The sequence below is a fragment of the Opisthorchis viverrini genome (genome assembly GCF_000715545.1).
Source record: "Opisthorchis viverrini unplaced genomic scaffold opera_v5_288, whole genome shotgun sequence".
NCBI lineage: Eukaryota > Metazoa > Platyhelminthes > Trematoda > Opisthorchiida > Opisthorchiidae > Opisthorchis > Opisthorchis viverrini.
Genome location: NW_008751946.1, coordinates 427,300 through 555,266, shown reverse-complemented (window position 1 = coordinate 555,266; position 127,967 = coordinate 427,300). Strand labels below are relative to the sequence as shown.

Below are 127,967 nucleotides of genomic sequence, written 5' to 3'. Positions count from 1 at the left end.
TGCAGCGTATATATATATATATATATATATATATATGCATGCTGAGCATAGCACAAAACAGGTTAGGTAGCCTTTCGGAAGATTCAGACCTTGGCCTTCAGACCAATTTCTTCTTGTGCCGCAGTGTGTGCTTTAGCGCCAGAAGCACTCAATGGGAAATACATAACTGTGACTTCATCTTTGGCTTAATCTTTCCACAGGAGGGTTAATGTGAGGCATATAAAATCGCTCACTCTCCAGCATCACTTCGCTTACCGAGGTGGTGAAAATTACCAACCATTACAGCGTGAATAGAATCGAGGGCGTGGAACTGGCGAGTGTATGGAAAGCTGTCTTAGATAAGGCAAGCTGACGCGTGATTATGTGGTTGTCAACGCATGTAGAACCATTAACAAAAACAGGAGTAGAAATTCAAACCCGACCAAAGTTCACATAATCTTCCTTACACAACTATCGTAACACTAGCTCATCCACACAGACGATCTGAAAGTGCGAATGACGTTCGAGAGGGATCATCACATGAACCGAACTGGAGGAACTAGACCCCAGGCTTGACCCAAATCCATGTAAGTTTCCCCATCGGACTCATACTTGGTGACCCACCCTAACACACAAATCCCTCGGCCGGCACCTAACAGAGATTTAGCCTGACTTAGCTGATTGGTTCTCTCGCTTTAAATCTCGCCTAGCCTCGTAATCTGGTCATTTGGCCTGACGAAGCTTTTGTGCCAAGAGCGAAAGGTCACCCAACAATAAATCTACCGATTTTTATCAAACTTTTCCGAAAAATATGTTCGCACTCCATTTCCTCATATGAAGTTTTATAATGCAATGCATGCAAACAGATTAACGAGAGTGCGCGGTATAGGCCTGTATATTAGTGTTTCAGTTAAACTGAAAAGATTTATATGAGAAGATTGACTTTGGTACCGGCACTAACCTCATTGAATTGTCTTCAACGGTGTGAACTTGGCATTTGATGGTTTTCTATTATCTCACTGCATGTTGAGAGGATTCGGGCTTGCACTGGATTTCCTACGTCGTTGGATACGATGATCCCATGCAAACAAGACTCATTTACCATTACAGACTGGTGTATCAGTTCGTACCTCAGTCTAGTTAGAAGCAGTTCGTTTGAGTGACCTATTCTCTTCTACGTTAACCACTGGCGACACCCAACGGGATTCCTAACTCTGCCGTTTGCATGGCGATTGTGGTACGCCTTTTAACTCACTTGTTTCACATTAGTAAATTCCTGGGTTGTTTTAAGTTTTCCAACTAGCTTCGGCGTGCCATATATAAGCTACCAGTGACTGTTACCAGCCGCACTACTGGCACATAGCAGTCGATTTCACCACATAATCTGATCGTATTCGACGGTGATCTACCACTCGTGGCCCTCGTGTTAGTGTTCCGTACCGCACAATACATATACACCACTGTCGCTTTTGTGAGCGGACTTTTGAGTTCTGGTTCTGCTATTTCTCTCTGGAATGGTGTTAACACTAGTACACGAAAACATACGTTCCGTTGTCAGTCTGGGTTGTAACTGAACTTGCGGCAGGTGCATTGCGTGGGCTGTGATTCTCTCATTTGTGCGATTGTGAACGTCCATGCACTCCTGGTAGATACTATAGTAACACGCGTTATTTATCGTTCCTGTGTAGTTTCATTAATTTTTCCTAACTATAGTATACTAACCATTGCCGACTATCATCAGCAGGTCAATGGAGTGAGACTTAGAGTCGGTCTTGTCTGCTGACCACATCCTGTTCATTTGATTCAACCTTGATTTTCTTGTGTATCCCAGTCTACTAAAGTGTAGTTTACGAATGAAATGGAACAGTAATTTCTGGTCAGTCGTATCTGAAACATTGTATGACTAATGTGTTACTAGACTATTAGCTGTTCCGTGCGAATAAGTTTGTGCATCCACATCTAAATTATCGATAATTACGTCGGACTCAATCAACCAGTTCAAGTTGTCAGCTATAAACCGTGGGCTATAAGCACATTGGTTCCAGCTGCTACAGTTTCGATCGCCGAAAAACGGGAAAGTGGAACATACAACCAAGCCTTGGAGGCAAAGGCGTGTTCAGTTTGTTCGGAAATTGTGTAGCTACGCATTGAAGGCGATAGCTTTGATGCAAGATCGTCACTGACTGCTCGATTGGGCCATTTCCGCCAATGTCATTAACCGCTGGTGATTTGAGTTCCAAAATCCCCATCCAGGGAGACGGCACTTGCCCACCCGACTCAGTTTACTGGTTAGTGTTTTCGTACCTCGTTGCCAGGTCATACACTGTCTACCTCTCGGTCTCTTCCGCTTAGCACAGGGCTGTGAGAGAAATAGCTCTGAGGCAGATGGTCTTCCTGCATGCGGAGTACATCTCTCAACCAGCGCAACCTATGAAGCATGAGTAATTCATCTACCACGGGAGAGTTCCTTCTTCCTAAGACCATCTGGCGTACCTCAGCATTACTAATCCGATTTTCTCACCGGACCTGACCAATGCTGCGGAGACACTGATGATCAAACACTGACATTTTCCGTATGTCATCTGCTCGTAGAAGCCACGTCTCTGATCCATAAAGCAGTATGGATCACACCACCTCCGTGTAAACTCTTCCCTTGACAAGCTCACGTCACGGCGCTATAGGTGTCGGAGGTTGGAAAAAGCTGCCATGGCCTTTCCGATTCGAGAAATAATCTCATCTTGATTCGCCAGAAAACAGGAAGTTAGTTCATTTGGATTAGGGTACATTAGAATGATTCTGGAAACTGCAGCACGAATTTCGGTTGACAGATTTGTGTTAGACTTTCCAAGTGGTCTTTTCCTTGATATGAACAGCCGGTCACGCAGCATAGGGGTTCAACTTTCTCGTTCGTCGTGTTGCTCAGTCATGCAAGGCTCGAAGAAAATATATCATCATCATCATCATTATTATCATCATCATCATCAATCATCGACAGCATGCCATCAGCATTCAACACTGATGCTTCGCTGTCTCACGAGGGACCAACATACCGTTCATCACGACGCTGAGTGAAAGCTATCTAATTGTGGGGGTGTTGGTGAAACCCGTTAGCCTTGTTTGTAACCAGGTCGGGTCCAACTAATTTTCATCACCATTTTTTCTTTCATCAAAAATAACGCATTTTGTGTGAGTGGTATATTTCCATATTCACGTCAGTGTTGCTATCAACCTTGTGCACGTGACCGTAACTTGTTTTGTTTGTGCTTGGACGGGGCATTCTCGTCCTGGTTCCAGATTAGCTGCATAGACTGAACTGTTCTGCTACACCTGGCACTCTCTGCACAGCATTTCCCGGCATCACCTCCGACGGAGCACTGATTAACAATCAAGAAGGATATGATTTTTAACCGAAAAACCTTTGGCTGCTCACTAGCAACTGGTGTATTTTTTAAGAGGGAAAACTGCTCTGGCTTGACTTACATTAGGCAGCTCCCCTGATTCGGAGTATTTTTCTGCGTGGTTGTCAGCACTATGCATTTTTTGTTTTTGCTTGTGATCAGTTTGGCTGAAAATATGGACTTTTCGAACCACCTCAGAATTGATCGCTTTAAGTTTCAATTCACTGTAAGGTTTGGTTGAACGTTTGGAGCTCGGTTGTAGGTCCTGAATAGCAAAATTAAGAATGATCTGAACCAAGCTTGTGCCCACCCATATTCGACACCACAGGTAACCGGGTTATCTCTTTTTTAAGCGGTGTGAGCTTTTCATTTATAAACTTCTAGATTACTGAAAGGTATAATTTGGTGACTTACTGCCTCTTGCGTTTGAAATTTCACTTTGTTTCACAGTCATAACAGCTCCGGTTACAGGCACACAAGTTAGTGTTATGAACTGTGCATACGTACCTTCTCGCTTACTTTAAGCTACATTACTGTCGAATGTTATCTTTCCGACATCGTGCACTGACCATCACTGTTACATTCCAGTCGGTGTCCTTATTTTGTATGTTATGGAATCGCGTTGCATATTTGTGATAAATAGTTGGTTGGATTTTATGTGGCGAAATTCAGTGGTGCTTGTTGTTAAACCTTGGAGGAACAAACATGCAGTGTAGGTGGACGCGTATTCATCCTTTTCCTCTTCCTCTGAAGGTTATTGTGGTTAGCGTACCAAGTTATGCCCCTGGCCTACCTGCGGCGTTTTCACACTTGGTTGCTTCCGACCCTACAGTTCATTGTGAAACTGACGAAACTTTACTTACATCTACTACTCTTTTCCGGAGATTCACCTGTTGTCTTCTGATTGAGTGGTGGTTGTTGGCACCGACTTATTATTTGATTTTGAGGTCAGTTTATATGCTTTTGATGTTTTTTTCAGCTTGTTTGAAGCGGTTCTCCAACCCGCTGCTTTACAATCAGCTCAATCGGCCTAATTCAATGGACTATACCACTCAAGAGGAGCCGGCTGAAGACCTATCACCGCTTCAGATTTTTGTTAGCATTTGCCCGGAGCAGGATCTAAATCACCGCTTTGGAACCGGTTAAGCCCACTTTAGAATCCCCATCCTTGATTTTGGGACTTAGTTGACCAATAAGCTACCGATCATGGGGCTAGGACGTCACACAGCCACGAACCTTTTTAAGGGGAAATCTGAAGACTCTCATAGCTCCTCTTCCGGTTCTTCGTCTTCTTCCTCTTCTGATTCATCGGAACTGCCGGTAAGAACGGTTTGAACATTGCATTTTTGGGTTGCTTTAGCTACACAGCTGAACATGCAGACCACTGCAGATCACTTGTGTTCCCCGTAATTGGTGTCTGAAGCTGTGTTCGGTTGTGTGATCCATAAAGCTGTCTCATTATTGTATTCGAATGCTAGTACCTAGAACCTAATACCTTATGTTTCATAATACGTTTCATACGCTCCAGTGCCTATTGCCCGAAAAAGATCCACGGATGTGGAACACAACAGGTTTATTGCCAACAAGCGAGTGGGTGAGTGCAACACTTACAAAGGACCTCACGCTACTTGGATTTTACTTTCATCGAGCCGGGTTGTTGCTGAATGGATTGAATGCTTGATTGCCGGCTTTCCTATTGAGGATTTGGTGTAGTGTTAGGGTCTCAGTAGGTTCTGAGCATTCTGGATTGCTTTCAGGGATCTGATCTTCCTGATATCTTCGTATACCGATGTAGGGCAGCAAGCAGCCTCTAAGCATATACTATGCCAGCTATTAGGGTTCACATGAAATGTTATCTTCCTTTGTATCCTTTGAACTTGCTTCCACGACCCCGCTGATCTTGGCCTCATTAGCAGGCGGAAGAAGACTCATTCACTTACTGTTCTAGCTTCTCAGTACACGTCTGTTTCATCTGAAGTTCAAGTGCTCGGTTCTTTGCTCTAAAACCAATGTGGACATCCCAGACATACGTACTCTCATGGCTGTGGGACCTAAAAATCGATCTCATGCATCAAAATGCTTGCTGTAGAACACCACCTAGGATTTGGACAGCTTAGCTCTCGAAGCCATCGACCGATTGGGGCCATTGCTGTACACATATAGCCACCCAAAGCCACCAGTAAGGCACGATGACCCCATTAGCCTGGGGTGCCACTGTAACATAGAAAGAATAGATATTCGCTTTTAGGTTTTTTCATCTCTGGAACCATTAGAAATAACATCGGCGAGTCGTACTGAAAGTATACAATAGACAGCAAACCGAGAATGGACCCGCAACAACGTTTGCACTTTCGTTTAGAGTGTTTAGAACTATAAGTGTTCTTCTCCACATCAGAATAACTTTTTGGGTGACTTCGTTCAGTCTTGCAAACCATGTTATCAGTAGTTAATTTGTCTACTGAAGTTGCGCTTTTGACAAAACTTCGTCGGGCAAGTTCCTAAATCGCTCCCTGAAAAGCTGCGTAAATGTGATAATGAAGACTAAAACTAAATTGCTTTGATATTAGGTGAACTTCGCGAATTGCGTACAATTTGGGTCCATGTTGAACACATGGTTGAGGAGTATTGCGCCTGCCTGATGAGCCCTCAAAAAACGAAACCGTTCTTCGGCCATCAAAAAGTTTTAAGCAATCTTATTGGTATTGTGTTACGAGTAGACATTAAATATTTCATTCTGCCTGACGCCCTACAATTGTTTGTCAAGAGCTAAGCGAAAAGAATCCTGCTGACAAAGAGAGCTGGTATATGTCCTGGTGAGGTCAACATTCAAGGCAGTTACAATTGAATGGGATTTGTACACGGTCGTGTGCTTCGTGTGTTTCAACGTGTCAGTGTTGTGGCTCATCCTACTCACCCAATGAGTCCGGGACTGAATCACCTCGCTGGATGTGACAGTGACTGTCATCCATGAATAGAGCCCCTACTTCGCATTTTGCCAGATCTTTATGTTCTCGGGAGCGATGCAGCTCACTGTGGTCCTCCTGTATACCGGAATTCCCCTCTGATACAGATATTTTTCTGCATTTGCTGGTGTCCTGAAAGAACATGAAGTGATGGGGTTGGAACATGAGGTTTCTTCAAAATACGTACAACCATGTTAGCAAGGTAAAACATGGCCGTACTGTGACCAAACCATCCCAGTTTTGTAGTGAAAGCTTGGTGAACTTGGTTGAGTGAGTGAGCAGCAGGAAATCCAAAGTCACAGTGACTTGCAGTTTCAGGCTTCTTCCTACAAGTTCACACCCGCCACACGGTCCGCACAATGGGAAGTCCGAATTAGGGGTGAAACGCGATCCCAACCGGATTTTAATTTGCCCATATTACTAGCTCATCCTTAACGGTAGCGGAGAACCTTCGCTGGAACCACTAAATTTATGCTTAAATGCGAATAGGAGACGTATAAGGCGGGATGGTGACATTTACTGTTCTCAGCCGCAAGACTTAAAACTATGGATTATATGTTTAAAGGTGATAGGAAAGGGTGAAATGGTATACGCGTTTTAGCCGAAGTTTTGTCCTTAACCTTTTGAAGACAGTTGCGTAGTTGCTTGAAGACATACTGTAGGCATGCTTTCTCCCCCACGTTCCCACAAACGCCGATCTGTTCTCGCGGTGTATCTCAGTGGCTGCAATAATGCTGACAGGTCACGTGGATGGGAAGTATTGTTCCCCTGCTACTTTGGATAAGCCATGTTTGTTCAGCACTGTATACTCTAGGTGCTGAATCCAATTTGTTTCATGCCGTTTGCGGAACGGCAAACTAAAACTATACTATCCTTGCATTGCATTCACGTGAGGCTCTACAGCACTATAACTTTCAACGACACGTTCGAAAAAGCCACTAAAACTTAGAGTTGGTATTCCTCAGAGGGAGTCCTGTTCACTTCGGAGCTTCGAACGTCGTAGAAGCTAATCTTACCACTGTGACGTGTTGTTCTGAACTTCGAGCTTGATCACGCACAACAAAATGACAACTTTTTTTGACGATTCCTAGCTGTCGCAACTAAGTGCTAGACAAAAAAAAACTAAGAAACAGCAGAGTTGTCGAAGTTGGCAAAATTTACATCCTGAGCTACTTTCTCACGCTAAGTTTAACCGGATTCATGACTCTCACCCTCGCGACTAATCATTTCTGAGTAAGTTTACGGTTAGACTTGTTAAGTTTAACGTTAAACTCAAAAACGATCTCCGATAAACAGTCACGATGTCACACAAAAAGTTGGAATCAGTTGACGTTGAAGGGAATAATAACAATAATTCTATCATAGCTGATTTTTTATCAACAAGCTTATTCTGAACCTGCTTCTTTTTCGATGCCAATCTCCGATACCTACGACAGTGGAATGACGTCAGTTTACCCGTTGGTTAGAATATACCCTGCAGTGGCCCGATCCACACCGACCTTGCGTTCAGAGGTTTTCCGAAATGTTGGCCGGGTCTGGTGGGAGCATGGGATTAGCAACATTGAGGTACGCCAGATGGTTTTAGGAAGGAGGTGCTCTCGTGAGGTGGTTGAGCTACTCACATTTTATGCATTGTGCTGTAGGAAGTACACTTCGCATGTCGGAGGACAGAGCTCTTTTTGCCCAGCCCTGTGCCAAGTGGGAATGGTCGAGAGGTAGCGAAGAATGGAAGCGCTAACTAGTAAACTTAGTCGGGTCGGTGACTACCGTCTTCTTGCCTGGGGACTCTGGGTTTCAATTTGCCAATGATTGACGATGCTGGTAGACGTGGTTCAGTCATCCCTCAGTGACACTCTTGCATCAATGCTCTCGCCTTCAATAAGCCTCCCGCTTTTTTCAAATGGCTAGATTGATTAAATATCAGCAACTGATTTCGCCATTGCCTCCAGTGCCTGGTTGCATCTCTCCTGCTCTCTTGTTTTCCTTTTACCAAAACTGCAGCAGGTGGAATCAGTGTACCCTTGGCACATGGTTTTTAGCTGATACTGAACCGAGCTTCCTTTTCATAACGTTTCAATATCGACCACTCAGAACCAATGGTCATGGTGTTGGATACGTGGTTTGGAGTTTTCACCTCAGTAAAGATTCTCCGAAAAGAGTTCAAGTTAAGAGCCACTCTTAAAGCTCAGGAGACTGATCTTCGCGGAGGAGGGTTCTTCCAGACAGGTTACTTCACCCGGATGCGTCTGTCTGTCCAAGTTCCACTTATCCACGTAGATAAGGACAAGTGAAAACATGCCTAATCCAGTGCCTCATTTCGACCGATAGATCAACTTGACCAATCACTTGCAGTCTTTATATGCCATCGGACCTTTTCGATTACATTGTCTTGCACTTGACAAAGGTTACAGAGAGCGATTGAAGTATGCATGCATGGATATTTACACAACTTAGATTCACTCTATGGTAGTAGCAGATGATAGTAATGATCTATTTGATTACAGGTCTCTCTGCTTTGGATTTATCAGACTGTGTCGAACGCGTGACTGCGGAGACAGCGGCTAACCCTACAATCCTCTAGGCTGCGGGTCCACCGGCTATGTACAATAGTACATTAGATTTGTAAAGTCGGTTACATGTGAATTCTTGTCATCTTTGGGTGCATTCCATGGTCGATGGAGTCATCTATCAGTAGCTCGCTATCCCGTTGATTGCTTTTCACCTGAGCCCAGTCCTGTATTTTTTTAGGCCACATTAGGGCGGATACGAGCGATCAATCTGGGTTTTAATTCACCCAAATTTGATAAATCAGTGGCTATCCCTACCTTGCCTGTCAAGTGTGAAGACAATTGAACTCATCAATAGGGGTTGTATACAATAAATTATCAAAGATGGTGGTATGGTGTCGGTAGTGTCAGACACGTTTGAATTCACTAGTAAGAAAGGTAGCATTGGGTTCGCAAGCCTCGATGAAGCAGGTAACCAAGGTGCCAAACCACAACTGGACTAATTTGGTTGCATTCAAAATGCCAAACATAGCCATGTGCTCTAACACCTTCAGTTGCATTTGGACGTATTTTTCAAAACAGTAGGAATACTTTTCCACGAACACAGACTTTTAAGGAGGATTAGTTGAATGGTTCGCGCTGTCATACTGGTGCACAAACTACATATCAAGTTGCATGTTGCCTACCCAATGTTATGTAGGATACCAAAAAGCAGCATAACAGTTCGCACCCATGATCTGTTGAAAGCTAGAGTCTGAGAATCTCATCCAACCAATTTCAACTGGTTACCACTAGCTGCTAGCTAGCTTGCCGATACTTTTACCTGACATTCCTGGAATATTTTGAGATAACAACAATTGCTCGTCGATTTTGCAGGAACCATGGATCGAGGAAAACATCACAATGCTGGAATGTGCCAAGTACATTCCTTCGAGACGTTCCATGGTCAAGTGAGTGTCAGATGTTAGCGGCGTAGTAGTACCAGTGTCTTTTCAGAGCTTTTAATTTATGTGAAACTGGTGTGCACGTTTTACTGGCGAAACTGTTTCCTTGTGCAGGCGTAAACCTTCGCATGCGTTCTGTACTGAGTTTATGAAATTTCATTTGTATCTTGCTTCTCTCATGCGGTGTACATAAGGATTGGACAGATTTCTCCGCTTCGTCTGGAACAAATGCCCCAAACATGCGGTACTCGTTCATATCCCTCATCCATGCATCCTAACGCAACATGGTGAACGTGTATAATGGTGTTTCGCCTCCACCATTTCGGTTGATTAAGAGCTACTGTTTCAAGTGAGCTAAGCTCGAATGATAGCCATGATAAAATATCACTGTACACGAATATGTATTCGATTACAGCGAAACTGATGCTGGCTATTAGGAGTTCGAAAAAAGGTATATTGCTTCATTGCTACGTTGCTTCAGTCTATTCTTCAAGTGTAATAGTTCCAGTAAGCATTTCAATTGTGAAGTGAATGAAGGCGTGTGCACATAGAATACCAGGTTATCGGTTAGGTCAGGTCAAACACAGGCAACAGGAGTTCACTGTTAGCCTGTTTTCAGCCACCCAACTCGGTTGTTACCTTTCTGTTTCGACGGCATACTCATAACTGGAACAGAGCTGAAAGTTTGATTATTGAGAATAAATGATCATGCACATTTCTCCTGAACAACGTATTAGGTACGGTTCAATGCAGTTACGCTTGTTTTAAGGTGTCTAACGAACTGGTTGACCTGCAGTGAAAAAAAAACGCCTACTTGGTCCAAAGGCTAAATTACCTTTCACACTGCCTTTCACACTGGAGCATAGATATATCGAACCGCCACCTGAGCATTATCGGACTGAATCAGTCACCGAGTCTTTTCAGATCATTGGTTCGAAACACTTATGCCAACCAACCAATGGTCAACAGGTTTGAGGTAGCTCAGGAGTGAGGGCGCGAGCTCCTGGCGAGATGCCAATTGTTCGAACGGCCGAACGATTTGGTTAGATGAAATTACCTCACTGGAACTGGTGTTACGACTTTGCACAGTAACATGACTATATGGAACTGCCGCCTAAATGCTGTCTTGCCGTACCGTCACCGGGTCTAGCCATGTCACTCGTTCCGAGCGTTTCTGCGAAGCTAACCAACACTGATCACGTAACCTGTATTTTGTGCCTCCTGATACGATACTCCTATTCTCACTGCCATCGTCATAGGCGTTATCACCATGGACAGAAATGCACCATTGTTGAATGCTGATACTTAACTGGGATCGATCGTGGAGGAGGATAGGTTCAACTGGGCGAGAACAAATAAAAGAGGCGTGGACCTAATCTTCAATTCAGCTAGGACCCGGACAAAAAATTTAGACAGTACTGAACCAGATGCGTTTGGGGATCATGTCACATTAAAACGCCACCAGTGGAGTTTACTCTGTTACTTTTGCAAAACCCATCCAACGTAAGCCCAGCATACAGTGACAAACTCTGGCTAGCTAATCTGGCCAACGAACTCCGGCATGCTCGCCAGGCCAGTTGGCTTGCTTATGTACCGTATTCTGTGGGGTTTCCAAACGTGTGTGGCGAGAATCACAGCCAGGAAGACGCAAATATCTAAAGACTGCAGACGGCCATAAATTTAGCATGCCTTTACAGCCATTTTGCTACCCCTAAGGCAGAGTGAACTGCGTTTCTAACACTGAAAGCGACGAATACTGCATTCGCCTTGGTGATGCTTGCATTGATGTCATCCGTTTGATGAGTGGAGCTGCCAAGGTACGTGAAGAGATAATTATGTTCGAGCCCCTCATCCTGAATTTTCAATCAGACGTTGATAGAATGAAAATCATGCAGTAAAATCTTGCTGGAAATATTCTTCCTGTATATTCAACTTCCAACGGTGCCTCTGATCACCACAGCTAAAGACCGGTTCCTTGAGTCCTGTTTTGTCACTGGGGTGAAATAGTTTCTTTAGATTCCAAGCTTCACCGGCCCCCTCCATTTTCATCCGGTTTCCAGGCTACACTTGAGCTAACGTCTGACAGGTCATGCTGAACTATTTCAGTTGTTATGGGACTCAATCTTCAGTTGATGAGCATTCAAAAACACCATATACGAAATTCTCTGCTGTAAGCATGTCGTTTATTATCTCGTCCTAAGTACATTTGGCCTATTTTAAAGATGTAACTTTTGAGGTTCCGCACAAGCTAATTTAGTAAATTTGTTTCACTTGTCGGTCAGACAGCTTTCTACGGCTCAGCGAGAATCTTGTTCCTCTGGTTGTACCAGTCTAAAGTACTATCCGAATCGACGAGGTGCTTCAGAGCGACCGCCATTGGTAGCTACTAGATGTATGACCAATCGTGCTCCATGTCTACTTATCAATAGGAAACATCAAGTAGCGCAACGGAACCCACTGGGCCTTCACTTAGTACTAAAGAACAGTACGTTTCCATTGTGAGGCTAAAAAAGATATTAGCCATTATCACGAAGTCTTGGTTCCAAGCCGTGATGGTCACCAAGTCGCGTCTGCTACGCCCAATTTCTACATTGAGATTTCCGGTCACTTGGACCGTAACAGAGCCCTCAACGATGGAGAAATAGACAACATTTGCTCCACGGAGTCGGTTATTGCCAGCTCCGATGAGTGCAGAGTCCATTTTGAACAAATTTCAGGTGTTTCCAACGAAAACAATGACCACGGAAAGCAACTATTTCATTAGCAATCAAGTCACGAGAAAATAGTTGTTACTCATTCTTTCATAGCTGTCACTCCCAGTAGGAGTGCGTATTATTTAGTCCAAAGAAAACTTCACAGGAACTGTCAGTTGTCCACCCAATTTCCGGTTTTGAGAAGCACTGAATTTCAGGTTTCTTTTGGAGTACATCGTGACATACAACCCTTTTATCTTTATGAGGATGACCGAATTAGAATCCCTGTCCAAGAGGTAGTCCTTTTCACCCAGCTACGGATTGTGATTCTCGCATCGAGTCTATCTCATTCTAGGTATCGTGAAAAACAAATTTGTGCGATTTTGTTACATTCCGAATCGACCGCAAGAATAAACAGAAGTTGTGCCACATACTAACCAATGTGTGAATGTTTGTGAATGTATGTGTGTTGGATTTTTGGAGCCTACCCATGTCAAAAAATGTGCATCTTACCTTTCTGATGACGTTATCTTCGAAGGTCTCCTTTATCTGATTCTGAATCTGGCGACTGCATTGATTAGCACATAAGATTGCAAATCAGGAACCGGGCACTTGTGCACTTACCACAAGCGTGGACATTTAAGTCAACTGTGTTGATCAGGGAACACATCTGTGATGGTTAACCTAGGCCAGTTAACATTCAGATGTGGGTCTAAGATTTCCACTTGAATAGCACCCTTGACTAGAATGGCCTTGAATTTCAGTGTACGTTGCTTTATCGTGGCTAATCCGAGTTCACGCTTGGTTTTCTACTAGTGTAAATCAGAGCAGTGTTATTCGATTATTGACGTGTGCGCCTCACAGTTTCCTGGTTAAACTACTGGATGCCTGTGTGAGAGATCCGCACAAAGCTGTTTCAAGCCACTGCTACCGCGGCAAACTCGAAGCAGTAAGGCTTGCGCGTATGTATGTGAAGTTCTTTTGAGTGCCGTCAGTCGGTGTAAGCAAAATTGGATAACAGTTATCATTAGTGCTTAACACTCTGTGCGGTATTAGTGTCACCTCTCAGTCATGTGAATTTTTGACGTTGTTTTACACTCCTAATAGTACAGTATTACTCCAAACCATATATCATTGGGGTTGTCTACCCGGATAGTTAGATTACGATGAATATTCAGCTGACGTCTCCTGAAGAAAAATTCGAATGTGGTTTGAAGAAAGAACAGTACACCTTATCAGAAATATTTGATGGGTAGGATAGAGTGAACGCTATTTATTGTCCTGAGACGCACCCGCTTTTTGTGCAAATCCAGATCGCAGAAGAATTTAAGCTGAAAGAGGAGACGTCTTCAAACGTCGTTCGCAGGCAGGAGAAAACCAATACTCCGAGTTCAAAACCTGCACACTTGTGAAGGATGACCCTCATGAAGAGTTCACCGTCGTCTATAACTAGCTCCTCGATTACACCAACATTAAGCTTACAATCGTTCGGACGTCTTCGAGGCTATCAGAGTAACGTTTGTCGCCTAAATGTAACTTGGCCTTTTCCAGCATTAGCCATAAACAACCTTTTTGATGTGCATCTGTCCGGTATGCCAGTTTAGCTGGCTTCGTACCAGGATACTTGCAGTTCCATTTAGTTCGGATAACAGTAGAGTAGTCACAGTTTGAGCTACAGTTATTTATCAGTGAAGCATTATCACTCAAACCTCTTCAGTCAGTCCTATACATTTCACTTCACAAGATCTTACTCATTGATAATTTCTTTACCACTTTGCGCGTTCGCTTTCAAGCTGCTAACTCGTCCTCATCACATGCGGTATTTATCCTTGCTTGATCATGCAAGGAAATCGGACCTTATTGTGCTGTGACTCTGTCTACCTTTATGGCCCATTAAGGGGGGGGGTTACTTTGACCCCTGCAAAGCTTCTCATACCAGGTTGGTCAGTGGACATAGTCCTGACGAACACAGTTCCCTGTTCCACCAGATTAGGGGTTAAAATAGTAAGGCTTGCGCGTATGTATGTGAAGTTCTTTTGAGTGCCGTCAGTCGGTGTAAGCAAAATTGGATAACAGTTATCATTAGTGCTTAACACTCTGTGCGGTATTAGTGTCACCTCTCAGTCATGTGAATTTTTGACGTTGTTTTACACTCCTAATAGTACAGTATTACTCCAAACCATATATCATTGGGGTTGTCTACCCGGATAGTTAGATTACGATGAATATTCAGCTGACGTCTCCTGAAGAAAAATTCGAATGTGGTTTGAAGAAAGAACAGTACACCTTATCAGAAATATTTGATGGGTAGGATAGAGTGAACGCTATTTATTGTCCTGAGACGCACCCGCTTTTTGTGCAAATCCAGATCGCAGAAGAATTTAAGCTGAAAGAGGAGACGTCTTCAAACGTCGTTCGCAGGCAGGAGAAAACCAATACTCCGAGTTCAAAACCTGCACACTTGTGAAGGATGACCCTCATGAAGAGTTCACCGTCGTCTATAACTAGCTCCTCGATTACACCAACATTAAGCTTACAATCGTTCGGACGTCTTCGAGGCTATCAGAGTAACGTTTGTCGCCTAAATGTAACTTGGCCTTTTCCAGCATTAGCCATAAACAACCTTTTTGATGTGCATCTGTCCGGTATGCCAGTTTAGCTGGCTTCGTACCAGGATACTTGCAGTTCCATTTAGTTCGGATAACAGTAGAGTAGTCACAGTTTGAGCTACAGTTATTTATCAGTGAAGCATTATCACTCAAACCTCTTCAGTCAGTCCTATACATTTCACTTCACAAGATCTTACTCATTGATAATTTCTTTACCACTTTGCGCGTTCGCTTTCAAGCTGCTAACTCGTCCTCATCACATGCGGTATTTATCCTTGCTTGATCATGCAAGGAAATCGGACCTTATTGTGCTGTGACTCTGTCTACCTTTATGGCCCATTAAGGGGGGGGGGTTACTTTGACCCCTGCAAAGCTTCTCATACCAGGTTGGTCAGTGGACATAGTCCTGACGAACACAGTTCCCTGTTCCACCAGATTAGGGGTTAAAATATGCACGGTTACTTGTTCTTTCAAAAAAAAGCATACCACTGTGGTAGTGTACCGGCCCCTGCTGCCCTTCGGTTGGGATTTTGAACCAATGGTTTCGGTTATATGTTCTTTTGTCTAGGCTTGGGCACCCCGACAGTATCCCAGCCTGCGTACAAATATGAACTTCACAACTAAGCAGACTGTACTCCCATACCGGCTGTCGCGTTTTGATATCAGCCGAGTCTCCTTGGTTGCGGATGATCGAAAGCATGCTACTGCTGACGTCTCACCTTACACCTTCACTTGTTACTTCTCTAACAACACCACATCAATGGGTACCCTCTCTGCAAATCCCAGCACTAGGACTGGCCTTTTTTTTGCCTTGCATCACGCCCGGTTGCAGGTTCTACGCGTCCATCTTTAGTAGCAACCCGGCGCACTTCGAAGTTAGTTTTCAAAACCCGAAAGCGGGTCTACTTATTTGTCTTTAATGTCCGAACATGGAAGCAAACAAGACAATAAGTGGCTCTTGCTCGTGCTCTGGGTTTCCTCTGTATTGATTTATGCTATTTCTCACAAACAAGGGTGCACTACGCAGATACAGAAATGGAAATGACAGTCCCTACCATGTCTACCCTAACCATACCAGCAGCCAAATGCTGACAGAGAAACGCACGATTGTAAGCACATAATGGTAGCGAAAGCTTGGAACGTGAGAAATTTTGAGACAGAGCCTACAACAGGGATTAATTTTTAAGCTTTTTTTGCCTTGAACTTAGAAAGTGAACCTTAATTCCACTTTCTCCTGGGGTTACTACTGTGTTTTCGATGGTATCGAATTCATGACTAATCAAGATGCCAGGTTAAACCTAATTCCGGCAAGTGAACTCATCCACCGTTGTACAACGTCCCATTCGTTTATGTCGAAACCACATATAGTATGAGTGGGAAAATGATGTGGTCGTCGCAACTTGTAAATGAAGAAATAATTTGGTGATGCACGCTCAGGTGCCACAAGACTTTCGGTTTCGATGTCTGTTATGTGACATTGATGTGAATAATTATGCTAGCAAACAACTTTGGTTTATTCATAGTCACACAACTCTCGTTTGAACGGTCGTGTTACTGTTCTGGCTTAATTATTCTGGTGAGTCCACACCAAAGGGAAACACTGGACTCGGTTTTCGCTCTTATTAGAGCTCATCAGCAGTGCTTATTCAATGGACGTGCCGGGATTTGAAACCCAGACATCTGACATGCGAGGCGAGCGTGTAACCACTACCCCACCACTACCACCACTACACCACTATCAAATCTCTCTGGTGTGGACTCACCGGAACATTTACACCAGAACAGGAACACGACCGTTCAAACGAGAGCGGTGTGACTATGAACAAAATACCTATCTTGCAAAAGCCCAAAATTACAACTTTGGTTTAGTTTTCATAAACGAAACTACTCACAAGGTTGCTGAAAGCTCTTTGATAGCTAACGACCGGTTTCGCTCTTCTTGGGGCTCATCAAGTAGGTGCAGCCCCCGAGTTTCCGTCAACCTTATGTTCTACTTGAGCCCAAATTGGACCGTTTTCGAGAGATATATTCATTTGCAAATCAATTTGGTTTAGGGTTTTCAATGATGGCAACAGGTCAGAATCCCGTTCACTTCTTTAGTCCCTCCGGTTGAGTAGTATGGAAAGTTTGTCGACATCTGGTCCTTTCCTGTTTGTTTGGGGATCAGCTTGAACGAGAGGAATTCTCGTTCTGACCTGAGGATAAATAAACGACTCGGTTCCCAAGTAAGGCGAGTCTTTTTAAATTTGAAAAGTGTGCCTACTTGTTGTGCTTGACACAGGATGGAATCTGTAGCGAATTATCGGCAAGTTTTTATCGGCATTGAGTGCAAAGGAAAAAGCTGATTTCATATCCTAAATGTCGGCTCAACTGGGCTGGGCGGTTCATCCGAGGAAAGTCTGTCTCACCCAACACCTTTTCGATAGGCTGATTTTTCATCAACCTTGGTTTTTCGTTCAACAGCTCAAGCTGGCAACGTCTTTTTACCGTAAAAGTTTGCCTCAACATCCATGTGTCATCACTTCCAGCGTGCTTATGTATTCTGTTGTCTTTTATCACAGTTCACGATGTTATTGTGGTTTGAGCGTCAAGAATCATGCACCAAATGTGAGGTTGGATGCAGTAACACAACTGGGCGCCGAATGTTTCCGTTCTCTGCTGCTTAAAAATGGTAGTCGAAAAACTGCATCTCAGACCGAACGATGGCACGTCAAAACACACACACGCGAAATGCCCACCAACGCCTACGGTACGGTGGAGTTTCAGGGCGGGCCACATCCTACCAGAGCTCGGGTGAGTGACCGGTTGATTTTCAAATCCAGTTTCGCTCTTCGTGTACGTCGGTTGTTTGAAATCGATTTCTTTTCCTCTATTATACAGTACGTTAGGCTTCACTACGATACAAGTCCGGAGACATTGATGCATCTACTACTACATGAATGGCGCATCCGTGTTCCAAATTTAGTCATATCGATGCTCGGTGGCTTGGCCAACGCACCGTTGCAAAACAAAATTCAACGCGTTGTACAAAGTGGTCTTTTGAGAGCTGCGAAAACAACCGGTGCTTGGGTCATCACGAATGGTCTTGATATTGGCAAGTGTTTTGTTTTATGTCAACATGCTTACATTACAATCGACTTTTTCGAGTCACAGTCACGTGAACCAACACCACGACTACTCAGGACCGATTTTCAGGTTCTGGTTAGTAATCGCTACTCTTGCATCACTGTTGGCTTACGTGTAGTACCAAGCGATAACAATAGTTCGATTGAGATAAAGCAGATCCGGGTAAATTTTTTCACACGTCCATCCGGGTTGAAGCGTGCTTAGTGACTGACCACTGTTTTCACTAGTTATTAAAGTGGTTAGCGTCCAGATTTGTCTACATATGGCCTTTCATAATGTCCTATAAAGGGTAATTTACTCCGAAGCTGGACAAATGCACTCATTTGGATACCAGTTTGGTTTTCGCGGAAGGGTCATCTGGATCCCAGCTGAAGCTCTCATCTTCAGGATGTTCTCCAACTGAATGTGCTGCACCAGGCCGCCTCATATTTCACTAAACGTTCGACATTCGCCTGGTACTCTCGGACTGGCGTCTTACATATCGAGGCCTAACGTAGTAACATAAGGGAAGCCAGCAGCATAAAACGACAGGCGTGAGATATACATTTATGGTTGGCACGATCGGTTTGGATACTTGCTTTGAACATGGATACCATAACCGATTGATCCCGATTTAAGGAACGCCATCGTTTCCGAATACGTACGAACAACGCAGTTGTTGCGAAACACAGATTCTCATGTATTTTTGAATGACTCTTGGGCGAACTCATCTGGCCTAGCAGCCCGATGGCGTTTCAAGGTGGAGGCGCATAGTAGTGTTTCAGAAACTGATGAGGGAGTCTAAACTCACAAACCTTGGCTCAACTGAGTGAGTCCAATGGAAGACTTAGTTACAGAGATAGAGGACTGACTAAACGGTTGCAAGCGACACTTGCCTTTACAGTATATTAGATTTCCAAAACTAAAGCGGCAAACGTGTTGATGCACCTCTCAATGTCTTCGAGAAATACGCCCATTTGCAAATCAATTTGGTTTTCACGGGAGACTCAAGCGAATCTCTTGTTTATGATGTTCTTCAACTGAATGTGCTGCACATAGACTGCCTCATGTTTCAGTTGGTACGATATTCGAGATATCGAGAGATTCACTTGAGTCTCCCGTGAAAACCAAATTGATTTACAAATGAGTGTATTTGTCGAAATCAATCCAAGTTGGGTACAAGTAGAACGTAAGGTTGACGGTAACTCAGGGACTGCGCCTGCTTGATGAGCCCCAAGGAGAGCGAAACCGGTCTCATTGTCTTATTTTTGCACTTATGTAGGGGATCCAGTGATTTTTCACCTGGTTCTAAGAAGAAGAATTGCAATCGGTTTATTAGGGATGGTCAATATAATATCTAAGATCACTACCAAATAGGGTGAACCTCACTAGGCCGAAATACCGACGCCCGTAGCAAGGTGGTCTTATACTTGGAAACATCAATCAATACAGACATGCCCCACATACTTTGTTCATACTTTGTTCTCTATCTGAAATAGTCGTATTATGTGCGTCACTCCGGTTTAATTTCCTGTCTACGAAGCTCTCACCTATTATATGTGGATCGCCTCTGGTGCAACAAATTTATCTCAACTTAATCCAGCAGGGGTAAAAAATGACCTAGTCGCTGAAGAATGATGTCTTTGCTGTAAGTAATGATACTTCCTAAGATAATCACTCATTTGACACAGTCCCCTTGCCATGATATGGCTCCTAGATCTAATACATACTCATTCCAGTTCTGCTCGTCTGTGCACGTCTAATGACAAACGGATATACTTGTTTACTTGCCTCACAGGTGTAACACGGCACATTGGTGAAGCACTGGGCGATGAAGTGCATATTCGGGGATCGAACATTGTCGCCTTGGGCATTGCTCCTTGGGGTTACGTGCAACACCGCGAAACACTGATTGGTCTGAACGTAAGTCCGACAGGTGGTTGTCATATGGCTCGCACATCTGCGCCACGTTTCCACACGAGCTAATCGGATTATTGATTATTTATGTTTTTTACTCTTAAATTATGGATATGGGCTATCTCAATCAGCTGATCTTCAGACCCATGTTGAAGAATAAGCGTATTCATCAAACTTTAGGGATACCATTTATACGAGCATATAGTGTTGCGAAGTTACGTGACGGGTTTCTCGTAAGTTGCTGGAAAAGAAGGTGACATATAAAAAAGTTCACAAATTATATCGACGTAACCAGACTATCGCATAATTTTCTAACAGATTTTGCTATAGGTTTGTGAGGTGAATTCTGACCTGACGGGTATTGTCGTGCTTTGGTATATTTCCGCTGCGGGCATCGCTAGACATCTTCCCGCCATAATCGTGTAAGCGTCTTTACGGCTGCAGAACTTTTAAGCCACGTGACAGGCCGGGAGACCAGGCAGTCTGGACAACAACTGTCAAATCAGAGGACAACTCGCAATTTGGATTGATCGTTTCTGATATTGTTCAAATGCTCTCCACTTCTCGCTCGCTGGGTAACTTTTCCAGGTTTTTATGTATATGCACATTATCGCAGTGATATTACCGGAGACAAATTAGACAAGGTTCGCAAAGACTACATGACTGGAACAGTATAATCAGTGCGAATCTCGTGGATCAGAACCACAGTATGAGTTTTCAAACAGCACTTCAAATAAATTACCGGTTTCCTTGTAACCCGCTAACACTGACCAGACTGCATCTATTGGCGGTTGGTGGGATCCGTAACCCTAAACTGTATGCACATAGGCGGTCCGTACGAATGGTCAACTTCCATTGGCTCTAAAAAAACGACTAAATCACGTAACCACTAACATCTATCCAATCACTTCTTTTCAACGGCCTACTCATGCTTATCATAGGCAGACCGTTCTCGTTAACTCAGACTTTAGCTTGGTTACCGCCTTGACATTTATAAAGACACCCAAGAGAAAGAAAACTCACTAGAAAATCTTTAATTAATCTTAATTTGGCAGATGGTATCTTTCGGGGGGAACCATTCCAGCCGATCATAAACGCAAATACCATCAGACGTTTCGCATTTTCTACAGTAACACGAACAGTGAAGCTGTTAAGGTGTTCTCGTCCCCGTTCTCTTAGATCTTCGAAACAAAAATCATCTTGAGAAGAAGATCGCCGTCTACATCTGTGGTAATTGCCAAAGAAGAGAGATTCGACTGCATGGTTTGAAAGTTCGCTAGTTTACAAACGCTACCTCAAAGGACACTGCATAACCGATTTTTAATACAATGGCGTGCTCAGTATACTTAATCAATCGTGGTTATTTTAGCCGTCGGGAAGCCCTATTAAAATTACAGTTTAGTCATCCTGAGAGACTATTTGCTCCATAGTGGCGAGGGTTTTGCTGGATCTCTTGTAGGTAAAATCAATCTTTTGTTTTCAGTTTCCATGTCGGATATCAAGATATTAACTTTCCTTCATTCACCCACGTGACTTCATCTCCAAATCCAGTTTCTCAATACACATTTATATTTTGACGTATCCTGTGCTGACCAAACCATTTTTTAATAAGTATCAGGAAATTGGAACTCCGCGTGAAGTTTTCAAATTACAGTGAAATCCGGCATGCCAATCAACGATTCTGTGTTTTAGGAAGTGGGTCAAAACCCCACCACTCTCGGAATGAACGAACACAAGGTGGTTCGATCTACTATCTACTTCCTCTTCACATTTTATTGACCTACAATGGTCACGTACGAATTTATGTGAATTCGCCATAGGTTTTCCGAGAGCTGAATCCAGCTGTAAACCGTTGTCCTCGCGCCTTGTGTCCTCGAAAGACCTGAAACTTTTAATTTACTGGCTGCCCGTTTTCATCTCTGTAACCAAATTTAGATTGACCGAAATGTCTACTACATTAGTGTTCACGATGTCGGAAATAGCTTCTAATCGCTTGCTGAACGTGGTTTGTGTTGCAGAGATTTCCAGTTGATATAATTACAGTCACACGAAACTTCGAAACATGAAACCGGCACCTGCAGATTTTCGTAACCTGTTAACTGATTACCACGCTAAAATTTGGACCAAAGACCTTAATCATTTTATCCCCCTGCTGTTTCGAAGTGCGTAGGTGGCTGCTGACACGCAGATGCATCATAGTTCGGCTAAGGTGATTTTTCCAGGCTAGTCCAAAACTACTTTACTCTTGTCGTAATTTATTATTCGATACGTTACTGGGTTACCGAGATAAGCGAGTGAAGATAGTGGAACGGCAGCGTTTCCAAGGCGACATCAGTAAACCGGGGAGGGAAAGAATCTTGGTGTTAGACTCCTCACCGGTTGCTTCTGAATGCAGCGTATCGTTAGTTTCCCCAAACATCGAGTCGTTTGAAAGGAACCACGCCCTGATTTAGGTATTTGGAGCTCCAAAACTCGTTAGTCTATGTGTAAAAGTGACCTGTGGCAGCCATAATGGGTTTTTGTGTTTTTTTCCATATCCCAGCTAACCTAGCCTATCCTGTTTGCATCACACGGAGTTTGCAGTCAAGTTGTGTGAAATTTAATCATACGAATGATTTTAGGTCCTTGGTAAAAGATCCACTCGATGTCAGAACTATTTCTTAGGTTAGCTCCGCATGCAGATGATATTTTACAGACAGGGTTGTGCAAAACCTGGGCTCAATGTGATCACCTCCAGCCATTGCATTGGATTAGAATATGCGTCTTCTGAACACATTCTGATAAGGGATTGACTTCAACGTAGTTGGTGCTGGTAGTCGCTGATAGACTTGGAATTACGTGTCAGTTATTTTATAGAGTCTATTTGGAATAAACCACTGGGTCTGAATGTGGATAGCTTATTTGTTTCATCTTGGCTCATATTATCTGCATGCCTCTTCAATATTGGCTCAGGTGATCCTCTCCAGCTGCTCTCAGGACATTTCTTACAAACCATTCTGAAAACAAAGGGCCGTTAGTCAGTTCATCCGAGTTTGGTTTTTCCAACATGACCAATAGTCAACGTAGAATGTATATTTCAGTAGCATTCGGTTTCCTTGGCGAGCAATCCACACGTTTCTTGGGGTCTCACAATTTCGTTTCGCCAAAACTTACTCCTCAAATCCAATATTCTGCGTAAAGAAGCAAACTTCCGTGTACTCCCCTTCTATTTTGACCCAACTCTATCCGTTGTTTGCCGTTATTCCGCTCCAATTTACATTCATATTGAACTGTGTGTCACGTCGGGTGAGGGGGGGGGGGCGAAAGGAAGAGGAATAATGGATTGGCCTCAGTCTACAACTGGAATATTTAATTTACATCTGCAGGGTCACTGGCATCAACTTCTGGTCTTTCCGAATGTAAATGAACTCATTATTATTCGTTGCTTTTATGAGATCACTAGCTAAGAGACCTGTACTATGCGCCCATCCAGATTTCTCGGCGTTTTAGTTTGTCATATCGAGCGTATTATTATCATCAGCGCACCAGTCAATTTCATATCCAACGTATTCTGGGAAATGGTCGGACTCGAGCGCTGTCGCAATAAAGCTGTTTCCTAAATAAACCCGATTCCGGATTTGGAAAATGTAAGCGGTCAAAGTGTCTTCGAAGGCCAGCTAACATACGACGCCAATAAATCTGAAGTTAATGGCCTTTATGGGACGAACAAAAGGCTCGTTTAGGGTCAATCTTGTGTGCACCACAAGTCAGATAGATGAATCACTAGGCGGCTAGACGGTTGTTTTTTTGGATGCAGGCCCCTTTGCCAGACTTTGGCTCGTGTATTCGAATATTGTAAATCGTGGATACATGTGCTCATAGACAGGTAGTGCAACCTAGGTGTGGAACGGAGTTCATCTCGTGTGGGACGATACTGCTCTGTAATGGCTTCCTGGGCTTATTTTTCATGGCCTCGTCACCTGTTGTGCCTGTATTTTGAGCGATTGTAACCGATTCATATGGCAGTTTTCACTCATTACGTTTCTATATGTTAGTGTTGCTCTTTGCGACGACAGTTACTGTATCGATTGATTTTGGCTAGGATGGTATTAGAGATTCAGTCGTGTATCCGACTAGGTATCCCATCATCTCTCTCTGTATAGACCTATTTGCTGTCCACGGAGGCCGTACAGTTTACTAAGCATTGTTTGGAATTATGCCCATTGTCCGAAAAGCCATATACATGCTAGCAGGTTCACGAACACACATATAATTTATACAGAAATGGCAATTTTGAGAACTCAACGGCCCGGTTTTTCGTTAAATCACCAGTGGTGTCAGAACGATTTCACTGACTCGTTTTTCATTGCATTCAGTAAATGTGGTACAGTACTCCAACAGGGAAATACCTTCGACGATTATCAAACTATCGCATTGGCCCATCATGACCATGACAGCAATACCAGAAGCTCAACTGGCGTACAACTATATAAAATTATTTGAGTAAAGCCTTATGATGGGCAGAGAGAGGAACCTACGGCTAGCCTACAACAAACATCGGAGGTGCTTACGGCTCCAGTGCTGAGTCAGACGATCTTGAGAGAAACTGCAAGCATGAATGTCACTGGCATTGGTTAGCCGGCATATCGTTTGGTGTCTCCAGCCAAGCGCAGAGAGGATCATATGGACCTCATCCTGGAAGGCGAACAGCGTCAACAGCGCCAAAACTTTTCCTAACACCATTCATTGCTTTCTGTCATGTCAAATTCGATCCAAATTTAGGTTTTCTCGACGTTTAATTAGACTTGGATGTTTTCCTTCGAGTGAACGGCAAAAATTCGACAAAACTCGAATGTGTTTATGCTTCCAGCAGCTTTCGCTTAGCATAATAAACGTTTCACTTCGAACAGCGTGGGTGCTTCATATAGAAAAATCGATTCACGCTTTTTACTGATCCCCGAAAGCTTGCTCAACTGTGCAAAAAGCTGCAATACTTATTATATTAATGTTGGCTTTGTGGGTATGCTTACGTACCTTTTACTCTGACAACGTTAGACGGCCGCGCTGGAATGTCACCTCGCCCATCCACGTCGTAGGCAAGCAGATTAGTTGAACCGTCCGTTGGTTCGATCAATCAGTAAAGTAAGGAGATTGGTGCACCTCTAGTTACCTCCCATTTACCTGCTAGTCAGAGTGCACTGGCAGATTGGCCAAAGTTAGTCCACGCATTCTGACAGGCGTTGTTATGCGAATAGGCTACTGAATCAAAAACGATTCGATCGACCCGATTGATTAGTAAGCCCTCACTTTCTGTGACAAGGTCATGCTTATCTTAGCCTCATTGTCCAGTTGCTCGCTTGCTTATTCAGCTGCTACTCTGTCAGGTTTGACTACTTCATTCAATACTCGATGATAGTACCTCACCAAGAGAACAAAGTAATACCAGTTTGTATGACATGCTGAAATTACCATCCATTCCATAGGAGAACCGTCGTACAGACGCGGTGATCTCCATTTGGAGAGAATAACCCGCACACGAGAATGTTGAACAAAAAATCGGTTGATATAATTGGTTCATCCTGTGACCGGTTCCCAGCACGACACAGCCCGTCCTGACCACTTTAGTTAAGAAACAACAAGGGGGAACTATTACGTTAAATTGATTGGACAGCCACGGCGACGTAAGTTTCACGTGGTAACTGCTAAGTGAAGAGGACATCACATTTTGATTTAGATAGGCCGTGTTTTGTGACAACTAAGCACTCCGACTGATCTCAGATGCCCACTATTTGGACAGGTTGGGTAAAACCCGGTAGAAGTGAGCAAGATAGCGTAGCACACACTTGTGGCGTCAAGTGGACATTCATGATCTAATTTACTGTGGTTCAGTGATGAGCGGTTTTCGTGTGCTTGGCTAGTCAGTGTATGTTCCGCTGAGAATAATCTAAACAAACTCAGTGAAATGAAACCATCTTTATCTTGGGTTGGAAACATTGTGTAAAAAACGGATGGAACAAATTGAAGAAAGGATCTGGAAATGTGAATGCCAGTGAAAAGTGTGGACAGTTTAAAAGTCAGAAATATTGGTCGATACAGTGGCTTCAAACTAAAGGATATTTTTGATCAGGTTTTAGATAAAAAGATTCAAATGCAATGCCATTCATTGAGATTAATGACCTCCATCCAGATTGTTTTGACAGGTCATAGAGGTTTAAATAACTCAGGAAATGATGACGAATTCCAATATTGGTCAGAAATTGCGCCTGCGGCTATAAACAATGGTGTCACCTAACTGGGACGTATAGTTCAAGCTGAAAAATTTTTTAGGGGCTTTCAATTTCTCGTCCTTGCAACAGAGGTTTCATTTGGCGAATATACACTCATTTGAAAACTAATTTGGTTTTTCGATGGACTCACCTGGAACCCAGCTGAATCTCTCGTTTGTGATGTTTTCAGGTTTCATTTGCCTCCTCTTATATCTAGCTGTTTGTGACAAGTATGTCCCAGACTCGCATTTCCGCATTTGTTTGTATCGTATCAATTCTGATCTGCCACGCGACCTCAATTAACCAAATAGTGTGCAGTGAGGCGAAAGCCTTGACAAACAATCATGTCCTTTAGGATACTTATTTGAATCGAAGCACAGCACAAACGGAATTGACGACCGCTTCTTGATAAAAGTTGTCCTTTTAAAGAAGTCACCCTCAATAGTTGAACTTCTGTGGGTTTTTACCTGTCAAAATAATGCAGCTTCGACGACACTGAAGGCATCTTTTAAGGCACTGGGTAAATTTGTTCCGTTAACAGCCCGTGCATGTCTAACTCATCGTGCAACATACGCTCGTGATGCGACATTTAACAACCATGTCTTCTTTTTTAGCAGTTCTCGTGAACTAAGCATGCATGTAGACCAGCCTTGTAAAAGTTATCCTCTCACCTAGTAATTCCGTTTGTTTCCCATCGGCTTTCTGCAACGTATGATATGTCTCCTTAGTTCCCGTCTGCGTTCGTATCTCCAGTTTTGCTACCACTCAAATGCAGTCGCCCTCTATGCGGAAACCACCTAGAAGGATCTACAAACGTCTCTCCTCGCATGGAATTTTATAAAAGACGAATTGAAAAGTAGTTGCAGAGTAATTCTGGGAATCGACCGTGTTTGCTGTACTCATTCGAATTGCGAGCACTGTGATACCAGGTGAAGTGCGGCGGAAACAAAGCTTTTGACTGTATATGGACGTGGTCGACGAAGTTTGCTACAGAGTGACAGTGAAAAGCTGAAAAATACGGGCATCAACGTGATCTACTTCCGCAGTATTTCGAATTAATTGGTATGAACCTGAGTATGTTCATGAGTTCCAATTACCATAACACCAATGTCACAAACTGAATGAATCGAGGTGAGAATGGAAAGGACAAGGTACCCACTTCAGGTAGCAGTTGCGCATGCTGCTCTCTCGTTCCCATAACGCATGCATGCGTTCTTGTGAAAAAAATTAACTCACATTTATAGGCTTTTGTTCTGACAAATTTGTAACTTGCACTCTACAGGAAAACAAGATTTTATTCTAGAAAATCGAGGAGACTGTTTCTCTTGAGAGGGATTCTGACTAAAATATTCCTTGAATTGTGGTCCATGGTGACCTCTAAAACACGAATTGCTGTCAAAAACGCCATACCGTTTGATGTACCCACAAAGGTGAGAGATAAATAAAAAAAGCTTTCGGTTTAAGGATCATCAAAGTAGTCTGCCAACAGAGGACCTAGTCAGTATCAGCAGAAATATGGGAAACAGAACTTCATCAGCTGTTGTTGACTATTTTTCACTCCCACTGGACTTATTGTGACCTTGAAGGACTAACCAAGGCCTACAACGAGTAATGAATTCCGCCTAAAGAACCAGCATAGACAACAAAAGATGTGGTTGTATAAACCGAAACAATTATAGTCGAACGGGTGTATATGATAACAGCATCGATGATGAAGTCATTGGTGACGAAACATTTGCTAGCCAATTGCTGGGTTCGGCAAATAGACTAACAGCCAACGGTCCAACACTCGAGCTAACAATATTTTGGCACACTGGTTCAACCTCACCATCGTCTCTATCATGATTTATGTACACATCAGTTTTGATGGCCGGTGCGTCACGGCCACCGAACCCATGTTGCTTTAGTTTAAGAAATTCCTATTGTGAAAGGATGGACAAATTAGGTAATCAAAGGTTTGAATCATAGTTTACTCAAATATCCAGTGGTTCATATACCTCGTTGCACTCATTCTGTACTCTGGACGGAAACTGGCAGCGAGAACGCTATCGTGATCAGCTGACAGCCAAGCGCTTTCAGAGGCACGTATATCTTTTCGTAGAAGAATAGCCTATCCGCAGTAGTTCGTCCGGCAACAGCTGTCTCGGTGTTTTCTGAGAAACTTTATGACTTTTCCCTTAACTTTGCTACCGCCCCATCAAGTGAAATCCTGGCAATTCTCCTGTTCCACGCAAACTTTGCGGATGGACGAAATCCGGCAGCCGACCACAACAACATATGGGATAATCAACAGTGAAGTTGAGTAGACGAAATAGTAGGTGAGATTTTAATGTAGAGCTGTGTGGGCGAATGAACCATGATTCGCGGAAAATTTCTCCGTTCCGTTTTCCGAAGAAAGAGTAATAACTTCGTTGGATATGAAGGACGTCTCAGAAATCAGTCGTGTGCAGTCCGTGCAATGGTCGAAGGGGTTCCACTGAACTTCAATAGCCGTGCAAAAGCGTGACGAGGTGAAGCTATGTCACGCACCCGAAAAATATCTTTACTGAACATGCTTCTCTCGCGACTGATTAGGACTCTTCGAAAAATTTACAGCGAGCTTTTGGGCTCGCGAAATGAGAGGCTTACTCTTATCCTGAGGAATCATACTTCGAACATGCTTCGTCGCTAGCCTGACCATTGAACTAAACAGCTGTTATCCTCGAAACTGGTGCTGCACCCTTCTCCATCTTCACTGCTTGAATTGGGTTAATCGTGCAAGGCCGGCCACACTGGGATTAAGGTTGAGCTACGCAAGTCTTCGCAAATCCAGTTGGTTCTTTAAATAATAACACCCGTCTTCTGTTTCACTAGACTGTATACCTCCGTAATTGTCATTTTGGTGGTACCTACTCGAGTCCAGTTGGATAACATATCAAGTGCTAATTCATAGTGAACCAGTTCCAGGTTCATTGTGCTGATGCGTCAGTAGCTGATGGCCTTAGTCATTGAGTATTCGCTCCATTCCACATCGAAATTTCATCAAGTTATCAAAAAGCTATGGAAGAACGTTTTATCCATAAATGGAGAAATCGTGAGACTCGATTAGTGTAGGTTGTCCATGCAAGATTTATCCCCACTATTCATAAGATACGGCTCTTCACAACTTATCACCATTTTCACAGAAATCATTCGTACGAGGGCGCTTGTGCTTCTCAATAAAGCCGGACTCATTTTTTCTCTTGTTAGCGCTAAAAAAGCCTGTAATAAAGCTTGTTCATACAAGTGTGATGTGGCTTCTGTCCGTGCCATTTCACAGGTGCACTCATCCGCATTCCATCCAGTGGTGGTCAGTGACCATATGTAAAATGTGATAAACATGGTCACTGTAAACTTGTGGATTCGTCAACCGGTATAACCGTGACCGGCATCAAGAAATGTGATAAACCAAGTTGTCAGATTTATAGTGTGTATCACTCGCGTACATTCTTTTCGTGTGGAATGTTATTCCCCACAGTCATAAGGGCGCTGTTCTTAACTTCCGAGGAACCCGCAAACAATTGTACTGGTGTTCACGTACTTCATTTGTCCCCTTTGTTGCTTTTCAACTATCTAAACTGCCTCTACCAAAGGAATATTTCGTCTGTTTGGGTTGTCTCGGCCGTATGTTGTATCATCTTCGGGTGCGTTACCAATGCGTTGAACGTGTAAATATAATTGCGTGGAGTTTTTCCCACGTTGCCAAATTACAAAATCAAAGGGACTAAGTTTCTCTGTTTACGCTGCTCATTTAGTGGCTTTCCTAAGCATGCCTTCCTCCACAAAAGGAAAGATTTGTTTGACTACATTCCAAATGAGTACTCGGAATAATGGAATAAGTCTGTTAGATTTTATAACGAATCGGACCGCACAATAGCCGTAGGATGCTGGCGACGTCACGTGTTCGACCTCCTCATCCAGGAGACGTTTCCTTTTGGGAAAGAATCCCACTGACAGCTTCATAAATAAATAGTAGTGCAATATGATCTCATCTGTTTGAATGGGCGTACGAACAAAACTGTGCACTTTTGCTTGTCCCTCAAAAATGCAATGTGAGGGCTTTCGAACCACTGTAGCTAATAAATGAGGGTCGCTGTAACTTCGAAAGATAATCAGCGTCGAAAAAGGTGGAGACAAGAACACTGCTGCGACATTGAAAATGGAGCATACTGCACACAGCTGTCTGTCAGGGAGTTGAGCGGAACATTCCAAAATTCCAGCACGCTCACACTATTATTCCTAATGACCTAAACGTGCATGTTACAGATCCCAAAGCCTTGCTTATCACGCCAAGCAAAATTACATGAACCCACCAAGAAGTGGAATTTGGTGACTTGAAACGTCTCTGGTTTTCTCAAGCTGCTGATTTACGCGTTGGGTGTTCCAGTCTGCTTTATTTTGAACGAGGGATAACATCCAAAGCTGTGAAAATCTGAGGTATGACCTGTAGCTGCAAAGTTCCATAGCTATGGATTCCCGCTTATTCTAGTCTTCGTGGTAAACACCACATTTGACTGGCGTCTTTCAAGAGCACATTGGGAAGGTTGCCATCAGTGAGATTTTTCATAGCCTTTCCGAATACACCTTAAGCGCACGTTTTTGTGGAGGGTTAGGGATCATATAAACGACCGTTGAGTGCACTGCCAGCATCCGAAGAAAGGCTCGCTGAGTAGGTGGGGGATTATCGAGATTCATGCAGGATTGCATCTTGTAGCTCGATCGCTGCTACATCATTGTGGTTTGAGAGGGGTTGTAACACTCGTGAATACTCCGGCGTTAAATCCTGAACTGAAAGCCCCATTGTGGAATCTGGGTGTGCAAACAGACGCGTGTAGACATCACATCTTTGTTAGGATTTGAAAATTTTGTATTTCGTTTGAGTCGTTGGTGATTCGGATGGTCCGAAGAAGCTTGCATGCCGTACTGGAGTTGATTTGTTTGAAGGCAGATAATGATCCAAGTTACCTGGTGTCACCCGATAATTTCAAAGAAAAGTAACGGGTTAAGCTAATGTCACACTTCGGTCTCCATGAGGAGGCAGTTTTGGCAGGTGTAAATTAGATTAAAGTGGACGTGTGAGTATCGTCTTAAACCGTTAACCTATACCAATTATCTGAATAGCTGTAATATCTTCCACGCAAATCAATACACATCACGCTGATTGTTCGTCATTTTCTGATGCGGCTTGCCCGTGTTTTTACGGGACAAGTAAAATTAACCCGTAATTGACACACCTTCCGAAGCTGTGTGGACCTTCGTTTGCTGAGTATGAGTTGACGACCTTAGGGTTGAATGACATGGCGTTCTCTGATTATCGGCTATTCACGTTTCGTAGGCCCTGTTCTCATGCCGTATCGAATACTGGATATTTTATTGCATGTCTTAAGTCGAGAAGTTGGTTTATTTGAATAGGATCAACACTTTGCGATGCGAACTTGACTTTAACCATCCCCAGTCGTGTGCTTATAAGCGTTCGTTGTTTCTCTTCTTGGTAGTTTTCGTCTCTTCAGCGAGGTTTGACCGTACGTGTATTGAAACAAACTTCAATGATAGTGGCTTTTAGACCTGTTATTCCAGTGTTTTTAGACTTCTTATGTTGGGAACCTCACATATAAGACACAAAGTTACTAGCCATGCAGGTGAACAGGTAATCGCCAGCAACTCTGAACGTGTTGTTAATCACCACATGGATTAAAGGAGGAGAGGGAGCGATCATGGGACAGCACATGATATCGAATAAAAAGGCCAAGTGATGTGAACCGGTATCGTGACCGAATTGAGTTTGTGGCGGCGTTTGATCTTCGAGTTCATAGTCAATCTTCTTTCGCGCAACTAACCAGAGCAAACGCCCTATCATCTTCAGCCTTCGTCCTAATGTCTCGTGCATACTCGTCACCGGGCACCGCCTGTCCTAGGCATTGTCAGCGCTGAGATCTCAGATGCCGCCACACAAACTTATGGGCAGGTCTAACGAATATCGTTTAATGGGTTCAGCATTTCTTAGGGCAACCCACTGCTGAGCAAAATGTGGTTTTGTCATTATCGTTGCGGCTCGTACACTACGATGTCCCACCACCTCATAGCGTCTAACCGAACGTGTAGCTTATTGCCGCCACCCGTTTGATGTATGCAACCAGAGTATGCTTATCCATTGATTCAGTTTGTACGATCTTCACTCAGCCATTCGTGAATGGTATGTCTGTGTGTGTACTGGAATGTCATTGCATCTTGGATTTTTATGTTCTAGGGTAGCACGTTCGGCAGCATACTGGCAGCTTTGATTGTCGATTTTTTGACTCATGTCACTGTTAGCGCCTTCGATTTGCTTCCTTATTCACCAGGTATCATTCTGAACGTTTTGAACAGAAGAATGCTATTCAACCTTGAATAACTTTTGTGGTCACGTGTTGTGGGTTAGTAACTCATAGTTTGCATAGCTGGACTTATGTCAAATTTTCATCTGTTATCCTTCTGTAAGAGAAATTGACATTATCTGTTTGTGTCTGTAGCTTTTTGTGAACACGATGGTAGTCAACTGACTAAGAGATTTGGAGATCACTTGTTATCCCCCATGCAGTGCTTTTCCGCTCAGTTGGTGACGAAATGTGCTTTCCTAGTCATCACATTCACACGAGATGTTAGACACCCCGCACTCCATGGGGTATGATGTGGAAACGGACCTGAGTGTAGCCACTGCTTAGTACAATAATATTGTTGAACAAATCTTCTAGTTTCACCTCTTCTTGTTGGGGATTGCACATACCCTTCCCACGGCAAACCGGCAGTTTTCTATAAGGTGGTTTTGCTAGGTTGTCAACCGAATCCATTCTGGGATGTGCCGTACGCTTGACGGATTTTTCTAATTACACCCTTGTGCACTCTGACCTACAATTATCTATTTTTCGAATTAGTTTTTTTTTTAAATCTCGCTACCGCCCACAGCATACGTGTGCTTACTATTCACAAGGATGGAGACCCGGCTGTCAAGATGCTCCATTAGATCCCCATCATAATTATTTTTTGTTGGCTGACAACGGTACGACGGGGAAGTTTGGTGGTGAACTGTGTCTGCGACGTCGTCTCGAGCAGTACTTGGCTCAGCAACCGATTGATATGCGGCGATATGGTAAGTCGACTTCAGGACTAACAAGTTCTTACTTACAACCGGTAGTTCTGTCTACACGTTTGATTTCCTTTAGGGATTTTTAATGGAAATCTATTTTCATCCTCGAAGGAATTTGTTTTAGGGAGCTTGTTTTGTCCATGAATTGATCAGCTTCGCACAAATGGCCTCAACGGTAAACGGATTTTTTAACCAGCATTTAGGAACATCCTTCAATGAGGAACATTCCTGAGGGATCCAATACGGGGTTTCTGTTCCACAGTGCCTTTTGGTTACCTTTGCAAAGAATAACTTATCCATTCCAAGTTTACTTAGATTAGTAGGAGATGAATATTTTCTCATTTTCATTTATTAGAGCCAAACTGTTCTCTTCATTTTCAAACTACTGAAGCGGAATTCTCGTTCCAAATCCTTTTAAACGGTTTCGTTCATTAGGTGGGGACGAGATGGCTCAAGTGGCTAGAGCGCGAATTTGCTGACCGGAAGGTCCGTGGTTCAAACCCGACCTCTGCCTCTCAACTTTCCCTGTCTAGGCTTGGGCAATCTGACAGTATCGCAGCCCTCGTACCTCCTTCTGGTGGCATGGCAGCTAGGCACCGGAACTTTCATTGAGGTGACTAGGGGTGACAATAATGCCGTCGGGCACTCGCATCATTCATAACAAACAACAATATCCCATTAGGGAATTGGAAAGTATAAATCGTGTCGGTAATTTGGACACCACAGTTAGATGCCAGATCTTGGTAGATTTATGCATTCCGCATTTCCCCATCAGCTGGATTGGTGGGTCCAGCCAGTTGGTTGAATTGTTGGGACGATCTGCAGGTATCTAAAACCGACAAGCTGTTCAACATTGAAACTTTATACATTCTTTTGACCTTGTTGACTCGGCCATGGCGAGCATTGTCATTTCAACAGAGCACTTTAATACCCTGTACATTGAGAATATCGGTCTCTAGTTTCAGAATACGTTTTATGGGCAAATGGTGACATGGCTATGGGAATTTTACTAGACAAAATCATCGTACTTGTCTTATCGTCATGATTCAAGGCCAGCTGAGCGATCTCACGTCTTAGCTAACCCAACGCAGGCAGGTTGTTGCGACCCACTGTTCACTGGTACGAACAAGGAATTGGCTGTGGAATTTGTTCAGGGTCTCAGTAGCATTTATCCACATCTCGCCGTAACCCACGAAGAGGAAGTTGACAGCAGCCTCCCATATTTAAAAATATTCATTTCAGGCAACTAGCTGAGTCCGTCAAAGTTAGTGTTTACATGTTCAGCTACATGTTCAGCTCACTTGATGCATCTCTGCGGTTTCAACTCTACGGAGCTGAGACAACTTTGACCAGAGCTTGTTCTCACCTCACATCGTGCTTGCACACCAGATTGCATCACAAACATACTGGTGATAAAAGGAAGCCCCATTAAATGATGCGACGGACGGAAGACAGTATCACTTGGCGATGACTCTGTAACAAGGAATGCTATATCTAGCGAAATTCACTTGAATTGACTGCAACCGTTAAGCCAAGCTAACGATTAATCTTAGCACTGAAGATGATATACAACGCAGCTGAAGTTTGGGTTCTCATCCAGACGAAGGTTCACCGACACATTCAGTTCTGGGAGTTTAACCTATTGAAGCCAACTGCCACTGTGTTTACCGGTTCACATTTAACTGCGGAGCTAGGTGCACGGGCGGAACTGATCGACATCGGAATGAAGCAGCACTTATTACTCTGGGTCCAAAATCAGAGAGCAATGAAAACACGACACGTCTATCTGATCATCAGCCATCAGAGTCATCGATTGATGGACATCTCTTGGCCACAGGTCACCAATTGGATTTGACTGCAACGCGTGCTATTCTACTTTTTAATCGGAACTCGCATGTTCTGAAGTTCGTCGAAGTGGTAACAACCAATCGACTAAAGCTTTCCTGGTGCATTAAAAAAAACTCGATACAATACCGACACTACCTTGGACTCAGTACAAGTTCCATGACTATCTTATTATTGATCTATCAGCTCCTATCCAAGTGCCTAACTCCTCTAGTTATTAGTATTTCGACACTGACGAACCAATACGAAATGCATGCAACTACCGATTTCCATATTCTCATTGTTTTGTTCCAACTTTAAAGATGTATGAAACTTCTCCAACCAATCGTATCGTGGTAACCATATCATTATCACGAACCGAAATAGTAATAATGATACTGATGATTCACTGTATTAGGGCGAAGGCCCTAAGGTGGAAAGTTGTATGAGTGGACTTCGTTTGTACATAGTACTAGCCTACCATTGTCATTTTGGGGTACTCACTCCCAAACCGAGACAGTCTAGACAGATAGTAACTACGTGAGCGCCACTGTGATTGGAGACAACTATATCGTGCATTGGTAATGTGGTAAAATTGGTGGCTTATAGATGCAGCTGACTCGAACATGTATCTGCAGAAAGGGGTGTGAAGGAAACTATGAAGACTATGACTGCTACTGTCTTCTGAACTAGGGCCTCTATACTGGTTCAGAAACAATGCATGATATTGGTTGTTGATCAGGTGGCTGTTGATCTGTTCGCCGAGCTTGGCAATTGGCTTGCAAACGTTTCGTCACCATACGAAGAGACATCATCAGTGCGCAGTGTGCACCCAACTGTGCACTGATGTCTCCTCGTATGGTGACGAAACGTTTGCAAGCCAATTGCCAAGCTCGGCGAACAGATCAACAGCCACCTGATCAACAACCAATATCATGCATTGTTTCTGAACCAGTATAGAGGCCCTAGTTCAGAAGACAGTAGCAGTCATAGTCTTCATAGTTTCCTTCACACCCCTTTCTGCAGATACATGTTCGAGTCAGCTGCATCTATGCTGGCAAAATTCAAATTACACCGAGTAGTCGTTTGATAAGTCTGCATCTGGCACACGTGTGCTTAGCAAATAGTGTATAACGGAGTCAAACTGTGAGATGACCATCAGACAACCCTAGCCCGGAGGAAATTGGATAGGTTTTCTTCCAACATGCCAATTGCAACAACACGTTAACCATTTGATTTCGTTCACCGCCAAATTTGAAAGGATGAACGCCATTATTTGAAAAATGTACACCACATGGGGATGCAGTACCTTCTGTAACTGGCCCTCTTAGAACTGTATCCGCACTCTTTATCGGGGTCGGCTTGTCGTCCGCAGGACAAAATATCGCAATTCCATGTGTGGTCTAAGAGTCGGCTGGACATCTTAATTCCGCAGTTTCTTCTGACCACGTCCTCCGAGAACTCCAAAGAGAACAGAGTTAATATTTGATATGACAAATAGCTCCTCCTGTAGGTGTTGGGGGGAATTTTTGGTTTTGGGTCCCGATTTTATCTTATCAGTTGGGTCGCCACATGTTGGAAAACACAGATTCTGACATTTGTCATCTCTGTACTACTCCCGCGGCTTGCCTATCGGACCATTCATGTGTTCGGCCAGATAATCTAAGCATCGGTTTGACCACAACTTGTGTTGAAGTCTCCAGATGGTAGTTTATCTGTTCCCCCATTCCTTCGATTTTGTCATTATCAATCCTAACTGTTTACCGCTTCTGCTAGCAAAATCGCTTGTCCCCACTTACACACTTACGCATGCATGATTTTTTTAAATTGGACAAAAGCTCAATGGTTTACGGTTTGTCTGGTGATCACATTATTCGGGCGCGTTTTGTTTCCTCATCTTTTGGGATTATTTCTGTTGTAATTGCATGATTGAGTAAGACTTTGTCAAGCTGAATTCGGAGTAATAAAGCAAGGTAAAATTCATAAAGGACCGTGTTAATCTAACCATATCGGGACGATACGCTCACCTCTTTTGAGTAAAAATTTGATTGTTAGATTGCATTAGATGCTTAAGTAATTTATTGATACCCAATATCATCTGGCGATGGATCAAAGAGACAGGCGGGAAGAACTGTAACTTAGCGCCAAATGACGATGTGTATTTGCGAACGCGTTCGCACACGCGCAACTGCCAGCATTACATTCGTCGCTGGTTTCCATTTCACTAATTTTGCACAGGATATCGTCGGTAATGTGCTACGATTTTTCAAACCCGTCTGCGAAACGTTCCGGCTTCTTTCGTACCTCACTGATTGCGCTTACCGAGCAGTTTTGTACTTATGGGTGATAATCTGTGAAATCGAACTTTTCTCCGGTTGATGCACTTATTGGATTATAATGGTGGGTTTTCATCGAAAGCCCGTTTTATTTTGCACTAATCGATTATTCTGTAGACAGATGGAAATCCTAGGAGTGCAAAGGGAACTATGTGTTTGCCAAACGGTCTCATCCCGCACACTACAACGGCGAACGTGTAAAACGCAGTAAAATTATAAAAGATGACAGGGATTATGTACTTTTCCGATATCTTCGATAATTTGAGTAGGCTCAAGCTTGGAGCTCTTTATCTTGAGGTACTCTCCAAATTACCCCTGTCTTATATCGTCGGGGAAAGTGTTGAGCCCGAATTCATGACCAGTTTATGGCCCCGATGGCGACATCTGCTGAAAACATGAATGGGATTAAACAGAAACTGAAAGATCTGAGCAATCGTTTTTGTTCCCTTTTGGCCAACTTAAAGTGTTCATTTAGTCAGGATCACTGGAAGGCTTTACAGGACTTAAGGCATCATGAGGATGCTGTAGCATTTTGACCAGGCAAACAATCGGGTACCGTTAGACTCGATGAAAAGGTCGGACGTTTTGTCCGGCACCTTGAAGTTCCTTCCATACGAAAACACCCAGTCCGTATGTTTTTCGTGGAGGAGCAAGTTACATGTGTTCATCTTTCGAATGGAATTTAACCACAGTAGACTTATTTGTTCTTACCCACCCCAGCCATATGGTTTATCTAAGACTCATAGACAAAATGTACCAGTTCGCCCAACACTAACCATGGATGACTCGCTCATGAACGTGTCAAATGGTGAGCCGAACTTACGGAACATTGTTTAGAGGATCTCCACAAGCTCCTACCGCATCCGATATTTCAGGTCCAGGTGTTTTTTAGACATTCAGCCAGCATTGACGAATGTACCTCTCTGTGAAAATGCCGACTTTTTCCTGTCAATTTTCTCGGGAACATTTTATTTCCTTATCTAACGCGATCTTTAGGAGTCTTATCTTGCTATGTACAAAAGATATCAAGTACTACTTGCGAAGCAGAGTCTCCAACTCAGTCGATGGGATCGCCTTGGGAAATTTCAAGGACGGACATTAAATACTGGCAGAAACTGAGGTTAAGGGACGATTTTCGGACAATATTTTGCTGTTTGCAAAGGTAAACAACAAATTGTAAACCTACGCTCTACTCTGAAGCCAACTCATAAGAACATTTGCTTTGTGTGAGTATAAACAGGATGCTGTTCGTAAATACTTTAAGTGCAAGAGATCCGGATGGCTTGATGTTTGGTTTGTGTACCGGAGTTTGATACTTGACCGTTCGAAAGGCTTCACGATATCTGATGCAGGTAGTGAATCCCTTCCGTTGTGGAAAATAAATGGAACTCAACTATTGTGTCTCCCAGTTCATTTTGCATGTTAACTTGAATTTATCCAACGGGTCCATACCTTAGTTACAATGACGTAATGGTTTCCTGCAACATTTAACCAATTGATGCCATCTACTGTTCGTCAGTTACAGTCGCGTATTTTTTAGAAATCATCACAAAGTGAGACAAATTCGGTAACGCTACTTGAAATATGGGTATAAGCCATATGAATAAATGTTTTTTTTTCACTCAGGTATTTCTGGGTTAGCTTCAACGCCGTTGACTCACCCAGCCAAATGAACTTTACGTGGGTGAAGTACAGTGTCGGTTACCTAAGTCGGAAAATGTTCTTTAGGTGACCAACACCTTCACATATTCTTTGTAGATGTCCAATTTCAGCCCGATCGACCCAGTCAGCTTTATTGTTGGGACTGGTAGGATAAATTCAATGCGCCACTGAATAGATTTATCGGTTAGCAGATTGTGTAATCGTGTAGCTTTTTTACTGACTAACGGTAAGCGGGAGAGTGCTGTATTAGTCACCACATAACCTGTCGGTAGGCTAGCGCTCTCATTATTCAATCAGTTCGGAATTGTTAGGAATCGGTTGAGAAATGTTCATTTAGGAAGGTGCTTATCCAACAGTTGCATTGAACATTGTATGTTCACTAGTCCGGCGCAACTAAGTCCATCCAAAGTGCACGTCGTCCAGCTTGTGAAAAACAGCAATTAATTTCTTCGTTTTTAGTGTGTTCCCACCCTTATTCATTGTTCTATTTTATTCTGTCTTTTAATCGAACATGGCAATAGAACGCACAATACCCGTCTTTGACTAATCTCATCTTCTGAATCCGCTTCAGGTGGATCCAAGTCACGTATCCCGATTGTTGGTGTTCTTCTTGAAGGCGGTCAACAGACGTTCCGAACGGTCTTTGAGCTTGTAACTGGCCGGTATCCAGTACCCGTCGTTGTTTGTGACGGCAGTGGTCGTGCTGCTGATCTGCTGGCATTCATGCACCGTTACGCTAACGAAGATGGGTAAGTGTTCATGATTCGTGAACTGTGTGCATAGGCCGCTTGATGACCTTGTTACAGGCAAACTCCAGATGTGCAGCACATCGGCCAAAATCGATTGAATTTATCCACTGAAGTTGACGCGTGATTTCCCTTTTCGTAGGCCGAATTATGGTTAAGCGAAGTCGCGTTATCCAAGATAATCATCATAACAGGACGGCGTGAAATCGGAAGTGCAGTCGTCCTCACTTCCGGGAAAACGAATCTCTCCCAAAAATGGAAGTAATGGAAGTACGTGAGGTTTGACATAGTTCCTGTGATCCCGCCCTCCCCCCCCCCCCCCCCCCCCCCCGCCCCCCCCCCCTTTCGGGTGTGGTGTACATGTCCACTCAGGGCGGCCCCGGCACCTCCACCATGGTGCCCGGCGTGCAGGTCTACCGCTTGGCCTTCACCCAGCAGAGCGTTGGCTTGGCCTCCGCACTCGCCGTCACCCTGATGATTCTCGTGCTGCTGGTCGTCGGACCTCTGCAGCGTCTGGTCAACGGAAAGGAGCAGTGACCATGCAGCAATCCAAAGCCGTTCGCATCACCGGCACGGCGATGCTCGCTCTGACCGTCCTCTTCTGCGTACTGCCGTTCCTGAGCATGCTCTCCGCGGCATTGCAGCCGCAAGGTTCCATGCCCGAAGGTATCCAGTNTCCCCCCCCCCCCCCCCCCGCCGTAAGACGCGTCGCATCACTTCGGATAAGACACAGGTTGAAAAATGCAAACAGCAAATTGAATATGCACGTATTTGTTGCACCTTCGACACACGTCTTCGGCGAAAAAGGATCCTCTTATAGTTCATATTGCTAATTGTGATGTCGTTCCAATGTCTATGCTCGATTTCCCGAACAGCATACGGGGATTAAAACACCGAGGTAGCCGTAAGATACGACGAAGAAGTAAGTGAGCATTGATTGTCAAAACGATTGATGAAACGGGGAAGGGACGGCGCCGCCCGCCGTCGAATTGGCTCAGTACCTTTGCAAAGTAACCGAAAGCCATGACAGCACGTCACCATGCAGGGTAGGTTTCGAGGTATGAAGCCTAGAATCTCATTGTCGAGCTAGTGTCAAGTCATGATAGCACCAAGGTTTATATATACTCTCCTCTTAGGGAAAGCCACAGTGAAATCGCCAATAATCTCATGTGGCAGCTGTAGTAAACGTAAATGAAAATGACATTAACAAAGTCACAGGGTTAGAGCCGTAAAGGTCTTCACTCCTGTTGCCCGTGGCACTTTCTAGAAATTAGCTATGAAGACTTATGTCCACACCATGCTATGCTCGAAACTGGGTTATCAAACGATTTACGTGAACGGCTAGAAGGGGTAAAAAAGAGACGCTTTCTTATCCTGGAACCTATGTAGTTATTCCATGCTGACTCACTGTTGAGGGCATCACCCCAGGCCACTAATATCATTCTGTTTTCACTTCAGCGACTTACCTGCTCCATTAAAAGAACAGATCATTCCTACCATCAGTCGAACATTCCAACTGCATCGCCACGAATCGGAAGGACTGTATAGCGAACTGCGGCTATGTATGAAGAGGAGGCATTTGGTATGTGTGTTATCCATTTCATTGCTAAAAAACATCATATGAAAGTTGTGGAATCAGGTTCTCATTATGGTTGTTTTTCTGTATCCTGGGAAAGAATTGTTTTTTGTTTACCGCGCTTGGCCTCGAACCAAGTGATTTGCACTTTTTCGATACCATAACAATTGCCACCACAGTCCAGTTTGGTTGTTTACAATGAATTCCGAGTTGGGATTTGGCACAATAGATAACATTTTCGACAGAGGTTTTCAGCATTCGAGGTTTGTACAACCCACATGTTATCATTCTACCCATATTGGCCTATCTGATAGACGGACGACGCTGTCGGTCTTCAGGCTTAGCGCGTCATTCGAGTACGAATCTTACTCGGAACAGCTGGCTCAAAAGTCTCCCACTGAACTTTACTGACAATCAAAATAACGATGCCATTGCATTGTCGTCGATACAGTCGTCGTTACAGTCGATTCGAACAATCACATTGTTAAATCATGATTTCTGATCACCTTTTCTAGTGGCATGAGCAAATAGCACGTTCCTCAACTGGATCGGACACTGATTTAAAACGGACCCTTATTAGGTTGATTGACACTTAGTAAGCGATTATGATGGTAACGTCAAAATCACTCAAATAACCAGAACCGACTGTGTAGACGACAACTATGCTGTCAAGGGTTTCCTTCGACCCGCCTCGTAGACAAAAATGGTTATTCCTCTTCAGTTTCTGGTGCATCTGCTAAGTCGCGCACCATATACGTGAAGTTCGATTCAAATTTGGCCGCATACTCCACCAGGTCTCAAGCGTGATTGACCGACCCGTCCGAACACTACCCCATATACACAGGTAATAGTATGACATATTCAACAAGCAGGTATATGGGCCCTGTAAAAATACTCATTATTATCCCTGTTAACCCTCCTTCTAACTTAGGTCTCTGTGTGAAGTCATAGAATGGTTGCTGTGTCATTATCCGGAGAAGTTCAGTTATTTGGCAAAATTTGCTATCAACTTTTGGAACTCACTCATTTCAAAGTCATTTTTCCACGTCAGTGAAATCTCCGTGATATCTCCCAACTTATCGTAAAGATGCTCAGTTAAGTTCTTTTAAGAATTGATCAAAGTCCAGGACAGGTGATCGATATTTTGTTATGGCTTAGCTAGCGAGATATCACATCACATTGTCGCCTAAGGCATTGTAGGCCTGAAAACCCGCTTAGCCGGTTCTCTGGAGATGATATCAAATGTCAGATACCTTCGGATGGAATGCATTACCATTCGCAGTCAAGAGACCCACTATCAACAAATGGTGCGTGAACTAAAACGCGTTCACTTGACTTTCGCGTGCGGTCCCTTGTTGTTACACCTATCCTTTTTTTGAAAAAATGCAAGGTTTATCAGGTTAGATGCTCAAAAGCCGAGTACCTAAAAAACAAGAATAGGTGTGCGATTTGTTTTCGTGAATACCGCAGTTTATATACTTATCTACACTTGGTCGGCGTCCGCTTCTTCGAGAATCGGTCTACACTACAACTTATCACGCCCATGTCTAGTCATATACACAGGGAGGGAATTTTCCAGTTGACTTGAGGTCCATGTTTGGTTTTTGTCGTCATATACTCACTCACCGCCTCTATTGCGACTGAATGCAGGACGGCAAGCCAGACATGTTGAAGAGCAAACGTCTGCCACTACATATCATTAGCAAAATACATCACCGTGTCTATCCATCAGGGGTTCGTTTACCCTGTAAAATCACAATCTTTCAATGTGTAAAATAACTTTTTATGGAGATCCTGGTTATACCTCACTGAAGTGGACCATCCAAAGTTTTCCCGTCACTCAAGGGGTGATCTGGCAATACTTACTTCCTAGTCTGTCGTACGCCGCCCACAAACATATGGTGGTGTCAACACTGTTTTCATCCAATTTCTGTTGCTGTGGTTTGAGGTGCTGCTGACGCCCAGCTGTATATCGCTCACTCTTAGCTGAACTTTTATAGGCATATTTGATGCTACTTGCACACCAGTCTCCGAGCACTTTTTAAGCGGACGCTACGATTTTCACATACCCCAGATTTACAATAATGGATCTTACGGGACAGTTTTGATCATTTATCAGTTGGATTTCCGTGCAACTTTCCGTCTGCTCATTCATTAAGAGCTGTAGGTCAGAAGTTTCGTTCCCTCTCCACAGATAGCTTCACTCGTGGTGCTGCCGATGCTGTTTAGACAGAGCTCCAGCATCGGATCTATGTGTTTGACGTCTTTGCATTCACATCTTTCAGCCTTGTCTCCACTTAGGGACCTTACACCCGAACATCGTGCACCGGACTCAAAGTAAATACCAAATAGTTGGCAACTTTTGAGACTGAATTCACTAATCCGTGAGGATACCATTCAACATGCTGTAAAGGTATGGACATTATTGCGGCCACAAGACATTTGGATGATATGGTGTACGTAAAGCCCCCTATGCGGCGCTTTGGAAGCACTTCAAACTGATTTTATGGCACCTTTTGTTGTCATTCGTGAGAGATGTCTAGTAGCGAGTTAGGACCTTGGCGTGATTGATTATTCGCCCCATTCATTCCAGCTAGGAACATCATGTCACACACGACATTCCTAGCCTGAAGAGGGAAAATATTGGCGCACAGTCTTGTGAATGTTCAATGAGGAGGATCGCTACCCAGTTGAGTTCGCTATAAATGGCAGTTGATGTAGTTCGTGCCGATCCATCTGCATTCTTTTCAAAAGGTAGTGAGAATAGTGAGTAGTGAGCTTGGTAAAGTAAAAATTAGGTTCATAAATACCGCATTTAAGCAGTCAGTAACGTTCACCTGATATCATTCAAGGTGTTGGTCAAACACATCGGTTACTCTTGTTTATTCTACACTTTAAATGCACGAGTGAGCTGGAAAATCAGTTACTGAAGGCAATTCGCGTTTAACAGACATCGGATTGGCTAGAACTTAATGTCAATTGGAAGCGCAATTGGAAGTGCGACATTCAGTCTTACCAGTTCAGTTTGACATGCTACTAGCACTATTTTGGCAAGCCGAAAGGGAAACGAAAAGTCTAAATTACCACGGACGCTATGTGGTGTTTGGAGAGCAATATATGCGGGATGGTTCAGTTGACGAAAATTAATGGAAAACATACAGGAGACTAGTATGTTCGGACACTCAACTTCCACGCCTTCAGATGGGAACGGGACCTTTAAGTAGTACACCACTCGTACTGCTGTGCAATAAAAAGAACTGCAAACTAGATGAAAATAATCTCTGACGAACGTAGTTGCTAGCCGTTTGACGGATTCAGGTCATGCAAGTGATTCTAATGGTGTATTCACAACCTACCGAGATCAGTGTCTGGTCACGAATATCAGTGTTTGCTCACGTACTCCGAGCTGACGGCTTCCGAAAGTATTTATTCATGCACTGAACCTTACGCAATCTGCTCACGTGATCATTCGTTACACAAGCCAGTCAACTGTGACGTCAAATGGATCGAATTTTAACTGTATGGCGTTCTCTTTGTTACTGAATGGATACTTATTTACATGAACTATGCTTGGAATACTGCTTTCCTAATCATAAAACTTGTCAGTGGAATTCCTATGCTAAGAATTGGTTGAACAGCATATACAATTCGACCATGAGCAGTTGGTCAGCAGTGGTTAACTGACGATGGGATGGTATGCAACGCCACCCATGCTTTGGCCTTATGCCTCACATCAAGTGTGTGGTCGTCCGTCAAACAACGGATACCCAGATGGAGGAAAATCATGCGTTGTGCGAGCTTTTTCCTTCTGAACAGATTACCTATGGTTTACTGGAAATGAAGATAGTTGAAGGTTTGAGTGGGAAATTAAGTGAGGTGAGTCTTTGCCGAAAAAGGAGCATATCAAACCAACTTTTTTGTGAATCGACCTATCCGATCAGTTGACAAAACCGAATCGGCCCATCCCGGCTCATTGGTTTATCCCCACTGACATGAGAAAAAAACTAATCAGACCTAGGTATACATATCTGAGTGACTGAGCATGTGAAAAGTGCCACTATTCGTACACCTGAATTTTTCACTGGATTACCGAAAATAATACGTCCCGTCAGTTTGCCACAACGGTTCATTCAAGATTCGCACACAAATACCCAAAGGGGTACATCAAATTGTTAATTAAAGTATATTTCCAAGTCTGAATTGTCGTAGTGATATAAAGCATGGTGCGTAGTGTGTATTTACTGATTGGACTTTTTGGGGTTCGAGTCACCCGAGGAGTTGGTGAGGTGCGGACTGCTGATAGTCTCTGAAAAGTATGAAACAGCGACACGGTGCTTATTAGCCTTGCAGTCATAAACTCTGCCTCTGAATTGTAATTTTGATTCAATCTTCACAATCTCCCTGCACACAAACTGTATGACATTCGGTCGGTTTCATGGACCTGATTGCACTCACTTTTTGCTCCCATGACTTTTCACCCTTGGCCACTCATCCTTTTGATAGCCCCAGAATTTTTCAAAGATGAGAACGCGATCTATCTGCCACTTGACGCGATAAGTATCTTTCCCAAACAATGCGTTGCTGGCTGTGGAAGGCTAACTGGCAATGTTTTACGAAAAGTTATTTACGATGCATCCGCTAAGGATGAACAAACCAAGGCCATCGACAGTTAGTCCGATTTATTGGGATTAGCATGCTTGCAGTCTCAAAGATAGGGACTAAATTCCTTAAAAAATGATGAATATTCTCTTCAACATAAAGTACGAATGCGAGGAAGCCTAATACTTTCTTTCTTTGTTTTCTATGGGCTTTTTCCGTCTGTTTAATGGCTAAACTCACGTGTTCACGCTGCGCTAGCAGACTGTGGCCTTAACAAGCTTCGAAGAGAAAAGTTGCGCTCCATCTTGCGACCATTCGTGTCAGAAAGGAACAAGACGATGTTCAACCATGAACCCTGTTTTATTGTTAGTACTGACAAACTGTAACGTTTGACAAAATAAATGGCTGTGCCGGACAGTCTTCACAACACTCACGTGGCCTCGATCTTCGGGCCAGAAGAAAACTTAATCCCATAAAACTCCCTTTTTAGTTTGGTCATCATGTGGTCCAAGCTTGCCGACTGAGGTCCAAAAAACTGTTTGACAATGGCGAAGTACGTTCATTTGCAAACAAATATGGTTTTGCGAGAGACACTAGGAACCCAGCTGAATTTCTCATTTATGATGTTTCTAAGCCACTGAATGTGCTGCACCAGGCCGCCTCGAGTTACCTGACAGTGACCTTTTTGAATGAATTTTACAGCATTTCTAGCTACCTTGATTGGAACCATTTGCACAGGTACTATATGATGTCTTGTGACGATGCAGTTTCTCTTGCTTGTGTAATACGGCTAACTCGCATTTACGGTGTTTTTTCGCATAAAAGTAAAACACTTGTTATCATCATTACCACATACTTTCAGATCAGTATTTTTCGAATGGGCGAAGGTGACAGCGACGAGATCGACATAACCATTCTAACTGCGTTGCTACAAGGTAATCCTCTCAAAACCGTTTTGTTTTTTCCCTATGCAACTTATCAGTGCCAACATTCTTTCTTGACTAGAACAATCAGCATATTTCTCGTGAATAGTTGTAGAATTGGCTGAGGTTTGGTTCACATCACTTTTTGTGATCAATTTTCATACCCGTACATAGTCTCTCTAAGCGATCCACAGCATCAAAAACTGTTGGAACAAATTATGTTCATCGAATCGTTCTACGTGCTTGCGACAGGATGGTCATTTTTCGCAGTTGTGAAAAAATACATTTACCCGCAAAGAACTGAATTGTTGCTTTTGGTGATCTTTCCATGATCAACAGTACAAAATGAGCCCACCAAATGAACACTTTTGTTCCTATTTTAATGTCGAATCACACAGCATTTATTTAGGTCACAATCTTCTCGAATTAGCTGGGGCAAGTTGACTCAGTGGTGAGAGCGCGAATTTACTGACCGGAAGGTCCGTGATTCGAACGTGACCTCTGCCTCTCGACTTCCCCCGTCTAGGCTTGGGCAACCTGGCAGTATCCCAGCCCTTGTGGTTCTTCCTGGTGGGATGGCGGTTACGTACCGAAAGGGTGCTTCGGCTCAACGATTCTTCTCGAATTAGCAAGCGATCACCCAGTCAATACTGAATAGTCAAACCACTTTCCGGATTTCAACACACTCCCATACATGTTACGGTCAGATACAAGTTGGATAAGTTTGACGCAATTACGCACTCTTGTTTAATACCCAGGGCAATGTAGAAGTCTGTAGACGTGGTATCATAAGCTCCGATTTTTGCGCTCTTCACATCAAATGCTTGACAAGGTTGACAAATTAGTTCTAAAGTCCAACTTATGAAGAACGTTTTACAATGCTTCCTCATTGTGGCTAAAAACGGATTTCTCGGGTTAAACATGATGAGCTCAGCATTCTGAGACATCCTTTTTGGCTTGATGTTTTTGAACATGTTTCATAATTCTGCTTGCGAGCAAAGGCCTTGCCATAGTTCTGTGACACAAATCACCTGAAAGTGCAACGTCCAACCAGTCGAATAGCGTCATCCAGATTATTGTCCAATATGTCACAGATTCCATCTATCAAAAGTGGTTATGACCATGAGCACGGCGCTGTACAGGATAACTGTGGATAAACAAATCACAATGACTGTTCACCTGGAAGATGACGAAAAATGAAACTGAAGGAAGATCAATCAGGCCATTTTGAGTATCCTAACCTACACAGATTTCGGATCTATCCATTTTATCGGGCTGTTTTAGATTGACAGTTATATTTGGTCCTCCTCGCACCAGCTCTGATCACATGATCAGGGATCGTATTGCATTCGGACAGGGGAACAAATTGTTTATTCATGAACCGGAAACGTGGCTGCTAAAAACTTAGTTGAATTTCCCATCAATCATAGGTGTTTTTGTTCACTAAGTCAGTAAAATAGTTAACTCTACTGTCTTTATGATACGAGCACGATTCATGCTTAACTGATTGCACTGCAGACTAACTATGTCACCTCTCTATCTCCGGCACGGGCTGAGCGTTTGTGTTTGCATTTCAAATGCACCACAATTTATGTTGATTTTTCAAGTGGCTTTTTGTAGACGGTTGGACCGTCAAAGCAACAACAGTCGATCCGTTTTATGGCTAAACTTTTCACCTATCTTTTTCACACAGTCTCCGGCCACAAACTAACACCTGCTGAACAACTTTCTCTGACGATGGCTTGGGACCGACCAGACATTGCACGTTCCAAGGTTTTCACCTCGTGTAGCACATGGTCGGTACGTTTTTTCTCACACAAAAATCCTGGTTCTTTGTACTGCGCTTTGTCTGACTGTTTCGAGATAATCCAGCGGTTTCGACTGTCGAGAGATCATGAATAGCAGTCGTAACAGTGCTAGTATTCGGTACTGCGGGGAGACAAGTGATTTTCGGTTATCCGCACAACAGTAGTTCCTCGATGATTTGTTCCTACTTAAATGAATGGCAAGTAGCTTCTCTCCGAAGTTAAGACGGAAATTGTAAACGACCTGGAACCGAGTGAACACTCATTATTAATGCGCAGATTTACGAACAAACAAGCTGTTCTGTAGACCACTCGAATCAAAGTAAAGATCCGGTATTTGAGTACAATTAGGCCGCGACACATAGAGATAAGTCCATATTTTTGTCACGTAGAAACACCTTAACCATAAGGTATTAGTGATACGTTTTCTACCTCCATAGCGCGTTTTCAGGATCGATCCTTGGTTCGGTTCTCATCTGTTGCCGAACACAGTTTTATTCTTCGACATCTTAAAAATACCTGACGAATAACCTATCTGTGAGAAAGTATTTATAGGGTTTGCGGTCTTCTCAGTCCGGTCAGTTCAGTCGGGGCGAGATGGATCAGTGTTTAGAGCGCGAATTTACTGACTGAAAGCACCGTGGTTCAAACCGAACCTCTGCCTCTCGACTTCCCCTGTCCATGCTTGGGCAATTTGGCAGTATCCCAGCCCTCGTGCTTCCTTCTGGTGGGATGGCAGTTAGGCACCAAAAGGGTGCTACAGCTGCACGATGCTATTTTTTCAGTTAGGTCAGTTTGGAACCCGACTACTTGCAGCTTGTCACGTCATGCCCTCGTTAGGTTTTGGTAACATTTTAGATTGCTGCACTTTCTACTGAATACAACTATCAGCAAAGCACAGTTAGAAGTTTTCTGGAGGAATGCTCGCGATATCCGTGAGTTGGTACCGATTTGCTGTTTGAGTTACGTAATCACTGTTTTCTCACCCTTCGTTTCAGACAACCACCTTGGAAAACGCCATGGCTGATGCGCTCCTTAACGACCGTCTTGAGTTTGTGAAGCTACTTCTGGCCAAAGGATTGGGAATTCAAAGATTCCTGACCGTTGGCAGATTGGAGGAACTTTATATCGCCGCTAGTGATGTAAACAACCGATCGTTCCACAAATTATTTGCCAAGATAATGGGTGCTAGACAGGTGAGTTTGCCCCTTAAATTCGCTTTCCCCTCTTGAAGTGCTGAAGTGCAGGAAAAAGAGGAACTAATCAGACACGTACAGGCTTAGATAAAACACATTTGCAATGTGCCTCCCAAGTACACATAGTGCGAACAAAAATGCATTCTTGGTGATGTGTCCAAATTACAAACCTCCCGCTTACAAATGAACTGCGGTAAACGTTTGCTCTTCGTCTCGCCTATTCATGTTGATTTCACACGCAATTGACCACTCTCCTTTCAGTCCATGCTACGTATACATGCACTTCTCACTAGAGAGCTTACTGTTCCGTTAAACTGATTTTTTCTATGCAAATGACCCCGTTGAAATTTTCGGACGCATCTTGATGCCTACTTTGAGTGGACATATGCAACACCATCATTCTCGCCCTTCCTTGGTTTCTTAAGCGGATCACTCTGCGTGCTGTGGGTCAACTGATTGAAAACCTCATTGGTGGAGGTTATCAGCATAGCTATTGTGACAAATCGGGTTTCGGTCGATTGCCATCGTTTCAGCGTCGTTCAGCCTCGGCCGATGTTGGATCCTATTCATCTGATCCTTATCTGGTAAGGGACAATACCGTACGATCAGAAACAGTTTTTGTTTACCACATTTTCCTTTGCGCATTCTTTTTCATGCATCCGGCTACTCTTGACGGTGTTTCTTATTGCTCACAAGGGTGGATCACAGAGCGAAGGATATACCATGGCGTAGGCCCCATGGTCATCATTAATGATGTGAGTACTACAAGAACTATTTCCATGGGAAAAGTTTACCACAATTATAAAAGTAAGAAATGCGAACTTTCCACATTAGACACAAAAAGCCACTGGGTTTTAAGAGCAGTGTTATAGAATGCATCACTTATGAAACAATATATGGAATACAAATGGCTGAGCATTTCGTCATTACACTAGGAGGGTAAATTTATCATGGCTTTGGTTGGTGCGTTGCCCCACATGCCATTCAGTTCACAGGTTATCGATACACCAGTCTAATTCCCGCACCTAAGCCTTTTTCAGGCTAGCAAGTGTCCAGACGTTCAGAGAACTACGAACACATTTCAACATGCAATAAAATATGTAAACGTATAAGAAGGCCAACGATGGGTTTTATCCACATCTCCTATTGTTAGTTAGATTTTGTACAACCTTATAGGAAAACAGGGACTCGACTTTTCACATCTAGGCTCGGAATACCCAATGTTCATAGCATGAAGCATTCGTAACAATATATTCCTTGTTTGATGAACTCATGGCGATTTGTACCGAATTACTGAGTATGAGAAGCTAAGTGCCGTTTCACCAAAGCTGTTCGGATGAACCGGTTACAAAACGAACTTGTCCATGCTGTTCAACTAAAAGGCCAAATACGTTAAACTTCACATTGACGACAGCAGGCCAGAAGGATCGCAGTAAATCACGCACTCCGTCTTACTATCGGCAAGGTTTGTCAGAAGCTCAAAATTCCGCTTCAAGAAAAGTAACAGGCCGATAAGATTACAGTCATGTTTAATTGGTTTTCACACGCAACTAGAAATCTAACTTCAGAACGCCTAATTTTAAAACTTTCTGATATTAATTTATTCGTGATTTTATTAATTCATCTCTCCGTTGTTCTACCTTATTACTTCATTGCTTTATGCATGACCATATTGGAGTTCCTCATGGTACCGTTGGATGTAAGCTTCTTTGATCTATTCTCAGAGATCTGGTTTCCCTGTGCTACATGCTTATCTATTATCATATTATTATATTATATATATATTGTATACATTATATTAACATTATTATTATAAGTAACACCTATCTTGCCTTTTTCCACCAGGCTGGCCTTGTGAACAGGCTAATGGCAGATCGAAAGTTTCCGTTTCCGCGCAAGTCTGTCACCTACGCGAATATTGATCACGCAGTGGAACACGGGGGATTAAAGTTTCCAGCGAGCCTCGGGCACATGGTCACTGGACACAAACAACAATCGACGTCAGTCCTCAACACTGAAGACGCCTCCAGTCGGGACTGCATTTTCCGCTATCCCTATACCGAATTACTTCAATGGGCCCTTCTCACTAGACGCTATAAGATGGCTCGCTTCATGGTTTTGGCCGGCGAGGAATCGATCGCCAAGGTATGCCATGTGTAAGCTCGCAAGATGCTTGTTTTTCGTCCAGGATGAAATCAGCTAGAATGAAGCTGTTAAAGGGCGGCTGCAAAATAATTGTTGCACTCCGACGCTCCGACCTCAACAACTTGTCTGAAGGAAGCTTCAGTGAAAAAAAATATAAGTTTGACAAGAGGGTCAAGGCAAAATATTACAGGAATTCTAAAAATCGAAGTGTTAGGCTTCCAATGGATTCGTATAGGCCGTTCAGAACTACGTAGGTAGCACCTTTACAGATAGGTGATTGCTGGGCAGGTGAAAAGCCATCCATCCCTTTTAAATGAAAAAAATTATGTCTTCATCGGTCTGATAGGCTATATCTGTCTAGGTATTTGTATTCAAACGCAAAGGACGTATCCTATGCGGGCAATCCAAAATGTTTCGATTTGTCGTTTTTGCTTTCGTATGTTCATAGCGAAGTGAACGAATATTTTGACCCAACACGCAGCTCTCATCTTAAAAGAGATTAACCGAAGCTCCACGGAATTACCCAAGTGTGATTTTTCAGCGTTTTCGGTGAATAACAAAATAGCTTTCGTATTGAGTTCCTCATAAGTTGTCTTCTAATTCTGTCGGGTGACTCAGCTCACTATCGTGTATGTCATTAGATTGACAAAATGGAATTTCACTAGACTATTTTCCGTTTGGTCACGTGGCATCGGAGCTGTTACCCCAAATGAAGTTTCTGCTAGCAATTTATAACTATTTCGCAGCTGGCAGTTATAGGACTGTAGCTATGTCAGTTAGGAAAGGTTTTTTATCTGACCACCTATAAAACTTAACCGTTCTCGGTTGATTTCAGTTATACACGTAACAATTGCCCACTCTCGATTGTATTCAAACATTTTGGACGCGGTTTTTTCTGCCTAGTTTACCAAATAGCGTTGTACTCTACTTTCCTGATCAGGCATTGTTCTCCGTAAAGCTGCTGCGTGGAATCAGACACGCCAGTGTCCACGATGAGTCTGAAGTGGAAGTCGCCAAAGAATTTCGAACGCAGGAAGAGTGAGTTCATTTCATTATGCGCATAACTCGCATGTAGATTACTCATATTTTTACTGATACCACCGAAGTCTCCGATATCGCGCAGGAATAAATCTCCGTTGAGTGAGTAACCAGGGTTGTCCTGATTTAGGTTTAGTAAGTGAAAATCAAGCTCGACAAAGTTCTACTTTATGCCGATCTCATCCACAGTTCAAGCGTTCCTTGCCTCAGAACCAGTTTGCGGCAACGGAATGTAAGACGCATTTTATGAACGGTGGTATCTCCGATTCACCGTCGCGTTCTCTGCTCTATTCACCTATTATTGCTATGAATATAGTGGATATGAACTGGACAAAATACGCAAGTTTCCAAACGCGGGTCTTCAAAAGTGCGACCAAAAGCCTGTGCACCTAGATTGAATGAGAAACATCCGAAGAACAAACGCGGACGAAGTAAACTGACGGACTACCAATTCTGTAATTGCTTTTACGTTGGACGGCCCTCTTAACCAACACTTGTTCTGTTTATCTTCTGTTGTTCCGATGGTGACCCACTTACGGCCCCTAGATAAACTTGAGTCCTGCTCTCTCGTTATTTCATGCTTGATGGTTTACCCTCTCTCATAGGAAAGACCCAGTTGTATTGTTGCTCAACGATGTTACTGCAAGCAGGAAGTTGCTATCCATATGAAGGCTGTGTATTCCATGCTTATATCTCTGGAAGTCCGGAATGCATACGTAGAATGAATTTGTTTTCTCTAATAATGCAAAATGAGCTTTCCTCGCTTAGCGGGCGATAGGGGTCTTTGCAGAAGAGGGTGGATGGGGTTTTGCATTGCGATCGGTTTGCTACAAACACTTGTTCGTAGGAGGGCACAGTGCATGTACCTAAGTCAAAGCTGTGTGAGTGGCTCAGAATGCATTATGTTCACTTGGAAGGCTTTGGATTGGATCACCTGGTACAGAACAAAATCGCTCTCAAATAGCTGTTCAAAGACCAGGTTTCTAACACCTTCATGAACACGTCATCATCACCATCATTGTCAGCTGTAATAACCACGTACTCGTCGTACAGTGGTTGTAGCTGCCGCCGTTTCGTTCACCGATATTTTTTTGGGGAGGGGGGTAGGTAGAGTGGACTGTCAAGGGGGGGGGTTGAAAAAGGAGCTATGGATTGAAGGCAATAGCTTTGGTGCACGAGCGCGATTGAAGGCGCGACTGGGCCATGTCTGACGATGTCTCTAGTCATTGATGTGGCCCGTCTCGGGGTCCCCATCCAGGAAGACGGCAGTGACCAGCGCAGCTAAGTTTGCTGGTAATTGCTTTCACACTTCGCTGTCAACTCATTGTTTGACCGCCTCTGGCTCTTCTCCATCCTTCACGTGGTTGGGCGAAAAGAGCCCTTCGAGGAAGTTGGTCGACTGGCATACGCAGCACGTGGCCAAGCCAGCGCAACCTGTGCAGTGTGATCAGTTCATCTATCGAGGGTGAGTTATTTCTTCCGTGGGCATCTTCATCATATCATCCGGCCGAATTTCAAGCCTATGACTCCATACGTATCAGCTCATGCCAATTCACATAAGACGTTCTGACTACTCACCCGCATAGATGAAAACCGAGTTGTTCCACACTTAAGTGGAATTTCTCATTTAGGCACAGTACTATGCTGATATGTAGTCATGTAACTGTTATAGGAAAAGTCGTGTATTCGGAATGTTTCCGCCCCTCTGGTGAGTCCCCATTAAGGTCAAATGCCCCGCGTGGCTAAGCCCTTTGGTATCCGACCGCAGCATTGCTTACACAGGCGACTTTGGAAAAACGTGCATTGTTGTTGCCGGTTGTTCGGGTTTCACCGACAAACCATCTTAAACCGTGCTCAGTGAGTGAAATGGAAGGTCCAGTTCACTCGGAGGCCGTGTACCAACCCTGATCAAGTCCATTGAGTACGTTACGTTGTACTCTCAGGAGGCTAGCCATCTGTAGATACAAACCTATGGAGCCACTGGAACCCCGTTCTGTTGAGCATTTCTCGTGCTCTAACCTGAAATAATTGTTCGAATCGCATTTTTTCTGACTGGCCTCTTTCGCAGTTATTTGCCACGTGAAAGATGGTGCATTATCGCTTACGGAGTGTGTTGCCGTTTGATTAATTAGATTCATGTCATGTTTTACTTGCTTTTGTTTCTGTGAATGCTTTTCAGTCTCTTCGAACGCTTGGCATTTGATTTACAAGATCACTGCTATCGTCACGACCCGGATCAAGCCAAACGCCTATTGATTTACGAGCTACGCGCGTTTTCGAACAACACCTGTCTTAGTTTGGCCCATATGTGTGAATCTAAGGTTTTTATCGGCCATAAATGTACACAGTCTATTTTGAATGACCTATGGTACGGAGGCTTGCGAAACGGAAAGATGGTTGGAGCCAAAGTTGCCCTTTTGTTAATGGGCATGCTACTGCCACCAGTATATCCAATCATTGGCTACTGTTTGTCGACGCGAAGTAAATTTCTCGAATTCAAAACCAAAGAGGAACTGGCACAACAACCACAGACACTGCAAGAATATCTAGATGAACTCGAAGACACGTCGTCCTCATCTAGCTCTTCATCGTCGTCATCCTCTTCTTCGACTACTTCGTCTCGCTCAACCACGCCACGCCCTTCACTGTGAGTTGAACGACAGTATACTTAAATTTGGCGTCAATGGAAAGGTGAAGCAAACGGATGGTCAAATTCCTTAACATTTTTTTATGATTTTCAGCTTCCGTGATCTTCGTATGAGCATCCTAAATCCAGTTGGGGGTCTCGGCGACCATCCGGTTTGCTCTACGGGTGCTGCCTCCGAATCTATCTCTGCGGTAGGTAACGCTCCCAGTACTTCAATTTTTTCTCGGGTTGATGTCGCTCATCTCGGAATACCATGCAACTAATTCATTTTTACTGTCAAATGAGTTGCCCTTTGATACTTTTACCTTCCTCTGGATAGACCAATCTAAGTGGCCGATCCAAATCAGTCACCTATGGGAAACAGTCTCTTCTCGAAGGGCGATTGTCTTCGGGTGAAACTTGAAAGAATCAACCGAAAGTGATCTCCCCTGTGGGTGTTCTTTCCAGTGAATGTCAACTGTATCGTCATTTCGTTTCACCTTTACACCAATCATGGACCCTTACACAGTCTTACCGAGCTGGGTGATTACCTTTCTATGCTTTGATTGCATTACCATTACACGCGTCGATACATGAATGATTTCATTGACCAGGAAAATATGGTGTCGCTGACGTACCTGTTCAACCTACTTGCTTCCAAGACCGCCAATCAACCACTTATTTACACTGAATCTTCCTCTCAAGTAGCTCATGTTAGGGTCCCCACATTAGTTAGCTATTTACCATGGTCTGTTTGTCTTGTGCATAATTTACTTTTGGGTTGTTATGACAAAACTGTTTCATGTCCGAGCTTCTTGTTTGTTTATCAGCACAAATATTCACAAAACGAGTGACTGGTGCCTCTCGGTGCTGTCACCTGCTGTCGTCCAACATGTGTACGCGCTTGTTCAACTGTTTTTAAAGTTTGATCTGTTGAATGGTAGGGGGCCTTATTACCATAGCCCTGTGAGGATCCAAAAACGGATGCGAATTTATCGAGAAATTACGCGAACTCCAGGACTCTACGACAATTTTTTTGAAACAGTTTCCAGTCTTTGTGCTACTAATCAGTGATGAGTCTCTGACTGTAGCAAAGTAGCCTTTCGTAGTTTCAATGATTCGAATGTTCATCGCTCCAGACGATTCTAGTTTAGAGGTGGCCATTCTGAAAGGCAACCTTTTTCTTGAATGAAATGGTTAGAGAAATCTTGGGAAGTTGAATGGGTCGAGGCAATCTGTGTAAGGTGCTGTACACGTTTGCCCAATGCACCTGCACTTCATTAACCGATTAAGGACCATCGCGTGAATGATGACTAGTCTTCACTTCGTGATAAAGCGTCTAATTCTCTTTATTCGAATCATGAAGGCAACAAACAGATAAAGACGGCGACTGTGAGATACATTCTATGAGCCACTATATTATTATGTTGCAAGGATGATAGGTAAACGTGCAGTTGACACAAGTTCCGGAACAAGCAGAAGTCCAAAAGTTGACACTCACTGGTTGATAATTACTAACCATCATTTGCGGCCCGAGATAGATCAGTGGTTGTGCGAGTCCACTAACCAGGAGGTTCGTGGTTCGAACCCAACGGCAATGAAGCATCGGTGTCGAACACTGATGTCATGCTGCCGATGATGATGATGAAGACCCAACGTCATCATCTCGGCTGCCCCTATCTAGCTTGGGCACTCTAGCAGTATCTCATCCCATCCTTTGGGTGGCATGGCAGTTAGGCATCGAAAGGATGCTACAGCTCAACGATTATTCGATTACTAGTTCCATTACTATTGTTGTTATCATTTGATTTGGAGAAGTGTCCTGTTGGTGTCTGAGATTGCCGGGTTTGAGTCACGCAGTCGGATGATAACGTCATTATCGTGGTACGGACCATGAACCATTTCGCTCAATCGTCTTATGACTGAAGGTGTAGGTGTTCGCTGTCGCTTCACGACTCCTTTCTCCTCTCCAAGCAGTCGATGTCGAGGCTACCTTGAGTATATATATATATATATATATATATATATATATATATATATGAGGAACATGAAGGATTTTGGTCCGTGGTAGAGAAACATTGCTAAAGGGCTATTCAGCTTCAACGGAACACAGCGTTTGTTCCACGAATAAACTGTACTTTGCACCAACGAATTCAAGAGGTGTAAAGAAAATTCTGGATTTAAATGACCATATTCGTAAGCCGCTAAGAAAGTTTTTAATATTGTGAGCAACGAGTGGAACATAGTGGGGCTCCGACTCTGTGGCTTTGAACTAGCTTGGGGTTTCAACCAATTTCTGAAATCTGTTTGAGGTGTTTCACGAGGCCTCACAGCTTATCAGTTGCATAACGTTCGAAGATATCTTCGACGTTTGCAAACCTCACCGTATTCTTTCTGGTCTTGTGAATTGATTCGGTAGATTCCTTGCAGACACGCACGCATATTCGTCACCACTGTCCCTTTTTCCATAATGTCTGCGGACGTTGCGTTTATTGTCCTTGCTCATTGCCAAGGTGTTTATGTTGCACCCTTACTTCTTCCTTCCACACAGCCCACGTCTGTTGTTGCACCCACGCTTCCTTTGGGTGTTGCCGTTGATCAAAGTCATAGTAACTACCGTATCCAAGGGAACCGCCGCCTGAGATTGGGCAGGCGCAATACAACTAAGAGATTCTCTCATGTCAAAGAAGGCGATGTTGTTTCGGATGTGGTCGCGACGAGCTCTTCGATCCGCACGGCTAGCATGTCTGACAGCAAAATTCTTGGTTTGCCATCACCACAACATATACATAAGCGCAAGAGGCGCAGACGCGTAAGTATTCTTAGGTTTATTTGGAGCGTTCGTCATCTTTATAAAACACTATATGGGAGTATTGTAATTAGATTGGGAGTTGCTTTTTTCGGAAATTTTTCCGTAAGCTGATAGGAAGATATCTCATGATAACCATACTCAAACTTTGCAAGATGTGTTAACCATAGGCATTTTCTGCAACAAAGTAGGTTGATGGTCAAACCAGCTGTGCCAGGTGCACCACAGACTCTCACTGCAATGTGCGCTAGCATTCTTTCCCCAAGACTTCTGTTGTTTCAACACAAGTGTCTTGAGTAACACACTACAGGTGTCTTGAAGTTTTGAGCGCTGTTCTCCTCGTCCCTGTAAGTAGATGAAGTAACTTTTGAATAATCATTCTTTACAGTTTATTTCGAATTGCATATTAAATTGTTCGTCTTATAAGTTCCTCAACTCAACCGTGCACTCTAATTAGGGCAAATCTTACCTCGTGTGAGATCAGGATTGTTTTGACTAGGCAGAATATCAAATGTGCAGGCTCTAACTAGACGAGATTCACACTTGCTACTCCAAATACCTCGTCTATTTTTGTTCACTTTATCAACTGAATCTTCACTTCAGTTGATAATGATCGGCTTCAATCGCTAGACAGTTTTTGGTGGACGTGCTGGTGACGGTTCTTTTAGTTGTGCCTTTGGTAACGTTTTAGGTGTTAATCCTCTCTCCGAACTTGACAGTCGACTTGCAAACTTTTAGTAATCACCTGAGAAGACGTCAGTTTGCGATTGAGTGGTTATCTCCTTTACTTCTGCTTCTTTTCATGCACTTTTGGAGCGATTGTTAATATCTTTGCCGTCACCGGTTATTTGAGGAATGACTAACATTATTCTATTGGTCTGTTTGAAATTGGCCTTTCGTTGTAGTCCGACTCTTCTCATTTGGCTGGTTCGTTGGGTATTTTCATGATGGCAGTAGCCTGCCTGCGTCCCATCTAGCCCGCGTCATCAAACAAGCCTGAAGCCAAGCCATATGCTTCAAGATTCATGCGCCCAATTATGAATGAATCTACTGAATCGGTTCGGTGATTCGAAAAGTACGGTACTTCGCTACCATTCAGTCAGTCATTTTCACGTTGTAGTGACGTAACAATGACTGCCAGCTTGTGCTCTTTCTTAATGACGTCTGACACCCATTCGTTCAGCTGTATCACTTCTGTGCACGTGCTCTATCCAACATTTTCACAGCAAATATAACTAACCGATTCATACCTTTAGCGTCTGCCTCCGATTATAGCCGTTAACTGAGGACCGTAGTTGAAGGGCTGATGGGGTTGCTGCAGACTAGACTAAACAATGCCGATAATGCAATCTTCATTGCTGTGACACATTCACGATCCTAATGACAGGTACCTTTTTGTGCAATCCGTGTGACTGAACGAACAGGATTTTGATGATGATGGAAGACAGATATCGGGAAAGAGACGATGTAGCGAAGAATGCAACGGAAAACTCGTTTGTGCAAGCCTAAGGATGATGAAAAGCGCATATCATTTAAAAAAATCGTTCAGCCCTAGAACCCTTTTGGTGCCTAATCAGATGAACCTTTGAACTTCCGTGGTCAAGCCCATCCACAAGTACCAGGATGCACAAAAACCTCACCCATCACTCCCATTCATTGAAACATGCAGGTAGCTGCTCCAGATGAGGATCCTCCATAGTAAATAGGCAGCCAACAATAAACAGGTCACCTTAATGAACCCCCCGGTTTTTCACATGAGCTTTTATGTCTCCAGGTGTTCCACATGTTTTACCAAGCAACCATCTGCTTTTTGACGGGACAGACCACTCACAAATTTGCTGTAAACGACCGGTTTCGTGCTTATTGGGACTCATCAGGTAGGCACAGTCTTCGAGTTCCTTTCAACCATGTGCTCTAAAAGAACCGAGGTTCAATCACCTTGATCAGAAGCCCAGCTGATTGGTGCGAGGTGTATGTAAATTAAAGTGGGTAATATGATAAGCACCAAGCTTTTTTGCCTTAAAATTAAGGGTCTGATAAATGACTGTATCGTGGTACACTCAACAGTGAGACCAGCGAATCAACACGTCACTTGACCTCGTTTATCTTGTGAGTCCCACTTAGGGTAAAACTTATGGTAGAGTAGCTTTTCAGGGTAGATGTCATCTTGTCTTCCAGTGATCTTGTCGTTGAAGTTAAACGACAATTACCCTCACAACTGGGGCAATTTCGTCTCGGTGGAAGTGGACCTCGCATCTTAACACTTCAGTAAGCCATATTTTGGTTCTTCTTTATGCCGGAATTTCTTTATTGTCTTGGAACAGTGATTACGTTCTATCCAACCTTCCATTCAAACAGTTATTCTCACGAAGCAAGGCGTCTAGTGAACCGCATTCGGTCGTAACATCATGTCCTACCCACATTAACAACGATCCACCCTCAATCCTCGAAAAAGAGAAGGACACTGAGAAAGATTGTCGTGCAATGGACAGTACAACTGGGATTGGTGATAAAGCAGATGCACCATGCTTTGCGGTGCAGAAGGAGAACGGTGGGGATAACAATGGAACTGGAAGTAAGCCAGTTTCATTTCATCCAAAATAGGTTTACTGCATCTCTCCTGTTGTTTGATATCAGAATTCCCATCCTGACTCACGACTTCCTTGTCTTTAGGCTACTTTCGCACAAATACAGGCTGTCAAAGATGACTTCCTGGTTACAAACCTCTTGTACTTAACATTTTCTCGTCAGGCTAATCTGAACGCAAATAGTTCTTGGACAAATCCCTCTTTCTTTCTTTCTTTCTTTCTTTCTTTCTTTCTTTCGAATTTTGTGAGACCAAGAGATTTGCAAACATATTTGAATCTCTACAATTATTTCTTCGCATCGGTTTTTGTTAAAAGCGATTCATAAGCTGAGGGTGTATATATACTCATGCTTCAATAGTGACTCGATTCGACCTTTTTCCCTTATATTGTTCCTCTGATGAAAGTTTTCATTATGTGACGGACATTTGGACAGCGTACGACATGCCAAAAGTTTCTGATGGGTAGAATCACTCCGTCCACCCCTGTTGCTCACATTTCAGCCGCTTGTTGCATGTGGTTTATTATACGGTGAATCGTTTTCTTTTTATCTTACCACACCCAGGTGACGCCCTTGCGTTGTGCAACAGAACACCTGATTATCTGGGGTTACCAGATGTTCGGTTCAGTGCAGCTGGTCGAAATAGCATGCCAGCTGAGGTAAACCTGACGTCACGTACTCGTACAAGCCCGAAGGACCCTTCGGTAACCGCAGGACAGCATCATCAGCGTTCCAGTATTCACACATGTCCAAGTTTCCCTAATACCACCTACTGTACTACCGGTTCAAACCATATTGGAAAGCATTCCTTTCCACTGAGGTAGAAAAATACGTTTTCACTGCGTTTAGATTCCATCATTTTTTGGTTTTGACTGAAGCGTGTTTACTTTGGTTTTACCGTAGCTACAAAGTCTGCAGTAACTGGCCATATATTTTAGCATATCATACAGCCAACCTCTGTAATGGCCAATTTTGATGGCCTTTGAAATTTTTTCGGGCGGCCGTAACTTCTACAGGAAGACCTCCCAGAATACACTACGTTAAAGCGGGCGAGTCCAATGGTTTTAGTGGGAAGGAAAAAATATGCAGCTCACTTTAAACCCACCAGCACTGAGCTGTTCCTCATACTCTGTTTTACTCCTGAGAACTTCTTGAGGTGCTGCGGCATCCCGATATAGAACAAATCAGTAGATCTGAATATCTATTGTTATCTGTCTGTTTCCAGCAGGGCAGTGACTTTTGATTTTTTTACGCCTACCGGTAAAAGGAAAGTACCGGCGGACTTCTAATCCGTTGGTTTCACAACGGAAACTTGTGATTTCCTTGTCTGTGGACCGCTATTTTTCCGACAAACCGATGCTAATGCTTCTTTATGAACGGTTCTTCCTCTCCAACCTAAGTAGTTTTTATGTATATTTTGAGCTTCCTTCCTATATCATTTGACTGATGCATACCACCGTCAACTAAATTTGAAATCCTTCCCGCTACTGGAGGGTCAGTGTTTCAAGAATTACTAATTACGTTATTCCACTGTGTCCGCGGGACGATTGATATTGACTGCAGGTGATGTGTAGTTTGCCGTCCATCTGTATCTATGTAAAGTTTCTGGATACACTATTGGTTTTCAAACTCCTCATTGTTCACAGGTCAAATCTTGCTGCATTGCTTCCCTCGAATCACTACGCTTCCGTAGCTGCAGCCACTTCAATACCCCGCAGGCGTAAATCACTGGGTTATACAAGGACTCGTTCATTAAACCGAACGAAAGATGGAATCGAAGGTGTCGCTAATCGTCACCTATCCCCGGCTCATGTCAATCCGAACGACTTGACTAAGCCCATGTGGAACATTGCTTCAGGACAGCTTATTAAGCCGCGGGTGGCATCCGATGATCAAACTGCCAAAGCACAGACCCCGTACGGAAAGACTCTTGGTGCTTTGCATAACTTTCAACTCACTCCAGGAACTCCAGATAGATTAGAAGGCCTTTTTACGTCGGCCACAAGTCACCAATTGTCTTGGCGCAAGCGGATCTACGAGTTCTTCAGCGCCCCAGTTACGCGATTCTACTTGCATGTGGTAAGCCATTCTTCCATTTGTTCAGCGTGTGAAAAGAACATAAATTTATTTAAACTTCATGTGAATCCTTTTATTTCCGTTCTTCTGTGGTTAAGCACACGGATCTCGTGATGGCTGTATTTATGATGCTACTGTAGTTTGTGTTCGTAAGTGGTCCATGTGATTACTTAATCCTTGAATGCGAAACAACATAATTTTACCCAAGTGCGATGACTCAGGAAATCGCTTAGCACTCAACTAGACGTTGTAGTGATAGTTGTCAAAACTGTTGAACTTTTTCCCACTTGAGTGCAACATCGCGTACATTTTCGAAACTTTGATATAAGCGTGCAAGTCTACAATCAATTCACATACTAACTTTTGCACAATGGTAGTACAATGGCACCAGATGGTGGCATCAGATGCCCCGTAATAATGACACGATAATCAGTAGCTTCAGTGTTCCGTTGTATTCTTGTCCGAATCCATTCGGTTTCCGGAAGAAGAATACCCTCTGACTAACACTACCATTTTTGTAACTGTTCTTTTTTCCGATCTGTTCAAGCACGTTAGGATTACCTTGTGCTTCCTCCCCGGTTTATAAGTTTGTGAATATTTTTAAACTAAGGCACAAAACGTTCGTGCTAGCTGTAGTAACATGCATCACTTCATTGGAAGTTACTTTTCTTTGTGTAGCTTTCGAATCGTCAGACTCTGTAACTCCACTTTGCCTTCATTAGCTTACATTTGTTTTAGCTTGTCTACTGGATTCTCTTCAACGTTAATCCGGCTTCTTGGAAGTCATGCATCGTAGCAATCCGTCGTTGAAGGTTGTAAGCGAGTTGTGTGCCACAGCCACAGAACCCTTAAATGGCCTAAGGAGTCGACATCATACTTGACCACTTTAAACAGTTTCTAGCCTACCGCCACGGTGTTCTCCCATGCCCGACTTTACTTCAGATTGTGGTTGCACGCCACGTAACCGAATCACTGACGCTAGAGTCTTTGAATGGAGAATAACTGTTTTGTCCCATTAGTCCATTAGTCCACCTAAATGTCGTCTGTGAGCTTCGGCTAAGTTATTTCCTATGCCCTGCTCACGACTCCCCAATTAACTAGGATCAGTTTCGTGCCTCGTTTGGTGGTGCATTTTATTGCCTCATCTTGAGAACAAAATGATATTGTTCCTGCAATCGGCGCGCCTCAGCCATATCATCCCATTTGTAGCTTTGGCCAACGACTACAAGTGAGAATTATTATTCACTAAGGTCTAGGAATTAGAAATTTGGCCAATTCTTGTAAAAAAACAACGCAGATTCTAGTTTTCCGTTTCTTTCTCGAGGACGATTAGCTAGGAAGCAAAGTAATCGGTCTAAACATGGCTGAATGGATAGACAAAATGAAACTGAGGAGTATTTTTTGGGGTCGTGCGGACTAACCTGATAATTAAGAAATATTGTTTGTTGACCTTAGTAGATAGGGACAGAAAACTAATTAACATTCGGTCCATGTGAATGCTTCGCACACTTTGAAGGCTACGACCCTAGAAGCGGGGCTATTATCGAGCTGGCTGTTCAGCTGTTAAAATGTGCACCCATTCAATGCGAGACTTTCTCAGAGTTTGAATACGATGTGATGTGACTCACGTTCACCGTTACTCTCTTTGGGATAAAACGTTCATTGTCGTAACTTGAGTGAATCTAGTTTTTATCGGTTGATGCTGGTCTGGATTCCGCTTACTAGTCACTATTATTTCTCCAATTTTTGCATTTCAGATTTTGTATCTGGTGTTCCTAGTCCTCTATATTGGTCTGTGTCTTCATACAATACCCGCTCGCAGCTGGTCGTTTCTGGAGATCTACGTATATCTACACATCGTCACTTATTTTCTGGACAAATTCCGTGAGGTCAGTTTTTAGTTGGTAGAATCGATGCACACGTTAGTAGGTTCTACTGTTAGGGATCTCATACGTAAATTCGGTTGCAGTTAGCCTGCCCCACATCCGCCTGTCTTTGGTCTTCGATGTGTACGGCAATACCAATTTGTTAATGGTACTATGCTCTCAAGATTCAGTGGGTAGTAAACTAGTTGCTACAATGAAGGCAATCTCGGCTAGCTCAAGTTACTCACGTGTGGTATTCGATACAAATTACGTGGATGCCAATAAATGTCAGAAGTTAGTACACAGAGAAGTGACTAAGCATCTTGCTTTTTAACCCCAACAAGATACATCCTTATGCAGTGCGAATTCGTAAACCCTAATTTCTGTGTCTGTCGGTATGAAAATGTGGATTTTATCCTGTAATGCGTGCTGAAGAACCGGGGAGCACCCTTATTGGGACTCATCAGCAGTTGATTAGAGTGCACACATTTCCGGAAGTCAAATGGAAGCTTAACTATTCAGCAATTTAGTCACCTTACAAAATGGAAGCCTGCGGACAGTAGCTTTTGACAAAGTGGGTGTTTCTGAGCTTTCGGAACTTGTTGGGGCAAACAGGTGTGTCGTGTAAGTACTTTTTGAGCAACAATTATGTAGGTGCAGTGAGAACAAACACGTATGTATCTGTGAGGGAACTGCACAGTATTTCTTTACGGGATCCTCTGAAAAACATGGAGGAAATCCACCACATTCCATCCTGAAACATTGTCGATTCCGTTGGATTTTGAACGCCAATAAGCAAATATAAGCCAACTTGATTAGATCACACCAACATCGTAATTGCGTGACAGTCATTTATCAATCGAGACTATGTGGATTATTGACTAGCCGAATGACTTGGAAATAAACGGGTCATACGTAAGGGCTCAACATGACCGACTATTGTATAGGTCACAGAGAGCTACTACTCTCATTAGGAATACCGTCTGGAGCACTTGTCTTTCACTAAAAGATGACCGTCCTAGACAACTGAGGTTAGTTGATTATAGTACCCGTTTTCAAAAAGGGTACTGCGATGAATGTAGTAACCACAGGGGTGTCAGTTTGATTGTGATGGTAACAAGGTTTCTAGAATCACTGGTTCTTCGTCGTATTACGGCGGCACGCGGAACTTTGGCCCGTAAGCGTCGAGCAGAATTTCGACCAGGTAGAGATGACGTCGACCACGTCTTCAAGGGTGTCTTCTATCGCTTAGATCGGCCAGTGCTCTTAACCACCTTTGCTCAACAGAGAATCCCCTGGAAGTTTGTGGAAGTCACTATATTCCCATACTTCGTGGCGTTTGAGAGTGCGGTGAGCTCTCTAAAAGCTTACCTAACTCAGAATGCCTGGTAGGGATGTTCACTCTCTCCATCCTTTTTCAATTTCGTCATTGATTAGATGATGAGACGGACGCTGGAGGATCTTCTAAACCTTGGTAATCAAGTTGTTGCTTGTGAGGAGCTTATTGGCTTAGAGAATGCAGACGATATCTTTCTCGTCTTTTTATATGATGGTGAAACCCAAGCTCTGTTGAATGAACGGCCCATCATCAAGCGCCTCGCACCCTCATAGCGTAAAGTCATGCTTCATAACTCGCGGCCACTTAGTATATCCATTACAATTCAAGGAGAAGTACTGGAGATTGTGATGAACGGAATTATTTACTGGATTATGAAATTTGGCTTTCTTAGTATCCTGCTAAAAAGCGCATGCTGATTATCGTTTACCCGATATCGTCGGTTTTGAAAGACCGCTGGACTCACACTTGAAAAAACACTTCATTACGTATCTGAACCACAAACATGGGACCACATGGACGTTCTGTTTAACCTTGTTTTCTTCGAAAATCTCGCTTTCGCCATTCCGACTGCTAAACGTAGCACTCTTGACTGATGCAGGGGGAATGTGGTTGTATGCCGACCAGGTGACTGTTGGCTCATTACATATGATCGCCTGTTTTTCGACTCTCATGTTGTCAGTCAATAATTTGTGTGGCGGATCACGTTATCGATGCCATCTTGTCTAAAAATGCTGTAATCCACAATCCGGCGGGAACAATCATGTTTCGTAATGAAATACCGAGTATCTCTTTAAGATCAGAGTCAGGAGCGTTTTTCTGTAGGATCCATTGTAAAGATGTTGTGCGGGTTTTGATTTACACTTGCAAGCCTCCCAATAAAGTGATTCTTAGTGTCTTAATGACATTCCTATGACAAACCCGTCGGGACTGTGATGTTCCTTTATAAAAATCGCAAAATGAGTAGGTGTTCAATTAAGATGTTCTACATTGGAACGCTTAGAGTTCCATGCTCCGTAAAAATCAACTCGGTATGGGATCATCTTCATAGCTCGGTGACAAAACTTCAGGATTCTTATTGGGTCATTCTAAGGAAATTATTGAGGCAAGGTAGAGTCGTAAAGTGCTTAGCATAGTCGCAGATATTGGTAGAATGAAGAGATTTTGAAATTACGATTCAGCTTTCATCCGTTAAGTGAAGTTAAGCTATACCGAAAGCTGATATTACACACTGAACACATGTTTCCTGCTTATCGGAAAGTACCAGCAGTATGCACCTGACGAATCTCCAGGGCGATTCAATGATGACACCGATGAAACTGCCAAACGACCGCGCGCAATTTGACTGGTAGAGACGGAGCCGGAAATGGAGCTACCGACTGGCAGTCGATTAAGGCATGGTTTAGTACAGGCGAATTACCAGCAAATTTGTAGAGGTGCTTTGGAGCCATCAGTCGTCTCTAACATTTCAACAGACAAATTACAACATATGACCTGTCCAAATATATGAGCAGATTTACCGCAACCATTTCGTCACTTAAAAATGATTTCAAATACAGATTATACACAAGGTTGTGATACACCGACTTGATTTGCACTCATTGAATATGTCTCAAAAACTGTTCAGCTGATCTTGAAGAAATCGAATGTAGACAATGACCGCTGGATTGCTGTTTCTCTTTTCTGCCTCGTTTCAAAGAATGTCATGGAAACAACCCAAGGTATGATTCACTGTAGTATTCTTAGTGTATTCGAGGACTTGAAGTTTTCTATGCGAGTTTGAATCAACCGTATTTCGTTCAGGATAGACAGGGAACAGTGGTAAATGTTTGTTTATTGTTTCACCTTAATCCGCCAATTCTCCCATGCCCCTCACTCCCTCTCCTGTCTAGGTCACCCTCGTCAGAGGCAGTAATTATCTTCAGAAAATGCGTGTCCATCTCGGTGCATTTTGGAATACATACGATTTAGTTATGTGCTCCGTTTCAATGGTTGGCATTGGCCTTCGATATTTCGGTGTGATCTATCTGCCGATTTATATGTGGGGCAAAAACTTGCTCATAGTTTGTTGTGCAATGTGGTAAGTTGTAGGTGTTATTTATAAGCCAGTTTAACTCATTATATGCTCTTTTTGGGGACTTCAGCTCTTTCCTCTTCGATGCCTCTATGACTGCTTACCGATTAGATCCGAACTAAATCAATATCGGGAAACAGTAAACCGTCCTGTCTTCAAATCTGGGCACAGTATTCTCAAATTTGGCCTTTCTCTAGGGAGAATGGCTTTTCAACTTTGCAAGTTCTACTATCGCTACCTTAGAGGAAGGCGTTAAAACTGAATACTCAGAGCTCTGCAACCACGAACGCCGATGCGCCGCAGCGAACAGTGGATAAATAATGTTTGCTCACTGGATCATTGTGGTTCATTCAACGCTACTATGACTCTGACACGATAGGGTGAGCTCACCGGACGTTCCTTCGATTTTCACCATGGTTGGTTAATTTTCGCGACCAGTGAAGAGTGTCCCATTAATTATTATCAGAAATTCGGACATTGGATAATGCAATGGAAACGATCTTTGGAAGGGAATAGGAAACTCACTGAGTCGTGCAACAAATTTCCGTCTGCTTCCGTGCATGAAGGACATTAGTGTGTGGAAGATGAACTATAACGGAAGTCCATAATCGTTTTAATGTAGACAGCACGCGAGGCGTGGTTTGGGCTCTCAAGCCATCGCACATGCATACAATGTTTGTGGTTAACTGAACAATGAGAACTAGGATAATGCGCCCTTAAGGCAATAAATGTTTGCTCCTACTACATTAATTTTCATGAGAATGTCCCAGAATAAGCACATGTGAAGGAGCGAAATACACACATTTTCATTCCAAGTTGGTTTGGAGGGGAGACTCACTCGGACCCCAGGTGAATGTCTCGTTTATGATTTTCTTGAGCAACTGAATGTGCTGCACCGGGCTACTTCATGTTTCGTTTGGTACGATATTCGATATATCGCGATACTTTGTGTGGACGTAGTGCACCACTCTTAAGGTTGCTGAAAGCTGTTTGACAGCCGACGACCAAAGAGTGCGAAACCGGTCGTGGGCTGTCGGAGAGTTTCCAGCAACCTTATGAGTAGTGCATCACACCAATGAAGTAGCTTTGTTCTGCATCATGAAACGTTTTCGTCACATTCTCCTTTTCCCTTTTGAGATCCTAAACAATCGTTCTGGAAACCTATCCTTAAACCAGAAGGCTTGACAATAATGAGAGTGCTTTCCTTCTCGAACCCATTTCTGCGCGTTGCTGTTTAGACCAACCGGCCGTTATTACGTCCATCATTTTTGAGCGCTTTGGCCGATACGTTAATATCAGCTGAGACACTGAAAGAATACATTTGTGTTAGGTCAATGTCCAGACCTTATGAATCTTAACTTTGGATGCGTAACCCCAATTCGGTAAGAAGCAATCGCAGCACTTGTTCGACAGGAGTGCCTAGCAGACCACAGCCTCAATTATTCATCCTATCCTGTTCACGCAACTGCCGATCACGCCGAATGTCTTGCCAACATATTGGAAGGTATGAATCATGATCTGTATACTAATGACGACGATGATGATAGGTATTGAATCTGCCGTTTGTCATTATGTATCAGTACTTTGCCCTTAACTAGTCTAGGCAAGAAAATGAGACTGAACCCTGTACAATACGTTCGCGACACAGAAACATTAGAGAAGAAGCACGGTTCCATTTAATAGTTCAAAACGGTGTGTGTCCTGGTGAGCAATGCTCTTTTCCCCACCAAAAGATACTACCTCGCGAGAAGGCGGGCTTCTCTCTCCGAAGGAAGTTACTACACGCAGATCTGTCGCGATTTTTCGCACTTTTTTTTACACTTTTTGTCCTAAGAGTTTTCTTTGGTCTATACCGGCCAAAGGGGCATAATTGCGCACTGATATGTTAATGTTGGAAGTGAAATATGGAACTTTTGCTGCTATTTTTCATTTCAGGCAGATGCGATTCTTTGAATTAATGCAAATATGGCGGTTCTCTGGTCCCATTATTTACACAGTATTTATGATGGTAAGTCTTTCTGGTCGTCATACTCAAATCAGTTTTGCGGTTAGATTGATCCTTGTTGTACGGATGTCACCCAGCTCAGTTCGGGTGTGTTTTGCATTCAAGCGAGACATCCCTGACCTAAACACCGATCGTAACGTGATGCATCTCTTTTTACCTCTAGATACGAGTCATGATCCCCATGCTGAGTTTGGTGTTCCTGCCCCTGCTTGCTTTTGGGACAATGCGTGAGGGTATTATGTACCCGAACCGAACTCACGTTGATCTGGACAGTGTAAAGGGTACGATGCTGAAACCGTATTTCATGATATACGGCGAAGTGTATGCGGGCGAAATTGACCGTAAGTACACATCGACCCTTTTGTTTCTGTTTCTGTATGCTTCGCTCTTGAATTCAAGCTGATTTAGGAGGCAGTGAAAAAATTCGCTTTGAATTTGAGGAGATTTGTGAAGACAGCCGGGAACTCCAGAGATCAGCTACGAATTCGAACATTCAAGTTTTAAACTCACTAGCAACGAGTAGACTATTAATATCCTCTAACAAGAATTTCCTCAGACTTTCACCTTAAACATAGAACACGCGGATTGTTTCAACTTACATAACTTTCCATAAGTTAAAAGGAAAAATGCAGCTTATTGCTTTCGGTAACCAAATTTGGCCGGTAGTTCTGTTCTGTGGACTTCATAATCCAGCTAATCAACTCATGCTTTTGGAATGATATGCATTTTTCATGTCAGCGACACTAGCATACATAGAACAGGAAGTAAGTGGATCAGACGGGTGAACCTGTCATCTAAAGAGTCATCAAGCAACACGTGACCACATGATGTGGATTTCATGAATAAAGGAACAGGGTATTGGCAGATCGGTTGATCGCACTGCATTGTACGATGGGTGAGTGGGGTGTGTGGGAGAAAGCCGGTGAGAAAAGAGCTGCAAGGGCATATGGTACATCCCGGTTGCCCAGGCCAAAGAATGGAGTTTAGCTGAGGTATCCCACCTTGTGCCTACGACTCGAAAGTCTGATCCACAAGTCAGTGGAAGGATATAAGGTTTTGTTAGGGGACCCTGCCCCTAGCCTCTGACTCAAGAGTCTGTGTAAGTGTGAGCTAATCACACTGCTGATCAGCCACTCGTGACCGAATAGCTATGTGCTCAACTACTACTCTGGAGGTTGCGGTCTCGAAACACTAGGGAGTTCCCTTTGGAGATCCCCGCGGTGAATACTGCCGATGATTTCCAACAAGGGTGAAACACTTGTGCAGTGCTTCTACGCTTTACTTACAGAACGAGATTTCGATTGAAAAGGTAACAAAGCGCACATTATTAATTAAATATGAAGTCCCGAATTCGAACTAGTCTGTAGCTTGGTCTTGAGAACCAACGTATTCTAACTTTTGACTTTTGGTCTTCAAATGCAGACATCACTAGCTGGAATGAGACCCGCAACTTCACCTCTTGAAGGACTTGGATATTCTTTTTTTACTCTATTTATTCTGTTGCGATACAGCCCAAAAGCCCTAATGTTCCCTTTTTCCATACTTTCGTCATTCAACTACCATAAACCTCACCTCAACTATCCTGTTTTTTTCCAGCAAATGACTGGCCACCTGAATCGATCAACACACCACTGAAGGAGGCTGTTCCGATCGCCACAGTTATATTTCTGCTGTACTCCATCATTGTATTTATCAGTGTGGTCATTGCGACTTTCAATGACATCTTCTCCCGTATGCGCCAGCAGTCTGAATTGGTCTACAACTATCTACGCTACGCTGTGATTATTGAGTACGAGTCGCGTCCGCTGCTCCCACCTCCCTTCATCATAATTTCATGGATATACATGTTGCTTCTTCATGTTTACCGGTAAGCACTTGTTCAGTGGTTTGGTCACGCCAGTTCGTTCGTGAATTCACTTTCAGCCCTTGCACGAGCACGCTCAAGTTTCGTAGTAATAAGAGCACTCGGAGAAGTTGTTGGATAACGCCATCAACGTATCCACTGAATCTGGGAAATCAGTCATCATTGTGCTGCACTGGGATATCTCTCTCTCACTGTCTCTTAATTCGATTTCAGTTTCTCTTTGGAGCAATCTGATGGCGCAAGAAAGCATATATATAAAGCTTTAGAGCACCACCAAATAGCTTCTCCAATTGAGGCCACATTGATTTCAGACAGCACGTCTCTCTCACTTGTGGTGGCCATATCAAAACCGCCATGTGAGTTGACGGTGGGTTGTACGGTTGTGCTGATCCAATCGTTGTGTACAGATTAGAGAGACCAATCATACGCTCTGCGAGTAGAATGACCTCTTTCAGCTGGATATTTTTGCAGTATTCTTCTATTTCACAATTCCGACTGAATTGTCCATTGTATGCAAAAGACTGCTGTATGAATGTAAAATTTTCCGCGCTTCTCTTAGACTATAAGAAAAGAGCAACGTTCAGTGCCAATTGCTACTCTACTCAAAGTTTGCGCATGACTGAAGGGTAGCTTGCCGTCCTAAGATAGCACGTTTCGGGTATTCCTACACGGCATCATGCAAAGACATTTTTATTACGGTTGTAACGGATTTTTGGTGTCATTTGCGCCGTTCAAGCTACGAGTTATCTTTCTTTCTGAGAAGTAAACTCGCGGATTGTGAGGACTTCTTGTTAACGCCTTACCTCTAGCTGAGTCTCACTTGTTCTCATCATTACTTCTTCGGCTTCGTCTGAGATGCAAGCGTGCCAATAAACGTTATGACAAGAAATGATTTTGCTAATACTTCGGTTGTCTCGCCAGAGTTCAAGTTCATTTATAGACTAGTAGGGTGAGTTCGAATTCTGGCTTGGATATTCCTCTAGGAATTGCAATGGTACTCATAAATTACTAAGCCTGCAAGTGACCGAAGCATGCTACCATTCAGTAGTCACAAGTCTCACAAGGTGGCATATCCTCTTTCCGGTATGTTGTCTCCATCGGGCCTCAGAATTTGTGATGTGCAACTGGCGCTGAGGGGTTCAGGTCTTTAGCTTTAATACCTCTGACTAACGGTTGAGTTCGGTCTCAGTTTAGAAGCCATGGACTGTATCCTTCTGACTTATCCCCATGTGAAATGCTGTACACACCGTTTCTCGACTTTTCAATGCGGACTGCTCTTGATTTACTCTGAAGAAAGGCTCCAAGATCAGCTTACTAAACACCCCATACAGAAGAGTTATATTATTCGCATGCCTTCATTTTGAATTGGTTTACTTTTCGAAGACCAAGAGTTAGCAGAGTCTCTATAGGTTGTATTCCTGGACCACTCTAATTCATGTGACCAATCAGACTGGTTAACGACTGACATCATGTTAACTTCCATTTACAGTCATATCTTGCTGGTTCTCATAACGCCGGTTTTATCCCCTTTACCTATACCTTTGGGTTGCACTGAGAGCACATAGCTGTTTCGTACCTCCTTTTCTTACATAGTTCGGCACAATTACAATCAGCTGATGTAAATGTCAATTTAATACGAATGAATGTGGACGAGAGCGCGACCGTAACCTTGCAATGCTCCCTACCGTATGGTTTATGATTGGCTTGCGCATTTCCAACAATTCAATTTATCTTGTTGTTACCAGTTTTTTTTGGAATTTTAAAGTTTCTTTTTTTTTCATGTTGAGCTCCATTCCTATTATCTCTAATTTTTACAAATTGCCAGGGTCCGAAAGAACCGTCGTGCACTTGCAGCCTTGGAAAGGTTGAGTTCAGATGGAAGATCGTCCGAAAACAATTCAAATACACCAAAGCCAAAGCGTCGAACGAAGGGAGAGACAATCGATTTTTCTAAGGGACACAACGATTCACGTCCTCCGCCCTCACCCGGAGTGTTCAGCACAAGCAATGAAACGGCAATGGGTCTGAGTAAGGGTTGCCACTCATTCATCTGTTTCCAACATTTTCCATGCTTGAGAACATACCAAACAAAGTGCCGATAACTTCTTTATTTTAGGATCCTGATTTTCCAGTTAATACTCCCGTTGGTCAAATTTTTCGGCGACGCCAATCGCAGTGCAAAAGTGCCTTTTGGGATCACCTATTTTCTTGAGTGACATTTTGTTGAACACCAACTTGCTGTTACTACGGCAATAGCGGTAATGATGAAGCGGTGCAAGCCGACTTATCTCATCACTTTCACATCTCCAATCGATATGAAATAATCGCTTCTGTGTCCACAATAATTAGCACTTCCTCACATGCGGTATTGCTCCTACCTGATAAAAATTGTGTCCGTCTTGGAGATAATATTTGCTGGGTGCTTTAATGGAGAACCGAAAGCAAATTAAATTTCACGAACTCCTTAGCGTCAAAACTGTATTGTTTTCATATAACTCATTCATTATCACGAACAACATAACACCCAGGCGATTTGAACTAGTCACTTTTCAATTTCTGGCTTCATCTGAATTTATAGCGCAAACATCTTCAGTGATCATGCGGACATCATCATCATGATCATCGACAGCATGACATCAGTGTTCAACACCGATGCTTCACTGCCGTACAACCATGACTTATTTGAAAGCCTTATTGTAAAGAAAAGAATAAAGATGGATAGGGGAGGGACTTAGTGCAATCACAATCATTCCGAGGTGCCTACACCTCCAGACATTCATTCAGGCAATCTGGACAGAAACTGACAACAAGAACGCCACTGACATCGGTTGGCAGCCATATCTTGTAGTGTCTCCAACCAGGCACAGTGAGGATCACGCGGTCCCCATCCTGGAAGGCGAGTAGCACCGACAGCACCCAAGCGTTTCGTGATCTCCTTCATACTCCTCTGCCAAGTCAAGGGTTGGCCACCTCTCTGTTTACGCCACTCCGAGTTGGGCATGGGAAACAGCACTCTCTTCGGCAAACGATGGTTCGGCATACGTAACACATGTCCCAACGAACGCAGCTTCTGGTGCGGAAATAGCGCGTTTGAATACTTTTGAGTGTCGCAGCATAGACGACTGAAGATTTCAGCTCTACCGACCATCCAGTGGGGGCTTCATCCAGGGTAACAAGTGTTAAAAAACGCTCATTCCATTGACATTTTTAATAGATGATGAATGTTCACCAAGCGGCCTGTTCCATTTCACTTCCGAGTGACCCGTCGAACGGAGGAGGCGCGAACCGATAAGGTGACAACGATACCATATACATACCAACAATGTTCACTTGTTGATGTGCTAACGACTGGTCGGACTGTATGGGTTAAAAAGAACGGCGTCTGTCACTGGCCAATTATGCAGAAAAAGGAGGATGCGAGGATTGCTTTTCGGTCGTATGTTGGTTTTAAGGAGGAGTTTTGTCGCAAAACACTTGAGGCACCAGCAGGGTTTCTTGTGTGTTGTACTTGGCTGGAAGATGTTTTAGGGAGAGTGCAGTGCATTGGTTTGTGTTTTTTTATAACAACTGTTCACATGTTAGAATCAGTAAGTACTTCCTAATAATGTCCAGTGTTACTTAGGCGATGTTCCTTCTCGTCCATCTGGATTTTCTCATATAAAGTTGCTGCACTTTGAGAGATCCTTGATAGTGGGTAACACTAAGCGAATGTCCATCGTTCATAGCAAGAATCTGAACTGTACTGAACTTGTTGAGAAACGTGGTGAACGTTTCGCCCACCGTCACCGAGTTGATTCTTCTTTGCTACAGTACTTCATGACTCTGTTACTTATCATCAAATAAGTAGTTTAATTTTGAAAACACTCAGATGTGTGGCGAATGGCCTGGGACAATGCTTTGGCGGACTTCTCATAAACAGCTATGCAGGCTGACCCATTTAAATGGTCCATGAACATATCAACACATTATGTCAGTGACATGCACTCCTATTTATTTCAATAAGAGCAACGTACCCGATTGTCTGGTGTAATTCATCACTGCGGTCGTGGTTATACGATTAACAATAAACCATGTTCGAACAATATCGTGGTAATCACCCATCCGGTATTCTAAACATTTCGGTTCAAGTACCAGCTAAATATGAATGACAGATTCCACAAATTTGGTGGAACCGGCAATCGAAGTTGCGATGCCATCGTCCGATGTGTTTGCATAGTTAAAATTTCGTTGTAATCGTCTGACGAACCGGTTGGATCGGTCATCAATGAAGACATTGACTTCGAAATGTATCGGCTCCTCTTTTGTGGTTCTCAGGAATTCCGGAGCGAAACAAGAGCCAGTCAATGCTCTAAAAACCGTCATCGCAACAGGTTCGAATATTGGTAGCAGTCGTGTCAAACAGGTGTCTACCATTTAATAACTTTTGATCTTCTGAAGTGGCCAAGTTTTGGGTGATCTTCACCTCCTGTGGCTGCGCCGAAGGCAACTGCGACTCATGTGTGTATAGACTTAAAGTATGTAACACTTCAGTATCATCTGAGATATATGGTGTTGTCCGTATTTTACTGGCATGGAAACATGCGTTTCAAACATCCCGTTTTTGGTAAGTCGAAATATCTAGGTAAATAGAATAGCTTCATCGACACTTAATAGGATGCCTGTTAACCAGTTCGCCGAGTTTGGTGTTTGGACTGAATGCGTCTCCTTATCACACAGCGAGACATCGTTACCAACCGCGCACTGATGGTGTCCCCCTGGATAGTGTAGAAACGTCTGAAGTTCAATAGCTGAGCTCGACAAACAGCAACAGCCGTTTGATCAACCACACTAAATACATCTGAGTTACTGATGTCCTGACATATTTCCAAGTGGATTGATCTTTTTTATAATGCCAGCAGGCACTACTTGTCGTATGAAACTCACTTCCTACACATTTCCAGTATCTACATTATTTTCTCCATAAAACTGACGTTGTTGATTCATTTAGTTCAAATGACCACTTCTAGGGACTGCGATCATGTGCACCACCGTATCTTTCTTCCTGTACAGAGCTTTTTCTTGACTCTGCCGAAGTGGAGAAGCTGCATGATTTTGAAGAAGAATGCGTGGATGATTATTGGCGTGAGTCTTGCAAACTTGAAAGCCTAGACGCGGAGCGACGCACGGATGTGCTAAACCAGAAGTGAGTCGCCATCATCGGGTTTCTGTTAATGGTTTAAAGAACTAAAAGTTAAGTCAGAAACAACCCATTTTATTTCCTCGAAAGAGTAAAGCCACTTTTGCCTTATTCCTCTCAGTCTAGGGACGAGGTGCGACCTGCGGTATTCACGAATACGTTAGCCAAACATTGGATGACAAATGTCTAGTAACAGAATCAAGTCTGGACCAGGCATTTTGGCTCGGAGAAGTGATATGCATGACGTACGATATCATCCGAGTCCAAATAATTCTCACTGCTCAAAAACCACAACTCAGCATGGAGGTTATTTCCTTGAAGAGTCCGAACTGGTGTTCCCTGTCAGTCACTACTTCGTGTGAACTTCCACTGAGACCATCCACTTTGGAAACAGTTGTATCGTGGGGCCGCCCATTGATTATGGCTGGATTGAGCCTGCCAGACGACACGATATTGAGAAGACAGAAAACCAGGGACACGGGTGTATCGTCACGTCAGGTCAAAACATACAGAGCCAGTGCGTAAATATATGGGAGGGCTGATTGGCCAAATATGGTCATTCGCTTTGTTCGTTCTTGTCCAGCCAATGGCGACGTTCCTGCCGTGAAAATTTTCACACCCGCTCCTCCGGTCACCTGTTGCTGTGCCATGTTTGGTATGCTCCGCTCACGCACTTGCTATCCGGATTGTGTGGTGACCGATGGTGACCTTAGTAGCGTATCGTTCTCTGCACGTGCACTTTTCGTGCCTGGACACGTCCTGATAGAAACCAAAACACCTTTCCTCGTGGTCCTCTTTCTTCGGATGGATATATATAAATCCTCAATGAGAAACAAATCTGAATTGATTTTTTCCCCTAGGAACTGCTCGATAAAAGTTTTCACGAACCCTGATGCGGTTCCTCCAAGAGGAAATCTAGGTGCCCCCTTTTCGTGAAATGGTTGGTTTTCATTTGATTATAAGTTGTTAATGGAGCGCTGCCTTATACAGAATTATGGGAGAACTGAGGGAAGACGGTCTGTGCATGCTTTCCCATCGATCTTGTATTCTTGGTCCTATATCGGATTCTGAGGCTCATCCGCACATGAAAATACATGCCACAAACCGTTTACGTTATCACACTGATGTTCCAGTGTTCATTGTTGACAGGAAGATCCGTATTGGATCCCGATCAGCCATGTGTCAAGACAGATAGAGCGCGGCTTGAATGCTCATCTGAGTCTTCATTCCACGATGGGTTTCCACGAAATAGGAAGACTCAACAACTCTGTCATAAGGTAACAGCAAGATGTCCCTTGCTGTTCCGAAATATACTGTTTAATTGCAAAAAGTATCAACAGCGAATGAACTGAAATTTTACGTGCATTTCTCTTTCTCATGTATATGAAGGGTAATGAGTTGATGATGTTTTCCCGCTTAGTAAGAGTTTGATTATAGAGTAAGCGTTTGGGGACATGCTTGATATAAATGTTCGGGAGCATGTACGGTTAACAATAGGGAGTAGTGCATCAGTTTGCCTGTCGCCGCAGGCGAACCTGATGTGTCAACTTCCCGATGTTCACTCATTTGAGACATTCGCCCATTGGTTCCAGGCTAGATCATCTGCAATTTCGAATAAGTGAAATCCACATTCATCAGAATCAACTCAGGGGATTGGTTTCACTGTTGGACGACCACCTACGGGCCGTGGATGACAATATCTCACACTATACGACGAGGACTTCACTTGTGGACAGGTCTAATTTTCAGATGCAGAAAGAAGCTGTTCTGTTGGAAAGCCTCATGTGGTTGATGGATCAACAACTACGACAAGCACGTCTTGCAAGTGATGGTATGTTGCCTAATTTTGAGTGTATATTTATGGTGCAATCCTCCAATATCTCTGAATAATCAACTGATCTGGGTTCCTAAGTCAGTCTCCGTACGTTCCCTAGGATTATGTTATCTCCGTTGTTTGGTCTGTGCCCACCTGATCATTCACGTTCGCTGTTGTGAAATGTCGGACGAAACGAACATTCATGTGCTAATTCTTTGTGAATAGAGTTCTCTGGATGGGGTTTGTAGGAAACAAATGATGATGGTGCCATGATGGACCAAAAATCTTTTGAGTCGACTCCAACGATAGTTTTCTACAATCATTGACGTATACTCTCGATACGTGTATCAGCTGTGATGCAGAGAACGTCCGGAAGGAACCAAACTTACCTATCCAGCTGGAATTCCACATTTTTATTCAACCGAATTCAGCCGAGTCGATATTTTTCAATGTTTTTTACCTGCCAAAGAGATGGTTTGAAATTCATGTGGTGATACCCCTAAGTGATCTCAGCGATTGACTTTCCGTTGTATGGTCAGTGAGGACCAACCACATAGTGAACTATGAAATCCCCAGTGGTACGAATTACTGGTTTAATCGAATGTATACGTTGCTAATTTACCAATTCATTTAGCTCTTTACCTGGAATTTCAACTACGCACCATCTCACAGAACTAGTCCTCGAACGAAAACCGATTTCTTTTGATCAGACTTAAAGTTTCATTCTCCTTTTTTGGTACTGTGATCACAGGTGACCAAGCGACACAAGAAAACCAGGATAGTTTTGTCGGAAATGCGGTTGATATACGCAGAAGGTTATCCAGTTGTTTGCGAACTATCACATCTGAGGAGAGGCATGAACCTCCGTTAAATGCAGCACAGTACAACACACGCGAGCGTTCACCATCACCGGTGCCCAAGGGTGGATCGCGTTACAGACCTTCCAAGTCGGACTCTCGAGTGTGGACTGCGAGTCAGGGTTTCACGAGTGGACATTCTTTCGAGTAAGTCCTGCTTGTATCACGGCTTCGCTTTGATAGTTGAGCTTCTTACCCATAAGTTGTTCAGGATTTCATATGTGAATTTGTATATTCTTACTGCATTATTATTATTATTATTATTATCCTCACAAGTGGTCTGAGCAGGTTTCAGTTACTCCGTTTGTTATTATTTACTGTAGTTGCACATTAGTCCTTGTGAGCTAGAGGTTCCTTAAGAGGAGCCAAGGGAAGCTTTCTCCGTGATGTCCTCTCTTTGAAGGGATTACTGCACAACAGCAGACCACTCTAGAGACGAATATATAATGTAGCGAATCCATCTTGTTAGTGAAACCTTTTTTATCCACCTGTTGTACGCACCGCCAGACATGGTTTGTTTTACTTGCTTTCATCCATCTTTCTTTGTCTATTGCACAGTTCCACAAGACTAAAAAACCTTTTTTCCCGTCCTCGTGGAGCCTCCTATCGTGGACATGATCACGCCTATCGTGAATATACGACCATATGTGATGATATCGATGTTTCCTGTTTGACCTCTGTGAGTTTGCTAGTCTTCGTCTACTGTTATGGCATACTTTTAGGTTGTACACTTAGAATAATCCTACAACTCAACTTCTCTTTGTATTATACAGGTGTAAGCAGTGTTATTAGGCAGCTTTTACGGTATACGTAGAACTTCCTATTGTGTTCTTTGTGTCCTTAGACTAAGGTCTAATGGAAATCTCTTGTGTGCTGCTTGCTTAATAGCAACAATTACACGGTAGCAACTCAAGTGAATTCCCGGACCGAACATCTGTTGGTCCCTAATGCAAGTAAGCCACCAGTCTAACTCGTCTTTTTGCAACTGATTCGACTGCAGTACAAATACTGTTTAACTTGGTCAGCACGGCTAGACTGGTCAACGATCGACCAAACTAGTTCAGAACCTAAGTCCATGTGACGCGATGGCTGCCTATATAAGAGGCTAATCAGTAGTGCTAACTTGCTTAGCTCAAACTTGGCATGCACCTCAAACCAACATTTCCAACCCGTATCGCCCCGAGTACTATCTATTCGTCATATCATTTGATGGGAACGTTATTTTCGTCACTCGTGACAGTGTGGCTCCGATACCAGTTTGCGGTGATAGGAAACTCGGCCACAGACACGCGATACCTTATCTAGTACTGCTTAAATGTCCCTACAGCAGTCGTTAGAGGTTTAGAAATGGGGTGTCACTACTTTTAGTCATTCTCATAAACTCTTAACTTCTCCTTAAATCATTCGCGTTAGAATGTGATTGCTAGCCCAAGCGGCCGTGGAATTGGTCAGAACAAGCTGATTACGGATGAACAGTTGTATGGTTCATACAACCATGGACATCGGTCTTCATGATGGATTTGATGATGATCAAGCCATAAGCATAGACCGGATAGTACTAAGGTGGATAGGATCAAACCCGGCAAACGTCAGCTATACATATTGGAACTTCTCAGGAGGACATTAGGGTCGACCAAGTGGGTTTGTAGCTTTAGAGTAATTGTTTATCAAACATTGGGTGATTACGATGTACGTAAATAATTATGTGGAACTATTCTTTGTTTACCTCAGGTCCTAGAATACTTGATAGATCTCTCTTTTGAGCACACACGAGTCGGTGCAAACTGTTTGTGGAATCAAATCTTTTTTTGGAAAACAAGATACCCCTTCGCGTCTTCTAATATACACTCTCAAATACTTGTTGGCCATATTTGTTTGAAATCTTCACCCATTCTTTTCGAACAGTCTGACAGTTCTACCACGAGCCCAACTGGATCGCATACCGACCTCACACAAGCTGGGACAAGTCCTAAACCTCGTCAACCATCAGAGAAGTATCCTTCGTTTAAAACTCAAACCATCCCTTCAATTCAAGTTTCCGAAGTCATCGCTGATAGCGAGCCAAGCCTCAACGAGAATGACGAATACACAAGAGAAGATGAACCCGATGGAAATCTTGGACGCCGCGAGGTTCCCATTCTCACTACCCCATTCTACCTGGTCCCGAGTTCTGTAACTAGTAGCCGCAGCAATTCTCCAGAACGTGGTTTATCTATGGATGGCAAGAAAATAGGATCAGAAGGTTCACAAGCCGATTTCGGTGAATTCCCACGTGAGTGACTACAATTTCCATAAAAATTTGATAGCACGGCAGAATACCCTGTGAACACACTTGTTAGAAAACATGACGGAGTTCCTGCCAGTGCTTTCGCCGCTGTTGTTGTTCAAGTTGTGTGGTGGAATCCCCGTCATGGCAAGCGGTTTCATGTTCTATTGTTTCGACTGTTTTGGCTTTATCAGGGTATCGAAGTGAACACAAGGTGGAATATACACCACCTTCTCTAGAGATATGTAGTTAAAATCGGACAACGAAAATGTGCGATATATAAGCACAAACCGGACGGAAATGCATTTCGAACGTTTCATTGCATGCTGGGTTTATGGTCATTAGATGTGGAGACCGTAAACATCTGAGAGCGAAATTCCGAAACGGTTATTTGTACCATTACATGGCGAGATTCAGCCTTCCGTCGTCAGCTGAATGTGAACGATGACGTTCGTAGGGAACAAAGGTGATGTACCCACGTTTCAGGGCATATTGCGCTTTTGTTTTTCCACACATCGGTCGTCGCTATTCCATACCGAACCAGTCTCAATCAATTTGTTTGCATAGACGATAGTTTGCGAGAATATAAAAACTCTCATAAGGTAGAAAGGAATTGTGTAAATGTTGAAATGGAAAATTCAAGTACATATAGTTTGAACGAAAGGACATGCCGGAGGATGGATTTGAACCGCGGACCTTTTCGTTCATGATACGCATACTCGTACTTCTCATCTCAGTATCTACTAAATCTGCCTCTACATTTTAGCAATTTACACTAACACCCTCTGCATATCAGGGAATATTGACATCTGGCCCACCGTGGAAATCACGCACTGGGTTCGCTAGTGGCACTGACAGACGCCAGCTCCTATCCCTTCAGACAGTGTGACGAATCATCTGTGAAGGTCACTTGCTTCAACATGACGGACAACGAGCGTCTTCGGTAGTTCATAGGTAGAATACCCGTCCGATATGTAGGAGGTCAGCGGTTTGAACTCATCTCTAGCTGTACCTCTTCGTTCAGATTACGTGTATTTGGTTTCGTGACCAAAACTATCGTACACGTAAACTGCCAACACGCCACCCGAAGGATGTCACAGAATTAGTTCCCATATTGGGGAATATGAATAAATCTTGGTTGCCTCAGCTGTTGTCTGGTAGAAAGCAGCATTGCTTTTCCATTTTGATAGCCGAATAAACACAGTTAGATGACAGCAGTTGAATAACATTAAAGTTTGCAACCTGAACTGCCATACAGGAACTATGACACGAACAAATCTCGCACTGGTTTTTTATTTGGCTACTTGGTACTCTCTTTAAGCGTAACAAAGCCCCAGAGGTGGGACGCCTCAGAGGATCTTTTGGATTTTTTCTTGACAGAAGATGTTATTCATATAGCTGCTGAAGACTGTGACAACCCATTTTCTTTTTCTCCTTCGTTGAAGCTCATAAAGTTTGCAAAGTCCCGGAATTCCCATCGACCTCCTGTTCTGCATAACACCGGTAGCGGGCTGTCGAAATTTTCATTAACCTTATAAGTGTGTCCCCTATGAAGGAAATATGTTGCAATGTCTCTAAAATCATACCAATCAAAACGTGAGATGCCTTTTGTGCGGCACATTCAGTTGAAGCATATCACACAAGAGGACTTTGGCTGGGATTTAACCGTCTCACCTTAACGCCTAATTGTTTTGTAAATCAGTCTTTCTGGAACGATCTCTTTTCGGGCGGTTTTATACCCAAGTGTAGCTGAAAAGCAACGTTTTCATGGCCTTTCAAGGGTGGTGACCTCCATTTGGAAGGAATTCTCTTAGGGTACTACTGCATTTATTGAATGGAATTTCATTATAGCACTTTTTCACATCAATCCACATTGGATTCTTAGTAATTCGTCATTCACTTATCTCATGGAATTGAGACCGCCATAGGTGTTCTGAACGCAATTCAGTTCCACCGGAGTTTCGTTGCACAATCATGACTTATCTTTCCCTCTCTCAGTAGCCCAAAGTTGGGGAATGTTGCTGTGATTCTTTGACACCTGGCAAAATAGTTATTTCCATTCTCCGGATGTTCACCACAGGACTAGCAGCAACTCGCAGCTACCATGCCGTATGCAGATTCGCAACTGCGCTGTTGTCAACAAAGTCCATAATGCAGTGTTTCATGTTTGTTGGTCTGTTTTATTCTTAATTGGAAAGATGATCTAGAAGTTTATGTTCAGCCGTCAAGCAGTGTTCTGATTCTTATGCTTGTTGTTACCTTGATGTGGCCGTTTCGTTGTTTATCTTCTACATCAGCCGGTGCAGTGCGATTTGTCGATGCAGCGGAGAGTGACCTTTCAGATTTACACGGGCTGAGACGTGGCTCATTTCCCGAAGACACCAGAAAGTCCTCCTCACAACATCGTTCCTCTGCACGTGCGAAGGAGTTCACTTTCCGAAGTGCCACATCAGGACTACAAACATCATTGCTATTATCCCCCGGAAGAGAGCGGGCAAGTCGACGGACGTCCTTTAAACAGGAGGCACCACAGCCTGACCACCCTTCAGGAAAATGGGACTCCGGACTTCATCAAGCTGAAAGGGCTGAGAGGGCTGAACTTAGAGGAGTCCTGATAAGACGTTTGCGCAGGCTTTCCATCGCATCCGGTTCTTGTAAGCCAACCCCATCAGTGCTATCGCATTCTACCAGTCTGAACTCATCCCAACCGATGCAGCATGATCCCTTGGATGATATTGACGCTCCTCGATCTCCAAGGCATTCCACACCAACACTGACTGAATTCGGTGGGCTCTCACCCTCGATCTCAGGCTCAAACAATGTGGCTTCAGCACCAATCACACAACCGAATACGTCCACAGTTCAGGTATTCGTAAAACCATTTTCTATCCCAAAATATTCTAACGACTAATTTCATTTGACCCCAGCGACCTTTTTGGTAAAACTCGACACGCTGAAAGGTTTCAAAATGAGTTAATTACCTCTAATTATTTTGTTGCTGCCAATATTCCCGAATCTGAAGTTTCATATGCTTGTAGCTTTTCGAGTCATTGTCCTCATTAACTTGCTGATTTCCGGGAAACTCGACTCCCGTGGTTATTGAAGCGGTCGATTAGTTTATGTATAGTGATGCTAAAAAAATTTTGCAACAGCTGGGCATCGAAAATGACGTAGTATTAGCTCCACAAAACGGATTAGTTCAGCCACTCACGCCAAAGCAGTAGTATTTCTGTCCTCAAATTAAACCAGACACGAGTGATTTGATGCTCCGTGGCAAAATAACCAAAACACTGTATCTTAATCTGTTTGGTCGTTGTTGGACTGTTCGCTCTCTGTGTCACCCACCCTACTCGCAATAATCCGATGTAACGCATCCCTCCATCAAAACCAATGCTTCAGAGCCTCTAGAAGTCGGTGGATCTGAAGCAGACAGAAACACTGGAAATAGAGCTCTGCACAGTAATGCGGTACAGCTTTGACAGAGCTGAAAAAATAAGCTCAATGAATGCAGCCATCGTTGCACATCTCTCATGGACTGGTTGAACCGTTTCGGGTTGCTTACAGTTCATTTTCCCGAGCTGTTTCTGTTAACAACGATGGAATGCAAACAGAGATAGAGAGAGAGGAAGTGTGCCACCTCATTCATTGCATGCAATAAACAGTGTGATATCGCAAGGCTGCTCAAAACGTCCTTGTAGGTTTACGCTCGAATGTCTGTACAATGATAACATCTTATTAATTGTATCTGCATGCACTACGTAGTGGAAACTGTCTAGCATTTGATATACCTTTTCTTCTTGACGCTGTACTCACAGCATTCCTCAGTGGCAATATTTTGATAAGTTACGTATCAGTACGTGAATTTACATAAAGTAGTAGAGAAACCATTCCGTTTTTCCACCGTATCCACCTCGCGTTCAAGCCCCAAACGGAAAAATAACCCCACCATATAACGCTTGCAATGAGCCTTCAAATAGACTTATTTCATCTTGTAGGTTCTCGCATTTGGGCTTCAATAAGAAAACGAATTAGACGTCGAAGGGGTGTTTTTATTTGGTGTTCTGGTGTTAACTGACAAAAATTATCTATGTGATGATTCAGCTACTCTCCACGGACCCTTCACGTTTAGAACCCATATCAAATTGTGCCACGTGATCCTGCGGAGTTCGATCTCTCGCCTCACAAATTTCCTCTCCGACGATATATGTAATACATAATATAGGATACTTTGTAAAGTGTATCCTTTCCCGATCCAGGCTGAAATATGATTCTCGCACAGTGGGCAGTTACAGTGTGGTTATAACAGAGATATTACTGCCAGCTTTGTTCGAGGAATCTCATCAACTGGGTCAGATATTCTGCTACTTTTCCTGTGGTTCCTTTTCCTGTTTCCCGTGACTTGTCACTCACTGGTTCACCATCGTTTGAGCTGTTTGATTGGTCGTCCTCAGGGCTATAATCATATGTGGAAGGTCAGCTACGATAAGACACGAAATACAAATTCTTTTTCAAACCAGTATTTGCATACTGGCTGATTTTCACACACTTGCATCGGAACAGTAAGAAGATTAGCTTTCATCTCGTCGCCATCTATGCCAATGGAATGCGCAGTTGGTATTTGAAACTGGTTGACCCTAGCCTAACTTATCGATATCTTGTTGTTCTTCCACGTTTGCAGCGCCAAGATGGCAGGTTCTCATTCGCCTTAGAGTACCTATTTAATGACCGGTCCTGAAGTTGACTTATGAGCTTATGGTAGAGCATGATTGAGCAAGAGTTGTAGAGCCGAATAGTCCACTCCACGTTCACTAGTAGAAATACTGGGAGCCATAATTAAGGAACAAATCAACTATATTTCAGCAAGTGCAAGATTCTGTGGCTTCACTGATTTTCAACGATACCGTAGCTCTGTGAGTGAATCCATCCGCCTTTCCAAATGCTCGATGTTTCCCATCACGTGGTGCATCATCAGATTTGTGAACTGTCCATAACGGTCTTTGTTTGTTGTCAGTATATGGGCGGCTGCTCAGAAACTGAAAAAAGATAGATTCCATCCTGATTTAGTATGGTTGCCGAGGTCAGCAAACAGCACAGCTATCGTGGTACTAACAGGTAGTACGAGTACCAAAGTCGGCTGATTAATTCTGGAACAAGTTTATCTGAACAGTTGTTCCAGGGTTGATGGTCATCACAGTCAGTTTTGTGCTGAACAGCACTTGCCTCTAACCAATAGTAATTTTATCCTCGGTTAACGAAACTAGAATCACTGTATCTTCGTAGATGCTCGACAGCTCCATCTGCTGACTGAATGGAGTATAAGCTAGATCTTGGAATAGTGTGTTCGCAATAAAAGTTATACTATTCTCCGATTATTGGAATGGTTTATGAGTTTAAAGGTGCTTTTTGAGTTTTTATTTATACGGTACAACCTTCAACTTGCTTTTACTGACACATGCACGGTCTGTTTCTTTCAGACTCCTCAGGAAAGAACATCTGTTTTCATTGATCAATCTCGGTATCGCTTGTCATTCGCACGAAGATCGTCATTCAGCGGAGCTGATCCAACTGCGTTTAGCCCGGCCGATGTCGGTGACTTTCTGTCACACAATGTGAACGAAGCAGAAGCTGTGGATCCGGATTTAGATTTAGATCTATACTCTGTGGCCACTCGCGGTTCCAGCTTGCGATGGAGCTCCGACTCTCAGCTTGCGACTGACCATACTTTGACCGCAAACTGGCTTCCATCTGAGCCCACACGAAACGAAGAGCGTTTGGATCCTCATGAAGATACCGATTTACGCGATGTCGGTGATGGTGACGTACAACAAGATGACTGAAATAATTCCCTCCGACCCTTCCCGCTTTGGATGCTCGTTTAAACTAGTCTTTAGAACAGTCTTATGCCTGTGGTTCTGGCATGCTCCCAACGTTTGCCAAATACAATCTTATTTTCGGGTTATTTTTGAGAGTTTTTTGCCAACAACCCCGCTCATTTCCCTGTGTGTACCTTCGTACAGTAGACCAGTATTTGATGACCAGATTTTTTACATTCTGCAAGAGTCTGAATTGATTATTTTCCCTTCTCACTGCATTAGCCCTCTGTCTCCTTTACTTACACGGTACTTTTTTAAATCCCTTTTTCTTAATTTGGCACGGATCACTCATGAACCAGTGGTCGCATTTGTTCTTGTATTGTGCTATAAACCGGCTTCCAGGTCGTGCTTCACGCAATAAGTTGGCAAAAGTTTGGGACCTCTTATTTTGGTCACTGGTATCAATACTGTTGTTACTAATGCATGAAGATTTTTCGTAATATTCTCGAGTTAACTCTAGTTCTTTTTTCGAGCACACTGCTCAGCCTGGTTCTGAGATTTTTTCTATTCACATATCTGTCCCAGATTGTAGATTATCTACGAAACCACGTGGCTTTTTGACGCCCATTGTTACGAATAGCAGCTGAGTTGCGATTACCCAGGTCGATGAAACCTCCCGCTCATTTATTTTATTTGATTCATTGGGGCCGAGACCCGAAGGCATATGTGTGCCAGCAGGAGACACGATAAAACGGACAAGTAGTCAGGTTGATCGAAGTCAGTCGTCCGTACCAGCCACCGGGTGCGTGACAAATAGTTTATTGTGAATAGGCTTTCTCTGATACAACTTGTCGGCTGATGTCACTTTGTTCAAGCTTTTATCCATTTGGCGCCATCTTCTGAATCGATTTCGATCCACCACATGATGGGTATCACATGGTCGGCTTCTATTCAATGTTTGTGGTCACCTGAGTTTGTTTGCCTGGCGGTCGTAGTAGTCATGATTATGAGCGCCATTCGAAATTTTGCGGCTAATATCACTTGCTTCTCGGTGGTACTGGGTTTGGACGCGATCGTGTTATCTGGCTTCTTAATGCTGAGCAATCGTCGAGCCAAACTGGTCGTATCTCCTACCGATGATAGGTTCAATCCTTGATTGCTGGTCACTTTGAACTAAGCACGCTGGATATTATTGCGCTCTCGTGTTGTGTTGTTTTTTTACCAAAGTTCTCCGGCGAACCTGAGGAACGGGCTTGGCACTAGAAGATCTTTGTGGTTCAAAACCAAAAAAATTGGTTCTCACTGTACAGTACTCCACGAATAGCCTCTCTTAGTATCACTGGGAATAGATAACAACCATGCACGACGCCCGAAATTCTGCTTGTTTCTGTGCGCGTACCTAGAAACCATTATATCTCAGAGCGGTCAATGTCACTGCTTGGTAGGAGACAGTGTACCTCAGCAGGCTCAAAGCATAATTTGACTAGGTGTTAGGATGCAACCTCATGTGAAGCGTAATGGGACCAGAAATTCCATCAATCGGAATTCGCTGGCGCTGTTGATGCGTAAAGGTGCTGTTTCAGCTAATTTACAAAACCGGGTAATTTATATGTAATAGAAACCTGGGTTTGGATCAGTGGGCAGAATATTTCCAGCAACAACCTTTTGCTAATGTTCGACTTGGTCAGATTGAGCAGTGATCCTTAAATTTACGTCCCTTGTCGCAGTTTATAGAGTTATAATGTGTCATTGTCTTGAAACGCCATCGGGCTGATGAGTTAGATGAGCCTATATCAGCATGATCGAAAGACGGAGCTGAGTCACTGTGTCCTCCTTTAACAAAATTCTTTGGACTGATTTTGAAACAGAAGGGAATTCTAGAATACTAGGACCGATTAGTTACCTTACCTATTTCAAACCATGGATTTTCTAAGCATCACATCTGTCATAACAAGCTTACCTGATACTGGGATGCCTAACTCCGATGCATAAGGCGCGAACTTGAGGGCAACATGCAGGGTTTAACCAAGCAGTTGGTGCACTGACCACATCAAATGACTTCCAATCAGTAACCCATGCTGCCGCCATTTTAGCTTTTTGCCTGGGCACTCCTTTCTCATAGTTTTATGACAATTAAGCACCTGCATTTACTACTGGTGTACTGTTGTCGATAGCAAAAATGATACCTGGTCTGCGATTCTTTTTCAACGAAGATTCAAAGACGGTTAACCTTTCTGAAAGTTGGCCCCGTGTATTTGAGCAATATTTCTTTAGAACAGAATGTGGTATGAAGTTGGACGGGTGCCCTAAGAGTTTTTAACCATAGGATCAATTCTCATCGACATTGCTGGAGAAGAACTGCGCACCTGAATTCGTGGATTGGAAGATGGAATTGACAGGCTATTATGTTTCACTTTTACACCGGGCGTTTTGGTATCTAATGTGGTCAAGTGCCCGGTATTCCGTCCCTGTTTGATTGTCGTTTTCGGCACCTCAATCACGCAAATAGCTGTTGATACTTCCATACATCATTGAGGTGCAGAATGCACAGACGTTCTAGCCTTTGTGGCACTCACCATACTTGCATACTCTCCCGTAACCTACAGTGCCTTAGTTAAGTCCCTGTCACGGATTACCTATTCATCAACAAGACCCTCAGCACTTGGCAATATGGGTTTATGTCCCTCGGTCAGTTGGCACATGCTGGGTGGATTTCTTTAACTATATTTCATCCGCTTAAGATACCGGATTGCGTAGCATTTTTATCTACCTTGATATTCGTAAGGTGTTTGACGAACTCCCCGCGGTGGCATCCTCACTAAATTACAATTTATTCCAATCTCAATACTACTTTTCCATCCATTCTCCTAACCAGAATGACTTCAGTCTTCTTATTATGTAAATCGTATCCAACTACATACTTTCTCATACTTTGCATGTATTAGAATTTAGACGGGTCGGGCTGCCTGTTGCTTTCAGCTGACAGCTATGTTAGAATTGCGGGAATTTCGGGCGTTAGTTCAATTTCATGCGATTGGATTTTCGACAATATCCTGTTTGCTTTCACAGGAAACTCTCACCATTCTACTTGCTCTCTTCAGTCGATACCTAGCGGTTTTGACGGTATATTTGTTGGCTACTTCTGTAGTTTGTCAGTCTGATTTGTTTAAAAAGAAATTCCTATTCGTTCCCATGTCAACGAGTACCTACGTTAAGCCCCGACAATCTAGAAGCTAATATCGTTTTCGAACTAGCTTGAATGAATTCGTTATCCGAGAGTTCGCATTAGCAACATTGTGTACATCACTCGCGACGGATAAAACATGACCTTGGAACTCACTGTTAAGAAGCAATACTGTTTCTATTATACTTCGCTCATCCAAAGACTTGTGAACAATCTCTACAAAATTGAGCATGTAACCTAAGAAGTTATCATAAGTGGTCAGTGACCAGCTGGGCTCACATAGTTTGACATTGAATACTAGGTTAGAAAGGGCGGAACCAAGTAATAATAACTCGTGGCTTTAGAAACATTTCGCACACTTTCCCCCCACACGATCTGGTTTGGACGTAGTGAAAACGCAATATATATAAAGGATTTTTGGGGATTTAAAAGAAACAGATTGACAAGAGAAAATAGACAGCTTGCAAAGTGGATAGAAAAATATCACACGCAAAATCACACCTGCAGGACCAGAGATTCGCGCCGTTAGCATATGAGTCACTTTAGAAACATTTCCTGTGCACAATCGATGGACCCGATTCGTCATACTCATTTTTCGATATCCACATCTGTTGGAAAGTTGAAAGCGAGCCAAGAATAGAACCGCCAATCCAGACCGAGTACTTGCGCTCGGGTGGTGCAACGATTTTGATTTTCATTGTTGGTGGTGCTAACTGGGTGATTTCTTTCTGCATACGATCCGCAATACCCGGGAACATTGTGGTGCCACCGGAGAGAACAATGTTGGAGTACAAATCTTTACGAATGTCTACATCACATTTCATGATTGAACTATAGGCAGTCTCATGAATTCCAGCACTTTCCATTCCAATGAAGGCCGGTTGGAACAGGGTTTCCGGACATCTGAATCGCTCATTTCCTATCGTGATTACCTGACCATCAGGCAGTTCATAGCTTTTCTCAAGTGCAGAGCTGGACGCCGCTGTTTGCATCTCTAGTTCGAAATCCAAGGCTACAAAGCACAGTTTCTCTTTGATATCACGAACAATCTCGCGTTCGGCAGTTGTGGTAAAACTATAACCACGTTCCGTCAGAATTTTCATCAGGTAGTCGGTCAAGTCACGCCCGGCCAGGTCCATACGGATGATCGCATGAGGTAGGGCATAACCCTCATAGATGGGGACGGTATGGGAGACGCCATCTCCAGAATCCAACACAATACCCGTCGTTCTTCCAGAGGCATATAGGGAAAGAACTGCTTGAATGGCGANGAATCCAACACAATCCCCGTCGTTCTTCCAGAGGCATATAGAGAAAGAACTGCTTGAATGGCGACATACATAGCAGGTGTGTTGAATGTTTCAAACATAATCTGCGTCATCTTCTCTCTGTTTGCTTTTGGGTTCAATGGGGCCTCGGTGAGCAGAACAGGATGTTCTTCAGGCGCAACACGCAATTCATTGTAGAATGTATGGTGCCAAATCTTTTCCATGTCATCCCAGTTGGTGACGATTCCGTGTTCAATAGGGTACTTTAGGGTGAGAATCCCTCTTTTGGACTGGGCCTCATCACCGACGTAACTGTCTTTTTGTCCCATACCAACCATGACACCTTGGTGACGTGGACGACCAACGATGGACGGAAAGACAGCTCGAGGAGCATCATCACCGGCAAACCCAGCCTTACACATACCAGATCCGTTATCAATAACGAGAGCGGAAATATCTTCGTCTCCCATTTTCTCGTTTTGTCTTCTCTGCACACGATTCAACTGCGTCGTAACCGGTGTTCACTTTTTATACAAGCTCTAGTTGGACCATATATGGTTCTCCATCGGTAGGTAGGCCAGCATCCAACCAGAATTATGCAAATCGCATCTGATCAACGGCGAAGCAGCTCAGTTTAGTTGTACAAGCAGAAAATTGCAAGGTCAGTCGTTCGACTGCATGGTACCGGTCTTTGTGCACGCATTTGTACGTATGTTTGTGTGTATATGAAAGTGTGTCTAGGTAGCTGAGTTACCACGTGTGGCAGAAACTGACCTAAGCATGCGTGTTCTGTGTGGTACCAGGACTAGGATAGGATTCTCTGATCACTCTCTTGTTTTTCACCACCACAGTTGTGTGCAAAGTTTTGTTTTTGTTTCTGCATCTAACAGTAGGTACGGTGAATCAATCGACCAGCACCTGGGACCTTATGGTCACCGTAATTTTGCGATAAGTGATTTGTTAGGTCCCCGCTTTGAGGCCAGCGTGATCACTTTCGATCAGACGAACTAAATAGACTGGCGTATTGCTATCGGGCGTAAGAGCTCGGTTAAATCATGAAAAAAAAACAGTTGGAAAATTGTCCAAAGATGTCCAGAGTGTTACCCGACTGAGATTCCTAACAGGCAGATCAAACGATGGACAAAACCAGGACAGTTACTGAGTCGAGGCGCTGGGAAAGCCAATCACGTCTCTCATCCGTGGACACATTTGCCTGCTAAGAGTTGATAATTGAGGTGCGTGCAGCAGGTGCTGGTTGACTATTAGTAAAACATTCGCTTCACACGTCAGATATCTGGAGTTGAAACCTCGGTAAGGCCAAAGTTATGCACTGCTGATGAGTTCTGATAAGACCGAAATTCGAGTCCGTTGCTTCCTCCCTTTGATGCACACTTACTGGAATAATTGTGCCAAGACATGAGGGGGACTGCTCAAACTAGCGTGATGTGAATATGAATTCTACAAAATAAAAACCATGTGGTGATAAGCCAACCAGTAACTAAGCTTAGAGAGATAATTTATTTGAACGCTTTTAAGGGTGAAGGTGTGAGCTCCAACATTTTACCGGACGCGTCAGTATTTGGTATGGTAGAACGAGTTTACTTTGGCGCTCAGATTTAAGTGGCAAAGATGCGAAAAGCGACATTCAGCAAATCATTTGGGCTGTGTCTTCAATTGTCGAACATCACATGTTACTGAGATCGTCAGATGCTAACTGTATCACCAGACGGGGAAAGAGGGTGGGCGTTCAGTTGATTCTTGTGTTCAGTACCCGTCCTGGCGTTACGAACTGAGGAACAGCCAGTGTCTTTTTTCAAAGACGCACTTCTCCGTATTATCGTTAAACAGCCATCACAGAAGAACTCTAATCTTAATTTCCAAGGCGTGTAGTATCATGAGAAATAGTTTACATGTGATAAATCCACGATACATGCGATCGCCTAGCTCACTCTCCAGCAGGCACAATACCAACTAGTTGTTTGGACATAGACGCGTTTAGGTGTGTCGCTCAGATCGTAGTTCAAATGTACACATTGAGTTATTTCATGAGGTGAAACAGCTACTAGCCGACTAGCAGTTAACCAAGATACGTGACCGGAAGTCGGCTACAGTCTCGTTCAAGCAGCTAAAAACGTCGTGCGCAAAACACGGGTTGGGGGGTGCATTATTATTGGGGGAGGATATGGATATCTTGGCCGACGATACATAAATGTAGGTGATTTGCGTTTTCGGACGAGGTTTGAGCCAATTACTGGTTGCGTATTTTGTTCGTTTGTTCGGTTTTGACAGATGTTGCTTTCTAAAAGAGCTATCCTAAGATGTCCAAAGTGGATCCATTATATCCTATAGTCGGTCGTTCCAGTACATTTGACTGTGTGCTTATGCCGTTCTCCCAAACGTGCTCTGTTCGGTGAAAAAAGCGGGGTCTGCACTGTTGCGTTAGTATGTTGCTCGACTGTTCTCCTTTGAGGTTTTTTTGCCATATGCACCTTGACAAAGCCAAACGCGTGGACGCCTCCTGTAACCGTAACGTGACTGTGTGTGATTGCTACGTGTGGGTACTGAGTGCGCCCACACCACTCAGTCGCGGTGCGCGGCGAACCGCATCTAGTGCTTTTGGGAAATACAGCAAGTGAATGGGGGGAAGACTACAGGAAGTCGAGTCGCTCCGATCTAGTGATGTATGTGATGGTCTCGCCTCGGCGTGCCCATGAATTCCCTGAGCAGATGTCGTTTCGAGTATGCTCCAGCAGACTGTCACTCTCTATGTGCACCCCAATGTTGGGCAGACTGAGAAAACTTTTGCGAATAATATAGTTTGTTTTAGACTTGAAAAGAAGGCGCGCGAATTGACCTTATTGTAAAGAAAAGAAGCCACTGATAAATTATCCCCAGGGTTCATTGTACTGATTAACGAAAAACAAACTTTTACAGACAAAAGGAGGGACATTCACTTTTGAACCCGTTTATCGTAGGAAATCTTAGACATGTCCAACTTTTTATGCCTTACTTGTCCAACAGTATCTTTAAGACCCGGACAATGGGTTGAAAACGACAAGTTTCTGACTGGTACTTGAATCTCCTAAACAGTTGTTGCGTTGGAACATTAGTGGCTTAATTTAGAACATGGATTACTTCAGGAGTGGATATAAACTGGTCGTCGTGTATGTTTCCTACTCTGTCTGTCATCATCATAATCACCATAACTAGCACCGTAACTTTGTGAGCTAACATAGAAAAGGAATGTATTAAGGGTCACCTGATTTCCACAATGCTAACTGATTGTAATTTTCCACAATTGTTCATAAAGTGATATGATTTCTGTAAACCACTACCAAGGCCTAGTGCTGGAGTGCAACACTCAATTAAAAAATGACTATCAAGATAAAAAGAATACGCAATGACTTTGTAGATTCCATCCTTTATACGTGGACTTCTACCAAAAAAGTCTTGTCCTTTAAAGAAAATGAAATGTTTCAGAGGGTTTTGGATTTATTGCTGGGCAACTTTTCGCTTTTGACACAAAAGCTTCGTCAGGCCAAGTGAGTAAATAAGTAGGTTGATTGGGTTTTAAGGCAGTCAGGGAACCAATCTGTGAGATTTCTTATGGCTAACCCACTTCATCAGTCTCGAGTGTTCAGTCTGATGTTCCTGTTTGTTGGTTGGTGGCACTCTGACAAATACAGGTGAACGAAATCTGTGAACGACCCCAAGAGGACCATTACATTAATGTGTCTTAGACTGAAAAAGTAAGGACAAAAAACCCGGGTTCAACATGAAAAAATTTCCTCTCCCCTAACCAATCTATTGTTAATGTTAGTCATTCCCACAAACAACGAACAGGAACATCAGACTGAACACCCAGCACTGATCAGGTCGACTAGTCGTAAGAAATCTCACGGATTGGGTCCTTGGCTGCCTTAAAACCCAATCAACCTACTTATTTGCTCACTTGGCCTGAAGTGTCAAAAGCGAAAACGTTGCCCAGCAATAAATCCGCCGATTGTTTACCAAACCCCTCTGAAATGATGACTTCCCAATCGGTCCCAAACATTTTCCAATTGATTGAAAATATTATTGTCTTCTTTCTCATGCAGCATATGTTTATCATTCTGAACACCTATTTTTCTTTGTTCCTTGCTTAAAGTGCACCAAAGCTCAATGTCACATGGTTGTTGATGTGTACACAGGATGACCTAATTTGGTGAGCACTCCATTAATCTACCGGTAAAATTTGCTTATCGATTTCACAATTCATTGTATGCTGAGAGCCATCGTTAACCTAACGTTTCAATTATGCATACCTTGATCAGGTGTCCTGAAAATAAATCTTCTTTGGTTGCCTAGACCCATCTCAGAACGTCCTAGTACCCACTATTGTTAATTGGGCATTCCGGAGTGAAACACACAAAGAGAAAATACGGCACTCTTTCTATTTTCATCCAGACAACTGAATGCAAACTCTCGTTAGGATGTAAAAAGGGTGGTGCACTTTAAGGATTGTTTTGTAGCCGTGTTAATCAGTATAACTATTTTGTACTTGCCTCTACTCTAGGAATATCTTCGACATCTTTCAAAGTGAGTGTATCGAACTGAGTGTATCGAATTTACGGAACTGCTGTTGCTGTTTTCTGGCATAGTTTAAGAGGGAAGACGGGATGCATATGATTTCTTTAGCCTGTAATATTCTCTTAAAGTAACTCGAGATGGCTCAATTGTCAAGGCACGAACTGGAGGGTCCGTTGTTCGAACTCAACTCGGGGATGCCGACTGCTCCTGTCTAGCATGTACATCAGTTCTCGTACTTTCTCCGGGTAGTCCGGCACCTATGAACAGAAAGTTTGCTGCTGTTGAACGGTTTATTATCGTTATTATTATATGCAGTATGAGTAGTAATGAAGTCAACAGGAAAACCTACGCTCCTTGTAGACGTATACAGACGACCTGGGTAAAATACAGCACTCTTCACTTCCCGCAGAGAGATCACTCCATCATTGATTTCACATTCGTCTCCAGTGTTAACCACGACCCCTGCACTACCCCTTAGGAAAATAGGCTACTCCCATAGCAGAGAAAATACATGTTTCCCTGTGGTGACCTCTATTGGGATATCACCGTATATCTCTGCCAATTCTAGCGCATGCATAAGTAAGTGTTTATACAAAAGCGATACTTGGAAGCGTCGAGGAACTCAATGTCCACAATTAGCCCCGAGAGAGAAAGTGAAATATCTTCTACAAAAGATACACAGTGAACTGCACATATTAAACCACCTGTGGAATTCACACGTCATAAAAGGAGAGATTTTTGTGGGCGGACTGACCGAGTTGCTAGTATTCTGCGACAACTGTATCTCCGTATTTCTATTTACATTAGGATCACCCCGCTGCACTTGCACCCAACTGAAGTGAAAGCTTATCGCAATGACCAATCAGCTGGGGTAAGAAGTGAGAAGCTATTTAGCAAACGGTTATTGAATATTGTGAGCATTCGATCATTTTCAATCTTTTGCACCGTACTGTTAGTTAAGTCCACTTACATCTACTTACATCTACTTACATCAAATTGTTCGCACTACACTGAGACCATGAACCACAACGTTCTGTTAGACATCGACATTCTGGACTGCGGAGACTGAGAGTTTATCCAGCTCTCACAGCCCCGTCCAGGTAAATGGGATCGATTAGGCGAAAAATGGCTTTTACGCAGTTCAATAACATGCTAATCGGTCATACACTCGCTACTACGCTTTGGACAAAACTAATACGGATAGTTGGTTACTCAGTCCTTTCACTGCGCTTGCATTACCGGAAGCACGACATCGGCACGTACCTGTTATATGAATCGCACCTTATTTCAAGTCTGGGAGTAAATTTATGCCGACATCGCGACAAGGCATAACAGGATCTCTGTATTAATTAGGAATGATTACATTGACGTTTACCGAATATACACTCATTTGCAAACTAATTTGGTTTTTCGGGAGACTCACCTGGAACCCAGCTGAATCTCTCGTTTGTGATGTTCTCAGGCAACTGAATGTGCTGCACCAGTCAACCACATGTTTCAGTCGCTACGATATTCGAGATATCGCGATACATGTACATCTTTGTAATGTACTACTCATAAGGTTGCTGAAAATACGTCCCTGAATATACACTCATTTGCAAATTAATTTGGTTTTTCGAGAGACTCACCTGGAACCTAGTAGAACATTACAAAAATATACATTGACGTTTATTCGTTGTAGTTTCCGTATGGTTGTGTAATGGGATGCCTCATGTGTTGCGTTGGAATTTGAATATGAGTGGTGCAGCTACCCAGATTGAAACGATAAATGAATATTTAACCACGATTCAGCGGTACTTCGGTCATTGCAAATGAAAAAGTTAACACCTGCTTAAGTTACTGAAATAGCATTACAAACTCTGTTGAAGATGCTTGAAAAATATGCCTTTAACCCATAATATCAAAGGGAAATGGTGCAATGCTTTTTAAATAGGTATTTTAGTGCCTAAGTTGCCCTCAAGAAGTACAATCTGATTTAGTTATAGTTACAAACTTTTGAGAGAAAACTTCAACGACAAACGTTTCGCATTTATTTTTTTTTCAATAATAACGACCTGCTGGGACGCATTCAGACCGAAACGTATGTGTACAAAGAGGGAGGCGTCGCAAAGGACAGCACACGATTCGGATAGCAGGTGCGTGAGTGGAGCATACCAAAAACGACCAGCTGAGCAGGAGCGAAAGTGGTCAAGATAGTCACGGTCGCGCAAAGGACAGCACACGATTCGGATAGCAGGTGCGTGAGTGGAGCATACCAAAAACGACCAGCTGAGCAGGAGCGAAAGTGGTCAAGATAGGAACGTCACGGTCGGCTGGACAAGAACGAACAAGCAAGTGGCCATATTTGACCAATCAGCCGTCCCATATAATCAAGCAGTAGCTCTGTATGTCTGACCGATAGTACAATCCTGCTTCAGGTCCTGTCCTTACCTTATCGAGTAGACTGGCAGGCCCAATTCATACCCTTTGGTAGGCGTTCTCACGTCACAACACGACCGTACTTAGTTGGTCACTCGATGAAGTAGGATATAACGTAGACTGTATAGGGCTAACTACGTGGTCAGGCGTTAGTGATTGGAGAAGTTTGATCTGACTCATGAACAAATCGTGAAACCGTAGGACTACATTGATGATAACTCTGCTATTAGGCGAAAAACGTTCATTTGCGAACTACATCAGTGTTAATCATAGGCTTGACTGAATTTCGAGTTCACGACATTGCTCAACTGAACATACTGCACAAAGGTATTCACATATTTTAGTGGGTACGATATTCAAGGAATCACAGCACTTTTTTTCGGCCGAACGTACTATTCATGTGACGAAAACTCTTCAACAGCCCACGACCGGTTCCAATAGTTTCGGAGCTCATCAAATAGGCATGAATTCCCAGTTCCGTCAACTTTACTGATTATTCTGCTTGAACACAAAACTGTGAGTAAACTGGCGGACTACACTTATCCGCAAATTACTTTGGTGTTAGTGGGAGACTCAAGTGAATCCCTTGTTTATGCCGTTCTTCAGCTGAATATGCTGCGGAAGAGTTTTCAGCATCCTCGTGTGTAGTTTGTGTTGAGAAAACGTGCTGCGATATCTCGAACATCGCTCCAATCAAAACAGAGGACACCCCTTGTTCAGTACTCTCAGCATGAGATACCAGTGATTTTCTCGTGAAGATCATAAATTTCGGACGAATCTATCCCAGAACTTGCGTACAATCTGGTTTTTAATCAGAACATGAGATTCATGTACATTCAAAGACTACCCTCCGACCAGCTCCAGGAAGGAAGCAACCGATAGTGACTTGTCCAAGAGTTTTCAGCACCCTTATCGATAATGTGTTACGTCAAGATCCCCTAGGGGTTGGGGACTAATCCAATGAATGCTGCAAATCAGGTTAACAGTCGAAGGTTTTTGTGGAGCCAGACAGCACCACACTCATCTGTAGGACAGACCTGGAACACTCGAACTCTCATGCGTAGGGGGCTGCATAGGTTATTCTTGAGCTGACAATGGGGGTTGGGATGACAGACGGTCAAAATAAAACGTTTCAATGGTTCAACGTCGGATGACTGATCAGGACAAACAATCCATACAGTGCACTACGCTTGACGACAATAGTCCCACTGAATTTCTTTTCTGGCTATAAAAAACACAAAAACCCTAACATTTTGCTAGTATTTCTTATATGAAGGAAGAACAGTCTACTTTTGTTTTCCCCTGGGCCTATAGACAATAGCCCATATTGTTGGTACTGAGATTCAGAAACTTCTGCTGGAGATTTTGTCTTACCACTGAAGTCATTCTGTGTTGAAAAGCCGAAAAGCATTGTACTGCCTTTTCACTCTTCCTGGCCTTTTCACAAAACACAAGGAAATTTCTAACCGCGACCTTCCGGCTAGTAGGTTGATCAGGTGTTCTGCCACGAGCGGTGCAGCAGTGCCGCTAATCGGCACTCAATTCAAAATTCCCTCTTTTCTTTACACTACCATCAATCTATAAGTAGTTCGGACGAAGAAAACTTGCAAAAGACAATTGGAATTCTCATGAGAGGTCGTCACCCTTGAACCCGATCACAGCGTGATCACGTGACGTGGATTACATGAATGAGTTGGCGCTATATCCTATCTAAGTGCCGGTTCGAAACTACTCGGAGTTTCGTGAGATGCACACTGTTTGTGTTTCCCAATAGGGATGAAGCAATAGTACGATGCCCCTTAGCTTATTCAGCATAGATTATCTTTACTTCCAGGACGAAATTCACAGCGGAAATGGCTTCTGTGCTTGGTAAAGGTACAACCGAATTCTCGACCTTCGGTTTTTTGAGCACGGCTATCTCGCGATTGTTCTAGGTCAATAGGAAACTGCTGCTATAATATTGTTTGGATGAGGCGAAAACTGAAACTAAAGAGCAACTTACCGACAGGTGGTGTTCTTTCGTTGTTCATTTCTCCAGTCTTATTCAAAGGTGTTTTCTAATAACTACATTGACTACCATAATCAGTACCTTGTAAATCGGTCCTTTGTGACGTTCGAATTGAAGGAAAAGCGCTACCATTCTGCAACAAGGTAGGCCGGGTCCATTGCTGGATTAATAACCCGAATGAAAAAGCGAAGCAGGTGATGTCCCGTAGCTGATCTGTATACTGTCAATGTCTCATTGATCTGCACCATGGATGACATGAAAGCCCAAAGATCTAGTGTGACAACTAAGGCTTGAGTAATACTATTGTCAGCTTGTTGAACTTAGGAGTTGTGTAGGTGACATCGAAACCTCAGAACCACCTCGGTACTGAGGATTTAGTCGGTTGAAGTACAGAGCCCAGGAGGGCTCCTTGTACGAAATTGGTGGTATACAACCTTGGTTACTTGGGCTGTATAAGTTAAAAAAGTCTTCAGTTAGATGTAATCGCGTTCGGTCTTTTTGACATCTATTTTTCTCAAACCGTAACTAGCGTTGAGAGTTAAAGTGTGTACACACAAGATTGCATCAGCATTTTTAAAGCAAACAGGCGAATAAAACCGTGGTGTCTCCTGTACGACAGGTAAGAATTTACTTTCATTCTTAAAGCAAGGTCACGTAATAACGCGGAAAGTCAATGCGTGGTCTCATATGAGGTGACCACTCTAGACGTGGTAGTTAGATGCACGTGTCTTCGGAAAGCAACAGTGCACTTTTTCACTGACCAATGAAGACGAAGACTGCTGCTACTTTGAACGCTACTCTAGTGTTTCCTCTGTATCTAGGAGCTTCGCTATTCTCCGAGGTCCTTGTGGTCGTTCTTCTGTTACTTTTATGGAGACAATCGGCTTAGATTCTGTTAAATGACCTGCATATGAACATATGAGATTTGGCTGAGATTCGACAGTTTCGTTCAGTGTGGTACAGATGCTTATTGAAAAACTTGAAACCGACAGCTGACTAGAAGTGTTGAAGCGACCATTATCAGATCAACATCTTCAGTTGCTTGCCAGCTTTCAGGCACCTTCACCATAACCCTCGTTGCTTAAATTTAGGTTCAAAATTTCTGTTTCAACATCACCAAACGGAATACAGCTTTCCGGTGGCTAAATGACCATGAGTCGTTCGCCTGATGGTTTTCCATATTCAACGTTCTTGGAGTATTTTGCCAATATCCGCACCCAGTTCAGTACGAATTAAGTCGGCGCTTAGTTTAACTGAATTATGGTGGAACGGAAACACTTCGTACGGAACTCTATTGCCCAGTTCTCCGGTTTTTCAGTAATTACATAAAAAGAAAAGGGAAACCGAACTGACATCTACCAACCCAGAATTTGGCCTAGTGGACATGAACGTGTGAGCATTTGAGTTTGGGTTCAAAGCATCGGGCATCTGGCTAGTTTATTTTTTGTTCCAGGCCACAGATCTAACCGGGAGGGTTGGCAGTTAATAACAATTATGATATAATAATTGTGCGGATTGGATGTGATGATCGATTTACAAAAAGAAGCTACATAACTATGGGTCAAAATGGAAACTGTCACGTGACCAACCCATTGTAAGTACAGCTGTTGGGTCTGGTAAACGGCTCTCCGTAAGGTCCATATGGCTGTTGTTTATCAAGTTTGTATTAAGAATACGGAGCTCACACAGCTGTCTGATTCCTGAAATAAATTCCTGAAGCCTGTTTATGCCCTTTTACAAGTATGTATTAGTAAGTGTTGTTTGACACCTGTCAAAACATGAGTTTGGTTTTTGGAATCCCTGTGATCCAGCGCGCACCACACTAAATTGGTGCTGTTACACTTCGTTCTGAGTTGTCGGTAATAAACGATTTTAGTGTTAGTGTCCCATGATAATGGTAGCGACCTAAGGTTGCAACTCTAGAATTCAGATTGTCCCATGAATAAAGCTGCCTTGTGGGTGTATGGAGCGAAATAGGAAATTTCGGCCCGCTTTAGGGTTTTTATCGACTATTATCTGATAGAATTTTGTTTTGTAGATCCTTTCCAGCTTAGCTTGCACCACTGATTTGAATCGATTTTGTCTGGTCGTCTGCATTAATCAGTGATATGGTGCTTTTCAGCATTTCTGTGACTCAATTGGACCATCACAAATCATGGCTGCCGCGAAGTACATTTGTGTGCAGGCATTTCAAAAGGCATGTCTCCTGTGAAAGAGAGAATGGTTCAACTTTCCTGATAAAGTTTTCTCCTGGTTTTCGGCAGCTAGGGTGTGAATTTTGTCGTGTTTAATCTGAACGCTGATCGGTTGTGTCGCGAACCCACGGAACATCTGGTCACACAGCGAGTTAATTTCGCTGATAGCGCCATCTTACCAAAGGACACCATTCGGGTCTAGGTCTGTTTTGGTCTGACGCAGTACAACAAGCAAAACAGCAAGGGGCTTCGTTGTGTTGGATCATGTTTGGACCAAGAACAAATTGCCGACACTTGAGGTAATCCACTGAGTTTTCAGATGGCCCAACCAAACTTCAGGGAGGATTTTCAGGAGTCGGAGGATAGTCAGGTCTTGGAGGACCTGAATCGCACTGACAAATGAAAGGCAATGAACATTGTGGTAATAGCGAGACTGACACTGGAAGGGAATTTCCAAGTGCTGGTGCCGTGGAACTGCATGCACCACCGGGAAACCTAGTTCTAGCGGCTGTCACACTTATAAAACAGATTCTTGAGTGAACTTGCAATACGTGACCGCCATTCAGTACCACACAGAGTCTGGCCATATAAAGTTCAATTCATATAGTGACTCCGTGTCTTTTTGTCTGCATTGGTGCAGGTCAAACTACTCAAAGAAAAATCCGAATGAGTCAAACACCGTTCTAATCGTTTCAAACTGTATTGCTAGATTTAGGGGTATGTTACTCGAACAAATGTCATGTCAAAGGTCAGATATCGCGGTTGATCTGCTTGGTATCTTGTTGAGATTTCCGCTATGCGCACGATATTGATGGAATTTTCCCCCTGCTTACCCTATACACTGATCCCTTTGGTTTTGTGTCTCTTTGAACGCTGAAGGGACAGGAAAGCATTTACTCGGCTGTTAGACTCAGAAACCGAGCAATCATTAGGAACTTGTTATCGGTCCCCTGGCGAAGCGGGATCTTCAGAAACTCACGGTAGTTGTCTGACTTGCCCGACGCAACAGATTGCAGTTGCTATCTGTTTGGCGTTGCCAGCTAGTTGACCCATTTTACCTTCCTATCTCTCTAACAGCAGCTCATATGTCACACATACAGAAAAGCAGTCGGAATGAATGTCACTTATGAGACCTACTAATCTATTCTGAAATTGATTTTGGTGGTTTTGGTAGATTGTGTAACCTGTGTTCACTCGTTTGATCTGTGTTGCGCGTCACTCTGTTTGAATAACGTGAATGTGTTTAGTCCATGAACCTTACTACATTGCTCCTGCTTGTTTTAGAATTTTTGATGTGATTCCGTTAATCTTGGATCAGTGATTTGTGGTGTCATTACTTTAAGGTGATCCAAATATGGAGATGGCTGCACCAGTATCATCTTTACTGTTCAAGCTGGTGTATAAATGTGTAACCACCCACAATAATATGAACTCTGTGTTATCCTCCATAACAGTCCTAATAATGACGGATTTCGGCAGTGATTGCAAAGTAATCCTATCTAACTTCGCTCGCAGTTTATTTGGTTTTAGAAGTGGAACAGATGCAGGGATGGGAAAAGATAAAACAATCCTAACAGAATGAAAGACCTCCAGGTGGTCTCGTATCTCCTAGCAGCACACAGACATTTTAAAGCGGGGTTGATTGGGTGAATACCCCCTCTTCTGGTTGTGCTTATATAGTTTCTACACGTATATATAAGCAGTAGAAGAAGAGGAATTCACCAAATCAACCCTGCACTGACGATATTACCCCGATGGTTGATGAAACGTTTGCAGTCCAACTGCCAAGCTCGGCGAACAAACCAACAATCAGGCCACGTACCCGAGTTACCTATATTCCGCCAATTTGTCAACGAGTTTTCTGTACAAATTACATTTTCTTTTTTATGGCATTTTAAATGTAGAAAACGATCTTCTACCTATGAAAGCTAATCAGATTTTCACGTCTATGTGACTGATTGACTGCTATTTCGATTAATTAATCAGTAAAGTAGGTTTCATTCGGAAACTGATGACTTGGATGAAAATGAAGACTCTGTGAACTTGAATCTCACAAGAATATCTGCTGTATGTTGCTCTTCAGGAAACAAGTAAGGTTTTCATAAAACAAACTACCCAGAAGGTTGATGAAAACTCTTTGACAGCCGACGGCCGGTTTCGCCCTTCCTTGGAATCATCAGTTGAAGAACATCATAAGCGCGAGATTCAGTTGAGTCTTCCGTGAAAATCAAATTGATTTGCAAATGAGTGTATCTGTCGAGGCAAGCAAGGTTGGTGGTGGACCAAGCTTAGCCGATGATCCCAAGAGAGGATGAAACCGATGGTAAGCTTCCATCGAATCATCATCAGGGTTACAAGAAATGTGATATATATTTATATATATTAGCGTCCCTCTTTCCAAGGAACTTTCATTACACTTTCATCGACAATTTAACGTTGATCCTGTACACAACACGCAAGTGGGTAATTTTCAGTTCACAAATTGGCAACCCAAAATCTATTGTATGGCAGTGTTTACTTTACAGCTATAGCGAAATGACTTTCACAAAGTTTGTTTTATTGATAAGTAGTGTATTACAACGTATCGAAATATGGCTACTGGGTACGAATGGGCGTACACAAGCCTATCGGCTACCTAGTAAGTAGTACAAATACTTCTGTGTTAGCTTGGGAATCACTAATGTTTAATTGAGATTTCGTTCTGTTTGTGATGGAAATCCGAGAGACAGTGTATAGCTATTTCACACTTACTGGGAACTATCAGTTGTGCGAATCTCAAGAAAGTCAAAGAGTTTCGAATCCGCAACCTTCTCGTCAGTGACTGATTGGCTGATTAGCGGTGTGATTAGCCTTCACTTAGACTGGGCCTAGCGCCACTCATCTTTCAATAAATGAAGCGACGTAACGTGGTCTCATTTATTGACTTTTTCTTGGCTTCCTTCCCTCTTAAACACAGATGGAAACACGTATACCGTGGCACGGAGTCCCTTCGGTGTACTACTCAGTAACCAATACCTGTGACCGTTCGTTTTATTGAAAAAGGCTTTATTTACGTTACAGTCAAATACGGTCAATTTCAGGTTTCCAACAAATGTTTTATTTTACGCAATTCAATATGAAGTGAAGGCTTCCAAACGGAGTTGTCCTAACTTATACTATGGTGGATATGTTTGTGGATGTGCCCGAGGCAGTGATCATCGTATTGTGAGTTTGGAAGCAATATTACTCAACATGCTTCAGCGCTTCACCGTTTTGTTCCTCGATCACTCGTATGAGTTATAGATTGTTTTCCACAAAAAGGGAAACCGTTGGTCGCCTGTCTCAGTCCTTTGGGACCTGAGCCATTTGGGAGCTATGTGCATCACCGAGCGAGAAAAAACGATGACAGAAAAACTGTTGTCGTCAAATCCATCTGTATATCTTGTCCTCTGAGATGTTCTCCGCTCATACGGTGGTATTGAAGCCAAGAGTGGAAAACTTATCAGTCAAATTAAGATGGTTATACCGTATTGGTTCATATGGTGTTTTTCGGGCAAGATAATTCTTCAGTCACATGTTCACTTCACATTTAAATGATTTAATTCATTAGTGAACCTTGCTTTATCAAGCTGATTAGAAAAATATCCGATCACTGCGTTGGACTAATGTCTACCTGCGCTAGACTATAACATAAAAACATTTATTTAGGACTTATTCTCTTGCCTTCACCGAAGATGGCTGAAAGCCAACACTGAGATTTTATTACTAATTTGTCAGAGCACAACTGCACTGCAGATAATGAAGCGTCAGATCGGAATCTGAGATATTTTGTTGATGCATTGGGTGGGCCCTAGAATGCATGTAGACTCCATCATAAACGATAGATTCAGCTGGGTTCCAGGTGAGTCTCTCGCAAAACCAAATTTGTTTGCAAATGAGTGCATTTCGCTAACTTCATGCAACTCGTTTCCAAGTAGAACATAAGATTGACGGAAACTCGGGGACTGCGCCTACCCGATGAGCCTCAAGAAGGGTGAAACCGGTCGTGAGCTGTCGAAGTGTATTACGTCTATAGATACACATCACCTTCTAATTCGTAAAATCTGACCTTGCGGTGACAGTTCTGTTACGATTGGTTAGTTCGCCTTGTTAACGTTCCTCGTAGAAGGCACCACAGCTAGCATAATGATCACAAGCACCACCATTCTTATTGATACTATCATTATTAATAGTATTGGAATTATCACTACTGCCACCATCACGACCACGAACGTGACAGTGACGACGACGGCCACCACCACCAGCGAGAACAGCACGGTTGACAACGCGAAGATGACGACAGTGAGCGCCAAGGAGATCACCACCACAACCGTCGTCCTCAGTACCATAGACACATTCTACCCTTAGGAGTGCGCCGCTGAAGACTGGACGGTGTGACGGTTTGTGTACCGATGTGACCAACTCAGCTATACTGGGGGTTTCACTCTGGCACTTGCAGAGTTACTCACACCTGGGTGGTCAATATTCTAGTCCACCAAGTAGTGGATTGGAACATGTGTGGCGATTTTTTCCATAAAAATTTTATACTACTCTATTGTTAGTGTGTCGGCTTTCACTGACTGCCTTGTGGTCAGTATTTTGAGGCAGTGGCGTTTGTCGAGGGTTCGAGTAGTCATTTTGCTTAGGTGTGGGCGCCCTGACATTGTCTCAGTCCGCGTATAACAATCAACCTGACAACTAAAAATACTGTCATATCACTTTATCCGTCATGTGATGTCACCAGATGACCTGAGGCATCTTTAAGCTTTTCTAATCGATGTCCGAGAAGTGTCGCTGGTACCAGATAGCGTAAATGAATTCGTTACGAGGTAATTAGAAAACGGGTATTGGATTGTACGGCGGAAAAACGGTAGCAAAAAACATCAGCTGCAGTTGCTTGGCCGCATGCCAAGTCATCGTCTACCGTGCATCTTCAGAGTGGCGTAAGCCGCGAGGTGGGCAACATGTGACTTAATAGAAGGATGAAAAGAGGTTTCGAAAAGTCAAGGTGTTATTGGTAGGGTCCGCCTTCAAGGAAGGGGCTCCGGCGACCACCCTTGCGCTTGGCTAAGACACTGCAGGAAACGGTGGCCGAGCGGTGTCAGTGGCGGACTGTCCACCCTGTCCGATTGAGCATTTAGAATTTCAGGCACCTCGGGAAGCTTGCGATGGGTCAGCATCAGGTACCCAATCTTTTCTTTTTAACTTCAAGTCTTCAAGTACTATTAAGTAAACTTATTGGTTGCACCTTAGCAAGGCAGCAGTGTCATCGCAGATTTTACTACCTCTGGTTATTTGGTTGACTGATTATAGACACTAGTTTTCTTGGAAATGGCTTCTGAGGTGTTGCTATTGACGCTGTTCAAAGAACTACTACGTGGTAATTCATGCCAGTTTACCAACTATTCTCTTGGCTACATGTAGTGAAGTTGACTGAAGCAAACTTGGGAGAAGCTAAGGTTGGGTGATGTTTTTCAACTATGTTCTTCAATGACAGCGTTGTGTGAGTAGATCCAAGGAGGCAGTGAAGTTGATTTTTGGGTCCAGATAAAAACACCCAGCAGGGTATGTATTCGGTGGAAACATATTGCTACTTTTCCAGTCGATCACGTCCACGACATCCTACTGATTCCACGGCATCAGTATATATTTTTGAAAAGACTGGTCTTTTAGGGCCATATGGGATCATCTCGATTCGAAAAGGACGAATAAATTAGCCATCAGGTGTTATACCAAGGGCTAGACTCTCGTGAGAATATCAAACCTCCTGGGCCGAGAGAAATGAGCAAATTGGTTTTTGTGTACACAACCAGACGGATTACCAACATAGCCGGGCGTGTTGGAATACATCCAAAATGGCCACATAGGGTAGATAATTTGTGGATTATATTTCTCATTTTCATTTTGTCCTGTTTTAGGCTTCTCATTAATCACTGAATCGCTCAGCTGAAATCGTGGTACTATTTTATTGGTTATCTAGTGGAATAGGGGTTTCTAAAAACTTACTATAGATGGGAATGATCACCTGGTGGGATAGGTGGGTTTGTCAGACCGAATGAAATTGTGTTTGAGACGCATCTGTCTTTCAACCTGGAGTTACCAATTGGTTGGGCACCGGGTCGTTTCCATCTCACACCCTTAGACATCAGTTTACACAATCCGACCTAATTTATGCACACGATTACAACACCATTCCCAGTGAGTTGTTACCTAAGGTGAATATAAAAATGAGCAGGAGAGGATTTGTCGTGATAAAAAATCCTGTGGGTTGATATTCAAGATTTTTCTACTTTGAACAGATATTAGGTAGGTTCTCTCCTCAGGACGAACATGTGCAAATAACGAGTCATCCGATACCTAGGCAGTGGTTGCAAGTTATCACCGCTAGTGACATTTGTACAATAATTTTTATGGACATATAAGTGATGGACTAGAAACATTTTCGATGTACAATCGAGGGTCCGTGTTCTTCATACTCTTCCTTCGTAATCCACAGGGTTTGAAAAGATGACAAAGAGACCAAAATTGAACCTCCAACCCAAACAGTATACTTACGTTCCGGAGGACAAACAAATTTCACTTTGACGGTCGGTGGAGTCAGAGCGCTGATTTCCTTTTTTAAACGGTCTTCCATTCCCGAAAAAAGTGTTGAGCCGCCGGACAGCACAATATTTGCGAAAAGATCCCGACGGAGATCCAGTTCACTTTTCATGACGGATATAAATAGAGTTTCGTGTATACCAGGCGTTTCTCGGCCAATTATGGACGGCTGGAACAGCACTTCTGGACAACGAAACCTTCCATTTCCAAGAGTAATCACTTGTCCGTCAGGTAGTCCGTAAGTCTGCTCCAAATGTGGCAAATTTGGAGCATCTAGCATTTCGGATTCGAAGTCCAATGCAACATAGCACAGTTGTTCTTTGATATCCCGTACAACCTCACGTTCTGCAGAAGTGATGAAGGCATACCCACGTTCCCTAAGTAATTTCACCATGTAGTCTGTGAGTTCACGCCCGGCCAAATCCAGCCGGCAGATTGCATGGCTCAACGCATAGCCTTCGTAAACGGGGACTATGTGAGTAACACCATCCCCTGAATCCATTACCACACCTGTTGTCCTTCCTGACGCATAAAGTGAAAGCACAGCCTGAATTCCCACATACATTGCAGGTGAACTGAAACTTTCAAACAAGATTTGTGCCATCTTCTCTCTATTGCTCTTCGGATTGAGAGGAGGTTCTGTCAGTAGTACAGGGTGTTCTTCTGGCGCAACGCGAAGTTCGTTGTAAAAGGTGTGGTGCCACAATCTTTCCATATCATCCCAGTTATTCACAATGCCGTTTTCGACAGGATAGTGAAGTGTAAGAATACCTCGTTTGGATTCGGCTTCATCGCCAATGTACACGTCCTTTTGTCCCATTCCGACCATCACCCCGGGGAGTTTTGGTCGCCCGATGACTGATGGATACACGGCTCGCGGTGCATCATCTCCAGCGAAACCGGCTTTGCACATCCCCGAACCATTGTCGATGACAAGAGCAAGGTTTTCCTCCTCGTGCATCGTTTGAGACACCAATCACACAACCCGGTGTTTTTATTCACATCGAATATCCGTCTGGAGTGTTCACGCGCAATTTATACGGGGTATGCCTTATCAGCCTGGCCTTAACCAATGACAGCATGCCATTTGGGTGACAAGTGAACGTGAGTAAAACCTCTATCGGAACGGTTTGTTATTCTCTGGGCTTCGCATTCATATGCCACTGACACACTGCTGTTCATACACTGGTGTCATCCCATGGCTCGTCGGATTGCTCAACATTTGGTTTGACGCTATCAAGCTCATACTTCACATTCCTCTACCATTTCCACCGATGGACATTGATTTTTCACTGACCATATCCAAAACTAATGAGGAAATCCTTATGAGACGCACAGAAAGGACAGGTTAAGGCAGAAATCCCAGGATTGACAGGCGAATTATTTCTCACACTTGTTGCAGAGCCAAGAAACAACAGCAGTCGGTAGTTCACAAAATCGCATCAATAGTTTTGGTCAATTGTTGCCACAATTTCGTTCCATCCTGCACACACTGGTGACAACCACTTCCGGTGGCATATCTATGGCTTAGAAATCATGTGAGTAAGAGTGAACAAAGCGAAATACCATTCTAAGCTGTTGTAAGACATGGGTAGTTCACCACATATCATAGGCGGCTTCAAAAGGCTGTAGTTCAGGTCCTGTCGCATTGGATTCCAATCAGACTTGCTGATAAGTGTTGATGAATGCACAGCATGGTGTAGCTAACAAAGGGAGTGAGCTAAAACAATAGGATTTTCATTGCCGTGTTTCATTCAGCAACAAGTGCAACCTATGCCTGATATCCGAACCCGCAAGAACTGACATTCGTTTCTGCATTGGCCTGACACTTCGAACTAAGCCGGTGAACACCCACCCGTAGTGAGTAGTGCTGAGTCAACTATGCGTCCATCCGAGTGCCTTGTACCCGCTGTAAGCCCGAAGACAGCGAACTAAACAGGAGGGATAGCTGGAAAGCCATCATATTGCCCATAAGTGCCAATTAAAGTACAGCTAAGTAGTTTAGTCCGACAGTGCATGCAGAAGCACCTAGTGGCCTACTTCACCAAGGAGATACAGTCTAGGCACATTCTAGACACATTCTATGCTAATGCTAGTCATCGTTCAGCTATGTCTGAGGAAATATGGTTAACCCTAGCAGCATTATACGCTTAACAGTCTGGAATTTAGATGGACAAACGAAATACACACAAATAGAATTGCAGAACAATTTTGCTGGTTGTCTAGTGGAACAGTGATTTCTCAAAACTTATTATAAATGGGACTGATCACCTGGTGGGATAGGTTGGTTTGTCACACCCAATGAAAGTGTCGTCGGCTTGTTCGCTGAGCTGGGCAATTTCATTGCAAACATTTCAGCATCAGTCGAGGTGACATCATCAGTGCGTTATTGGGGAGCGCAGTGGTCCGTAGCGGTGGATTAGTGGTGAACGGTGATTAGTTAGTTAGCGCAACCACTTACCCACCGCTAAGGACTACTACGCTCCCCAATGACGCACTGGTGATGTCAACACGATTGGTGATGAAACGTTTGCAATCAAATTGCCCAGTTCAGCGAACAAGCCAACGAACATCTACGCTGCCTGAGCTATCGACATTTTTCTCTATAGAAAATCAATGAAATTGTGTTTGGGTCGCATCTAACTTCTAACCTGGAATTGCCAGTTGGTTGGACACCGGTTCATCATCAGTTTACACAATCCGACCGAATTTATGCACATGATTACAACTTCATAACATGTGCGGTACATTAAAAAAATAAAATAATAAAATAATATAGCAAAATAAAGTAAGACGTGTATAAAGTAGACTTCAGGTAGTGGACGAAAACCGTCCAACCAAACGAGAGCCTCTCCGTGAGAAATCACTTATCCTTCCTCATGAGATTACGCGGTAAATCAAGGTAAATCAAGGTAAATCAAGGTTATATTGGTCTAAAAAGCATTTTGCTTTACAATGACCAAAGGATATTGGTGTGTGTGTATGTATACAGATAAACGGAATGATATGACATATATGTTCTATTGTTTGTAATCTGCATGTCAAATGTTGATGAGGGAAGTTGGGTAAGATCTTATGTATTCGTCAAGCGAATGTTTGAAAGTCTCGAGGTTACCACAATCCACAACAGATGTTGGTAGTTTGTTCCACGTGAGGGATACGCGGACTGAAAAAAAGTAGCGCCGACAGTTAATGCGGGAACATGGAATGTCAACGGCCAATGGATTCCGTCGGGTCTGTCGGGCCAAATTAACTGTGAACAAATGTTTTAAAGGGTGATTAGGGGTGTTTATTATCTTGAACATCAGGATGAGGTCTCCTCGTATACGCCGATAAGTTAAATCAAACAAATCCAGTTTACGTAGCCTTTCACTGTAGGGAACGTTTCGGAGGCCAATGACCAGCTTGGTCGCGCGGTGGTAGATACACTTATGCACGTCCGATAAAGTTTCGTCCGTTAGTACCTCCACAGTTTGTACAGGAGCGCGGGTAGCTTCAGGAGAAAGCACGGAAGCATAAAATGTGGCAAGGGCATTAGCTGTTTCAAACGCATTTGCAGTCATTCCCGATTCTGTCTTTATGGCAGATATACCTGGTTTAACTTTAGCCTGCGCATTCACGAATTGATACAATAGTTTGGGGTTTTTCTCCATCCTAGTCATCAATTTGAATTGTTGTTGTAGTTTGTCTTCCTTGATTAGTGACGTGACTTTATTCCGCAACTTTCGGTACGACTCCCAGTGTTCGTCGGTCCGGTTCGTTTTATATTGAAACCAAGCGATGTTACGTTCTGTAATCCATTTTCTTGTTCGACTCCTCACTGTGAACATCTGTACGCAGGTGGCTCGAGGCACCTCTGTCGAATTGTCTGCAATCAAGGTCTGCAGCTGGGCTATGAATGATTTCCATTGCCTATTAGAATTTTCGTGTTCGTCATCCAGCATTTTTAGGTCCTGGAAGGCTGAGATTATCTCCCGAAAATTGGTCTTCAGAACATATTTATGTGGGTCGCTTAAACGTACGGAGGAGCAAGTGAAATCGAACAAGAGCACGAGATGGTCGCTCTTTCCCAGTGGTGGTCTATATATGATTTGTTCAACCATAAATGGCTCACTAGTTAGTATAAGGTCAAGTAACGAAGGTTGATCTGTTCCACGAAACCTCGTACATTCGTAGTGCGGTGAACGCACTACGCTCACAGCGTATGTACCAGGTTGTCCAGTCGCCTGCACACCACATATACGGCTAGCTAGTTCAAGCTAGGTATATAAAATGGTGGTTATAGAAAGTCATTTCTAGCATCGCTGTAGGTTTAACGCTCCGGAATATCAGGGTATTAATTCAGGGCTTTGCTGATACAAATGTTAACAGCTCAGCAATTGAACTCAACAGTGTCTTTTACGGATAGACTAGGGGTTGCATTACTCATAAGAAGGACACAGAGTGCACCTGCATGACTACAGTCAGCCATGATTCGACGTAATTCTAGCCAGACGATCATCGTTTTATTGACTTCTAGCACCGCCTCCGCCTTTAAAAAATCGAATGGCTCAAGCATTTCGGTTGGTTTTGGTTCTTATAGAAGTAGCTATGGAAAGCTGCTTCATACATCATCGATTGCTTATGTATTTGGCGACCAAAGAAATTCAAGATGGGTCTGATAAACTTACTTCGTCTGATCATGTTTCGCCGACGGATCGCTGCGCATCCATTGGTAGTCTGCCAACATAAAAAATACCGTGGACGCTGCAGCCCCAGCTCGTGCTGTATTCGGGTTCAACAGCTCCGAGGATAGTATATCGTTTTACAGGCTTAAGTCCTCTGACTTAAATTTGGAGATTGTCGTCTGATTCTATACAGTCCCGTTTTGTGCATTTACTGGTCTTATGAAAGCTGCTTCGGAATCCTGTTTCTGTAATTGAGCAAACATGTTCCAGACACCGTAGGCGGTTGCATGTGAACGTAGTCTCCATTTCATCATGTCGGAGGACTTCCTTACTTGGTAGCCGTCCGCTCCGTCTAAGGGATTACATGTGGATAATGCTCAAGTACCGGAAGTGGTATCTGCGCTTCAGTGCCGTACAACAGGACGGATACAACCGTCGCCTTGTAGAAGTGCAGCTTTGTCTCCATTCGAATACTCCACTCCTCGCGAGCTTGCCAAAAGCCACGCTAGTCTTGGCACCATGGAGTACCGGCTAATGCCGATGGCCAGTTCATCAGGCGATGTGCGTCAGATGTAGCGGAATTCCGTGCGGCAGTCCAAATGCTCTATGTCGGTCTTGATGCACAGAGGATTTCCGGAGACTCCCTGGCGCATGCTACAGCAGAACGCGTTGGTGCTCAGATGAATCTGCGTCACAGTAGGAACCGCGTGTGTGCGAACAACACACAGTCGTCGGTAAATATACGGACTTTGGTCTGGTGAACCACGCTGCTCTCAGGAAAACACCTAATATTGAACGGACGTCCATCAAATCGGTGCTTGCTTTGTACACCAACATCTCCGTTCACGGCAGACGTATTCATGATGACCGTTAGGCAGGGATTGAAAAGAGCGAGGGTAAGCACGCACCTCCGTTTTACGCCGAAGGGACTTTTGAGATCACTTGAATTCGAACCATTCGCTTGTACCATTGCTCTAATTTCCTCATGTAAGCTTCGAGTGAGGTTGGCGAACTTTGCTACCTGGAAATACTGTCACACTACCTCTCGATTGATAGAGTCAAAGGCGTTCGTGAATTTTACGAAGATGGCGTGGAATATATGGTGGTATTCCCGATACTTTTCTTGAAACTGTAGTGCAGCAAATATCAGATACATCGTTCTACAGCCAGCATGGAATCTACCTCGTTCCTCTGGAGTGTGTGCTCCAACCAATTCAGTAGTCAGTCGGTTGACTAGCAACTATGGCAGACCCTTATCAACACCACTTAGCAGACTGATGCCTGTGTAGTTGTCACGGAAGATTCACTTTCTCTTCCTTTTTGTGGTAACAAGATTAGCACACCCTTGAATTCTGATGGGAATTCTTCTTTCTTTTGGATCATGCTGGTCAGTTGAAAAAGTGCACTCACCAGTTTTATTTCAGGCGTGTCTCATCCAGTTACCTTGCCGTTTTACAATGGTATATTTGCTCACCGTGTCTTTTCGATGGTCGAAAGAAGATTCTCTAGCTGAAGCAATGTATCCACTGCAGTTCAGTCAATAGTCATCGGTTGATTCATCAGTTCATTGAGGTGCTTGCGCCAAGCGTCCAGTATTTCTGTAGGCGATGTCCGTTTCAGCCTCGTGTCAGCATCCTGGAGAGTTTGTCTTATTTTTATGCTCGACCGATAGATGGCGTTCAGACAATCGAAGGATTCTTTGTCCTGTCACCAGTCGACAAATTCCTCTCCACTTTGAGCCCTGCACCTTTTGTCCATGATATGATTGCAAAGTCAAACTTCAAGCACTCTTTGGCTACTGTTTCTTGACTTCGCTATCTGGATAGACATGGGATGTCGTAAGTGTTTTTTTTCTGTGGCTACCAGCTGTTTCATATCCCTTTCGTTTTAATCGGGACGCATTGGAGTTGCTCGAATAAGAGGACTGCCGTCGTCGTGATCTAGTGCTGCAAATTGCGTAACGATTCTATCAGCGGGTTGGACGGGCTGAAAACTGTCTGTGCCGAGATCAGTCAATGTTGGTATATCAACCTGATTTTTGGGTCTTCGAGATGGTTTACTCCACGCTTTATTACCTCACTGATGCAGTTGGCATAATATGGCTTGCAAAGTCAAGTGTTAGGTTTTGTTTGGACAAGTTGGTGTTCCGTTCCGCAGCTGGCTCCTCAAATCACTCGGGTTCGTCACAAAGAGAGTGGAAATTACTGCAGTGTGGCGGCTTGTGTACTTTGACGATCCATTGATCTACACTGGGGGTGTCCACGCGACACTCGCAGAGTCTTTCATACCATGTCGGTCAATGGCTAAAAGTCCCCAGGTCCTCCAGGTTGGGGGTTGGAACATATGTAGTGGCGTGTTCCGTAAAAATGGTAATTTACTTGCATTTCCAGCCAAACATCGCTGCCTTGTGGTCAGGCTTTCCAACCAACGACTGCTTCAGCTGTGTGCTGACCACAGGCTCTTTTTGTGTAGTGCTAACAAGAACAAGCCACATGGTGTCCTCCAACGACGTTCCGGTCACAAAAACACAAATTAATCACACTGCCATCAGTTACCGATGGCGCGGATCAATAACTGACCACTGCTCGTTTTGTAACATATTTCTGGGTCCCCACCACGCACTCGTCCGGAGTCGCTTCACCCTTCGTTTTCCCGGGCTGCGTAAGGTGCGGACAAATAGCCTGACAACTGAAATATTGGCTGATCCGGATGTAAAACGAATTTACTAGACCGTCTTCCAGAGTCTCTTTCAAATGCTCCACAATATGATGTGAATTCGTACTGGAAGAGATCGCCAAATCTTTGAACAGTACTGGGTGTTTTACTTGGGGCACGGCGCTACCAGTCTCACTCAAACACTAGCTATCAGATGGAACAATGACACTGCTTAAAACTCGGGGAGATATCCCAGCCGGTCCCGAACATAACTTGATGCGACGAGTTATCAAACGTCAAGAGAAAGTGAGAGTGCGAACCAATCGTAAAGTCTGGTGGAAATGGAGAGCCAAGGAAACGGAAAAGTCTCAGGAAGCTGGCAATGCCAGAAAATTATTCCAGTTGATCCGCCCGACCGATCCCCGAAAACTACCAAGGACCAGAAGGAAGTGACCATCTTGAATAAAGAAAAGCGCCTCGACCAGTGGGCGTAATACTTCGAACAACAACCCTCGTGGCCGCCAGCTTCCAGCAAACCCACCAACCGCACATCTGGGGCCCGCAGTTAACGTAAAACTCTCGACGGTGAACGTGGAACCCCCTACGGCCTCGGAGGTTTATGACTGCATTGTTCTTTCAAGCTCCATTGAGCTTTTGGTCCGGACGCTCTCTCACCCGCACTGTTCAAAGATAAGGGTGAAATCTTCAGTCAGCAGATGCCTGCTCTACTTGTGAAAAGGAGGCTGTCGCAGACAACTGTGGGAATCAGTGATAGTGTCCATTTTAACAAAGCGACTGGTGGTGAGTGTGGTAACCACAGGGGGGTCAGCTTAACCCTGTGGGTAACGAGACTTCTGGCGTCACTTACGCTTCGTCGCCTTATGGTGGTTCGTGAAAAAATGACCCGAGAGCAGCAAGCGGGATTCCGGCTTGGTAGGGGTTACGTTGACCAAGTCTTAATACTGCGTCAGATGCTAAAACAACGTCATACTTACAAATGACCAGCAATTTTAGAATTCCTAGATTTCCAAGGCGCATTAGAGTTGGTTGACCTGTCTGTTCTCCTTGACACGCTTTCCCATCAAGGAGTGCCCCGAAAGTTTGTGAGCACAATATGTTCCTTGTATTCCCAGACTTCCGGACATGTATTGTTATATTCATGTTCGTGCAATTATCAAACACGAATGGATACCCCTCTATTCAACCTTCCCGACGACTGTGTGATTTGGATCAAGTTTTCTTCCTAAAAAGCACCTGAGCCTGACGTTGCGTTTATTCTAATCCACGTGACCCTGTTGTATATTGTACGTTTGAGTCTCTAATAAAGTTGAGTCCTCTCGTTTGTTAGTTGGCTATATGATGCGTATTGCCCGTGTGACGGAAGAGTCCACAATGATATCACTCCTCACAGGCTATCTTCTTTGATTGCTGCTCAAAACTAGGAGCAACCAGCTCAAAATTAATAAGCACGACATAAGAAGAGAGATTCACTCAGCTTTTGAAACCACTCATGCTAGCGTAGCTGGCTGCAGTGAGGGCTTACGAGTAGGGTTACATCAAGTCGGTTGATTACAATTCACACTTGTATTTTCCGTATACCTACATGCTAGCCTGATTATTTACCTGTTTTGCTAATTGTTATCAATCTCTCGACTGTGCCAAAAGGAGTCACAGTTATTATTATTCGTAACTCATTATTCTGGCTTCAGAAGCTTTCAATTCTGGTAACATTATCCAAAAACATTAGAATCCACTCAGGCAGATTTGATTGGTCGGCTTCCTTTCTGATTCGTTCGCATAATGTCTACTAACTGTCGCGAATGAATGTAACTTAGTTGGTCCTATTTAGATAAGCTAGTGACAAGATACCCGATGCGGTCAGGGTGGATTAATGCGCTTGAGTAAATCATCTAGTCCCATTATGCATCCAACTGACTGTTCTACTCTTCAGTACGAGGGCAGCTGCAAGCACATTCTCCAACATCGTAATAGTCACGATGGCTTCAGAACCCATATCTCTTCCTGCCAGCTCCCCTCCTAAAAATAGTCCTCATTGTTTGAAGTCGAGATTTGGACACTTTTTTTCAACATATATTTTCGAGTGGAAAGCCTTATCGGGGCACTGTAAAGCAACATAGTCCAGATGTGCAACACATACGTTTACTGCTAATACTGTTTTTGTTGCTATTTCTTTGATGAGTCACTAGCACTGAAGGAAACTGTGAACCAGGTGGAAAGTCTGACGTAGAACACACGGATTAATACGTTTGAATCTTGAGTCCTGCGGTGGCATATTGACAACATGAGGCCATTAATAACAGATTTTACACTGGGAAGATGCTCTGACAGCAAAACTTATCACCGAGACCGTATGAGCAAGTCTTCTTTGAGCTACAAAGTGCACCATTAGTTCATCAAACGGAAGAACATACTCGCCAGTGTGGTGCAGTTCCGGGAACTTACATGATGTATGCACCACGATCTCGGGGGTTGACGTTTTAAAAGATCTTCCCTCAAGATCTCATGAAGGAAAATGCTTATTGAGAAAAAAGGTAACCAGTACATAAATGGTGATCACCATAACTCACTATGGCAAATCTTTTAGCTCATAGACTCTGGTTTTAGTAGTTTGCCTGGGCTTCATTCGGACGCCAGATGTCTGTCCAGTTGTGCGTGCATGCAGAACAGCCCGTTCGCATATATTGTATGTCCAAATATGTCCAAACATCCGGTGCCACCTGTATGTTCGTTCAATCACACACGTGATAAACTTCACGTAATTGTCCATATCACCTTGAATTCAGCATGTTGAACCAAGTGATTGTTGGTGAAAGTCCAAATATGGCCATCGGACGGTTGTATAAAAACCAGAGTCGACTGAAATTAGACGCTATCTCACAGTGTTTTCGCCATGGTCGACGAAGAGGTCCAAGCGTTGGTAATTGACAATGGTTCCGGTATGTGTAAGGCTGGATTTGCCGGTGATGACTCACCGAGAGCCGTATTTCCATCCATCGTCGGACGACCAAAGCACAAAGGTGTGATGGTCGGTATGGGTCAGAAAGACTGTTACTTTGGGGATGAAGCTCAGTCGAAACGAGGTATACTCGCTCTGAAATATCCCATTGAACATGGAATCGTAACCAACTGGGATGATATGGAGAAGATATGGCATCATACTTTCTACAATCAGCTGCGTGTGCCCCCCGAGGAACATCCAATTCTCCTAACTGAAGCACCGCTCAATCTAAAAGCAAACCGTGAGATGACACAGATTGTGTTTGAAACTTTCAATGCACCAGCGATGTACGTAGCCATCCAGGCAGTCTTGTCCTTGTATGGGTCTGGTCGAACAACTGGAATTGTTCTAGATTCCGGAGACGGCGTTTCCCATACAGTCCCCATTTATGAAGGCTATGCCCTGCCCCACGCTATTATTCGGCTTGATTTGGCTGGACGTGATCTCACTGACTACCTTATGAAAATACTTACGGAACGTGGTTACAGTTTTACAACAACGGCTGAACGAGAAATCGTTCGTGATATCAAGGAGAAGTTGACTTATGTGGCATTAAACTTTGATCAAGAAATGAGCACTGCAGCATCGAGTACAGTGCTGGAGAGAACCTACGAACTTCCCGACGGACAACTCGATCATGAAGTGTGATTATGCCAGTACAGTGCTTTCTGGTGGTACGACTATGTTCCCTGGTATTGCAGACCGCATGCAAAAAGATATCAGTGCCTTGGCTCCAAGCACAATGAAGGTCAAGATTATTGCACCAGCGGAGCGCAAGTACTCCGTGTGGATTGGTGGATCTATTCTAGCATCCTTAGCCACATTCCAACAAATGTGGATTTCCAAACAAGAGTATGACGAATGTGGCCCGGCTATCGTTCACCGTAAATGCTTCTGACAACTGGGACTCAAAGCAAGTTTTTTCTTGTTGGGTGCTTTTCATGGTTTGGTTGACATAAAACTACGTGATTTTTTCACTGTTACCGAAAATTAGGTATAATTTGAACTGTGAGCTTTACACTGGAACACTGCTCTCATTCACGTTGGTTCATTGGTTTCTGAAGCCACCGAAACAAACAGACCTCAATTTAAAAAATTTGCTCCATAATTCATGTCCATGAAGGGTGGAAAGGACATATACTTACTCGTTGTATTTTCAGAGGTCATGTATGACCTCGACCAAGATGCCTTTTTATTACGAGCTTTCAATGGCTACAGCACGCGGAATTAGTTATACTTAAGGTATTTTCATAAAGGAAACTACTCACAAGATTGCTGGAAACCCTTCGACAGCCCACGACCGGTTTCGCCCTTCTTGTGGCTCATCAGGTGGGCACAGTCCCCGAGTTTCCGTCAATCTTATGTTCTACTTGAACCCAAATTGAACCGTTTTCTAGAAATACATTGATTTGCAAATCAGTTTGGTTCTAACGAGAGACTCAATATCATAACATAAACGAGAGATTTTGTTGGGTATCTCGTGAAAACCAAATTGATTTGCAAATGGGTGTATCTCTTGTACATGTAAGGTAGTTCTATGATCTTATTTGACCGGATGAAAAGAACGGTTTTTAGACAGTAGGCACCCGAACGAATTTATGTGTAAGCTCTAGACACCAAGTGTTGTCTAGCTGGTTGACAGGCTCATTCCCTGCTCATCACGCTCTGTAATTCGTGACGCGGTATGCATATACTTGCTCACCTATTCAAAGCCAAAATCGTAGCCTTTTGAAGAAGTCGTCATATACGACGATTAGAAGCGATAGGATCAAGTAATACGATTTCAGTAGTCGCATCAAGGGGGATCGCCTTCAGCATTCCTACGGGGTTCCACATGTCTGAAAAAGTCGTTCCTAGTTTTCAGGATGCTGTTCCCCGAGAAGTTTATTCATACTGCAATAAATATACCAGTAAATTGGTCATCTTCAGCGATACTCAAAAACCAAGGAAGAAGGAATTGCATTAGAATTTCGAAAGATGTGGCCTACGAGGCTCAATTCTAAACTAGTTAGATAATCACGACAAATTCAAAATCAGAAACACGGTGACTGTTAGATACGTGTTCACCTCAGTCCCAGTTTGCAATGGACAACAGCGTGTCCCAGTTTTGGTCTGTTGATATGTGAATTAGTCGCCTTATGCTACTTGCAAAGGGTAAGATATCCAAGCACCATTTACCGGTCTCAAAGAATGAAATATTGAACGTTATTGAGGCCAACGCACAGTCAAATGACCCCTCAAATAATCATAGACTTCAGAGGACGTTGTCATCTTTCGTTAGTAAGAGTGCCGTTACCAAAGCGGCGAGTTAGGCTTAAGTTGCAAAATATGACTTCGGAAAAGTCATACATTGCTGAAAGTTAAGTAGCAACGCCTTTCAGAATGAGGTTTTAACGAAACACGAAAGATTTTGCTGGTTCCTGTCAGCGGTTGACATCGATTTTGATTTACGACATCGTTATACCTAGAGGGAATTAGGAAGAATGGGAATTCCGAGACTCTATGGGGAAAGCAGATTAGAACAAGTAACTAACCGCACATGAAGTTCATAGCTCATCTAACAACAAGAAAAGTTCCATTGTCATGGTACACTTTAGCTGAATAACACGAAATAATCCCTCCAGGAAAGGCAAAATCTTTTATCCCTTGATGGTATCTGTTTTGAGGATTGCCGTAGTCGCAGGGCATATACTTGAATATGATTTTAAAGTGACTACTAGTGGTCTCTGAAATGTTGTATTTTGTGTGTAAGGCGAAAGAGTTTGTAAACCTGCATCTACCCGTGTAATTGAGTCCCCGCGCATACCATTGCGTGACCATATACGTAAAACAGTTTCTGAGAGGGTAACCACTAGGCTCATTCACTAGGGCAAACAGGTCACAAAAACGTTGTCTGCGAGCAGCTTATACATCGTTCTTGTATGACCTCAGTGGACATGTAAGACAACGGGAAAGCTACGGGGAACTACGCCAGTTAAGGCAAGAAGCATCATAAAATGAATGCGTCAACGTTATCAACGATGTATGATTCGAGCACGCATATAGACAAGCCAACCCATTATAACATCCAAATGTTTCCAACCACTGATGCCTTAGTCGTAAAATTTGAGAAGTTTGACAGACTACCAAAACGGTGCGGGGAGCTGTGTGATTGGCGAACATTCAAGAGAGCGCGTAACGCCTGGGTCATGATAGATTCGCTGATGGATCAGCTGCAAGTCAATGCAGTCGGCTTCTGCGGGAGATAGTGCGCGTTCGCAGAGCTTCCATTTTAACCCACTGATGCCTTAGTCGTAAAATTTGAGAAGTTTGACAGACTACCAAAACGGTGCGGGGAGCTGTGTGATTGGCGAACATTCAAGAGAGCGCGTAACGCCTGGGTCATGATAGATTCGCTGATGGATCAGCTGCAAGTCAATGCAGTCGGCTTCTGCGGGAGATAGTGCGCGTTCGCAGAGCTTGCAACCATTTTAACAAGGTGAGCTAATTAGACGGTACAGCACTGACCAGGTTGATCATGGTACAATCGACTCAGACCGGACCGCTGTATCATGTATCGGATGGATGGATCAGCTGCAAGTCAATGCAGTCGGCTTCTGCGGGAGATAGTGTGCGTTCGCAGAGCTTGCAACCAATTGAACAAGGTGAGCTAATTAGGCGGTACAGCAGTGACCAGGATGATCATGGTACAATCGACTCAGATCGGACCGCTGTATCATGTATCATTAGCAAGCAGAAACCACCTAATACATGAGTACGAACAAACGTATATCAAATTGAGAGACGGAACGATTGTACGTATGGATCTTTTTCTCAAGGCCAGTTGTAACAGGCTGTTTGCTTGAATTCTGTTAACGAAAATTGCTGAAGAATTCAGTTGACAGTAAGCAAAATAGGTAGGTCAGACAAAAATCTAGTAGAATTTCATGCATAACTGTCAAAGGTTAGTCGATCAATTCACTAACGACCAACGATGAATAGCGTTCAGGTCTTTCATAGAAGCATGGTTGATGATGACGAGTGTCTACCCAAAGCCGATCAGACAGCCTGGATAAATGTCGAAAGTGCACTTGAAATTCCAAGAGGCCCCTTGTAACTTTGCATTCTCTTGATCGCAATAAACCTATTGTATTCCTTGTTGGAGTCTTTTTCTGACACTAAGTCATTGGAATGTGGACAGTAGTTAGTAACAACGACAACGTTTTTTTTGGGGGGGGATTTAATGATTGCGTCGTAGAAAGTGCTCTTTTAGTGCTATTCCAAAGACCACATTAGTTAAGAAGTCCCCGAGAAATCTACTCCAGGTTCTCAACATCATGGGGTGCGACGGGATGTGCTGGCCTGGAGTTTGAGTCTACCCGGTAGAAAAGACAGCTTCATCGTGTTCAAGAAAAGTGTGTGTGGGGAAGTGTACGTTCCTCCACCTAGCGTGCATCTCTTTAACCAATCGGGAAAAGACAACCCGTGTTTGACGCGCATATGGTGCACTCACTGGTGAGATAGCACGGGCGCGTTTGTGTTGATCGCACTACTGACGAAGCTGATAGTAATTAAACAATTATGCGTCTTCACAAGTAGTATGTGGAAGATCTGTCCAAGTTGGTCGACAACCTCCATGACTTAGAAAGGAAAACCTTCGTAGCCTGACAACCAAACTAACAGAATCACACAACATAGTTTGTGCTGCACATCTGTCTGAATAACATCAGTTAAACGACTCATGTGAATCTAATTATTGGGCAATTTACTTTTTGCTCTGAGGAACCGAGAATTTAAATGCGACCAGCGGGTGAGTTGCGATAGTTTCTACAGGTTTTGCAGGTTGTTCCGATATATATAAAAAGTATACTTCATCTAGAATTTCCTCTATAAACCGACCACCAGAGTACAGGCAAACCTTTCGTTATGATTCAGATTTTCCTTCGTAGAAATGATGACGCAGAGAATTTCAGTCTTTTGGGACGCTACTCCTGACAAGCTTAGCACATTTGTTGCCGGTGTTACTGTGCGCATCTGCCTACTGATACAGCCACCCACGTATACCTAGCGTATATTCACTCTGGTGCGTAGGAGATGCTATTATTCAGGTCTGGGAAGAAAATTAGAAACAAGGCAGTTTCATCCACGGAATCCAATATCCCACCAAGAATATTCGATTCTTTCTGTGGTTTGTCAGCAACAGTCTTCCTAAAACGCGTGGCACCCCTGAAGCGCATTTTGTTGGAAAGCACCGAGCAGGTGGTTTCTCCGTTGTCACATGCGATGAGTGGAGAGCACACAAGCATGGTTTATCTCAACTGATCGTTTGCTGTGGCTGATGTAGCCAAGCAGATCAGTATCAAACACATTGACGCAAACAGGATTCCCGCCTCGCTGCATCGCGAAAACCATATTTAAAGTAGTTACCGGAGTTTAAGTGACCTGAAGGATATGTTCAAGTTCTATAGAGAAATGTGACATTCCGGAGGAAACCAACAGAAGTAATAGGAAATATATGCACTCATCAGTATCAGAAAATATCTCATCCTGAAGATCTCGAGGGAGTGTGGGCAGACAAACTCACACAGTACTTAACAGAAAGCATACCCAGCCGTATAGGGTCCATCTGACCGGTTTTTTTAATTCAAGAGAAAGAACTAGGTGTTACTCAGCCCCAGATGAACATTCCAGCATATACTGATGTGCGCGTGAATAGTGATGTAACCACTGATGCTCTAAAGGAATTCGTTGGTCTTTTCACTCGGCATTTACTTGTCAGATTCACGTGGGATTCGAGCTTATACACCAGAAGAAACATGAGGTTAGGCTAAGAAAAGATGAGCAAAAGAGTGAAGGGAGACTATGAAATTTTTGAGGTGGACTTTCTTGATCGAATTTAGTTTCGACCCCAAACTAGGTGGGCCTAAACTATCTTAGCTGCACATTTCATCGAGTATGCTTTTCTCTTGTTCAAGCACGTCCGAAGAAGCCGAAGTTAATTGGCAAACTGCAGAAGACGCTAAAGGAGAAAATGGACAGATGATTTAGAACGATCCCGACACACAAAAAACGCGTCATGGAGAAGTCCGGTTGTACCTCCGAAGTGAAATTTGTGGCATAGCTGGAAACACTGAAAGAATGAAGAATGATTTAATCATTCATGACAGTTCGAACTAGCTAGATACTGCAAGCTTTGGGCTAAAAAGAGAAAAGCAGTTCTGGAATAGAAGATACTTTTAAATATAGAATGAAGAAAAATACATCACTGGGCAAACATCTTTAGATACGAGAAGTCCTGATGTTTCACTGATGACAGAGTGTTTTTTATCATGCACAAAATTAAGGGGTGCGATAACCCACGTGTTGTTGCGACATCGTAGAGTTCGACAACAGAATGGCGTGTTCAGGACTTACACCACCACCGCAAAATTCCTGCAACATATAATGTTTAGAAACAAATATCACCATTCAAATGTACTAGTTTATCAAATGCAACAGATTTCGCAATTACCGATCTCAACGGAGTTTCCTTTTGGGATATTTTGTCGTCAAATCTAGTATACAGTGAAAACTACCATGCCCCCCATACGTGTCAGCTTCTACTGAACCACCCAAGATGTTTCAAAACTGACCAGCTACACTCTAATAGGCCGTCTGGTTTTATCGAACAAATTAGAAATTGGCGTGTTCATCGCCATCTGCTCATTTCCATGCTACGTAGTCATTTTTCGCCCCATCATCATCATCATCACCATCATCATCATCATCAACGACAGCATGACATCAGTGCTCAACACCAATGCTTCACTGCAGTACAGCCATGATTTATTTGAAAGCCTTATTGTAAAGAAAAGAATAAAGGTGGAT

At 43.4% G+C, this 127,967-nt stretch overlaps 7 protein-coding genes across 7 annotated transcripts; 4 read left to right on the top strand and 3 right to left on the bottom strand.

Moving 5' to 3' along the window:
- Window positions 1–9,723: 9,723 nt before the first annotated feature.
- T265_09604 (hypothetical protein) lies at window positions 9,724–89,189 on the top strand (the record flags this gene model as incomplete). The annotated part of the gene is made up of 32 exons (XM_009175719.1): window positions 9,724–9,797; window positions 17,655–17,886; window positions 17,974–18,154; window positions 19,997–20,121; window positions 33,321–33,504; window positions 39,895–40,072; window positions 41,528–41,651; window positions 47,107–47,179; window positions 48,861–48,967; window positions 49,971–50,168; window positions 50,594–50,752; window positions 52,014–52,313; window positions 53,254–53,351; window positions 55,531–55,998; window positions 56,093–56,189; window positions 58,529–58,789; window positions 61,145–61,361; window positions 61,937–62,192; window positions 63,019–63,451; window positions 65,206–65,337; window positions 68,542–68,729; window positions 70,659–70,731; window positions 70,892–71,069; window positions 72,325–72,595; window positions 74,418–74,620; window positions 77,642–77,774; window positions 79,361–79,599; window positions 80,336–80,588; window positions 81,000–81,120; window positions 82,347–82,713; window positions 85,005–85,573; window positions 88,182–89,189. The coding sequence occupies 32 exons, from the start codon at window positions 9,751–9,753 to the stop codon at window positions 88,542–88,544; spliced, it is 6,828 nt and encodes a 2,275-aa protein (XP_009173983.1).
- T265_09605 (hypothetical protein) lies at window positions 55,813–90,608 on the bottom strand (the record flags this gene model as incomplete). The annotated part of the gene is made up of 2 exons (XM_009175720.1): window positions 55,813–55,996; window positions 90,481–90,608. The coding sequence occupies 2 exons, from the start codon at window positions 90,606–90,608 to the stop codon at window positions 55,813–55,815; spliced, it is 312 nt and encodes a 103-aa protein (XP_009173984.1).
- Window positions 90,609–92,246: 1,638 nt separating this feature from the next.
- T265_09603 (hypothetical protein) lies at window positions 92,247–93,442 on the bottom strand (the record flags this gene model as incomplete). The annotated part of the gene is made up of 2 exons (XM_009175718.1): window positions 92,247–92,934; window positions 93,045–93,442. The coding sequence occupies 2 exons, from the start codon at window positions 93,440–93,442 to the stop codon at window positions 92,247–92,249; spliced, it is 1,086 nt and encodes a 361-aa protein (XP_009173982.1).
- A 2,644-nt stretch (window positions 93,443–96,086) lies between these two features.
- Window positions 96,087–111,741, bottom strand: T265_09602 (hypothetical protein; the record flags this gene model as incomplete). Its single annotated transcript, XM_009175717.1, has 2 exons — window positions 96,087–96,199; window positions 110,736–111,741. 2 exons carry the CDS (start codon window positions 111,739–111,741, stop codon window positions 96,087–96,089), a joined length of 1,119 nt encoding a protein of 372 aa, XP_009173981.1.
- A 9,272-nt stretch (window positions 111,742–121,013) lies between these two features.
- T265_09601 (hypothetical protein) lies at window positions 121,014–121,769 on the top strand (the record flags this gene model as incomplete). The annotated part of the gene is made up of 1 exon (XM_009175716.1): window positions 121,014–121,769. The coding sequence occupies one exon, from the start codon at window positions 121,014–121,016 to the stop codon at window positions 121,767–121,769; it is 756 nt and encodes a 251-aa protein (XP_009173980.1).
- Window positions 121,770–121,803: 34 nt separating this feature from the next.
- Window positions 121,804–122,529, top strand: T265_09600 (hypothetical protein; the record flags this gene model as incomplete). Its single annotated transcript, XM_009175715.1, has 2 exons — window positions 121,804–122,005; window positions 122,378–122,529. 2 exons carry the CDS (start codon window positions 121,804–121,806, stop codon window positions 122,527–122,529), a joined length of 354 nt encoding a protein of 117 aa, XP_009173979.1.
- A 2,175-nt stretch (window positions 122,530–124,704) lies between these two features.
- On the top strand, window positions 124,705–127,961 carry T265_14898 (hypothetical protein; the record flags this gene model as incomplete). Its single annotated transcript, XM_009175727.1, has 2 exons — window positions 124,705–124,765; window positions 127,822–127,961. Coding segments are annotated over 2 exons (201 nt in total), but the record flags the coding sequence as incomplete, so codon positions are not given.
- Between the last annotated feature and the right edge of the window lie 6 nt (window positions 127,962–127,967).